This window comes from Leucopleurus acutus (assembly GCF_964270905.1).
Source record: "Leucopleurus acutus genome assembly, chromosome: 16".
NCBI lineage: Eukaryota > Metazoa > Chordata > Mammalia > Artiodactyla > Delphinidae > Leucopleurus > Leucopleurus acutus.
Genome location: NC_139158.1, coordinates 21,352,488 through 21,470,715, shown reverse-complemented (window position 1 = coordinate 21,470,715; position 118,228 = coordinate 21,352,488). Strand labels below are relative to the sequence as shown.

General features: G+C 43.5%; 2 protein-coding genes and 1 pseudogene across 4 annotated transcripts; 2 read left to right on the top strand and 1 right to left on the bottom strand.

The window, feature by feature from the left end:
• The first annotated feature begins 8,610 nt into the window (after positions 1–8,610).
• POLR3E (RNA polymerase III subunit E) lies at positions 8,611–40,548 on the top strand. 2 transcript variants are annotated; one of them, XM_082856405.1, is made up of 21 exons: positions 8,611–8,730; positions 16,083–16,156; positions 17,307–17,357; positions 20,577–20,654; positions 21,416–21,531; positions 21,967–22,049; positions 23,865–23,972; positions 24,331–24,380; positions 24,708–24,827; positions 26,126–26,211; positions 26,476–26,520; positions 26,614–26,705; positions 27,679–27,799; positions 30,350–30,431; positions 31,709–31,768; positions 31,861–32,018; positions 32,543–32,604; positions 33,190–33,713; positions 35,999–36,076; positions 38,706–38,831; positions 39,754–40,548. In XM_082856405.1, exons 2-21 carry the CDS (start codon positions 16,121–16,123, stop codon positions 39,808–39,810), a joined length of 2,133 nt encoding a protein of 710 aa, XP_082712531.1. In that variant the 5' UTR covers positions 8,611–8,730; positions 16,083–16,120; the 3' UTR covers positions 39,811–40,548. The 2 variants fall into 2 exon arrangements, with proteins under 2 accessions (XP_082712531.1, XP_082712532.1); XM_082856406.1 differs by lacking the exons at positions 8,611–8,730; positions 16,083–16,156; positions 17,307–17,357; positions 20,577–20,654 and having other exon boundaries at positions 21,428–21,531; positions 23,903–23,972.
• A 12,953-nt stretch (positions 40,549–53,501) lies between these two features.
• On the bottom strand, positions 53,502–77,576 carry CDR2 (cerebellar degeneration related protein 2). The gene is made up of 5 exons (XM_082856463.1): positions 77,278–77,576; positions 68,562–68,674; positions 56,080–56,228; positions 55,661–55,822; positions 53,502–54,530 (listed from the first exon to the last, which is right to left on the bottom strand). The coding sequence occupies exons 1-5, from the start codon at positions 77,354–77,356 to the stop codon at positions 53,678–53,680; spliced, it is 1,356 nt and encodes a 451-aa protein (XP_082712589.1). The 5' UTR covers positions 77,357–77,576; the 3' UTR covers positions 53,502–53,677.
• Positions 77,577–80,541: 2,965 nt separating this feature from the next.
• LOC309972882 (transmembrane protein 180-like) lies at positions 80,542–113,755 on the top strand (annotated as a pseudogene). Its single transcript has 7 exons — positions 80,542–80,567; positions 81,825–81,999; positions 82,979–83,733; positions 89,458–89,608; positions 91,790–91,873; positions 95,125–95,247; positions 113,623–113,755. The product of its transcript is annotated as a transmembrane protein 180-like (transcript).
• Positions 113,756–118,228: the final 4,473 nt, after the last annotated feature.

Here is a 118,228-nt window from a genome sequence, read left to right as displayed (position 1 = left end):
CTGGGCTTTCTATCCTGTTCTATTGATTTATATTTCTGTTTTTGTGCCAGTACCATACTGTCTTGATTACTGTAGCTTTGTAGTATAGTCTGAAGTCAGGGAGCCCGATTCATCCAACTCTATTTTTCTTTCTCAAGATTGCTTTGGCTATTCGGGGTCTTTTTGTGTTTCCATACAAATTGTAAAATTTTTTGTTCTAATTCTGTGAAAAATGCCATTGGTAATTTGATAGGGATTGCATTGAATCTGTAGATTGCTTTGGGTAGTATAGTCATTTTCACAATGTTGATTCTTCCAATCCAAGAACATGGTATATCTCTCCACCTGTTTGTATCGTCTTTAATTTCTTTCATCAGTGTCTTATAGTTTTCTGCATACAGGTCTTGCTAGAGTCTGTCATACAGAGTGAAGTAAGTCAGAAAGAGAAAACAAATACCGTATGCTAATGCACATATATGGAATCTAAAGAAAACGGTTCTGATGAACCTAGAGGCAGGACAAGAATAAAGACACAGACATAGAGAATGGACTTGAGGACATGAGGAGGGGGAAGGGTAAGCTGGGACAAAGTGAGAGAGTGGCATGGACATATATACACTATCAAATGTAAAATACGTAGCTAGTGGGAAGCAGCCACATAGTACAGGGAGATCAGCTCAGTGCTTTGTGACCACCTAGAGGGGTGGCTTAGGGAGGGTGAGAGGGAGACACAAGAGGGAGGGGATATGGGGATATATATATATATGTATAGCTGATTCACTTTGTTATACAGCAGAAACTAACACACCATTGTAAAGCAATTATAAAGATGTTTTTTTAAAAAAAAAAAATCACACAGCAAAGAGCTCTTGTAAATCGAATATACCCTTACAAAAATGAGTAACTTAATAGAAGGGTTGGAAAATGAAGTTGAGGAAATCTCCCAGGAAGTGGAACAAAAGAACAAAAAAGCTAAAGAATTGGAGAGGAAATTCTAGGAGCTAGAGGAGCACGCATTCTGGGCTGTACAACTGTTCCACGATGGAACCATTATAATTGTTACCATTTTTGCTTTGTGGAGAAATTAGCTAAGAACAGCCTAAGATTATGTATGTGTAGTTTTTAATGGTCTTTCCTTGGCTTTTTAAAATTTAGGACCAGAATTCTACGATCCTAGTTTCAAAGCCAAAATTTTCATATAGCCTTTTACTAGAAAGTAAGCGTGCATGTAGATATAGATAACATTTTTACTGAATTATATTTAGCATATAGATTAAAATGTAAAGAAGTGTAACTCAGTCCTACCAGTATGCAAATCATTTAGAAGTAAGCAAATGCTTTCATTGTAATACAATGAAGGTTCCAGAAAGGTTTGCTTTCTTTTCTCCTACCTTGACATACTTATCAGTATTTAAGATCACCAAAAGGAATTCATAAGTCTGGTTAGGACTGAGTTTGTTTTTTTTTCCTTTTATGAGCCGTTTGAGGTATCCATTTGTTTTTCTTCCTACATATATTTCTTTCTGACTTCATGAACAATTTTAGTTTTTCCAGTTATAAAGGAAATTAGTTCCAAAGAATTAGAGCTCTTAATACTAAGTAGTATCTATTGGAAAAAAATAAATGTAGTAGTCTTAATTAAAATAAAAGAAAAAAATGTTTTATAAGTCTAGGAGCCTAACTTAGAGTTAGAGAAAGTAGAGGGGAGAGAATCTTTTTTTTTTTTTTTTTTGCGCAGCATGCAGGGGTCTTAGTTCCCCTAGCAGGGATCAAACCCATGCCCCCTGCAATGGAAGTGCAGAGTCTTAACCACTGGACCGCCAGGGAAGTTCCCCAAGAGAGTCTTTAAAAAATGTTGAGAACATTTCTTGGGACTGAAAGATGTGTGTCTCCAGAACAATAGGGCCCATTAAGTATCTAGCACAATTGATAAAATTAGACCTATGCCAAGATTCATCTTCATGAAATTTCAGAACATTGAGGACAGGGAAAAGATCCCGGAAACTTTCAGAGGGAAAGAACAAGTTTCATACAAATAACTGAGAATCAGAATAATATCAGACAACAGTAACACTGGAAGTTGGAAGCTGATGGCTTCTGAATTCTGGGGAAAATACACTTTAACCTAGAATCATATGCCCAAACTATTAATGAAGCATAAGGGTGAAATAAAGACAATTTCAGACATGTAAATTCTCAAGAAAGTAACCTCTCAAATACTGTTCCTCCGGAAGCCACTGGAAGAGTTGCTCTATCAAAAGAAGGCCAGTGTTGGGGGAATAACAAGAAATGTGTGAGGTCCAGCATAAGAGTGAGGAAAAGTCAGTGCCCAGGTGAGGGTGAAGGGCCATCTCAACATGGTGGTCTTACCATAAACCTAGAGTCTAGGGCCCCTGTCAGGACGCTGTGGGAGACACGTCTTCAAAAAGTTGAAGCGATAGAACACCTCATGTGTCTGTGTGGCAAGGATGGACAGTTTGAAGTTGAATTAGGGATGAATTCATAGAAAGTAGGTACATGTTTTTAAAGGTAATTATTAAGTAAAGAATAAGGTAAAAATACTTTCCAGAAAAGGAAGAATAATCATAGTTGAGTACATAGCTAAGCTCAAACTTGTGAGTAGCATTTACTAATTATTGTTCAAATGAAATTACAAGACAACACTTTTAGGAGGGTTGAGGTGTTTGTGATGGCAGAGGTGGGATGATTAAGGTTAAATTCTTATCTTCCTTAGCAGGAAGTCAATAGGAAATGCCTAAAGTTGAAAGAGAGAGAGAGAGAGGGAGGGAGGGAAGGAGGGAGGAAACAAAAAAAGCAGCAATATGTTGTTTAGACATATGGAGAGAAACATAAGAAGGATCAGCTAAAAGTTGAAAGTGGTTGCCTGGAATGGAAGGAGTAGGCGTACTGTTTATTTTGATAACAAGCCTTGTAGAATTGATATACACATGAAGAACTTTGATAAAATTATCAAAGTAAGAATTTTATTTATTATTACTTTGTATACACGTTTATTTTTCAGCATTTAATTTTTCACTTGCATATGTCTTAGCTCCTCAGTGAGATGGTAAGCTCCATAACGAGAGGGCCATGTTTTATACTACTTTGAGTCTTACATAGAATCAAGCAAACTGTCTTTCCTTTAGTAGATTTGATGTTTCCTTCATTGCAGCTCATCCCGATGCGAATGGTGTCATGGTCCAATGTTCCGTGAAGGTTTTCACATCATCCGATCCTGCGATATTTTTGGAGTAACACAGCCTCCTGTTACATTTTATGTCTGTTCCTCTTCCTGCCAGGCTCTTAGAAAATTGGTACAATCTCTCAGTTATCTTGACCTCCATCTCATAAAGCCTGATTCCATAGGCTAGTGCCAGCATTCGCTAGGCTTTCAGTGATAGCCTGTGGTGGTTCTAGACGTCAACTTAGCTAAGCTGAACCTCATTTTCAAGAATTCCCTTGCCAGTATGTCCAGCTAGAGAAGAAACCGCAAGAGAAATTTGCAGGGGGCAAATTTGCAGGAGGCTCTGTTTCCTCTCTAGAGATTGATAGCTTGCAGAGCTCAAAGTAAGAATTTTAAATGTTTACTAAGCTAAAAATGCTAAATTAAATTTGCTAAGTTAAAAATTCATTATGGTGATTCATAGATTGAGCATCTACTACTACGCTTTGTTGAATCTAAGACACTACTGATGTTAAGATGCACCATTATTTTCTGTATTAATAAGAAAAAAACCACTGAAAATAAACTGTATGCCATTGATCATAAGATGCAGGTCAATTTTAGAGATATTAAAATGTGAAAAAAAATGTCTTAGAAATAATGATATAGGGCATGCCAGACATTGGGCTGGACGTACACAGTCACCTTCTAACCCTGCAACAAACCTCAGTATTATTGTGACCATTTTACAGATGAGAAAAATGAGGCTTAAAGGTATCCCATAGCGAAAGTATTTGATAAGAATGTTTTTATTCATCAAGAAGGAAAGGTGGAGGTTTGAAGCTCAAACACCATTATAGTTTCAACATAAATGATGCCAACTGTGGCTGCTGCTGCATTATTCCCATGATCCTCCAGCACAGGACACAGGAGTGTGTTTGAACAGCTGAAACTTAAAGGTATCGAAGGAAGGGTGACAGCAGAAGTGGAGCCTTCGGCTTAACTTGACTCAACACAGGAGATCTCACTCAGGTCTGTCCATTTCTGTGGATTTTAAGTGGTCAAGGTGTAAGATGACTGCATGTGGTCCACCAGGGAGAGTCCTAGTTCACTCCAGGGTCTCAGTTCTCCTTCTAATTAAGCATTTGTTCCTGACAGAAGTGGCCTGGTCACCTTGTTGAGGGGGTGTGCTCTGCAAAAGCAACTAAACTGTCTCCTCTGCAAAAACAAGGTTCCTTTTGGGGAGGCCTAGGTGATCAGGGGGTTTCCTTGGTTGCAGGTAACAGAAATTAACGCTAGCCAACATCAGCGAAGAAGCAATTTTTTTGAGAAGGAGGTAGTTTATATACTGGAAGGTAAAAGGGAAATAGGCCTCAGAAAGGGCGGTCCCAGGGCAAATGTGGGGATCTAGCAGAAGGTAAGAGTCTGGAAGTTTCCTTCCCAGCCCCACTAGTGAGCTAAAGACCCTTGTATCTGGTGTCCAGATTCAGATTTCCAGGATAAAGCCTCCGAATGGCCTAATTTGGATCTTGTGCCTGCCCACTCTGTACTTTGATTGACAGTTCCTTGAAGACCACAGCGGGGTTGTGGTGGGGTGGGGAGGGATAAACTGGGAGACTGGGATTGACACATACACACTACTATACATAAAATAGATAACTAATAAGAACGTACTGTATAGCACAGGGAACTCTACTCAATACTCTGTAATGACCTATATAGGAAAAGAACCTAAAAAAGAGTGGATATATGTATTTGTAACTGATTCACTTTGCTGTACAGCAGAAGCTAACACAACATTGACAACCAGCTATACTCCAATAAAAATTGAAAAAAAAAAAAAAAACGACAGGGAGGAGTGTTTCCTCAAAGGAAAATCAGCATTGGAACCAGAAAAGTGGGGGATGGATTCTGGGAAGACAAAAACAACAGATTCCCACTCAGAGAGTATTCCCTTTGGGGAGGAAGAGGAAAAGGGCCCTGAAGATTAGAGGCAAGTGTTAAGGAAAACTTTTCAAATGGTTTTTTTGCAAGCCTATGCCAAAATTTTATTATAGCCTTCCTGCCAGTGTAACTCCTCATGGAGGCTAGTTCACAGATCCACACTTGGTAGGGACATTTTTAAAAAATTACCTTTTATTACAGTATCACCTACATAGAGTAAACTGTACAATCTTAAGTGTAGAGCTTGCTGAATTTTAGAACATTTGCAGAAATCTAGAAAGCTCCCTCAGCCCCCCTCCCCACCCCCAACAAGGGTGACCATTCTTCTGACCTCTATTTTGGTAGAGACACTTTATAGGACGAGAGAATGATTAAATCATCATTGTTAGATGAGGGAGAGAGAGAGAGAGGGAGAGAGAGAGGGAGAGAGAGAGAGAGAGGGAACGTTCCATTAAAGTTCACTACTCTCTTGACTGACAAACAACAGTCAGCTGGTTGATGGGTAGAAAACAAGTTTCTCAGTATAAATCTTAATGCTAGTAAATTTCATAAGAAAAATCGTTAAGCATTTGATCAGGAATGTTAATTTCTTTCCAGAAGGAGATTCATGCAGTGCAGTTTGGTCTCAGACCGGGTTTGGGGTGATTTTCCTTTTGCAGGGGCAAGGGAGCGAAGATTGGAGGGGATCCAGGACAGAGCCCCCATGTCCATCCCCACTGCCCACAGCTGAGGGTTTATGATCTGGAGACAGACACCCTTCACCTGACAGCCTCTAAATTGAGGGTGGGTGACAGGGGCAGTGTTTGATCTGTGGTGCTTGTCCTTCCCCCCCTCCACCTCAAGGGACAGAGCAGACATGCCAAGGGACAGTCAGGGTTTCAGCCCTTCCCTCTCTCCTTTTACCTAAAGCTGCTGGGAACCAGTGAGTTCAGGAGTTCTGATGCAACATTCTGCTTCTCCTGCTTATTAGTTTCACATCTGATTTTCATAAGCCAGCTATGTAATGGGACTGCAGGTCTGCAAGAAATGCCCAAAAGGAGGCCCTGGGCTCTGTCTTCCAGGATCAGCCTGCATCCCTGTTAAGCATTCTGGTAGGGACAGACCTGAATTGCTGCAAATGTTCTGGCAGAAATACCTTTAGCTCTGTTTGAGCCCTTACCACGCAAGGATAGTTCATTTGTTACAGCTACCAGGTAACCCTATCTTTAGCAGAAAAGAGTAATTTATTACAATGATAAAGGGATGTCTCCAAGAATGTGAATTCCACTGGGCCCCGGGAAGAGTCTTGAGTTGGGAGCCACAAAACCATCAGAATTTCTCTATGACTTTCTGCTCTTCTTCTCATGTTATCATTATTTTTCTCTACTTCTCCAGTCCATCTCACAGAATATGGCCACCCCAAATCCCACGTTCTCCCTAGTTCCAGTCAGTCAATCTCAGAGACTAACTCCAACACTTAACACAGTGAAAATAACAAACCAGGAACTCACCATGTCTCAGTTCAGATTCTCAAAAGAGAATCTGATTGGTCCAACCTCTGTCCTATGTTTACTATAGAGCCCACTGGCCATGGTTTGGGGATGGTGGCTACCCAGAGGGTGGACCCACCCTCTGGGCTGGTCAGGCAATTCCTAGAATAGTGGGATTAGGCGGAGATTCCAGCAATTATTTTCCACCATGGGGATATTTCCTTTTGGAAAACCCGCCACATAACTCACAAACACAGTGCCTCTTGGTACTGAAACACCGTGAGTAGATCAGTGCTTCTATTGATCTCAAGAACTATAGATCCCCCAACAATGCCTGGCCTAGAGAGATGGCTGCTTCTGTATTTTTTAAAGATTTCTTTAAAAGTAACAAACTCTCCCAGTACAATGAAGTCTTTGCATATCAATACTTATTTTAAAGGTAGCTGGAGAAAAAAAATGGGTTAAGGAGGAACTGCAGAGGAGGAATATGGAATGCCCAAATATCAAGGTGTCTGCCAACTGGATATTAACCAGAAACTTGAATATAACAACTTAATATAAACAACTTAAATGTCCATATTCATAGTATGGAATAAATTAGATCTAAATGTGTCACAATAAATCAAAAACATAATGTTGGAGGAGAAAAGCAAGTTGCAGAATGATATTGGTACAACGTAGTAAGGTTTATGTAAATGAAAAGCAAAAAAAGAAGATCATACTATGTATTGTTCATGGGTGTATGCACACACACACACAAGGATAGATAGATAGATAGATATGAAAGTATAAGAATGAATTGGAAGGATACACATCAAATTCATAATAGTTATAGCCAAGGGAGATGTTTGGGAAGGGGTTATATTTTCAGTTGTAATAGTCTAGTTCTTTTTGTTTGTAATTGTCTAATATTTTTAATAGATTTTTAAAAGGACAACGTATTCACACTTTTAATAAAAAGCATATACATAGGAAAAGAATTGGAAGTGAAATGCCACCAATATTAGGTAGTGGGAATATGGATGATTATTTTTTTTCTTTGTACTTTTTCTGTATTTTTAAATATCTATATATCAACATGAATAGATATTTAAAAAACATAGTCGGGTGAAAAAACAGTTGCAGATAAATACTAACAGCATGATAATATTTATATTTATGTAAAAACCCATAACAATAAAAACAAAACATCTATTTTCTATGGATATATCTATTATGAATATATCCATATATATCCATATAAATTCACAGTAGAAGATCCAGAAGGATATACAGTATGCTAAGCTGTATAATGGTTACCTCTGCGGACTTACGATAGACGCCAAAGGTAAAAGAACATTTGTATTGTATCTGCAAAGTTTTCATATTTGCAACAATTCACATAGTATTTGTGTAACTAAAAATTAAAACACATAATTTTTTAGAGAAAACTGCCCCACTAGTTCCCGTGGTTTGGCTTCTGAAGCCCCTGGTGCGGGTTGCTGCTGAAATCCATCATTTCTCCCATGTGAGTTAACTTGACGTCTCCGAGTTAAACGTCCTACCCAGAATACAGATTCTTAAAGTGCTTTTCATTCTAAGACCTGTTCAGAAGTATGGGTCTGAATATTTGAGCAAATATTTTTCTTTTTAGTACCTGGCATGTTCTAAAATAGTTCTATAGGGATAAGGTAAAGCACATATGAAACAAACTCCCACAGAAATGAACTGCAATTGCATATAAATGTATTAAGTAGTTTCCTAGAAGAGCCTAGCCACAGCTGGGTAGCGTGGCCGAGCGGTCTAAGGCGCTGGATTAAGGCTCCAGTCTCTTCGGGGGCGTGGGTTCGAATCCCACCGCTGCCAAAGTGAGTTTTTTTTTGTTGCTGCTGCCTCCGTGTCTGGTTCTGTATTCATCTCTGTTCCGCGGCTGCAACGACGCCCCCTGCTGCCAGGCGCGGCTGGCTGCCCGCATGAATGGAGCGGCGGAGGGGGCGGGCCCGCGCGCGCCTGGGCGGGGCATTGTGGGTAAAAGGAAGCGCAAGGGCCCTCCCCGCTAGTTCCCCCCACGTGTCCGCCGAGTTTCTCCACCAGCAACATGGCCGCTGCCTGAGAGGAGAGCCGGGCCGCCGCCGCCTGTGTAGCCCGCGGGTACCTGGGCCGTTGCCGCCGCCCGCGCGCGGGCCCGTCGGAGAGGTGAGTGCCGATGTGGCAGCGCCCGCCCAGGCTGGAGCCGGGCCGCACTCTCGAGGTGGACCTGGGCGGGGCTGCCGCGTAGGCCCGGAGGCCCGCGCCACCCGGTGCCAAGGGGCCGGCGGCCTCCCGGGACTCGGGCGGGAAGGACGGGCAGCCTGGCCCAGTAGACCAGGGCTGGCCGCGGGCTCCGACCTCGCCTCGGCCCGGCAGTCGGTGAGGCCGCGGCCGAGGCTGCCGGCGGTGACTCAGGGTCCAGCCACCTTGCCCCGCCCGGCTCAGACGGGCCTCCTACGGGAGCACCTGTCCGAAGGCAGCCGATGTCCTGCCGGCGTGGCGGCTCGTGGCAGTGGCTGCTTGGTGGGCGTGAGAAGGGGGCCTGACCACCCGCGAGGGAGGCGAAACCCATTGGACAGTGTGGCTCGGGGCTGGCGGCCCGCCCTGATGGGCAGGGGAAGGGTGCCCGGGCCCCCTCCTCGCCCCAGATTAGCTTCCGTCCGGCTAGGCCCGGAATTCTTCATTCATTTATTCCGGCCACCATTCAGGGCTAACTGGGAGCCAGCTACGTGCGGCGGATAGGGCCCTGATCATTTGATCAGAGGAGGTGTCAGTAAGCACGTAAACCAGTAAATAAAAAAGGTCGTTCTGTTGTGTTACCTTTAGAATCGTTGGGCTTGGGGGCAGAAAGAGGAGATCTTAGCAGTCGCCACAGTTTCTTTATCTGTGAAGTGGGGATAATAGAATTACCTACCTCATAGGTTTGTGGTGAGGGCCCAATAGGGTAAGACGGGAGAAGCCCCAGGTTGCAGTTAGTTTCGTGGCTGTGTTTCCTGCCTTTTTATATTGGAAGAAAACATTGGGCCACGTAGTAACAAACCTTCCCATAGGTTATTTATACCACATTCCTCTGAGGTCGGTACTTTTGTTATCCCCATTTTAGGGATGAAAAGAGTGAGCAGTACTACTGCTCTGGGTGGACCACGGGTAGCAAACAGCAAACCTGGGATTTGAACTTGCACAGTTCCGCTCCATAGTCCAGGCTCTTACCCACTATACCATCCTGTCTCCTCTTAAAAAAAGCGTTCAGCATAGTCGTTAAGAATGAGAATAAGGCTCTTTGACATCAGCTAGACTCAGGTTTGTGTCCTAACTCCGCCATTCTCCAGCCCTGTGACCTTGGGTAGGTTACTTACTCTCTGAACTTTAGTTTCCTTCTTTCTTAATTGGGGATGGTACAGCCCTATAAGGGCTATTGAGCAGATTAAATGAGATTGAGTATTAAGTCCTTAGAGAAGGGAGGGTCCGACTCAGTTGAGTTCATTCTTCCTGCCCCTAGGCCATCTCTCCTTTAAACAGGGGTGGAAACTGGGGTGACCCAAAGAGGGAGATGCCTTGTGCGAGGGGCACACAGCCAATAAGAATCCAGACCTTGAGACTATTTGCCCCGGGGCCCTTTCCTCTTAATTCACATTGTATATTGTCCTCACCTTGTCTCCCTCCCTCCAGTAACTGGAGATTATTTGGAGTTGCCTCTGCTTTTCTGATTGGCGGACAGGTTAGATTGCTGGGTGCAGCACTGATGCACCCAGCTGTGGTTTTCAGGCACCTCGTCTGCTCTGGACCCTTCCTTAGATTCACCTGGTGTTCTTGCCCCCTTTCCGTTTGTTGAGCAGCCCCCTGGCAGGGGATGTTATCTGTGCTCAATGGCGTGGAGCCACTACCAGGGAGTACCCTTGTGGCCACAGGACACCCTGTTGAGGCCAAGGTGGTCACTGCTGCTGGGGAAGCTTGTCTTGTGGCCTGAGAGGATAGGCCACACCTCTATCCTCAAGTGTCCACAAGGCCCAAACCATGAGGCCACTCGTCTCTGGATGGGGCTGAGTTAGGCTCACTGGGTAAAAGGTATGTAACTGCCTGATTTCATGCACTCATTCACTCCATCATTCTTTGTACTATACTGAGTGTTTACTCCATGCCAGGCATTGTTCATTTTTTTAAAAAGATAATAATCCCCATATCAACTTGATGAAGTAAATATAATCATCTCCATTTTATGGTTGAAGCACTGAGAGGCTTTCATGGAGCTTACGTTCTAGTGCAGAAGACAGACACACATAAGCAAATAGACTAGGTAGTTCCAGATTGTGATAAGAACCATGAAGGAAATAAAATGGGGATGTGGTAGTGACTGGAAATGGGTGGGGGGCTCTTTAAGGTGGATAGTCCGGGAACCTGTCTGGTCCTGGAGGGGGTGGGGGTGGTGATACTAGTGCAAAGGAGCCAGCCTTGAAAAGACCTGGGGAAAATAGGTGGTGTGCAAAGCTCCTGAGACAGACTGGGGCTTAGCTTGTTGTAGGCCCAGCAAGATCGTATGGGGCCCTGGGGCCATGGAAAGGAATTTGGATTTTATTCTATGTGACAGTTGAAGGGTTTTGAGCAGGGGAATGATGTGATCTGTTTTTCCGCAAGGATAGCTCTGGGTGTTTCTGGGAGGATTGGAGGTAGGAAAGACTTGTTGAAGCAGTACTTTTCAAATTGCAGATCAAGATTTATTAGTGGGATGTGAAATCAGCTTAGGGGGTTTGTAACCAGTAATTTTTTTTTTTTTTTTTTTTTTGGCTGTGTTGGGTCTTCGTTTCTGTGCGAGGGCTTTCTCTAGTTGTGGCAAGCGGGGGCCACTCTTCATCGCGGTGCACGGGCCTCTCACTATCGTGGCCTCTCTTGTTGCGGAGCACAGGCTCCAGACGCGCAGGCTCAGTAGTTGTGGCTCACAGGGCCTAGTTGCTCCGTGGCATGTGGGATCTTCCCAGACCAGGGCTCGAACCCGTGTCCCCTGCATTGGCAGGCGGACTCTCAACCACTGCGCCACCAGGGAAACCCTGTAACCAGTATTTTTAATTTTAATGAGTGCGGATAAAAATCATCACTGCATCAGATATAGTAGGGACAATGAATGGTTATGTGAAACCTTGTTTTAGTGAGGTAATTGTATGTATATTCCGGGTCATTTATATGAAATGGATTTCTTACTGTGGGTCTTAGGCTGAAAAACTTGAAAGCCCCTGAGTTGGATGATGTTGCCTGGGAGGATGAAGGGAGGTGATAATCCCTGCATTAACCGAATCATATATTCTATCTGGAGGGAGGAGCACCATCCTTCCTGAGCTCCTCCTTGACTGGGGAGAGGCCAATAGAGAAAGAGCTGAGAAAGCCTGTCTTGGGATCCTCCCAGGCCGTACCCTTTTAGTACCTACGTCGGTTCCCTGGTTCACCCAGAAGTCCCCAATCTCTCAGTTGTCCACAGAGCCAGCTGGAGAGAAGGTAGGTACTTTGCATACGTTTATGATCCTTGGCAGGTGAGGTGGGGTCTCAGGCTCTCCCATGCATTGCCCTCTGTCCGGGCGGTAACAGGCATTTGGGGTTTATGACTTTCTTCTAGTCTTTTAATCCCGAACTGTTGAGGTAGCCTGCTTCCCTCTGCTGTCTTCCTCTGCTCAGAGTCCTATGGTAGCTCCCTATTAAATGGCATTCCTGTGGTTTACTTATTCAGACAACACGTACGTATTGAGTGCCTGCTGTGTGCTAGGCACTGGGGGCCAGCAAGGGACGAAATAGATGAAAATCTCTGCCTTCATGTAGTTTACCACTTATTGGCAGTGGGGGTGAGGATGGATAATAAATACAGAGCTATAAACTGTCACATGGTGATACATGCTATGGAGAAAACCAGAGCAGGGAAGGAGCTGGCGGGGCGGGGTGTTGTGATTTTGAATTGGGTGGACGGGGAAAGTCTTAGCTATGAGGTAGAATCTGAGCAAAAACCTGAAAGAGGTGAAGGAGGGAGCCATGAGGTTATGGGGGCTGGTAGAGCAGTTACAAAAGCCCAGAGGTGAGGGATGGGGGAGGGAAGGAGACCTGTGGGAGATGAGGTCTGAAAGGAAAAGGGTCAGGGAGGGAGTTGTTTAGGGCCTCACATGGGATGAAAAAGACTTTGGCTTTTATTTCTGAGTGAGATGGGAAGACTTTGAGGGCAGAGGAGTGATGTGATTGCCGGCTGTGGGGTGGGCTGTGGGGTGAGCAAAGACCGTAGGAGGCAAAGGTGGAAGCAGGGAGACCAGTTAGGAGGCTGCTGCTCTAAGGCGGGCAGGAGGTGGAGGTGGCAGTGGGGGTGGGCAGATTCCCGACATACTTAGAAGGCACAGCTGACAGGATTTGCTGGTGTGGGGCGAGAGGAAGAGAAGCACTGAGGATGATGCCATTGTTTTGGCCTGAGCATTCTCAGCGCCTGGAGTGTATATCTGGAATAAGCGAGATGACTCCGCTTGGTGGCCGGGGCAGGGGGCTTAGATGCCATTGAATCCCATGGTGAAAATATTTATGTTCTTTTAAGTATTAAACCATTCAAATGTTAGGTAGATAAGACAAGAATCGAGCTGGTCTTACCTAAAAGTAGAGGTCTGGGAACTGCTGAGATTGGAGGGTGCCCAGGTGCCTTTCTAACTGTGCCCATCCCCTCCCTTTGGGAATATGAAGGGTCATTCCAGCTGCATTACAGTCAGCCCTCCACATTCATGGATTCAGCTAACCTCAGAAACTAAATTTGCCCTGCGCCTGGCAACTATTTACATTGTATTAGGTATTATAATTAACCTAGAGATGATTTAAAATATACCATGTGCTCTAATATCATTCTTTTACAGGTAGCTGTCCAGTTTTCCCAGCACCACTTATTGAAGAGGCTGTCTTTTCTCCATTGTATGTTCTTTCCTCCTTTGTCATAAATTAGGTGACCATATGTGCGTGGGTTTATCTCTGGGCTTTCTGTCCTGTACCATTGATCTATATTTCTGTTTTTGTGCCAGTACCATACTGTCTTGATTACTGTAGCTTTGTAGTATAGTTTAAATTCTGGGAGCCTGATTCCTCCAGCTCTGTTTTTCTTTCTCAAGATTGCTTTGGCTATTCGGGGTCTTTTTGTGTTTCCATACAAATTGTAAAATTTTTTGTTCTAGTACTGTGAAAAATGCCATTGGTAATTTGATAGGGATTGCACTGAATCTGTAGATTGCTTTGGAATGGCCATCATCAAAAAATCTGCAAACAATAAATGCTGGAGAGGGTGTGGAGAAAAGGGAACCCTCTTGCACTGTTGGTGGGAATGTAAACTGATACAGCCACTGTGGAGAACAGTATGGAGGTTGGTTAAAAAACTAAAAATAGAACTACCATATGACCCAGCAATCCCACTACTGGGCATATACCCTGAGAAAACCATAACTCAAAGGACACATGTACCCCAATGTGCATTGCAGCACTATTTACAATAGTCAGGACGTGGAAACAATCTAAACGTCCAGCGACAGATGAATGGATACAGAAAATGTGGTACATATATACAATGGAATATTACTCAGCCATAAAAAGGAACGGAATTGGGTCATTTATAGAGATGTGGATGGACTTAGAGACTATCATACAGAGTGAAATAAGTCAGAAAGAGCAAAATAAATATTGTGTATTAATGCACATCTGTGGAATCTAGAAAAATGGTACAGATGAACTGGTTTGCAAGGCAGAAATAGACACAGATGTAGAGAACAAACATATGGACACCAAGGGGTAAGGGGGAGTGGGATGAATCGGGAGATTGGGACGCTATATGTATACGCTATATGTATATATATGCTAATATGTATAAAATAGATAACTAATGAGAACTTGCTGTATAGCACAGGGAACTCCACTGTACAGTAGAAACTAACACAACATTGTAAAACAACTATACCCCAATTAAAAAAAAAAAAAAAGGAACGAAATTGGGTCATTTGTAGAGACGTGGATGGACCTAGAGTCTGTCATACAGAGTGAAGTAAGCCAGAAAGAGAAAAACAAATATTGTATATTAACGCATATACGTGGAATCTAGAAAAATGGTACGGATGAACCTATTTGCAGAGCAGGAATAGAGACGTAGAGGTAGAGAACGGACGTGTGGACGTGTGGGGGGGAAGGGGAGGGTGGGACAAATTGGGAGACCAGGATTGACATATGTACACTACCATGCATAAAATAGATAACTAGCGGGAACATGCTATAAATAAAGCGCAAGAAGCTCAGCTCGGTGCTCTGTGATGACCGAGATGGGTGGGTTGTGGGGTGTGGGGTGGGAGGGAGGTCCAATGGAGAGGGGATATAGGTATACATATAGCTGATTCACCTCATTGTACAGCAGAAACGAACTCAACATTGTAAAGCAATTATACTCCAATAAAAAAAATTCTTTTATTGAAAAAAATAAAGTATACGATGTGCTTAGGTTATATGCAAATACTGTGCCATCTTATGTAAGGGACTTGAACATGCACAGATTTTGGTATCCTTGAGGGTCCTGGAACCAATCCCCCCTTACCCACTGATACTGAGGGACAGTGTACTCACCCTCCACCATGGCGACCTGCCGCCTTCCCTCCTTCAGGTACTTGAAGTGCTTCCTGTTGCCTGGAGTCCCTCTTCCCCTCTGCTATCCTGGCTTGTCCAAATCCTTCTGTCCTTCAAGGCCCAGCCCAAATGCCCCTTCCCCCAGCAGGAAGGCCCTTCCTTCCTCTGAACTCCCCTACCTGTAACTGCAACCTGAAGTTGGATGGCCTGGCATTGAGGTCCAGTGGGTCCCCTTGCTTCCTGTGTGGCTTTGGGTAAAACACATAAAAGCATCTCTGAGTTCCAGTCTCCTCGTTATAAAATGGGGACAATTAAGAGAAGAGTATGTATGTGAAGAGGGTCATTTTTAGACGTGCGCACACACACACAGAGAAAAACCACAGAAAGGAGGTCATCTCACTCGGGGTTGGGTTTAAAGTCAGCTTGAAAATCAAATATCAGAGATGGAGTCACCCTGGAATCCAAGTCCTGGGACTGTCTGCTCTTCCTGCTGTGCATCAGGCTCTCTAAAGATTCCCCATGGCCCCCGATTACTTCTCGAGTGTTTTCATCATTCATGGCTGTGGACCAGCCAGCCTCCATCCTCCTGCCTGGTGGTGAATTCTTTGTGAGTGGTCAGAAAACTCCTAAAACTGGTCATTTATTCCTTCCCATGGGTGTAGCTGACATGTGGTGACGTGGGTCCGCCTGTTTACACCCATTGCTTGGTGGTTTCTGCCTGCTTTTTTTTTGTTTTCTGGCCGATGGGGTGTATAATGGGCTGTCCATTTTTGACTCTACGATAGATGTAGAAATAAGATCAGTTTCTGTTTGCTTCAGGCTCCTCCCTCCCAGAGCAGGGCTGCTTGCAGAATGGGTACCTAGGTGTGTTGGTTGAATAACTGACTCACGGTCCAGGCCTCTTGCTCTCCTTGCAGATCGAGTCCAAGGACCGCGCGGCTGGCTCCCCCCTAGTATGGCCAATGAAGAGGATGACCCAGTCATACAAGAGGTAACTGCTGTTCCCCACCCTCTGCCGGGACGGGGTCCCTTCCATCCATCCTCAGGCCAGCCTGGGACCTGTTGGCATCCTCTCTTCCTCATACCTGCCTGGCCGACCCCTCACTTCTTTCAGGTGTCTGATCCAGCATCACCTTGTCAGAGACGATTCCCTGACCCTCCTGCCTCATGTGACGTTCTCCTGCACACCCTCCCTAGCCCCTTACCTTGGCCATACCTTGCGTTTGGCCACAACACCTCTCAGCCCCTACACATAAGTTTCCTTCCACTAAAGTGTAAGCCTCATGAGGGCAGGGATTTTGTCCTGTTCACCGCTGTGTCTGCAAAGCCAAGTCCAGTGCCTGGCAATTAATAGATACTCAGTGACTATTTGTTGAATGAATGAATGGGTTTGACAGCTCCCTCTTCTTCACGCTCTTATGCAGATTCGGTCATTCAGCAGTTGTTCACTGAATCCATGATATGCTGGGGGCTGTGACAGCAGGGAGCCAGGCAGTGTTCTGCCCTTGGGAAGCTTAGGATCTGTGAGGCGAGACTGACAAGGAAGGGGTCTCAAGATGCAGACGGTGGTTCCAGAGTCAGCCCAGACCAAGACATATCCTAGAGGCTCTGGGCCTTTGCACGTGCTGTTTCCGTCACGTATGCCTCCCCTGTGCCTGATGAGCCTCCATTCATCCTTAAGACCTGGAGGTGGGAGAGAACATGGTTCATAGGAAGAGCTAGGAAGCAGGAAGGTAAACTGCAAGGTGGGGCAGGGGCGGTGAGGGTTGAGAAGAAAGAGCCAGGTCACACCACCTGAAGACAGGCCAATCCAGGACAGGTGATGGAGGGCACAGGGAGGAAGTCCTCCCCTGCCCCATCCTCATCAGAAAAGCGTTTAATCGGGCCCTCTGGGATGCATCCTGATCTGGGCAGCCTTGGAATATGTTTTTATTGGGTTATGGTGGACCTGGGCAGGGGGCTCTGGACATATCCAGGTTGGAGATTTGGTTCCCTTTATTTTTAGCATCAGCTGAGCTATTTCGTCTTCCCCAAATGGCCTCAGAGCCATTATCCCTGAAATTTGAGGAGCATGCTTGTGCCCGGGGCAGGTTGGGAATTGGGTTCTGTCTCCTGGTTAAGTCTTCTTCCCTTGTTCCCAGATCGACGTGTACTTGGCCAAAAGTCTGGCAGAGAAGCTCTATCTGTTTCAGGTAATTATAGGACATAAAGGTAAAGGGGGAAAAAAAGCAAGTGTGGTGGGTGGTGGAGACACAGTAAGTGGTAGGCCAGGAACAATTTGAAACCTCCACGTTGCTTAGAATTCTTGGCAACAGAGGGTGTTTTGTAAGACAGTTTCTTTGCTTTTATGGGCAGGTCAATAGTAATCTCTCATTTTGAAGATGGGAAAACCAAGGCAGCCCTAAGAGGCAGAACAGTGTAGTGGATAAAGCTTGGGCCCTGGGGACAGTCTCCCGGCCTTGAGGCTTGGCTGTGAGTCCTTGGGCAAGTTCCTTTAAAAAAAAAAAAAATCTCTCTGTGCCTCAGTTTCTTTATTTGCAAAGTGGTGACAGTAATAATATCTGCCTGATAGGGTCCCCACGAGGATCAGGTGAGTCCATATTAAAGTGCTTAGAACACCACCTGCCTGGTGCAGGGTTAGCGCCAAGAATGATCACCACCGCTGGAACTGAGACTCGGGGAGCAGCTTTCTGGGGCAGCTCCCGCCAGCAGTGGTGCGCCTCTGTCTGCTAGCTGTGAGTCCCCCCAGTTGTTATTCCTGCCCCCTCCCCTCTTAGCTGGGCTGAGTTTAATCATAGTCACTCACAGGTGTTAACCCTAGGCTGTCTGCAGGCACCATTCAAAGCATTTTACATATGTTAATTCATCTCCTCCCACAACACCCCTGTGGTGGTTACTATTGTAATTTTATAACAGCTTTATTGAGATCTAATTCACACCCATGCAGCGTCCCTGTTTAAGTGTAAATGCAGTGGATTTTAGTCTGTCCACAGGGTTGTGCAGCCAGCGGCCCAGTCTATTTTAGGAAGTGTTTGCTGCTGCTCTGCCCTCGCTCCCTGCAGTCCTAGGCAACCGTTAACCTATTTTCTGTCCATGTATTTGCCTGTCTGGACATTTCATATAAATGGAGTCATGTAATATGTGGCCTTTTGTGTCTGGCTCTTTTGTTTAACGTGGTGTTTCCAAGGCTTTTCCATGTTATAGCATGTATCAGTACCTCATTTCTTTTTATGGATGAATATACTTCACTGTATGGACCTATATGCCACATTTTATTTCTCCATGCATCAGTTGATGGGTATTTGGGTTGTTGCCATGTTTTGGCTGTTATGCACAATGCTGCTATGAACATTCCTGTCCAGGTGTTTGTGTGGAGGGTTTTTCATTGCTCTTGAGTATATACCTGGGAGTGGAATTGCTGGGTCCTATAGAAACTATGTTTAATATTTTGAGGAAATGACAGACTGTTTTGAACCACTTTACATTCCTAGCAGTAAGGTTGTTAAGTATTTTTGTCCCCACGTTGCATATAAGAAAAAGAGGCCCAGGGAGGCTAGTAACTTGCACAAGGGGCCTGGAACAGGGTGGCAGCCACCTCCAAGCATGTGCTGGGAAGAGGCCCGGTGTTGGGCCCTTGGCATCTGCCTTTACAGGCCGTGGCACTGGGGGCTGTTGTCTGCACCTGCTTCCTTGGCTGACTGCAGAGGGATGGAACGGATAGTGGTGACAGTGGCCCACGTGTGTTCATAGTGTGCCAGGCCCAGTGCCGGGTGTCAGCTCCACCTGCCTCATTCCCTGCTGCGAATGGTCTGGGAGGCGAGGAGCTTGCCTGAGTACACAGGGAGCAAGTGGCAGAGTTAGGACCGTCTGATTCTAGAACTGGCACCCTTCCCCACCACGCTTCCCGGCCATCAGGAGATCACAGAGCTGCCTGGACCTTGGCAGACCAGGGGCCTCCCGGGCTGTCGTGGGCTAGCCTGTCCCAGCTCAGGGCTCAGCCCAGACCAGCTGTGCTCCAGGCCGTTCCTGGACCTAAGTTCCAAGTTCCTGCCCCAAGCTTCAGCCCAGGAAGCAGGGAGGAGTCATTGTATTGCTATTTAAGTGAGCTTTTAGGAAACAGCCATTTCCTTGGGCTAGAATGCAGCTGATCTCAAATGGCCTCCAAAGGAGGGTTACTTTATGCACTGCCACACCTCCACCAGGCTCATTCATAGCGATGGTCACGGCCTTTTGCAAGTGAGTCCAAACCATGACTCATCCATCCACCCAGTGGCATATGTAAAGCACGGGAGAAAGAAAGGAAGAGTGCGACTGTGGGGAAGGATGTCTCTACATCCTTCTTTGTTCAGAGAAAAGAAGCGATTTCAGAGCAGTATGCTCAGCTGTGACATAACTTCACACCTGATGACACTGGGGCCCAGAGAGAGCTCTCTGAGCAGGTCACTGGCAGACCAGCTCCCTTCTCTGTCATCAACTTTTTATTATGGAAAAGTCCACACATCAGCAAAAGGAGAGAGAATGGGATAGTGATTCCCATAGATCTGTCGGCTGAAAAAAAAAAAAGCACAAACTAACAGTTGAGAATTATGTTTTATTCGGCGGTCGTTCTGAGGACTTAAGTCCGGGAGATAGCCTCTCAGGTAGCTCTGAGGAGCTATTCTGAAGAGGTAAGAGAGGAGTCAGGACTTACAGGAGTTTTTGCAAAACAACAACAAAACCCCAGGGAGTCAGAACATCAGATTACTGTTTGTTAAAGAAAACCAGACTCTCCGAGTTAATGAATTTAGCACTTTTCTGTGTATGGGAAGTGGCGAGAGTCTGGGCTCATTGAAATCATTCCTTTGTTATGCACCTTAACTATCTAGGGCCAGTCTCCTGTTTTCTCCATCCTGAGTCCCCTTAGAGTGCACTGTAGGGGGAGTGGCTGCAAGGCAGAGGGTTTGAAGGCCACAACATCCTTTGTGGCAGGTGATATCCTTTGTCCACAGATCCATCGTCAGGCTTTAGCAGTGAGCAGTGTTCGCCAGTTTTGTTTTCCCTCTTTGCTTCCTGTGGTCTCATTTCCCTTGTCCTTCTCCACCTGGTTGGCCTGTAGACTAGCAGTTAGACTTCGGACCCTTCCTCTTGACTCCCGTGGCGGTGCGCTTGACTTCCTAGGGCCCATGGGGCTATGCATGCTGGGGCCTGTCTGATGCTTAGGCATGTCCCTTGGACATTTGAAAATTGCTCTTTGGAAGGAAACCAGGTGGAGCCAGTGAGAATGGGATGCAGGGACGCAGGCAGAGACCAGCGAGGGCCTCTGGTCTGGGGTGGGCGTGGAGGGTGGCTATTGATTCTTGGCCAGCGCCTCTGAAGCTCAGCTCTCACTGGGGCTGGGCAGGGTGGACTGACGGCTCCCTTCCCTTCCCCAGTACCCTGTGCGTCCAGTCTCGATGACCTATGATGACATTCCGCACCTCTCAGCCAGGATCAAGCCCAAGCAGCAGAAGGTGGGGCTACCCTCTTGGGTGGAGGTGGAAGGAGGGGAGGGGTGGTAGGGTGGGAGCTGAAAGAATCCAGGAGACAGGCCTTTTGGGGGTGGAAGCGCAGAGGAGTGATTGGAGAGTTAGGAAGAAAACCAGCAGCTTGCAGGGCCTTGAAAGCTGCAGGAGGAAAAACTTCCAGAAAGAAGGGGGGTGGGCAGCTCCAGAGAGGCCAGGGAGGAGTGAGGCTTGAGATGAGCTAGAACATGGGGCGGGTGGGCCCACGCTCACAGGACAGGGCAGGGCCAATGCGAAGAGGGCACAGTATGGGGAATCTAGTGCCTCTCAGGGCTAGGGCGACGGAACAGGAGACGTGCCTTTCCTCGGGCACCTGCAGCTCCAGGCCCTGTTGCCATGTAAAAAGCTGTACCAGTATTGCCAATTCTGCTGACTTTTCAAAAGACGTTGGAAATAAGGATAAAAGAGAAAAGCTCTTGATTTTTAAACGTTGGCACCTAATTTAGATTTGGGGGAGTGGAATTGTGGGTGCGGGCAAGCAAAACTACATGAACCCCCTCCCAAAGAAAGCACTCTGGCTCTTCTATTGGAATTTGGCTTTGTGGCTTTTGTGTGGACTGAAGCCTAGGGGCCCTCGGAGAGGGATGGTGTCAGTCCTGCTTCTGGGCAGGGACTGGGGTTAGGGAGATAGGCATGGTGGGTTTGAGGGGATCCCCTGAGGGCTGTGCCTTGGGGTCCTCATAGATGCTGGGGGTGTTTGGTGCCTCCAGGTGGAGCTTGAGATGGCCATCGACACGCTGAATCCCAACTATTGCCGCAGCAAAGGGGAGCAGATTGCGCTGAACGTGGACGGGGCCTGCGCTGACGAGACCAGCACGTACTCCTCGTGAGTTCCCCAAGGCCTCCGAGCTTCACGTTTTTCAAATACGAGCCTTCCAGAGCCCTCAGAGATACCTAGGCCTTGTGCTCTACAGCTAAGCTTCCCACCAGTGTCCCGTCTTTGCATGGCTGGGCCTGGCGCAGACTCGTCCCCGTGGGAAACGTCTTCCCTCCCGAGATGGCTCCTCTGACCAAGTTCTTCCTGGGCTGAGAGGCAAGCTGGCCCCTCGACGGGAGAGGGAGCTCCCACCCACTGCTTGTTTCTTGGGCTGCACATGAGGTTTCCTCATCCCCAGCTCCCCTCCTGCGGCACCTGTGGCCTCTCCTGTGGCCTTGGTCTCTGGCAGTTGGATTTTAGGTGTCTGGGGTGGAGGGGGCTCCGCCTACAGGCCCAGGCCTGGAGCTTCCTTCCCCTTGACGTCTGTCCTCCCTGTGCTTGTAGGAAGCTGATGGACAAGCAGACGTTCTGCTCTTCCCAGACCACCAGTAACACATCCCGTTATGCTGCCGCGCTCTACAGGCAAGGTACCCGCGCTGGACATCCCTGACTGCCATGGCTTGTGAGGGCTGAGTGAGTGGGAGGGAAGCAGAATGGGGACTGGGACAGGAAGAGGACACCCCGAATGCTAGATACCCACAGAGGCCAGACAGGTTGTAGAAATGACAGATTGTCAGGGGACTGGAATTCGGCACCTCAAGGGACTTTTAGCTTGACACTACCATGCCCGATGGGGTGGAGGTCAAAGGTCATTGTCCTCCTGGGACACAGACACACACAGCATAACCTTTTGGGTGGGGTAGAATTTTGTCTTAAATACGAGGTACTTAGGACCCAGTAATTCCATTCCTAGAAACCATCTACGCAAGAGAAATGAAAACACGTCTCCACACAAAAACTTGTATGTAGGTGTTCATAGCAGCATTATTCATGGTAGTGAAAAGTGGAAATGATCCAGATTCCATGAGCTGATGCACGGATAACAAAATATGGTATAGCCACACGTTAGAATATTATTTAGCCATGATAAGGAAAGAAGTACTGATGAGCACTCCAGCATGGGTGAGCCTTGAAAACATTAGGCTAAATGAAAGAAGCCAGGCGCAGAGGACCACGTGTTACATGATTCCATGCATATGAAATGTCCAGAATAGGCGAACCCGTAGAGGCAGAAAGTAGCTTATTGGTTTCAGAGGCTGGGAGGAGAGTAGATGGGGAGCGACTGCTGATGATGGGTACAGGGTTTCTTTCTGGGGTGATGAAAATGTTCTAAAGTTGATTGTGGTGCTGGTTTACTAGTTTGTGAATATGTTAAAATACATTGAATTGTATGCTTGAAATGGGTAAATTATATGGTATGTGAATTATATCTCAGTAAAGCAATTAAAAAGTACAAGGTTTCTATAAGTATTTAGAGTTTATAAAGCAATAAATGAAATTTGAGCACTTAGGAAATAAACTGTGATAGAATAAAAGTAATGTCAAATAACTATACTCTTCTATTTTGAACCCCAGTCTCAAGGATAGAGCTCTTTAAAGCCACATTCCTTGCAGCCAGGCCTAGTCACTTACTTACTTCTCGTCTCAAGCATTCTGCTCCCTCTGGAGTCCCAGAGAGCTTCCACAGAGCCTTAGTGTCTGTCTGATTTCTTTTCTTTCAAGGCTGCATTGGCTTGATTGAAATTGATTACCTTTGCACTGCCTCCCAGTGCACAGGTCTGATTCACAAGAGAAAGTCACGATCTTTGCCAGAGACGGCGTAGACACTCCTCCACCGGGCTCCGCCAGGCCTCCTCTCCAGCCCCGTTTGCACTAGCCAACTTCTTAACAGGACGGGTGGGATTTTGACAGGAAGAGGTGGGAGGATGAGGAGGAGAGATCTGGGCGTGTGTGGGGTTAGGGAGGCGCTGAGGGTGGTCTGGCAGAGGCCTGGCGGGGGAAGAGCAGGGCGTGTTTGGTGTGGATGAGTGGCCCGGCGTGGCTGGAACAAGCGAGTGTGGGAGGGCATTGGGGGCCGGGGTTGGGAGGCCCTTGAATGCTGGAGCAGGAGGCTTTGCAGGCAAGCCTTAAGGAAGTGACATTGGGTGGAAGAGTCTGCGTTCATGTCTTTATCTGGTTTGTGTACTTCCTGTGTCCGGCACAGCCAGATCGGGTTGGGAATGGCCATCGGCCTGGTGGTCCCAAGGCTCTAGGACTGGGGGCTAGAGCAGAGGTGGGAGGCGGTTTGGCAGTGAGCCGAGGCCTTTAGGGGAGTCTGGGGCCCTTGGTAGCTCCCTTGAGCCAAGCTGTGTGGGTCAGCCTCAGCTCCTAGAGTCAGGTCCAAGCCCTTCTTCCTCTGCCAGGTGAGCTCCACCTGACACCTTTACATGGCATCCTGCAGCTGCGGCCCAGCTTCTCCTACCTGGATAAGGCAGATGCCAAGCACCGTGAGAGGGAGGCAGCCAACGAGGGTGAGCTCTGGAGCCCCAGCCCTGCTGTCTGTCTGTCTGTCTGTCTGTATATGTTAGCAGGATAGGTTGGTCATGGCAAGAAGTATTAAAGGGATGGATTATAGGTTCCTTAGCAGCATCCCTGGCTGCTACCCACTGGATGCCAGGAGCACCCACCCCCACAATTGCGACAACCAAAAATGTCTCTGAATTTCCACATGACTCCTGGGGGGCAAAATTGCCCCTAATTGAAAACCACTGACTTAGGCAGCTACGTCGGTCCAGAAGGAGAATTCACAGGCTTCGCTGCTTGAGACCTGCCTGGTGGGTGGGGTGCAGAGCCTCCAACAGGCTGCAAGCAAGGCTTTTTCTTTTGCAGCGGGAGACTCTTCACAGGACGAGGCAGAAGAAGATGTGAAGCAGATCACGGTGAGCTCTGGCCCTGAGAGAGAGTGCAGCCTGGGAGGCAGCAGGGCCAGCTTTGTAGCTCAGCTTCCTGGAAGCAGCAAGGGGTGGGAGGGTCTGCAGAGAACATGGGCTCTGGGGTGAAACATACAGAAACAGAGTCCATGCCTTAGAGCCTCCTTGCTGGGCTACCTGGAGGGATAATCTACCCTCTGCCCAGCCTGAATTGGGTGGCAGTGGGAAATGCCCCAGATGTGAGGTTCTCTGGCCTCCTGGTGGGTGCTGGGGCAGCAGCCTGGGAACGCCCCAGGCCTGAGGTTGTGGACCCACCCCTCCCCGCCCCGCAACCAGGTGCGGTTCTCCCGGCCTGAGTCGGAGCAGGCCCGCCAGCGCCGCGTGCAGTCCTACGAGTTCCTGCAGAAGAAGCATGCTGAGGAGCCCTGGGTCCACCTGCACTACTATGGCCTGAGGGTGAGCTGGGGTCCCAGGGCGGTGCTGACACTGGCCAGGGTGGGGTCCTGGGAGAAAAGCCCCAGTGCCTGGGAAGTGTTACCTGGTGGCCTCATTGTCTCACATTTAACTTCTTTCAGATTCAGTCGTAGCCACTTGGTAGTGCCACAGGGAGAGAGGTTAAGCCCTGTGAGCAGTTTGTCCTCCCTTCCCACCTACTGTGTGCCCCAAGGGAGTGAGTCTGCCACGTCACTGGTGGGGGTTGTGGCCCCCCGGGCACTCCCTGAGTGTGAGCATCTTGCCGGGCTCAGTGAGGCTGTTTGGTTACGTACTTTTTTTTTTTTGTGGTACGCGGGCCTCTCACTGTTGTGGCCTCTCCCATTGCGGAGCACAGGCTCCGGACGCGCAGGCTCAGCGGCCATGGCTCACAGGTCCAGCCACTCCGCGGCATGTGGGATCTTCCCGGACCGGGGCACGAACCCGCGTCCCCTGCATCGGCAGGTGGACTCTCAACCACTGCGCCACCAGGGAAACCCTGGTTACGTACTTTTAAGTATCGTGGGCCCTGAATGAAGGCTAGACGCTTCATCGGCTGCTCTGTGGAGAATCAGCCATCTGTCCCATGGCTGAGTTCATTGTGCACCTGCCGAGGGTGATTTTTACTGTACTTAGAGCGCAGTCCTCGAAACTGTGTTGAGTAAGGGAAGCTCACAAAGACACCATAGACAAGGGCTCCCCAGCGTTTTTCTGGGGGAGGAGCAACCCCTGATTATTCTGAAACCTTCCTGAAAGAGATTTGTGTTGACAGAGCCTTACACTTTGGGTCAGTCAGACTTCCAGAAGCTCTGCTATTTCCTAGTGTGTAACCTTAGGCAAATTACTTAATCTCTCTGAGGCTCAGTTTCCTTATCTGTAAAATGGAAATAATAATAAGAGTACCTAATTTCATAGTTATTTTGGGGATGAGATGAGGTAGAGTATGTATACAGCCATTGGAACAGGGCCTGGCACATAGTAGATGCTCAGTGAATGTTAGTTGTTATTTTTATCATTGCTTTCACTGTTCCTGTATCAGACAGGGCACTGAGGCGCGGGTGCTGGGGCTGTATAGTCATAAAGGCAGGAGGGTAGTTGGTTGAGGCCACATCGCAGAGGCCTTGAGTGCCATGCTCAGGAGGTTGGATTGATCCTGTGGTTGGCCTCAGAACAGGACAGTGGGTGGCTGGAGCAGAAGGTGATGCAGGGGTGAGAACTGGATCACAGAGGGAGGCCTGGAATGTTGGCTGAGGTTCCTCTCACACCCTATTCCCCCCAAACAGGACAGCCGCTCTGAGCATGAGCGCCAGTACCTGCTGTGCCAGGGCTCCAGTGGGGTTGAGAACACAGAGCTTGTCAAGTCACCCAGGTGAGACTGGCCAGCCCAGGGCTGCTAAGGGCTACTGAGCCTGACACTGGTCCCAGGAGGATCCCTCTGTTGTGGGTCCTCCCTTGGGACTGTGGCCCCTTCTGTAACATGGGGGAGGGATGTGGAGTAGCCCATCATCCTCTGGAGAGGGCCAGGAAGGGGGTGTGGGAGTTTGCGGGGGGGCTTGGATACAGCCTGGTTGGGGTCTGGGTGGGCCAAGGACAGAGCCCTGGGAGCTGCTGACCCCGTTCTCTCCTGCCACAGTGAGTACCTCATGATGCTGATGCCTCCCAGCCAGGAGGAGGAGAAGTGAGTAGAGGGGCTGAACGCCTTCACCCCCCTTCCCCTTCCCACCCCCTAACGCGCCCCGGCCCCCTAACCCTTTGCATTTGTTTTCAACAGAGACAAACCCGTGGCCCCCAGCAATGTCCTGTCCATGGCTCAACTGCGCACCCTGCCCCTAGCTGATCAGATCAAGATCCTGATGAAGAATGGTGGGTGGGCAGCCCTTCCCTGCCTTCTGGGGGGCCCCAGCCCTGCCACCTCCTGGGGAAGTGGTTAGGAAAGACTTAAGGACCAAGGGGCGAGACCAGAGGCCCCACTACCCAGAGCCCGCCCAGCTTTACAGCTCTGACCTTGTCTGGAAGGTGCACTAGAGCTGGTGGCAGGCTACCTCAGATGGGCTGCGGGTCCCTGCCGCCTTTGCCACTCACCTGCTGTGTGAGCCTGGGCAGCCCACTGGCCTTCCTGAGCCTTAGATTGTTCATCTATAAAAAGGAACTAAGACAGCTCCTGGGGCTGAGGGGAGGCCTCAGAGGGGAGGCCTCCAAAGGGACTGTACAGAGCCTTGCATGTAAACGTGAGCTGCGTTCATTTTCACAACGAAGTGCGTTCACTTGCACTACTTTGTGGTGCCCTCGCCAGGCTCTGCACCGTGGGGATGCTGAAGGCCAGAACCTTTAGAGTGGACGTGAGCCTTGAACCTCAGAGCAGAGTCCCAGGCCCTGGGCTCTTCTGAGATGCCAGCACCAGGGGCTCCGGGGTCTGAGTGGAGAGGGGCGCTCCCGGGGGGAGCCAGGCCGCTGGCCTTGCTGCAGAAGACACGGGGCCTCCGCAGGCCCTGCCCCTTCTCACTTGGGCTAGGGGCTCGTGTGGGGGAGAGCAGAGCACGATGATGAAGTGCATGAACTTTGGACCCAGATGGCCTGGGTTCAAGTCCTGGCCGTGCCACTTACTAACCAAGTGATCATGGGTGAATTTTGAAACCTTCCTGGGCTGAGTCTTCCTCATGAGGCACGCCTCGGTCTTCCAGTGGGTGTTTCCTCCAGGGCTCAGTGAGAGGCGGGTGCCTGCGCAGAGTAAGCAGCCAGTGAATGCCAGCTGTTACTGTTAGCACTGTCATGCTGGGATTGTTATGTGAGCCCAGGCCCCTCTTGCCTTGTCTGATGTCTCCTGTGCCCTCCTCAGTGAAGGTCATGCCTTTTGCCAACTTGATGAGCCTCCTGGGCCCCTCCATTGACTCTGTGGCTGTTCTGCGTGGCATCCAGAAGGTGGCGATGTTAGTCCAAGGAAACTGGGTGGTGAAGAGGTAAGTTCATTTTAGTCCCTTAGTTGGGAGCGCTTAACCCATTTAAATTGAATGTTAAATACTGATGTTTTGGGTTTAAGTCTACCTTAGTGCTTTTTATTTGTCCAGCTTACATTGCATTTTATATTCATTTTTACTTTCTTTTCTTGTTATTCCGTTTCTCCCACTAACTTGGAAGTTATCCTTTCTTGACTTAGTGATTACCCTGCAGATTTCACAGTTTAATATTAGTTGCCGCTTTTTACCCTCATCCATGACGATTCAACGACCTTTAGAATATTTTATATTTATCTTCCTCTCAACTCATGTGTCATTGTATTTATATATTTTAATTCTGTTTTAAACCCCATAAGACATTATACTGTCCAGTCATTATTTTTGAGATCTACTGACATATTTGCCTTTTTATTTTGCTCATCATTCCTTTCTGCATCTCTGAGTTCCTAACTGTGATAATTTCCTTCTGCTAAAGTGAAGGTCTTCAGGTGATGAATTTCTTTGGTCTTTTTAATCTGGAAATGTCGATTTTACCTTTGTTCTTGAAGGATACTTTTGTTTGTTTTTAATTTTATTGAAGTATGGCTGATTTACAATATTGTGTTAAGGGTGTTTTTTACTGAGTATAGAATTCTAGGTTGATTATTTTCTTTCCACACACTGATGTAATTTCATTGCAGTTTGACTTCCATTGTTTTTGTTGTCTGTCTAATACATGTTCCTTCGTTTCCCTCTGGCTGCATTTAAGATTTTCTCTTGCTTTGGCTTCCCAGGGCTCATTAAGATGGGCCTAAGTGGGAATTTCTTTTTATGTATCCTGTTGGGGTTCATAGGTCCTGAATCTGTGGCTTGCTGTCCTTCAGTAGTTTCTCTCCTCCTGTGATTCCTCCTCTAGACCCTGCCTCCTCCCTAGACTGTCAGGGGTAGGGACTGTCTGTTTTGACTCTCCCTTTATCCCTGGTACTCAGTATAATGCCTGGCAAATGGTAGACCCTTGGTAAATACGGTGTGACTATGTTTTACGCACACTTGAATTATATTACTTCTAAATTGTATAATATAAAATGCTTGAATACTCACTTTTTAGAAAGTGTGATGTAAAGTGAACAATCTGTCAAAATATAAATTGTTCCAAATTTTTAAAAAAGTTATTCATTTCAAAAAGTCCATCATTTCACAGTTGGTTGGCCAGGTAAACTGCAAAGTCATGTCACTGCCACGTGGTGACAGCCTTTCCCTGGGAAACGATGCCCAACATGCCTTGTGGGTCCTTGCAGCTATTGTCTTATATGACACAAGTGTTTAAGTACGAGGACCTTCGTGATGGCACATCACTTGTTAAATGGGACACTTATGTGTATTTATGCTGCGGATGGATGAAATCCAGGAGGGCCCATCCCATTAGCCCCCTGAGGATGCTCGCCCAGAGGCACGGAGACTTGCCAAATGTCTGGCAGCCGGGCAGCCACAGAGCTGGGGTTTGAGCTCCCCCAGCACCGCGCATGCCCTGGTGCTGCTGCCGCATTCAGCTTGTGGTCTGCCTGTCCCTGTGACTTGAAGGTAGGCCCTCCTGGGCCCTGTGTGTTCTGCCACACCTGGGGGCAGTGGTCCTTCCATGCCCTGTCCCTCTGTGTTCCTGTGAGGAGCTGATACAGGATGCTCCCGTCTGTTGAGTAAATGTGTCTGGACGGCTTCTTCTGTGCCCTGCACTGTGCTCTCATTCAGTGCTGTCCCTGTCCTCAGGAAAGTGTGCCGGGGGGATGGGTGGGGCAGGCACCGTTACAGCCCAGTGCACGGACCACACTGTGTACTTAGTGGGTACCTCCTCTCCGTGTGGCAGAGGTGGGGCCAGGGCCCTGTCCTGTAGAGCTTTACAGGAAGGGTGGACACAGAGCTCAACCTTGAAGGAAAGTAGTAGTTGGCTGCCAGGTGGGATTGAGGAGGCGAGTGGGGCGGGGAGAGCAAAGGTGCCCCGGGCACGGATGGCCGGGGACGTGTGTGTTTTCCTGGGCGACGGGGTCTGCGTCTGGACTTGGGGTCAGGAGACGCCTTTAAGCCGTGGTGCCTGCTCGTTTGCCCTTGAAGGTCCCTGAGCCTTGAGTGCTGGTCCCATTCTCTCCAAAGGCTTCAGCCTCGCCCGTGCTTGGGGTCTGTCTGGATCCCAGTCCCTGACCCCGCCTGCCTCAGCTCACACTGCTCCCCCTCCCTTTCAACCAGTGGTAAGGCCTTGTGTGTTGCTTTACAGGTGGGACTTGCTGTCTGCCAGAGTCCTGGGCTCACCTTGTCTGTCTCTGAGCCCCTGGCCCCTCCAACTATGTCAGGGGCCTTGGGGCTGGGCCGGTGTGTGAGGGGGGCGTTGGGAAAGGGGTAGGAGGAAGAACTCTTGGAGCCAGGCTCCCTGGGAAAAGGGGAGGGTCTGAGGGGAGCGGTTGGGGCCCAGGCCGGCCCTCGCCCGTGTTGTAAAGAGGCCTGAGCTTCCACTCAGAGGCTGAGGGAGTGGGGGGCAGAGGGGCTGAGGACAGGGACTGACCTGCCACCCTGTCTCATTGGCAGTGACATCCTGTACCCCAAGGACTCTTCTAGCCCTCACAGCGGCGTGCCTGCTGAGGTGCTCTGCAGGGGCCGAGACTTTGTTGTAAGTGCCCAGGCTCTCTGGCCTTCCGGGTTGGGGCATTATGGGCGGAGGACTGGGGCAGCACAGAGTGTCCAGGCAGCGGGCAAAGGGCAGGTATGTGTGGCCAGGGTGGGGCTGGGGGGAGTGGAGGGCTCTGGACGCTGTGCCTTTCTTCTCCTTCCTCTCAGACCCTGGAGTCTTGAGCTTCATAAGAACCTTTGAGTTCCTAGCCCGGAGGTTGCACACTGGAGTCCCATAGGTAGATTCTGGCCAAGGAGCCGTTTGACCTGAGTGGTGTTTTTAAAATGTTGACTTAGTTGTCTGTTTTTACAAATCACAGTCATGATTCAAACTAGATTTCTGTCTTGTCATGAATAATTGGACAGTCTGGTACCACTGGACCCGCACCCCCAAACAGCACCCTCTTTGAGTGGGGCTCACGCTTCCCAGTTCACAACCGCTTTCCTCGTGCGTGTTTCCTGCACTGTTGCTGTGGGCTTTTTGCAGCTCCTGAGCTGGCTCATGCCTCCACCCCGTCACCCTATCTGCCCCCCAGCCCTTATCCAGAGCTTAAGTCCCAGCCAAGGCATCCCTCCCAAATGCCTGACCCCTGAGCTGCTGGGACCTGTGCTGCCTCCCTTGACCTTGGCAGTGTGCTTTGAGTTTGCTGCAGTCTGTCTCCTTGGAGCTGTCCGTGGTGACCTTGGAGAGCTCATGCGCAGACCTAATCACACCAGGCAGCCCTTAAGCTGTTTCAGAGAGCGCCTCCGTTTTTCCTTTTCCCAGCTGGGTGTCCCAGCTCCTGTGGGTACTTAGCGTCTAGATGCCTGTGTGGTTTATTTTCGTCTCTGGGGGTCAGGGTGCAGTGGCTTCGACTCCCAGGCTCGCCTTCCACACGTGTGCCACTCACCCTCAGCTGCCTGTCAGCCCTCCTCTGTTCGCGCAGACACTGTCACATCTGGGGGTCTGGGAGAGGGTCTGGTCAAATCTGAGTTGTTGTAGGTGACATACGGGCAAGGTATCCCCCATCCCAGGGAGCTTATGTGGTGTGGAGTGGGTCCAGCTGCCCTCCTGGAAGAGGTGGCCCAGGAGGTCCCTTGCAGAGGAGGAGAAGGAGGCTCAGAGTTGAAGTGACTGCCCTCAGCCAGGACCCAGGCCCAGTCTGCCTGACACCCAGGCCGGCTCAGAGCCGCCACTTTGTGCCCTCATCCCAGGCTCCCAGGACAAGAGCAGGGGTTTGGGGGACAGTCCTAGTAGGATCCCTGCCTCCTAGAAACAGGCTTCTGTTTCTCCCTTAGATGTGGAAGTTCACGCAGAGCCGGTGGGTGGTAAGGAAAGAGGTGGCAGCGGTGACTAAAGTAAGTGAAGTTCTTCTTGATCCGAGAGGCCCAGCCCCACTACTGGAGGAATGGGGGCTGGGCGTGCCTCACCTTTGCCCCCCTCTCCCCAGCTCTGCGCGGAAGACGTGAAGGACTTTCTAGAGCACATGGCCGTAGTGAGGATCAACAAGGGCTGGGAGTTCATCCTGCCGTATGACGGGGAGTTCATCAAGAAACATCCAGATGTGGTCCAACGGCAGCACATGCTGTGGACGGGCATCCAGGCCAAGTAAGAGCTTGCTGGGCGGGATGAGGGGGAGCCAGGCAGAGGAACAGCAGGTTGTCCCCAGCCACCTGCTTCCAGCGGGGAGCACAGCCTGGCTGCATCTGGGGCGGGAATGCAAATTTGGGGCTGTGTGCACCCCTCCCCCACTCAGGTGGACTTTGCTGCTCGATCCCAGAATCCCCCCAGCAGAGACCTGGCACAGACACGCCTGCTGATCCGAGCTGACTCGAACTGACCCTCGTCTGTTCTGAGGGGTTGGGAAGGAGGGGGAAGCACTCAGCAGCAGGAGCGGGGGCTTGTGTGGCCCCAGGCAGGCTGGCGGGAGAGCAGCTGGGGAAGGGAGGGCGGGCCAGTGCTCCCCGCCCCCGCTGTGGGGCTCCGAGCCGCGGGGAGAGACTGTGGAAGCTCCAGGCGTGCGGCGTCTTCAGGGATTAGGATGTCCAGGGCTTAAGGGGGTATTTCTGCTGGGAGGCAGGTGACGTGAGGGGACATGGTGTAAAGTTAAGAGGGTTCACTCTTCTTTTCAGATTAGAAAAAGTTTATAATCTTGTGAAGGAAACCATGCCAAAGAAGCCGGATGGACAATCAGGTGTGGAGGGGTGTCGGCTGGGTGGGCCCCTAACCCTGACACTGGCTCCAGAAGGGCTACTTTTCTGGAACTTGTCAGGGCTCAGCCTGTGGGGGGAAATGAGGGGGCGTGGCTCATTGTTGGCTGCCCTTCTGTGCCCTCTTCCCTCAGCTGGAGGCTTGTCCAGTGGCAGAGCCTTGGCCTCAGGGACTGAGGCTTCTGGGTTCCAGGGCTGTGTCTGGGTTCCAGGCCTCTGAGATTTCTCGCCCTCTTGGGTTGGCAGGGATGCTGGTGGCAGGGACTCAGCAGTAACCCACCCTGGCTTGAGTCTCTGCATGTGGGAATCTGCTTTTCCTGGTTCTGTTTCTTCCCTCATTGTTGGGGTAGCCACATTCCTTCTGGGTGAGGTGGGGGCGAAAGGCAAGCTGGGCCCCTGGCTTCTGTGCCAGCTGGCTTGCATTTTCCCTGTCCCCTTCCTCTGGTCAGCAGGGTGTCCCCATCAGGATGGAAGGGAACGTCTGTGGGGCAGAGGGACCGGGGCCCTTCATCTCAGGCCCTTCCCTGCACGGTCCCTACTGTCCTGAGCAGCCCTGTGTCTCTCCGCAGGGCCTGTCGGGCTGGTCTCTGGGGACCAGCGGGTCCAAGTCGCCAAAAGACAGGCCCAGCAGAACCACGCGCTGCTGGAGCGGGAGCTGCAGCGGAGGAAGGAGCAGCTGCGGGCGTCCTCGGTCCTGCCCGCTGTGCGGATCAAGGAGGAGCCCGTGAGTGAGGAGGGGGAGGAAGAGGAAGAGCGGGGGGCAGAGGATGAGCAGCCCATGGACACCTCGCCCGGCGGTGGCCTCCACAGCAGGCTGGCCAACGGGCTGCCTGCTGCGCGGGCGGCAGGCGGGGACAGCTTCAACGGGCACCCGCCCTCAGGCTCTGCCGGTACCCCCGTGGCCCGGGAACTGAGGGCCTTCGTGGAAGCCACCTTTCAGAGACAGTTTGTGCTCACGCTGAGCGAACTCAAGCGCCTCTTCAACCTGCACTTGGCCAGCCTGCCCCCCGGCCACATGCTCTTCAGCGGCATCTCGGACCGCATGCTGCAGGACACGGTGCTGGCCGCCGGCTGCAAGCAGATACTGGTGCCTGTAAGTAGCGCCTGCTGGATGGGCAGCACACGCCCCCTCGGAGGGCTCCTGGGTCGGCAGCATCTTTCCTGGCTGAAAGTGGCTGTGGAGAGAACCTGGTAGCAGAGTGGCCTGAGCCCTGCCGGCTTTGGGGAAACAGCTGTTTGTAGGGTGCACGGGGCAGGGGCACTCGGGAGACTGTTGGCCTCGGTGTGAATCTCGGCTCCCACGTGGTTGCCGGGTTTACCGCGGGCCGGTCAGCCTCTCGGCTCTGCACCCTCATCTCAAGTGGGTGAATGTTAGTTTTTGTGTCACGGGGCTTTGGTGAGGGCTGAGTGGGAGCCTGAGGCCGTCACCTGTTGGCTTGGCACACAGCAGGGTCTTCCTTGGTCACGCCGGCTCCCCGTCCCAGGGTCTAGCCCCCTCCTGTGCCGGCACCTCCCTCATTCCTGTCAGCTTTGCCGTTTTTCAAGATGATTTCACTTCTAGTATCATTTGATCTTCTTGCAACGGTAGATGAAGAAACCCAGGTTTCAAAGAAGTAGAATGAACTTGTTTAAAGGTCACATACCCAGGAAGTGATAGAGCTGGAAGTTGAACCTCTACAGTGACTCCAAGTCTTAAATCCTTTATGCTTCAGCTGAGATGAGCTGGCCCTCTCACCAGAGCCCCCAGCTATGCCTGGGCTCCTGCCGGTGGGCCTCCCTGCCCTGGAGGCTGGCTGACTAGCGTGGCTCTGTGGCCTTTCCATTAGCATTTCTGGTGCCAAGCCTGCAGGTGCAGGGGCGGGCCACCCCCCCTCCCCCCAGGCTTTTGGGCTTCTCATCCTGTCATTGGAAGGGGCCCTAGAGGGGTGGAAGTGCAAGAGCAGAGGGACCCTTGGAGACCATCTCCCTGCGCTGAGGGTGAAGCGTGCCAGGCTGTGGTCCCAGGGAGGCTGTGCTCGTCATTCTCTCTCCCAGGCTCTGTCCAGACCTGGCAGCACGTGGGGTGAGGTGGGGCTGTGTCTGCCTCTTAACAAGGGAGCGCTGACTTCTGCAGTCTAAGGTCAGAGGCACCTGCAGCCTTGGGTGATGTGAGGCAAAGGCCCATCCCTGTGTACGTGAGGAGCAGAAACTAGGACAAGAGGCCCTGGGTCCCAGGCTGGCTGGGGTGTCCCGGGGGATCTGGCCCTCGTGGCAAGGAGCCTCCTTGGTGAGCTCTCTACAGAAGGTACTGGGGTTTGGGGGCCCTGCCCTGTTCGGAGCCACCCTTGTCCACGTAGCAAACGGGTCCGGTTATCTGCAGACTCGCCTTTTGCTGACTGACTGAGCGAGGCAAGGGAGAGGCGCCTGCCTGATGTTAGCCAGGCCATCTTGTGCTGTTGGAGTGGATAGAGGGCGAGGGGCATGGAGTGGGCCACCCTCGGGACCCGTGATCCTGTATCACAGTCATGGCCAAGGTGGAATGTTCCTAGACCTGTCCAGCCTTGTTTTTCTTTATGTGAGGGAGCTGAGGCCCAGGGAGAGCAAGTACACTCGCAAAGACTTGAGTTTAACTCCTGGTTCTGCCACCTATTAGCTGTGTGACCACAGACATTGAGTGAACTCTCCGAACCGGGCTTTTCTCATGGAGAGTGGAGGCAGCAACACGTCGCTTCCTCTGTGGTAGCAAACGAGACTGTATATTTAGAGTCCCACCTGGGACTCTACATGGTAGGAACTGTTACTATTGCTTGTGTTGCGGTGCCACTCCACCAGGCGCCCCTTCCTCCGTCCCCCTTCTCCAGGAATCAGGAGCCCGGGCCACCCTTTCCTCGGCCCACCTTCGGACGCTGCTGAGCTGCGAGGCACGGGCCGCTTAGGGTCGGGCAGCCCCTCTAACCCGTACGAGCACGGCCCTTGTGGGAGGGATTGAAAGGAATCCCCAGGATATTCCTAAGGAGTTACAGGGGCGGGAGTGCTTCTCAGGACACGTCGGAGGGTTGATATTTAGGGTGGGAGGACACAGGATGTTAGAGCAGAGAGGAGAGCTAATGCCAGGCTGATAGGAAAACAGGAGCAGCCTCCTCCCCGCCTTACCGAGCACGGCCGCGGGCTGCGGGCCGGTGCATCTGGCTCCTCACAGGAGCCTCTCCGCGCGGGGACTGGCTGGCGAGGAGAAGGACGCAGAGGCAGGTGTGCCACGGCCCACGGCTGGTGGGAGGCAGGAGCTGGGACTGGAACTCTGTTCCCGGAAATGGGCCGGTGCAGACTGGGGGCCCCGGGGGAGGGAGGGTCCAGGTGGTGAACACGAGATCAGCCAGCTCACACCTGGGCCTTGGTCAGTTTCCCCCACAGACGGCTGCTTCCCCGGATGAGCAGAAGGTGTTCGCCCTCTGGGAGTCTGGAGACATGAGTGACCAGGTGAGGTGACCTTTGCTGCCGTCCTCCCAGGAGCAGGTCGGTGTTCTGCAGAGGGTTAGACCTTCGGGGAGACCCAAAGTGCGGTTGTGTCCACTTCAGATTTTCTAGCCGCTCCCAATTTTAAATATTCTGGCTCTGTGTCTCTGTGTACTTCAGACATGCTGGATGTGCTGGTAGTGTGGACCAAAACCAGTGGTTTCCAAATGCCAGTCTGAACCATCGGCATCAAAATCGCCTTTTAAAAAATACAGAGATTCCCAGGACTGACCTCAGAGATTCAGTTCAGTTCCATAGGAATGGGGTAGGGTCCTAGGTATTTAAGTTTCTGCAAAGCTTTCTAGATGATTCTGATGCCCCGGCAGACTTGTGAACCTGTGACAGACCACATTTTTCAGGTGGCTGATGGCGGTAGGAATTAAAAGGATTCCTTATCAGATCTCAGGTGCTGGATCAGATCTCAGGTTAGAGAAATTGGTCGTCTTGCCTCTAGTCACACCCAGACAGGAAGGGTCACGGGTGTCCAGTGAACAGAATATGAATGCAGCCAGCAGCACCTGAGGTCCAGAAGTTTTCCTTAAATCATGAGCTTGCCTGAATTTTAAAGATTAAGATTTAATTGCTAAACTCCAATTGATCTGTCCTTTTCCAGGTCCTGTCCCTCAGGGGTGGGGAGAAGGGGAGTGAGCAAAGGCCCCCACTGAGTTCTCTGTCCCCTTTTGCCTCTTGGAAGGGGACTGACAGGCAGGCTGAGAATACCAAAGGGGCAGGGCCTTCTGTGATGGTGCCGTAGATGGAGAGCAAACTGGAACAGTCTCTGTGTGCTTTTGGCCAGAATAGGTGGCATCTGGGTTTCCTACTCCTGAAGTACTCCAATAATTAAAAGGAAAACAGTATAAGCGCATGTTCTTAAAAATAAGTAAGACTGAAGCTATATGGGAAACCATCTCCTGCCCTGCCTGATCTGATTTCCACTCTTCAGAGGCAGTCACTTTTTAACTATGAGATACCACCAAAAGAGTTCCTCCATTATTAAAAATTATTATATATATGCAAAATGTGCTTATACTGCTCTCTGGTGTCTCAACTTGATGTTATCAATGGGCTTCCTGTTGTGGTGGATGAGGATTTAGTTCTCAGCTATGGGAGAACGTAGATAGGTGTGGGATGTGTTATGACAATTTTTTTGTTAAATCATATATCAATGCTTATAGCATCATGACTGGAAATTTGTTCATTGTAGAGCCAAATGCCCGTAGTATCTACGATTATATTCTCTTTTTTTTTTCACTTTTTTCCAGCTTTATTGAAATATAATTGACATCATTTCTTCTTTATACTACTTCCTATTCTCACTTACATGGTTTTCTGAACACATAGATACCAAGAGTAGTACCGTTCTTGAGTCTGATTCCCCGGATGCCTCTCCAGCAGAACCAGCTCCATGTCTCCTGCTGGCTGGCAATCTTTTGTCTTCCTTCTTGCTTAATTTTAGCTTCTAAGGGCACAGAGGAGTTGTCTGCATTCTTCCATGTCTTAAAATGGCTTTCTTTTGTCCTCCGGTTTTATTATTTGTCTGGGACTAGGATTTTGGAGGGCAAATCATTTTCCTCTGAATTTAAGATCATTTTCCACTGTATTCAAGCTTTCAGAGTTTTCGTGCACTGACACTCTGTTCCTTGGTCTTTTCAGTTTGATCCACACCCTTCCCTTAAACCAAACTACGGTTTTCCTCACTCCACATACAGCACATCAGTGCAACTCCAGAGGCACCCTGGTGTGGATTATTACTGTACTGGACAGTTGAGTCATTCTTACGAAGTTCTGTGATAGATTTGTAATTCCTGTACCTGTTTTTTTCTGTTCTTCCGGAATTCTTAGGTCATATGTTGGAACTAGAGGATCAAATCTTTTCTCTCTCATTTAACACCTTTTGTACTTTGCAGGGGGTGGGGATTTTGACTATCTTCTATCCTCCCTGTTTAGTTTTTCTTTGGGACGTAATGCTTTTCATGGCATCCTGTCTTGTTTGTGTGCCAGGACTTTAAGCCACTCACTCCTCATCCTGTTCTGTCTTCACGCAGTTTAGATGGTGGCTTCACCTGCCTACTGAATCAGTTACCACTCCTGTTTTTTGTTTTTTTTTTTCCCCCGGTACGCAGGCCTCTCACTGCTGTGGCCTCTCCCGTCGCGGAGCACAGGCTCTGGACGCGCAGGCTCAGTGGCCATGGCTCACGGGCCCAGCCGCTCTGCAGCATGTGGGATCTTCCCGGACCGGGGCACGAACCCATGTTCCCTGCATCGGCAGGCGGACTCTCAACCACTGCGCCACCAGGGAAGCCCACCACTCGTTTTTTAATCACGAAAAACTATGTCTGAATCACTCATCTTCTGCCGATGCTTCACTGGGTTTTTGTTCTTGTGGGCATATACCTTTATTTCTTCATCTTATTGGGGTCTTAAGAGGTGACAAATTGGCCAAACGTGTTTGTCTTTAACCAGAAGTCCTGAGCAAGGACGTTGATCAAAGACTGCAGCATGGAGTTAGGTCCAAAGCCTTTGGGTTTCTTGTTTGGGGATGTTTCTCTTTCAGGTGATTATTTCCCATAATAACATGTTTTTGCTACTAAAGCATCGACAGGTTTTGCTTGAAATTTTTTCCAAAAATTACCGGGTACGCCGGAACATGATCCAGTCTCGGCTGACTCAAGAGTGTGGAGAAGATCTGAGTAAACAGGAGGTGGATAAAGTGCTAAAGGTACGTCCATTTTGTGTATAATAATATCTGGAGGCTCCAGGCTCTTGCTGACTGTGAGCTTAAGACCAGGGCGCCCACAGCTGCCTCCTCCCTGTCTTAGATAGAGGCTGAAGGTGTGTGGAAAGGGACCTAGTCTCGTGCCTTTCCTACTGCTGTGTTTATAAATCAGCTTCCTCTGGACTCCTCCCCAGCCGGTCGGGTCTTCAGCAACAGATAATTGGCATCGGTGTGGTTGGTATATGCAAAAGGACTAAATTGAATAAGACGTAAGCTCCATCTTAAAAAAATCTAGTCATCCTTTCCAGTGCCAGGGCCTAGGTTAGAATCCTTACCCCGCTCGTTTGAATCGTGTACCACTTTCATGGTTTTTGCCATAGCCACATACTCACTCTTGTGCTACTTGCTTTTAGTAGAACAATTTTTAAATAAAATTTAGTTTAAAAAGGAATATATCATTTGTCTAGTATATGAAAATACTTAATTCCTGTTAAGCATTACCTATAATGCCTTTATGGATTGACTCTGTGGTACAAATATCATACTTGCAGAAGCATTGGAACACTGACAGCTGATGACAAATCCCCTATATTCTAGTATTCTTATATTCCAGGTCCATAGATGCTGATGCTATTTGTGAAGCACTTTTGTTCTGGTCAGGTTATTCAGTTCTTGTATTTTGTGTTTATAGAGCACATTCATTTATAGTCCCTCACTCTTAAGATAACCCCTGAGGAGAGGAGGGGCTTGAGGCCCACACGTGGAGGAGGCTGGGCGGTGACCACAGTGATGTGGTCAGGCAGATTTTGATCTCCCATTTGTGTTCTCTCCATTAATCATAAATCAAGTTTTGATATTCTGCACAGAATGTAAGTAGCTCCTTTTCCTGCTAAAGTCTGCCCTTGACATGTTTCTCTATTCATAGGACTGCTGTGTAAGCTATGGTGGCATGTGGTACCTTAAAGGGACAGTACAGTCTTGACAATAGTTGCAAACCACTAACCCAGTGAATTCAAGCCCAAGGAAGGACGGCAGAGCCAGCAGAGGTGGAAGTAGAGTCTCGACTGCTTCAGAAGACTTGGAGCAAGAGGAACTGACCAACTCGTGGCCTGTGGCATTGCACTGTCCAGAGGACAGAGGGGATCATACTCGGCCAGTGGCAGGGTCAGCTTAAGTTCGACCGCTCCCAGAAGAGAGCAGCTGGGACCTTCTCTGCAGTACAGTTTGAAATTCCTGATGTATTTTGTTTATTATTTGGTTTCATTCTCATAATAAAGAGAGTGTATACTGACATGGGCAGGATGATGAAAATCATGGTTTAATATTTTACTTTCAAACTTCATGCCAACAAGGTCTAGGTTATGTTTACAAGAAAACCTCAAGGTTTTTAATATTTTAAATGCCTAGAAGCCAATATTAAGTCTTCAATTATCTATCTGCTAAGACTTCTGCCAATTTCGTTAAACAATCCAAATTGAATTGTTTTACTGTTGGGTTCCTGTGGCCATTTTACCTTTTAAAACAACCTACTTTATGTAGCAGTCTCAACTGTTTACATGAACCATAGCAAAAAATCAGAATCAAATCCATTTATTCTTAATGTTTGCATAAGGATGCAAGCAAAACCAGGTAAGTATGGAACAATGTATAAGTGAGGTCATCACACTTTGATGTAAAGAATTTATATTTTGTGTATTTTTAAAATAAATGCTAACACTAACGTGGCATCATGGTGCTGTTGTCTTCAAATGGTTACAAGAAGGCAATGCTCTCTGTGGTTTCAAAGCCTTGTATGTACACCAGAGGGAAGAGAGCCAGCAGCACTGCGCGGTAGTGCTGTGCAGTCATGTATGTAATTGTAAAATTTTCTGGTAGACACATTAAGATAGTAAAAAGAAACTGGTTAAGTTTTAATATATTTGATTTAGCCTAATATAACTAAAACATCAACTTGTAATAAAAAATATTAATATTTTCTTGGTACAAAGTTTTCAAGATCTGGTATCTTATAACACGCACAATTGGACTAGCTACACTTTAAGTACTTGGCACATGTGGCTCATAGTGACTACTGGACAGTGCAGCCCTTAGAGGATTATGAAAAAATAAGAGTAAGCCGGATTGGGCTAGATGTGAAATTTTGCTACAGTTAAGACGTTTGCCCTGGTCTGTTTGGGCAATAGAGCCACTACTATCTGAAGGTTTAGATGATGGTCTATGTGTACGTACACCCACCCCACCACCATCACCAAAAAAAAAAAAAAAAAAAAAGGAACATCTATTATTTGGGAATGTAGTTTAGCAGGCTGATTGTATATTATGTTCTTGGTTCTAACTGTTAACATATATGAGTCTGAAAAGAGTAAAAAATCTTCCAAAATTTTTCTGGAGTGTGTCCAGCTATCATATAATACTTCCAAGGGGAGGCCCCTTGTGGTACAGCAGAGACTGAGCAGAGCAGAACTGGCAGGGGTTGGGGGAGTCAGGCTCAGTAGGGAGTCAAAGCCTTAAACACTAATAAAGAGAGATGCGTTAAACACTGAATTCAAATAGCTAGGAAAATGATAACATAGGAAATGCTGAAAAACAAAATGAGGTAAAAAATGAATGTAAAGTAAGATATCTCAATAGTTACCAGTGAAGGAAAATGGCACAAGCTTGTATAGATAGTGAGATGGGAAATGTTAGAGGAATTAGATGATTTATAAGGAAAATATAAATTACTAAAAGTGGTTGGAAAGAAATTGCAGTAGAGCAATTATTAGAGAAGAAAAGGGCCAGGGATTATCATAGTTGAATTATATCACATCTTTATGAGGTAACACAAGGGTTAAACTTCAGCATGTAATAGGCCCCCAAATTCTTATCAAAGGGTTAATTTAAAAACCTGACAAAGATAGCATGATATGAATAAAAATCCTAAGTAGTGGATGCCAATGGCATGTTAAAGAAGTAAGTCAGTCAACCATAAAACGTCTATACAAGGGTGATATCTGGGCATTTCCTCTAAGATCAGGCACGAGGCAAGGATGCCTACCATAACTACTTCTGTTTAACGTAGTGTTGGAAGTCCTAGCTAGACCAACTAGGCAAGAAGAAGAAAAAAATTGGAAATGAAGAAGTAAAATTATGTTTGCAGATGGTATGATCTTACACGTAGAAAACTAAAGGTTTCACAAAAAGTCTGTTCCGATGAGTTCAGCAAAGTAGCAGGAAACAAAGTCAACACAAAAATCAGTTGCATTTCGACACACTAACAAGGAACAATCTAGAAAGGAAATTACAAAAACAATTCCATCTACAACGGCATCAAAAAAATAAAATATTTAGTAATTGACCAAGGAGGTAGAAGATTTGTGTAATGAGAACTACAAAACATTGCTGGAAGAAATTAAGACAAACAGAAACACGTTCATGGATTGGAAGAGTCAATATTGTTAAAATGTCAACAGATTCAATGCAATCCCTATCAAAATCCCAATGATGTTTTTTGCAGGAATAGAAAAACCCATCCTAATAGTCATATGGAATCTCAAGGGACACCAGATAGTCAAAACAATCTTGAAAAAGAACAAAACTGGAGGACTCACACTTCTGATTTCAAAACTTACTGCAAAGCTACAGTGATCATAAAGGCAAATAGACCAATGGAATAGAGAGCCCTGAAATAAACCTTCATATATATTGTCAAATGGGAAAGGGCAGTCTTCAACAAATGGTGCTGGGAAAACTAGACGTCCACATGCTAAAGAGTAAGTTTGGACCCTGACCTAACATCATAGGAAAAGTTGACTCAAAATGGATCAAGGACCTTGATGGAAGATCTAAAACAAAACTTTTAGAAGAAAACAACTAAAGCGTTACTACACCGGATTTGGCAAGTTTCTTGCTATGACACCAAAGCCACAGGTAACAAAAAATAGACAAATTGGACTTGGTGAAAATTTAAAACTTTTATGCATCGTAAGCCTCAACAGAGTAAAAAGGCAACCCGCAGAATGGGAGGAAATACTTGCAAATCATATCATCTAATGAGATTAATATCCAGATTATATAGAGAACTAAAACTCAACAAGATAACCCAATTCAAAAATGGGTAAAGGACTGGAGCAGACATTTATTCAAAGCCTGGTACAAGCCGGGGGTGCCCTGAGGTGGTCCTGGCAGGCCAGCCAGAGCACTAGGTGGTCTTCAATCTAGCCTCCACGCTGGGACTGGGATCAAGAGCAGAATCCTGGTTACTTACAGCCGTCTGGTGAGACCCACCGGTTTTCAAGCCAGCTAATGGGGCTCATCTCAGTGTCCGACCCCAGGGCTGGGGTGCCTAATGTGTGGCTTGAGCACCTCGCTCCCCAGGGCGGATCCCTGAGCCTGCCCTGTGACGTCCCCTCTTCTGGGTCACCCGCTATGGGTGCAGGCCTGGACTACATCACTTCTCCCTATCAGACTCTGTGTGGTTCTTTTTTTACAGCCTTGGCTGTAGGAGAGCCACACTGCTAGTCTTCAGATGGCTCAACGAGAACTCTATGTGGTTGTAGTTTTGATGTGTTTGTGGGGGGAGGGGAGCCCAGGGTCCTACTCCACCATCTTGATCCCGCCTCCCAGAGTTACTGTTTAACGGGTATAGTTTCAGTTTTAAAGAGGAAGTGTTATGGGGATGGATGGTGGTGGTGATGGTTGCACAACGTGAATGTATTTAATACCTCTGAACTGTACACTTAAAAATGGTCCAGATGGTAATTGTGTATTTCTACCACAATAAAAACAAAAACAAAAAACTTGAAGTTCAGATGCCCCAAACAATCGTCAAGCACAAAAAGAAAAGTGTTTAAAGATTAATATAACTACATAAAAGTATTGCTTGGCAAAATGCCAGTAACAAGGTAAAAATTAAGATAAATAGAATATTTGTAATTTCTCATTGCAAAAGTGAATTTCCTAAATACTAGAGCTCTTAAATAAGAAAAGTAGGAGGCAAAGGACAATATGAAAATGGCTTTTAACAGATTAAAATCTATTCAACCTTATTAATAAAAAATACAAAATTAGAAGGAAACACCATTTTTTCTTCTATTAGTTTGACAAGGGTCATAAAGTTTATTGGCATGGCAACAGGCACATGAAAAGATGCTCAGCATTGGTAATTACTAGAGAAATGCACATCAAAACTACACTGAGGTACCACCTCACACCTGTCAGAACGGCCGTAATTAAAAAGCCTACAAATAAATGCTGGAGAGGGTGTGGAGAAAAGGGAACCCTCCTATACTCTTGGTGGGAAAGTAAAGTGGTGCAGTCACTATGGAGAACAGTATGGAGGTTCCTCAAAAAACTAAGAGTTGCCGTATGATCCAGCAGTCCCATTCCTGGGCATGTATCTGGAGCAAACTAATTCAAAAGGATACATGTACCCCTGTGTTCACAGCAGCACTATGTACGATAGCCAAGACGTGGAAACAACCTAAATGTCCATCAAGAAATGAATGGGTAAAGAAGGTGTGGTATATATATATATATAATAGAATACTACCCAGCCATAAAAAAGAATGAGATCGTACCATTTGCAGCAACATGGATGGACCCAGAGATTATCATACTAAATGAAGTTAAGTCACAAAAAGACAAATACCATTTGATATCACTTATATTGGAATTTAAAATATGACACAAATGAACTTATCTACGAAACAGATTCACAGACATAGAGAACAGACTTGTGGTTGCCAAAGAGGAAGGGGGTGGGGGAGAATGGATTGGGAGTTTGGGATTAGCAGATGCAAACTATTATATACAGAATGGATAAACAACAAAGTCCTATTGTATAGCACAGGGAACTATATTCAATATCCTGTGATAAACCATAATGGAAAAGAATATGAAAAATATAGGTACAACGGAATCACTTTGCTGTACACCAAAGCTAACACAACATTGTAAATCAACTATACTTTAATAAAATGTTTAAAAAAATACATGGTTCAAAAAAAAAGATACATGGTTCAGTAAAAATGGAAGATATAGTATACTCCTATTTTAAAATATGGGGTGGGACTTACCTGGTGGCACGGTGGTTAAGAATCCGCCTGACGATACATCTACACGTGGAACAACTCCTACGGAGCACCTACTGAACGCTGGCAGAAGACCTCAGACCTCCCAAAAGGCAAGGAACTCCCCACGTACCTGGTTAGGGCAAAAGAAAAAAATGAACAGAGACAAAAGGATAGGGACGGGTCCTGTACCAGCGGGAGAGAGCTGTGAAGGAGGAAAAGTGTCTACACACTAGGAAGCCCCTTCGCGGGCGGAGACTTCGGGTGGCGGAGTGGGGGAGCTTCGGAGGTGGAGACTGCGGGTGGCGGAGACTGCGGGTGGCGGAGACTGCGGGTGGCGGAGTGGGGGAGCTTGGGAGCCGCGGAGGAGAGCACAGCAACAGGGATGCAGAGGGCAAAGCGGAGAGATTCCAGCGCAGAGGATCGGGCCGACCTGTACTCACCAGCCGAGAGGCTTGTCTGCTCGCCCGCCAGGGCGGGCGGGGCTGGGAGCTAAGGCTCCGGCTCCTGTCAGCGCCGGGAGAGGGCTGAGGTTGGCTGCATGAATACGGCCTGCAGGGCGTTAGTGCACCACGGCTAGCCGGGAGGGAGTCCGGGGAAAAGTCTGGACCTGCCGAAGAGGCAAGATACTTTTTCTTCCCTCTTTGTTTCCTGGTGCACGAGGAGAGGGGATTAAGAACGCTGCTTTAGAGAGCTCCAGAGACGGCGAGCCGCGGCTAAAAGTGCGGAGCCCAGAGACAGACATGAGACGCTAAGGCCACTGCTGCCGCCACCAACAAGCCTGTGTGCGAACACAGGTCACTATCCACACCCCCTTCCGGGGAGCCTGTGCAGCCCGCCACTGCCAGGGTCCCGTGAGCCAGGGACAACTGCCCCAGGAGAACACACGGCGCGCCTCAGGCTAGCAACATCACGCCGGCCTCTGCCGCCGCAGGCCCGCCCCGCCCTCCGTGACCCTCCCTACCCCCCCCACCCCCGGCCTGAGTGAGCCAGAGCCTCCGAATCAGCGGCTCCTTTAACCCCGTCCTGTCTGAGCAAAGAACAGACGCCCTCCAGCGACCTACACGCACAGGCGGGGCCAAATCCAAAGATGAGCCCCTGGGAGCTGTGAGAACAAAGAAGAGAAAGGGAAATCCCTCCCAGCAGCCTCAGAAGCAGCGGATTAAAGCTCCACAATCAACTTGATGTACCCTGCATCTGTGGAATACATGAATAGACAACGAATCATCCCAAATTAAGGAGCCCTGTGGATGAAAGGCTCTTGGTGCTGCAGCCAGGAGTCAGCGCTGTGCCTCTGAGGTGAGAGAGCCAACTTCAGGACACTGGTCCACAAGAGGCCTCCCAGCTGCACATAATATCAAACGGCGAAAATCTCCCAGAGATCTCCATCTCAACACCAGCACCCAGCTTCACTCAACGACCAGCAAGCTACAGTGCTGGACATCCTATGCCAATCAACTAGCAAGACAGGAACACAACCCCACCCATTAGCAGAGAGGCTGCCCAAAATCATAATAAGTCTACAGACACCCCAAAACACACCACCAGACGTGGACCTGCCCACCAGAAAGAAAAGATCCTGCCTCATCCACCAGAACACAGGCACTAGTACCCTCCACCAGGAAGCCTACACAACCCACTGAACCAACCTTAGCCACTGGGGACAGACACAAAAAACAACAGGAACTACGAACCTTCAGCCTGCAAAAAGGAGACCCCAAACACAGTAAGATAAGCAAAATGAAAAGACAGAAAAACACACAGCAGATGAAGGAGCAAGATAAAAACCCACTAGACCTAACAAATGAAGAGGAAATAGGCAGTCTACCTGAAAAAGAATTCAGAGTAATGATAGTGAAGATGATCCAAAATCTTGGAAACAGAATGGACAAAATGCAAGAATCAGTTAACAAGGACCTAGAAGAACTAAAGATGAAACAAACAATGATGAACAACACAATAAATGAAATGAAAAATACTCTAGATGGGATCAATAGCAGAATAACTGAGGCAGAAGAATGGATAAGTGACCTGGAAGATAAAATAGTGGAAATAACTACTGCAGAGCAGAATAAAGAAAAAAGAATGAAAAGAACTGAGGACAGTCTCAGAGACCTCTGGGACAACATTAAACGCACCAACATTCGAATTATAGGGGTTCCAGAAGAAGAAGAGAAAAAGAAAGGGACTGAGAAAATATTTGAAGAGATTATAGTTGAAAACTTCCCTAATATGGGAAAGGAAATAGTTAATCAAGTCCAGAAAGCACAGAGAGTCCCATACAGGATAAATCCAAGGAGAAATACGCCAAGACACATATTAATCAAACTGTCAAAAATTAAATACAAAGAAAACATATTAAAAGCAGCAAGGGAAAAACAACAAATAACACACAAGGGAATCCCCATAAGGTTAACAGCTGATCTTTCAGCAGAAACTCTGCAAGCCAGAAGGGAGTGGCAGGACATATTGAAAGTGTTGAAGGAGAAAAACCTGCAACCAAGATTACTCTACCCAGCAAGGATCTCATTCAGATTTGACGGAGAAATTAAAACCTTTACAGACAAGCAAAAGCTGAGAGAGTTCAGCACCACCAAACCAGCTTTACAACAACTGCTAAAGGAACTTCTCTAGGCAAGAAACACAAAAGAAGGAAAAGACCTACAATAACGAACCCAAAACAATTAAGAAAATGGGAATGGGAACACACATATCGATAATTACCTTAAATGTAAATGGACTAAATGCTCCCACCAAAAGACACAGATTGGCTGAATGGATACAAAAACAAGACGCATATATTTGCTGTCTACAAGAGACCCACTTCAGACCTAGAGACACATACAGACTGAAAGTAAGGGGATGGAAAAAGGTATTTCATGCAAATGGAAACCAAAAGAAAGCTGGAGTAGCAATTCTCATATCAGACAAAATAGACTTTAAAACAAAGACTATTAGAAGAGACAAAGAAGGACACTACATAATGATCAAGGGATCAATCCAAGAAGAAGATATAACAATTGTAAATATTTATGCACCCAACATAGGAGCACCTCAATACATAAGGCAAATACTGACAGCCATAAAAGGGGAAATCGACAGTAACACATTCATAGTAGGGGACTTTAACACCCCACTTTCACCAATGGACAGATCATCCAAAATGAAAATAAATAAGGAAACACAAGCTTTAAATGATACATTAAACGAGATGGAGTTAATTGATATTTATAGGACATTCCATCCAAAAACAACAGAATACACATTTTTCTCAAGTGCTCATGGAACATTCTCCAGGATAGATCATATCTTGGGTCACAAATCAAGCCTTGGTAAATTTAAGAAAATTGAAATTGTATCAAGTATCTTTTCCAACCACAACGCTATGAGACTAGATATCAATTACATGAAAAGATCTGTAAAAAATACAAACACATGGAGGCTAAACAATACACTACTTAATAACGAAGTGATCACTGAAGAAATCAAAGAGGAAATCAAAAAATACCTAGAAAGAAATGACAATGGAGACATGACGACTCAAAATCTATGGGATGCAGCAAAAGCAGTTCTAAGAGGGAAGTTTATAGCAATACAATCCTACCTTAAGAAACAGGAAACATCTCGAATAAACAACCTAACCTTGCACCTAAAGCAATTAGAGAAAGAAGAACAAAAAAACCCCAAAGTTAGCAGAAGGAAAGAAATCATAAAAATCAGATCAGAAATAAATGAAAAAGAAATGAAGGAAACGATAGCAAAGATCAATAAAACTAAAAGCTGGTTCTTTGAAAGGATAAACAAAATTGATAAACCATTAGCCAGACTCATCAAAAAAAAAAAGCCAGACCCATCAAAAAAGGAGAAGTAACAACTGACACTGCAGAAATACAAAAGATCATGAGAGATTACTACAAGCAACTCTATGCCAATAAAATGGACAACCTGGAAGAAATGGACAAATTCTTAGAAAAGCACAACCTGCCAAGACTGAATCAGGAAGAAATAGAAAATATGAACAGACCAATCACAAGCACTGAAATTGAAACTGTGATTAAAAATCTTCCAACAAACAAAAGCCCAGGACCAGATGGCTTCACAGGCGAATTCTATCAAACATGTAGAGAAGAGCTAACACCAATGCTTCTCAAACTCTTCCAAAATATAGCAGAGGGAGGAACACTCCCAAATTCCTTCTCCGAGGCCACCATCACCCTGATACCAAAACCAGACAAGGATGTCACAAAGAAAGAAAACTACAGGCCAATATCACTGATGAACATAGATGCAAAAATCCTCAACAAAATACTAGCAAACAGAATCCAACAGCACATTAAACGGATCATACACCATGATCAAGTAGGGTTTATTCCAGGAATGCAAGGATTCTTCAATATACGCAAATCAATCAACGTGATACACCATATTAACAAATTGAAGGAGAAAAACCATATGATAATCTCAATAGATGCAGAGAAAGCTTTTGACAAAATTCAACACCCATTTATGATAAAAACCCTGCAGAAAGTAGGCATAGAGGGAACTTTCCTCAACATAATGAAGGCCATATATGACAAACCCACAGCCAACATCGTCCTCAATGGTGAAAAACTGAAAGCATTTCCACTAAGATCAGGAACAAGACAAGGTTGCCCACTCTCACCACTCTTATTCAACATAGTTTTGGAAGTTTTAGCAACAGCAATCAGAGAAGAAAAGGAAATAAAAGGAATCCAAATCGGAAAAGAAGAAGTAAAGCTGTCACTCTTTGCAGATGACATGATACTACACATAGAGAATCCTAAAGATGCTACCAGAAAACTACTAGAGCTAATCAATGAATTTGGTAAAGTAGCAGGATACAAAATTAATGCACAGAAATCTCTGGCATTCCTATACACTAAGGATGAAAAATCTGAAAGTGAAATCAAGAAAACACTCCCATTTACCATTGCAACAAAAAGAATAAAATATCTAGGAATAAACCTACCTAAGGAGACAAAAGACCTGTATGCAGAAAATTATAAGACACTGATGAAAGAAATTAAAGATGATACAAATAGATGGAGAGATATACCATGTTCTTGGATTGGCAGAATCAACATTGTGAAAATGACTCTACTATCCAAAGCAATCTACGGATTCAATGCAATCCCTATCAAACTACCACTGGCATTTTTCACAGAACTAGAACAAAAAATTTCATAATTTGTATGGAAACACAAAAGACCCCGAATAGCCAAAGCAATCTTGAGAACGAAAAACGGAGCTGGAGGAATCAGGCTTCCTGACTTCAGACTATACTACAAAGCTACAGTAATCAAGACAGTATGGTACTGGCACAAAAACAGAAATATAGATCAATGGAACAGGATAGAAAGCCCAGAGATAAACCCACACACATATCGTCACCTTATCTTTGACAAAGGAGGCAGGAATGTACGGTGGAGAAAGGACAGCCTATTCAATAAGTGGTGCTGGGAAAACTGGACAGCTACATGTAAAAGTATGAGATTAGATCACTCCCTAACACCATACACAAAAATAAGCTCAAAATGGATTAAAGACCTAAATGTAAGGCCAGAAACTATCAAACTCTTAGAGGAAAACATAGGCAGGACACTCTATGACATAAATCACAGCAAGGTCCTTTTTGACCCACCTCCTAGAGAAATGGAAATAAAAACAAAAGTAAACAAATGGGACCTAATGAAACTTAAAAGCTTTTGCGCAGCAAAGGAAACCATAAGGAAGACCAAAAGACAATATTTTATATGGGACAAAATATTTGCAAATGAAGCAACTGACAAAGGATTAATCTCCAAAATTTATAAGCAGCTCATGCAGCTTAATAACAAAAAAACAAACAACCCAATCCAAAAATGGGCAGAAGACCTAAATAGACATTTCTCCAAAGAAGATATACAGAGTGCCAACAAACACATGAAAGAATGCTCCACATCACTAATCATTAGAGAAATGCAAATCAAAACTACAATGAGATATCATCTCACACCAGTCAGAATGGCCATCATCAAAAAATCTACAAACAATAAATGCTGGAGAGGGTGTGGAGAAAAGGGAACCCTCTTACACTGTTGGTGGGAATGTAAATTGATACAGCCACTGTGGAGAACAGTATGGAGGTTCCTTAAAAAACTACAAATAGAACTACCATATGACCCAGCAATCCCACTACTGGGCGTATACCCTGAGAAAACCATAATTCAAAAAGAGTCATGTACCAAAATGTTCATTGCAGCTCTATTTACAATAGCCCAGAGATGGAAACAACCTAAGTGTCCATCATCGGATGAATGGATAAAGAAGATGTGGCACATATATACAATGGAATATTACTCAGCCATAAAAAGAAAGGAAATTGAGCTATTTGTAATGAGGTGGATAGACCTAGAGTCTGTCATACAGAGTGAAGTAAGTCAGAAAGAGAGAGACAAATACCGTATGCTAACACATATATATGGAATTTAAGGAAAAAAATGTCATGAAAAACCTAGGGGTGAAACAGGAATAAAGACACAGACTTACTAGAGAATGGACTTGAGGCTATGGGGAGGGGGAAGGGTAAACGGTGACAAAGCTAGAGAGAGGCATGGACATATATACACTACCAAACGTAAGGTAGATAGCTAGTGGGAAGCAGCCGCATAGCACAGGGAGATCAGCTCGGTGCTTTGTGACCGCCTGGAGGGGTGGGATAGGGAGGGTGGGAGGGAGGGAGACGCAGGCGGGAAGAAATATGGGAACATATGTATATATATTAAAAAAAAAAAAAAAAAGAAGCCGCCTGCCAATGCAGGGGAACGTGGGTTCCATCCCTGGTCCAGGAAAATCCCACATGCTGCGGAGCAACTAAGGCCATGCACCACGACTACTGAGCCCGAGCTCTAGAGCCCGAGCCACAACTACTGAGCCCGCGAGCCACAACTACTGAAGCCCGTGTGCCTAGAGCCCATGCTCCGCAACAAGAGAAGCTACCGCAACGAGAAGCCCGCGCACCGCAACGAATAGTAGCCCCCGCTCCTGCTTGCCACAACTAGAGAAAAGCCCACGCGCAGCAACTAAGACCCAACGCAGCCAGAAAAAAAGAAAAAAGCGATGATAATGAGCACACTTGTAAGGATATACCAACAAACTGGTAACCAGTTGATTCTGGGAAGAAAGGTTGGGAGGTCAGGGAAGATGAGACAACTTACTTTACAATCTCTTTGTACTGTTTGAAAAAATAATGTTTTACCCATTAATCCAGTTTTGCCATTGAGCAAAATTAGATTCAATGCTCATTTTAACATCTGAATACTGTAAAATGTCTTTCCTATGACTGAATGATCAAATGTTTTGAGAATTACCTAGTCAAATGCTATTAATTCAGAACCAAGCCTGACATTTCTAAAATAGTGAAAATTATATACAGCATATAAATTTGAAGATGTTTTAAAATCATATAGTAATTTTAATGAGCATTTATCAGTATGAACAGAATTTGTGCTATTACACAATTCCAAGGAATGGGAAAAAATGGAAATGGAAAAAAAAATCACTCAGTTCTTCCCAGAGAGATTTGTTGGAAGAAGAAAAGTTGGTAATAACAGCGAAAAGGCTTAAGCTTAAAATAACAAGCAATTGATCCATTTGTTCATTTTCATAGGTAGTTTTATTTGGTTTTTAGAAAAATATACACAATAAATGGGACCTCAGTTCTCTTAAATAGTTTTAAATTAAAAGTATGCAAGTGAGAGGATGAGTGTTATTTCCAGTCAGGACATCAACACTGTTTAATAAAGTGGCAGATAGGAATTTCTGCAGCAAGTCACAAACGTTTATGGGAATGGCAGGAAGTGAGGAGAGCAGCCTGAGGCTGGCAGGCCGGCCAGCTCAGACGGCACAGTGCGGGTACGGGTTCATCGTGCCCCTTCAGCCTGAATTTAAGAAAAGAATGATTTGCCTATCCTAACCACTACAGCTTTGAGTAAAGCATTTGAATGTGGGGAAGAGGCCCTCCAGGGCTCTAACAAGCTAACTGGGCCAATCAGAGCCTGCCCTTTTAGTTTGGTATTCAGTTAGACTAAAATGTTATTAGGGTTACCTGTCAGTCACAGTTCAACTGGTAGCCCATGTAACCAACTCAAAGGCTTGGAGTATTTGTTAATGCCACGTATTTTGGATTAGACCCCTGCTTTCTCCTGAACATTCTTAATGAGTTCACAGTATCCAACAGTGTTTGCGAAAGAGATTTGCCCTTGGCAGCCATCTGACTTCTACATAGTTTTGAGAAGTTAAGCAAGGAGGCAGTAGGAATTGCCTTAGCTTTGTTTCAGCTCTGCCCTTTCCCCTATATAATATACACTACATATATATATATGTATATATATACACACACACACACACACACACACACACACACACACACACACACACACACACACACACACACATACACATGCACACTATATACTACAGTTACTCCAGACCTACTTCTCCAGGAGCACATATTTTCCCTCCACTGGTCCCGGGGTTTTTCAAGGAATCGCAACCTAATTGTCACGCCAGCCAGAGGCCAGTTTGTCATGGGATTTACTGAGGAGCTTAAATGGAACTCGATTATACAACTGCCACCGGTAGCCACCTTCCTCCCTCGCTGTATGCATTTGCTAAGTAAGCAAAGCAATGAGGCAGACATCAGGAGCAGTATCAGGTTTGGGGTCTACACACACTTGTGTGAGTGGGAGAGAGAGGTGATAGGAAACAGGCCAATTAGTGGTGGAGCTGGCGGTTCACTTAGGAATGAGAAGAGAGAGATCGGTATTTTGTTCTCTGTTCGTCTATTTCCTGTTTGGTTTTCTTGATGCAACTAAAGATCTCCTTAAAAAGCACTTTGTATTCTGGTGGTGTCGAGGTGGTGGGGCAACTGATGGGCTCTGGGGTGACCGAGGCCGGTTCCCAGCCAAGGGTGCCAGGCTCGGGCTGGGCGTTCACTGCGACCGGGTCCTTGGCCCTGGAGGTCTGCACAGCCTTGTGGGCCAGGGAGTCCTCCTCCTGCTGGCACTTCCTCAGCAGCTCCTCGTACTTCACCTTGAGGGTGCTGTACTGCATGTCCACCTCGTGCAGGAGGGAGATGCCCCTCTGCTTCACGGCCTTGGCCCTCCGGATGCAGGTCTCCTCGTGGCCCTTCACAATGTCGCCACCCGCCAGGCTGCTCAGCACCGTCTCGCTGCTGCTGCGCTTGAGAGGCTTTCTGTGCGCTTCGGGCATGGTCAGGAGCAGCTCCTCCAGCAGGCTCTGGCTGGGCTCCTTGACAGGGACAAACAGAGAGTCTGGCACCAGCTTCTCAACCCCATTCACAAAAGGGCGCTCCGACTGCAACATCTGCCGCATCTCCGCCACGTCGGCCTGCAGCTCCAGCACACGGGTTCGGTAGGCCTCCGCGGCCCCCAGCTGCTGCTCCAGTTCGCTGTTCTCCTTCAGCACCAGCCCGTACTCCTCCTCCACGGTCGCCCGCTTCTGCCGCTCCAGGCTCAGCTGGGCCTGCAGCATTGTCACTGTTTTCTTCAAATGCTCGTTTTCTTCTTCATCAGGGCTCTGCTGTAAGGCAGTGATCTTCTCGGCAAACACATGATCGTACACGAAGTGCCTGGGGAAAATGTTGAAAGAATCTATTACACAGGTCAACTGAGAATGCAAAGAGGGAGACTGATGATTTTTTTCAACTCCCTGTTTTTGAGGAGCTGTGATGTGAATGATGTTTTGCCTATTCCACACTAGAGCAGTGGCTAAAATGAACACGTGAGAAAACACAAGTTCTGTGACTAATTTTTGTTTTAAACATTAAAAATACTACAGGGCAATTATACTCCAATAAAGATGTAAAAAAAAAAAAAAAAAAAAACACTACAGGGCTTCCCTGGTGGCGCAGTGGTTGAGAGTCCGCCTGCCAATGCAGGGGACACGGGTTCGTGCCCCGGTCCGGGAAGATCCCACATGCCGCAGAGTGGCTGGGCCCGTGGGCCATGGCCACGGCCACTGAGCCTGCGCGTCCGGAGCCTGTGCTCCGCAACGGGAGAGGCCACAACAGTGAGAGGCCCGCGTACCGCAAAAAAAAAAAAACAAAAAAAAACTACAGAACATCCATTCCCAAAGACCAGCTCTATGACTGATACTGTTCAAGGAAATCAGAACAGCCAGTGGTGCTCAGTGTTGGCTGCAGATTAGAATCACCTGGGCAGTCTTAAAAAATACTGAAGCCTGGGTCCACGAGGGCAGGAACTTTGTCTGTTTTGCTTACCACTCCTCACATCTGGCATTAGCACCTGCCTTACAACAGGTGCTCAAGAAATAGTTCCTAAATAAAGATTCAATCTTAGAACTCTATATTGTAAAGGCATTTCTGCAGGCAAAAAAACCTTGTTTGCCTGGATTTTTGTTTTACTGAATTTTCAATTTTTTTCTTCACTGGAATGTGAAATACAACCCCAAAATCTGTAGTATATCAGAAGTACTGCACCTTATTTTAAATTAAGATTTAACACATTAAAAGCACTAAAATACACGAGACTTTCAAAAATAAGTGTTCACCGAATTACTAATACTCAAGAACTCAATCATTTGTATGTTTAAATTAAGTGGTTTTGTTCAAACCACCGGTGGTCTAATAGCCAAGTGGCATTTCCTAAAAGGGTGCTTTTAATCTGCTGGAATCCGGAATGTGTCAGTGACACGAGATGCACTCCTGCTTGCAAATGCCATGGAAAGGCAGGCTCTTACTGGCGGAGGTCATACAGCTCTTTCAGAGACGAGAAGCTGGGTGCTGATTTCTCCCGGTCATGCTTCCCCCGGCTCCTCCCTTGGCCAGATGACTTCAACTCCTCCACTTGGCTCTGGAGGTGATCAATGTTGGCTTGTAGGCATTCAATTGTTTCAGTCAGACTGTGAGGAACAGACAGAAGCCAGTTGCTGCTTGTCATATTAAATTAAGGGCGTAAGCAGTGAGGAGAGATTAGCTGCCAGCCACTCAAACTGGGCTTGCATAATTGGAAAAGACTTCTATTTAATCTCTATTCTCCACAGAGAATTAAATTAAACCTTGCCCCATATTGACCCAAACCCACTACAGCCATGTTCTATTCTAGTTGATACTAAATGACTTCTCCTAGGGCTTCTTCAATGGATTCTAAAAACTTTACCTCAGAATCTTCTGCTGTGAGGCCCTGCTGTCAGCAACGAGCTTTTGATTTGTTTCTTCCAGTTCCCTTGCTGTGACATCTAATTGCTCATAAACCTTTGCGTGCTGTTCATTCATCTGCCGCAGGAGCTCCACCTGCTTGGTCAGATACTGGAAGAGATGATTGTGACCAGTTTACACGTTAAACAGATAAGATACCTGCAGCATTCCAGCACCAACTGCATCCCACAATTCAATTCAGTTCTGGCACTAACTCCTGGAGCTATAAGGGCTCAGCCCCCCAGAACCGCCCCCAATTCAGGCGCTGCTGTCAAGTCCCAGGGATCGCCCGTACATTCAAACAACCAGCTGTAAATCTGGGGGCTCCCGTGACCTCCCCTCAGGTTCAGTAATGCGCTAAAACGACTCACAGAACTCAGGAAAGGGATTTACTTACACTTACTGCTTTATTATAAAGAATACAACTAAGGAACAGCCAAAGGGAAGAGAGGCGTAGGGCAGGGATGGGGGTGGAGAGCAGTGCGGGGCTTTCTTGCCCTCTCCAGATGCACCACCCTCCCAGCACATCCACGTGCTCACCAACCCGGAAACCCAGCTTCACTGCACAGACATGATTCATTCAATCACTGGCCACTGGCGAATGAACTCAATCTCCAGTCCCTGACCCCTCTCCAGAGGCTGGGGATTGGGCTGAAAGTTCTAACCCTCTAATCATGTGGTTGGTCCCTCTGGCAATCAGGAAATCCCAAAGGACTTAGGAGCGTTGCACCAGGACATAGGGACAAAGGTCAAATATATGATTTTCATTATACCACAATACCACAGGTTTATTTTATGAAAAGAAGAAATTTAAATCTCAAACTACTTTCCTTAGTAAGAACTGAGTACAAGCCATCCTTTATACGCTTAGTTTCCCTAAAGCTCACCAACATCTCGTGTATCATAAGGCTCTTCTACTCTTACAAAGCACAAAACACACATAAAATTAATATTTGACAGGAAAATCTAAGTGAGACACGATAATCCCACAAGAGAAAAAGCATGGAATACATGATCAATGTTTAAACAAAAATATGTTTTATAGACATAAGAAAAGCCTAAAGAGGAGGATTTTAGATGATTTTTGCTTGAAAAAAATTTAATTTTTTTCCCTCTGGGTGAGACATTCTGGACAAAGAACAGGGAGAAAGTATTGATTTAACCAGAAAAAGATATTTTAACTTATTATTATTCAAAGATACTTTTAATTCTGTGAGAATGTTGTCACCATAATCCTCCCTATTTGTGAGAAACTCGCCAGATTATTTATTTTGGTACTGCTAAGACTGCTTTCTAAATGGCCAAGGATAAAGGGGAATAGTCACAACCTTAATGCCTCAATGTTACGTTTCCTTGTTTCCCCTCCGACTCAACTCCACCTGAAGAGGATGAAAGACAGTATATATTCCAAATGAAATAGTCACAATATTTCTCTGGGGCAAAACCAGAAAGAGGAAAAAGGTAGGTCTGAAGCATTACCAATGACCAAATGGTAATAGAGCAGACATGACTTTAAAAATACTTTTCTTGAGGCTTCTCTTACATACCTATACAAGTATTTACAAAGCTAACAGACTTCTTTCACAGACTTCTTTCAAAGAAAGGGCTATATGACTTTCAATGGGCTCTTTAAATGGCAGTGGTGTGGCAGAGTTGAAAAAAGTATACGAGGCCTTTTTTCAAACTAGTTACATAGCTCGGTAGCAATGTGTTGAGAAAACACTTAATTCTCATCTGAAACTCTTGGCCAAGAGTGTTTTGGAAAATTCTTTAAATTTTAGGAAGGCAACACACACTTTATAACATCCCAGCGAGGGTTGGGTAGCACTCTGTTATCAAGCATTGATATTCTCATCAAAAGTATGAATAAAGATTATAAACAGCCTCACATGAGTTCAGGTCAGGGTTTGCTGTCAAATGAACTTGTTGCCTACTTAAGAAAAACATCTTGTTTTTACAGAGCTTTTCGGGTTCAGAACTGAAAATAAATTGTGGATCCGTTAGTACCTACCTTGTAGGATTGAAAGTATTCAATGAGATGGAGTGAGCACGCAGCATAGCCCCTGTAAAAGCCTATGTTTATTCTTCACTCCCTCAATCCCCACCAGCTTCTCCTAGAAGTGTGCCTGTAATCCTGCCCTCTGGCTGGCAATATTCTGGTAGATTCCTGTCACTGGTAGGGAATGTTTTCAATCTCTTCGGAATACTGGAGTAGAAAAAGGTTTAGAACATAGGAGTGTATATAATAGCTGCAGAAATTCTGCAAGCTACTTTATGTCAAGTATAAGATCTCAAGTATTCTTTGGGACTGATTCACAACAACCTAAAAAAAGTCTAATGCACAGACCAGACACTAATTATTAAGTTACCACAGGAGCTGTCCCTGCCTAGTGATTGGAACAGTCACATCCTCCGTAGGACACATTTGCCCCACAGAGGGCAGGTGGGACGCCAAGTCTTGGTGGGCACAGGATCAGAGAAGAGAGATGGTCTGATGGGAGGCAGCAGCACAGAAGCTAAGAGCACAGGCTGTGGGGTTGGAATTTGGTTCGAAGTCCTACTTTGCCATTGCTAACTGGGTGACCTCCCGTAAGTAACTTAGTTTTTCTAAGGTGAGATTTCCTCATCACCTACCTCACAAGGTTGCTGTGAGGTTAATATGAGGGAAGGGTTCAGCATGGTATCTCGCAAATGGTAAAACTGCTCGATAAGAGTAGCTATTTCATCCTTATCTACAGTTATGCGTTTTCAAACTTTACATGTGCTAAAATTCAACTGGGGGATTTATTGAAGTATAGGAATCTGGGCCCCTTTCCCCTAAAATTCTGAGTCAATGAGACTGGGGTAGAGCCAGGATTCTGCATTTTTAGTAAAAACCCCAGGTGATGTTAGTGCAAGTGTCCATGGATCACACTTATTAGAGAAATGTTGATCTTGGACATAGAAAATGCTGGAAGCCTCCCCTCCCCCAACCCAATGTCTCTCTTTCTCTTGGGTCCAGGAGACATAAACATTCACTTGGATCGAAATGATTCTTAAGCTTAATGTATACCATTTCCCTTCTTAGGATTTAATTTAGTTGCAGTTATTCACAAAAATTAGGCTATATTTTAACTGTATCGCAACAGCATTCTTTATCATGTTGTATTTTGACATGTTCCTACAATCATAATTCCCTGAAATTATATACTACTTATATAATTGAGTACTCCTTCCTAAATTCTCAGTCCACCCAAATACTGATTCTCTACAGGTGGCTAATCTTATCTACTGCATTTTAAAAACTTGTTAAAAATGGGGCTTCCCTGGTGGCGTAGTGGTTGAGAGTCTGCCTGCCAATGCAGGGGACACAGGTTCGTGCCCCGGTCCGGGAAGATCCCACATGCCGCGGAGCAGCTGGGCCCGTGAGCCATGACCACTGAGCCTGCACGTCCGGAGCCTGTGCTCCGCAACGGGAGAGGCCACAACAGTGAGAGGCCCACGTACAGCAAAAAAAAAACTTGTTAAAATGGATAATTTCAAACATCTATAAATGCAGAAAAATGGTTTAATGAACCCTCATCTATCCATTATCCAGTTTCATAATTATCAATACACAATCTTGTTTCATCTCTACTTTTCCACTCCCCTCATTCCCCAATCAATTTAAAGCAAATCCAAGACATCTTAAGTATACATATTTATATATTTCTAAGCAATAAGACCTCATTTTAACCACAATTCCAATCACACTTTAAAAAACCCCAACAATTCCTTAATATGTTTCAGTGTTAACATTTTCCCATCTCTTAAATGGTTTTTCCAGCTTCATATGTAGTCCTTATTTCACCCTCAGGGGGCACCTTTATCTTGAAATTGTGGAGTTGCCTCCCTTTAAGGCAAGTTCCCCCTTCCTTTAGGGCCTTTATTACCCAATCTCCCCTCTCCCAGGGGCCTCGCCTTTCCTGGCTGGCTCCATCTAATCCAGCAGCCCTTGACCTGAGGTCCACGGGTTGAGAAAAGTTACACCTTCATTTTCACTAACTTCTAACTGAAATTTAGCACTTTCTTCAATTATGAATGGAGGCAACAAACCACCAGTAGTATGAGGAGTACTTAGGACTTCATCACTTACAGGAATCACAGATGTTTCCATAGCACATGAATAGTGGCTGCAGAAATCTTGACTTACCTCATTACTATTTGAAATGACAGTTTTTAGATTGCTATTAGATCTTGGTATTTAATGAATTAATAAACACATATTAATATATCACAAATTTATTTTTTCAATATTTTGATAGTCATTTCAATATAACCGATTCCCTCTGTAATTTTATGTATTTTATGTATTTTAAGAGGTTCATCTTAGAGTCACGAGATAGCCAAAGGGATCCACAGCACAAAGATGGCCAAAAAACTCAAGATTATCCTTTAGGCCTCCATGCAAACATAGAGGCTTCAGAAGCCTTTCTAGACCACCCCGTCTAAAGCAACACCACTCCCAAGGCACTCTATTAATTTCCCTCAAAACACTTCACACTTAATAATAAACAACCAAACTGCTTACTTGTTAATGTCATAGTCTTCCTAACCCTCCTTGAAGAAGGTAAGGCTCTTATACATCTAGTCCATTTAGCACAATTCTTGATACACAATAGGGACTGAAAAATACTGGCTAATGGCAATTTCTAGACCTCTCTTCACAACAGCTCATCATGCTTGGTACCACAACTCAGACTGCTGGAATGTCGAGAGCCTTCTTTCAAAGAGTTTGAGAATGGCTTTGGCTATAGCCCTTTTGGGAAAAGGCCCTAATAGATACTAATTCTTTCCCCTCTTGCTCCATTTATGGACAATTTCTCTGTGTTTATTCCCATGGCACAGGTATACCTCAGCAATCTGAAAGAGACATTTTTTACCAGTCTCTCTTACATGGGCCCCAAGATGTGTCCCTTTTTAAAGATATAATATTCAAATTAGAGTCGTGGCCGACATAAAGGAAATAAGTCAATGTGTAAATAAGTACAAAGAGGCTGTCTAGAAAACTGCAGTAGGTCCCCCTCATTTGATATATAAAAACCTGTAGGGGATAAAAACCACAATGAAACCATTTAGGAAGAACTTGTGATATTTTGGTCTTAGAGGACTTGGCTTTAAGGACAATCTAAAGAATGGCAGGAAGCTTGCTTTCACGTGGTAGGAGTTTAATCTTATTATGATTAAATCAAAACTAATCAGAAAAGCCCTTCACTTCTCCAAGAATCTGTGATAGGTTACCTAACAACGAAATCTGACTAAATTGGTCAGCAACTTAAAAGAAAAATTTTTAGCTCTCTCAGCAAGTATTGATGTGAGGCCAGAGAATCAGAATCCATGTAGTCAGACACTGTTTTAAGGCTTGGCCTCTAAAACTTCAAATTAGTATTTAATCAAATTTTTTCTGATTCTACAAGGAAATGGGTTAGCTTATTTTCTACCCTTCATTTAAAGGTATGGCTATGCTTCTCATGTTCTGGTTTTCTCAATTCAGAATCTTTGATCATAGCCTCAAATGAACCTGTCTGGACTGACAAGATCCTAAAATTCAAGTGCCAAAAAGAGATCGAGTACAAAAGTATCTGTCATATTAAACAGGGGTGGGTGATGAGGGGATATTTAAGCTAAACAGTGGAGGGAGGGGAACATGGGGGTAGCAAAAACACAGGCAAAAATGTCCACTTATAGGCAAGAGTGTCAAAGTTTAAGTTCCATGGGTTATCTCCCACTTGTCTTAGAATTTGTACAGAATGTCACCTCAACTAGGAGTAAAAGGTTCAGGTTATGTAAAAAAGCTATAAATAGGCCACCTTTACAACTGAGGCAAACTTTTGAAAAAGGCCAGCAGGATTCTATTAACACCTGTTTGCAACTGTAGAACCCTGACCTGGAATGCTGGAAAAGACAGACACAACCAAACTAAAAACTCATAAGGAATGGAATGGAAATTCAGCTTTTATGCAGTGTTGGGATTATTCTTATATTAAGGATTACAGCCCAAATCCTCTGAATTTAGTATCGAAATGACCTTCCACAATACTGAAGAAATATTTCCCATTACCTTTGAAAAACTTCTTTCCCCTGATTAAAATATTATATTTCCCCTGAAGGAAATTTAGGAAAAAAGTAAAAAGTATGAATATGAAAATAAAAACCACCTATAATCTCACTATTAAAAGCTTGGCTTGTTCTTAAGATCTATTTTCCAATAATTGAAAAGGATTTATTTTTTTCAGAATTAAGATTCTTTCATTACTAAAATTCTTAAAACACACGGATAAACTGTGCAACAGTTTATACTGTCCAAAATATGTACACACACATAATCTCATCACCTCAGAACAACTCTGTACCAATGTCATGCAAGCATTCTTATCACCATTACACAGCAGAGCAAACAGGATCTGAGAGGTAATTCACAGGCCTAAAGTCCAGCTATTTGCTATAGAATTAAGGGCTTAAGTCTGAACATCCTAACACTGAGGCCAGAGCTCCTTCCACATCCTTTCAAAATCTCCAGAGGTGGAAACCCACAGTTTAGGAAGTGCTTGGTAAACTGCTTACCTGTCTTCTGTTAAGATACTGATTTGAACAGGTATTCAGTGATTACCTACTATGTTCCAAAGACTATGAATAAACACAGCAACAGCCTTCAATGTTGCAACGGAAAATGGGGAGGTGGCGGGGGGAGAGAAACAGAATAAAACAAATCAAGAAATAAGTGTAATATATAATAGAATATCGATAAATGTCATAGGGGAAGCACAAAATGCTTGAAAATTTCCGAGGATGACATGAGCTTTTGAAAGAAGGGACACCTCTAAGGCCAGACTTCTTTGACTCCTGTGGGGATAATGCAGGTTTCCAAGCAGAGAAGCAACAGAAACACAAGGCTGTGGGCTGCTCACACAATTGTAGAAAACTTTACGAGAATCCGCTTGTGTCTGATGTGTCAGATCTCATTACTCTGCAAAGCTTCTCTCCACCCCCTCATTCAGGAGAGAAAAACTTGCTCTAGAATCTTGAAAAATTAGACGCTAAGTAAAAGCCACACAGGTTATAGGTATCTCTGAAGCCAATCATTACTTTCAACGTTTAATCTTTTTTTTACATTAAAAACAATGCCTAACAAAATACTAATTTTTATGAGGACTGTATGAAACCTGTTAACAGTCTTTGAAAGCATACTTGTAGTTCCACTGAGAAAATATCCTTTCACAGTTTCCTAGTTGTCTATTTCCATAATGAGTCACAGTTTGGGGGATTTTTTTTTAACATCTTTATTGGAATATAATTGCTTTACAGTGGTTAGCTTCTGCTGTATAACAAAGTGAATCAGCTATACATATATATATATCCCCATATCCCCTCCCTCCCACCCTCCCTATCGCACCCCTCTAGGTGGTCACAAGGCACCGAGCTGATCTCCCTGTGCTATGCGGCTGCTTCCCACCTGCTATCTATTTTACATTTGGTAGTGTATATACCACTCTCTCACTTCGTCCCAGCTTACCCTCCCCCCTCCCCGTGTCCTCAAGTCCATTCTCTACATCTACGCCTTTATTCCTGTTCTGCCCCTAGGTTCTTCAGAACCATCTTTTTTTTGTTTCCAAATATATTTGTTAGCATATGGTATTTGTTTTTCTCTTTCTGACTTACTTCACTCTGTGTGACCAACTCTAGATCCATCCACCTCACTACAAATAACTCAATTTCGTTTCTTTTTATGGCTGAGTAATATTCCATTGTATATATGTGCCACATTTTCTGTATCCATCCATCTGTTGATGGACACTGAGGTTGCTTCCATGTCCTGGCTATTGTAAATAGAGCTGCAATGAACATGGCGGTACATGACTCTTTTTGAATTATGGTTTTCTCAGGGTATGTGCCCAGTAGTGGCATTGCTGGGTCGTATGGTAGTTCTATTCTTAGTTTTTTAAGGAACCTCTATCCTGTTCGCCATATCAATTTACATTCTCACCAACAGTTCAAGAGGGTTTCCTTTTCTCCACACCCTCTCCAGCATTTATTGTTTGTAGAGTTTTTTGATGATGCCCGTTCTGAGCAGTGTGAGGTGATACCTCATTGTACTTTTGATTTGCATTTCTCTAATGATTAGTGATGCTGAGCATCCTTTCGTGTGTCTGTTGGAAATCTGTATATCTTCTTTGGAGAAATGTCTATTTAGGTCTTCTGCCCATTTTTGGGTTGGATTTTTTTCTTTTTGCGGTACGCAGGCCTCTCCCTGTTGTGTCTTCTCCCATTGCGGAGCACAGGCTCCGGACACGTAGGCTCAGCGGCCATGGCTCACGGGCCCAGCCGCTCCGCGGCATGTGGGATCTTCCCGGACCGGGGCACAAACCCGTGTCCCCTGCATCGGCAGGCAGACTCTCAACCACTGCGCCACCAGGGAAGCCCCTGGATTGTTTTTTTGATATTGAGCTGCATGAGCTGCTTGTATATTTTGGAGATTAATCCTTTATCAGTTGCTTCGTTGGCAAATATTTTCTCCCATTCTGAGGGTTGTCTTTTCCTCTTGTTTATGGTTTCCTTTGCTGTGCAAAAACTTTTAAGTTTCATTAGTTCCCATTTGTTTATTTTTATTTCCATTTCTCTAGGAGGTGGGTCAAAAAGGATCTTGCTGTGACTTGTCACAGAGTGTTCTGCCTATGTTTTCCTCTAAGAGTTTTATAATGTCTGGCCTTACATTTAGGTCTTTAATCCATTTTGAGTTTATTTTCGTGTATGGTGTTAGGGAGTGTTCTAATTTCATTCTTTTACATGTAGCTGTCCAGTTTTCCCAGCACCACTTATTGAAGAGGCTGTCTTTTCTCCATTGTATGTTCTTGCCTCCTTTATCAAAGATAAGGTGACCATATGTGCATGGGTTTATCTCTGGGCTTTCTATACTGTTCCATTGATCTATATTTCTGGTTTTATTCCAATACCATACTGCCTTGATTACTGCAGCTTTGTAGTATAGTCTGAAGTCAGGGAGCCTGCTTCCTCCAGCTCCATTTTTCTTCCTCAAGATTGCTTTGGCTATTCAGGGTCTTTTGTGTTTCCATACAAATTGTGAAATTTTTTGTTCTAGTTCTGTGAAAAATGCCATTGTTAATTTGATAGGGATCGCATTGAATCTGTAGATTGCTTTGGGTAGTAGAGTCATTTTCACAATGTTGATTCTTCCAATCCAAGGACATGGTATATCTCTCCATCTGTTTGTATCATCTTTAATTTCTTTCATCAGTTTCTTATAGTTTTCTGCATACAGGTCTTTTATCTCCTTAGGTAGGTTTATTCCTAGGTATTTTATTCTTCTTGTTGCAGTGGTAAATGAGAGTGTTTCCTTAATTTCTCTTTCAGATTTCTCATCATTAGTGTATAGGAACACAAGAGATTTCTGTGCATTAATTTTGTATAGTTTTGGGGATTTTATCCTAGCGTTTTCACCGGTTCTGCACATTCTTCATCTACTCAGAGTAGATTGTTCCAAGACCATTTTCTGGCTGATTTAAAATTTCTCTGGGTTGGTAGGATAAGAGCTTACTTTTTGGTTTTCAACTATATTTTGCTAAATTTAAAAAATGATCATGTATTACTTTTCGAATCAGGAAAACTCCCAATAAACATTCTAAGAAGTCAGTTTAAAACTTGTACAAGTGATTCCATTTGTGTAAAGTTCAAAGACAGGCTAAACTAATCTAGGGTGTTAGAGTGCTGTTTAGGGGGCGTGGTGACTGGAAGAGCTGATAATGTTCTCATTTCTTATCTGGGTATTGGCTGCATGGGTATGTTTATGAAAATTCTCTGAACTATATACTTAGCATTTGTGCCTTTTTCTGTATGTATATTTCAAAAAAAAAAGAGAAAAAAAAACATAAGGTTTGAGTTAAGGAAAGAGTCCTTATAAAGTTTAGGGGGCTCTGAAAGGATATAATGATAAGAGGCACTATACCTATTGCAAGGGTCATCTTTTAGTACAGAATTAGGTTCTTCAACTGCCTGGTTACTTTTACAAGAGCGTCAGGCTTTCCTTGTTGTAGACTACTGGAGGGAGACCTTGGAAGTCTGTTGTGATCTGCAAGTCTGCCTGGGCCCAGGTGTGAACCAAACAGGCAGTAAGGCTGGTCTGTGGGAGGCCTCTGGCTGATAAGCGGGCTTAGCCAGAACTGCCATTTCATCTCCCTGTTTCATCCCATTCCTATTGACTTTCAGGAAGTGATTTACAAAAAGAAAGAAAGAAGAAAGCCAGCCGTAATGGCAGAGAAGAAATCTAAGACAGTGTTGTTCTTAGTCAAAAAACAGCTTTGGATAAAGAGTGAAATGTTGAAGGCTACAATGCTTGGATCTATGAACCAGTGGACCACGTGCTCTGTTACAGAAACAAGAGATCCATGGAAATGTTTCTGGAAGTAATCCAGGCTAAATTTATTTAATTAGCTTTATACATACATTTAATTGTATATTTATTTAATCATTAAGGTCTGACCTGGATACTTCATTTTTATTATGCTTTTCAACATCTTATAAGAATTGGGGGTTGGGGAGAGGTGACTGCAGGGGCCAAGGGACCACATCCATGTAAAAGCTTGATTACAAACATTTTTTAAGGAAAAAAAAATCTTACAGAAGACTTTAGATAGTGGAGTATTATTTGTAGATTTGGAGACTCTTCAAAGATCTTTGGATTTTTTTCAGAATATCAATGATCTGTTTCAACTGTTTAATCATCTTCAATACCACAGAAAAGAAAATAAAGGTAGAAAGACAGGTAACTTAGATCATAAAGTAACTGTGTTTGTCATCTCCTATAGTAACAAATAGGCATCATTCTCTAATTATACAAATATTTGGACTTTTTTCATCTATATTTGGAAAAATGTGCTAAAATAAGCATTATAGTATTGAGTTATAGTGATTTATAGGTGCTTTCAAGGAAAACATCAATACAATGTATTAAGACTATGTTTCTACCCAAATACAAATAAATGTACCTCACGGTATGCGGTGATCTTCATGTATATGCCCTAGGACCACTCTATGAAATTTTCCAATGAGTTGAAAAACGACGTCTATGAAGCAAAACAGGAATGAGTTCCTTGATCATGTATGACATTTGGCTAGTTTAATAGTTTTAAAATGCCTGGTTTTCCTGCATTTTTAGGTTTCTGCCCAATTCTATTCCATTTTGGGTATGGCATGTTCTATGCTCTTCTGATATAGAATATACCAAAAATGATAGCTGGTGACTTCAATATCATTATAAGATACACCTTCCTAGAATTATAAAGGTATATTTCAGTCACATCACAAAGGTATATTTCAGTCAGATCATTTATCATTTAAATTCATAAATCCTGATGAAGGGGGGAGGGGAATCTACTGTATGCATCTTAATTATGGTTACTATGTAAAATTAAGGATACTGAAATAATAAATTTGTCTTAGTTTTGATGATAGGCTTATTTGTATTCAAAAACTGAAATCTGTGTAATTTTGATTGAAGTCAAGGACAATGTTATTCCATGTCTTTGCATTTCTAGCACCTGGTTCAATATATAATCAGAGCTCAGTAAGTTCAGATCATGATGAATGGCTTCTGTGTTCTAAGGTCTTTTATATTTTTCTGCACATAGACATAAGAGTCCTGGTTCTACTGCACCAATTTGAGGAGAAGGAGCTGTAATTTAAGTGCAATGCTTTTTGGGGGTGGGATGGTAGTTTGGGGCATGAAGTGTTCTAATAGGACAACTGTTTGGTTAATATCCATAACTAGCATCTTTACAGTCACCTGACCTACACATAACTGGGCTACTTTAATGGGACTATTTACAAGACGGCACCTCCATTTTAATCTGGTAATCTAGCATCTTTCATATTACGAAATGCGGTACTACAATTTTTAAATTTTTCATCAAATTTAGGATGGTGTTTGTTAGGGGGAGGGGATGCAGCCAAGGAGGGGTTATAGAGGGAGTCTCAACAATGTGGATGGTTTTCTTTCTTAATCTGCTTGGTGGGTACACGGGTGTTCATTTTATTATTCTCTTGTACCTCTTCGCATATCTCAAATATTGCATCATTCATTTTAAAAAGAAAAAAGTGAAAAACTAAGTATAATATTCACAGCTTTACTTTGCTTCACATACTTGTAAATACTGCACCATTTACTTCTAGTACACTTCACCAAGGGTGAAGAGAGAAATTTCTCTCATCACAGCAGACTTACATGTTGGGAAAGCTTAAAGAAAGTAAAAGTCAACCTCCACACACTTCTCAATGGTTCTTTATTCTAAAAAAAGTGTATATTAGAAATTAAACACTGCTTTTAATTCCAAGTGTTATTTCAGTAGAATACAATTGGCGCTAGAGCAGCGACAGGCCACACCTCAAAGGTAACTCTCCCGCTGAGTAAATTACCTCAATTTCCTGGAACTGCTCCTGATTGGTTGTGTACATCTGCTGAAGAGAATCCTCCAGCTCTGTGTTCCGATCCAGTAATGTCTTCCCAAGCTCAGCAGCAAGTTGGAGATCTAGCACAACAAGTAAATCTTAGAATAGTGCAAATGATCTCACCTTAACATTTTACATAACCCAGTCCTTTATTTTAAGAATGAAACAAGACCTAACCCCACATATAAAGTTTAAGTCAGATCCCAATGGAAGGTGGAATCGCACAGAAGGAAACCTGGATTCTACTTAAAATTCGGTTGTATTAGGGTCTTTTACTAGGTAATGTACTCTTGATGTACCCTTACTTGTAAGACGTGAAGAACAGTGATATTCATTTCTTTAGGAATGATCATTCAGGATTGTGACATCTGAGATCATAATTATTTGCTAATGGACTGGACTTAATCATATCCTGATTGTCTACTTTTCTGGATGGACTGTTAAGCCAAAGTACAGGCAAACCTTTCAATAGTCTCTAAAGTTCCCAGGAATCTGGCTGCTGTGAATGCAACTGTCAAAGCAAAGTGTGTTGTTACAGATCCTGGCCTCCTAAGTGGACTAAAAATTAAGTCACAAAAAGGAAAACTATTGATACATCAGTGATAAGAACATTGCCACAGGTCTCTCTCATTTTTATCTGTTTCTCTTCATGTCCTTCTCCAAGATGAGCAAACCAGATAAGCAAAGCAGCAGTACAGTTTGTGTGGTAACTCAGTCATGGCTCATACTTTCATTTACCAAAGAAGCATATTCCTTTTCTAAACCTTATTTTTCAAAGCTCTCTCTTCTTAGGCATATAGGCACGTAAGACAGGATTTGTTATAAATCCCAGAAATAAAAATTTAGTGATACAAAAAAAGGACAATAGTTCTAACATAGGTGACTGAAACACTTATCTGCATAGTAAATTTCTTTGAGAGGTCCTTTGATATAGTGGGAAATGCACTGAACTGAGTAGGAAGGTCTGGGGTCCAGTTCTGATTGCCATTTACCAGGTTAACTTTCAATATAGTTCCTACATTTAGTGTTTTGTGTAGAGAGATGACTGTCCTGTCAATATGATTCTGAAAATCAAATGAAATAATACATAAGTACTTTACAAACTAAGCTGCAATACACAGGCAAAGTTATTATTAGTATTCATTGATTCACAAATGAATGATTTTGTTGCTAGGCACCATGCTAAGATTTGGCTAGAATGGTGAATAAATGGATGAATTTCCTGCTTTCCTGACACTCCCAGATTAATGGGGAAAGGCAGACAGCAAGTAAGTAAATAAACTTGCAAACTGTGATAAACACTGTTCATCCATACATGTATGCATAATTCAATAATAGCAGACACTGTTCTGGGGATATAGGAATAAACTCAGCTAAAAAATTCCCTGCCTTCATGGAGCTTATACTCTATTGGGAGAAACAGCATGAAAAAAATATATACTCGATAGCAAAAAGTGCTAAAGAAAAAAAAAAAAAGAAGAAGAAAGGGGGCAGGAAGAGTATGGATGTGGGAGGTTGAAATTTAAGAACAGGTGACAAGGGCTTCCCTGGTGGCACAGTGGTTAAGAATCCGCCTGCCAATGCAGGGGACACGGGTTCGATCTCTGGTCTGGGAAGATCCCACATGCCACGGAGCAACTAAGCCCGTGTGCCACAACTACTGGGCCCGTGTGCCTAGAGCCCGTGCTCTACAACAAGAGAAGCCACTGCAATAAGAAGCCTGTGCACCGCAATTAAGAGTAGCGCCCGCTCACCGCAACTAGAGAAAGCCTGCGTGCAGCAGTGAAGACCCAACACAGCCAAAAATAAATTTTTATATATATATATAGAAAGAACAGGCGACAAGGGTGACATAAGACTCAAGATGTGAAGGAACTGAATACGTGACCCACGTAGATCTACTTAGGGGACCGGAATTCCAGGCAGAGGCAAACCTGGCAAGCATGACTGGGGCTAATAAGGAGGCCAATGAGGCCTGAGGGGTGTGTGTATGTGTGTGGGGGGTATGTGTGTGTGTGGTGTGTGGGGGGTGTGTGTGTGTGTGTGGTGTGTGTGTGTGTGTGTGTGTGTGTGTGTGTGTGTGGCAGTAGGAGACAAAGAGGGGCTCCATGGAACCCAGTGAAGGCTTTTCATACCATCACTCTCTCTTGCTGTTGTGTAAATAGATGGAAAGGGACGAAGGTGGAGGGAGTGTGACAGGGATATTGCAATCATCTGGGTGAGAGAAGGTGGTGGCTTAGACTATAGTGGCAGAGATGGAGATGAATAGAGGTGTAGGATTCTGGATATGTTTTGAATGTAGAGCTAAAATGATTTGTTAATCAACTGCATGTGGTATGCAAGAGAGAAAAAGGAAAAAACCTCTCTGGGTGTGGTGATAATGTACAAAGGATCTACTTCAGAAAGGGAGGTCACAAGGAAAGTCTTTCTTAGGAGATGTTTTAGCTAAAGTTTGAAGGAGGAGGATATCACCTTGTAAACGCCAGGCAGAGGCCCTAAGACGGGAAAGAACCTGGCCCACTGAACAGCCCAACATAAAGCCAGTGTGACGGAAGCACACTGCAGGAGAGTGGTATGCAAGCTGGAGGAGTAGGCAGGGATCAGATCACACAAAATTTTATTGGCCATGGGAAAGAAAGTTTATATTTTATTCTAAGTATGATGGAAAGTCATTTCACTTAGTGTCAAAAATATACTTATTATTACTCATTATGAAAACAGAGAACCTCGCCACATATGATTTTAAAACAATTTTTAGAGGGTGACAAATAAGGTTTAACATTATTCTTTACACCAATATTAAAACTTAACCTAGGGCTTCCCTAGTGGCACAGTGGTTGAGAGTCCGCCTGCCGATGCACGGGACACGGGTTCATGCCCCAGTCCGGGAAGATCCCACATGCCGCGGAGCAGCTGGGCCCGTGAGCCGTGGCCGCGAGCCTGCATGTCCGGAGCCCGTGCTCCACAACAGGAGAGACCACCAGTGAGAGGCCCGCGTACCGCAAAAAAAACAACAACAAAAAAACTTAACCTAGAATAAGTGGTAAAAGAAAAGCAACCACCTTTGTTACCTGGTACTGTCCATCTGAGTGCATAATTAGCATTGTGCTTGGTTAGTTTTCCCTCCTTAGGAAAAAACAAAGCCGCAAAACCCACCAAACACCACTATTTTAAAACATTTTACACCCATTTAAAATAAAACCTTATACTTTTGTTAGATAGGTGTTAAAATACATTCTCTTGTGATTTAAATATTAACAATGTCTACTAATGAACTTAAGGCTTCAGATATCAAGTCTATGAAATAACATCTTGTACTCACAAGACATAAAACCCTTTACAAACCATTCAAAGCATTTAAGAGACATTAATTTTTTACATCTTTTCAAGGTAGTTAGCCGATGCTAATCAACCTGACCAAATCCACATGGTGAGTCACAAGCAAAAGGTAAACCACTTTCAATTCTAACTTTCACCATCATCCCAATTCTCTATTATCCAAATCCACACAATTTTAAGTCTATTGACAGAGACGTCCATATACTTCTTTGTTTAAGGTAGGGAGTACAAATCTTCCTAGCTGAGGTACTTAATCTTTTCACTTGTTTTCCTGGATGGCAATGAGAAACTAGAGTTAAGCTCTTTGGCTTTTACTGCCTGCGCTGCCAGTGAAAGCATCTACAACCCCAGGCAAGTTAATACCTTGTTTTCATTAAGTGAAAAAGGAACTAAGTACAGCTGAGACGTTCCAAAAATAATTATTTTGTACTCAGAGGGTAGGCAATGTGTATACACAGCCCCACACAGGAACCACCACGATGAATTACTAAGGACAAAGCATATAAACATTACCTAGACATTACTTAAGTCTCTCCTGGCCTGCTGTAAAGCGGTGAGTAATTCCTCACTGGGAAGGACCCGAGACTCACCAAAGATATTCTTATCTAGCAATCAAAACCTGAGCCAAAACTGCTTCCAGAATAAAGACTAACTTGAGACCACTTCAGCTATTTTCCTCAGTTAGGAAACTACCTATGCTACTTAATACCAGCCAGGAACAGCTTTCCTTTTCCTGCTGCTGCAGAAAGAGATGCCAAGTATAGCACTCTTCTAGTAAACAGCAAACAGAAGAATTTGAGACTTGTCCTTATCGCAATCCTTATTTCTAGTTAAACAAAGCCCCAGCCTGGCTCAGTAACCTGAAGTCTCAGTCTCCTAAATATTTCATAGGATGTTTAGGACAGAATTCTGGCGAAACAAGTCTCAACTACAAGGAAGTGTCTGTGAAGCCACACCGTATAACAGGATATTACTTCATCTGTTAGTTTACAGACAAGAGTCTTTTTTGGTCTTAAGGAAAAAAAAAAGTTTATTTCCTGTTGTGTAGCATCTGGCTTCCATAACCAAAAGGAGCCAAAAGCTGGCAGTAAGCCCAAGAAGGTTTTCTAAAAAATTAGTGGGGGGAATGGGAGAATAAATGTCTTTTATTTTTAATTAACATATAAAAGAAAAGGAAACAAGATAGTTTTGAAGCCTTATGCACCTGTTCATCTCACCTTACAATAAGGATTTTCATTAAGAGGTTGCCTTTTCTAAATCCTACTGAACTGGCGTAGGCAGCCACTAAAAATACCACAGATTTACTGCAGGCTTGAGAACCGCAACTTTTCAATACCTTCATGTTCAATATTCTTCCACTAATCAGTCTTTGCAAGTGATAATAGTCTATTTTAACAGTGTAAACTGTTAGCTTTAAACAGATACTCTACTCAGCCCTATGCTCTAGGCAAAGTGATTTTTTAAAAAAGATCTTCCTTCCAGAATTCTGAAATCTTTAAATCCCACTGCTATTACATTTTTCTTATTTTACTTCAGTTTTTTAAAAAACACGAGGACATATTCCCATGTTAGCTGTAGTCTCTAGCAGTAATTCAATAACATTAAGGCTGAAAGCTTTTCCTATTACCAAAACAAATGCGTCATTTGGTGATGCTTCTGTGCAACCCCTGTTGCCAACGTTACTACAATTGGGAAAGCAAAAAACCTGAATATAAACATCAAGAAAAATGATGGTGTCAGTTTTAATGACCAGTGATTCAGCAAATTAGTTGCTCACATGGAAAATGTACTCCTCTTAAAAAGAAGTAGAGGGCTTCCCTGGTGGCGCAGTGGTTGAGAGTCCGCCTGCCGATGCAGGGGACACGGGTTTGTGCCCCGGTCCGGGAGGATCCCACATGCCGCGGAGCGGCTGGGCCCGTGAGCCATGGCCGCTGAGCCTGTGCGTCCGGAGCCTGTGCTCCACAACGGGAGAGGCCGCAGCAAGTGAGAGGCCCGCGTACCACAAAAAAAAAAAAAAAAAAAAACTGGTGAATTTCATAGTATGTAAATCATGTCTCAATCAGAGTGATTAAAAAAATAATAATAATTAGCAAAAAAAAAAAAAGAAGTAGAAATCTTAGGATTCCTTTAAACTAAGATTTCATTTGCTGAACCATATAGTAGAAACCCGAATCCTTATTCTAAGCTTGCACAGCTCACCAAATGACAATTAAAATAGCAGCTGGTCTAAAAGAAAACCCAGTCTCTTAAGTCTTTTCACCTTGTTCTCAGGGGCACATTTCAGAGGTAGCACCATCATTACCTGCACAGGAGGCTCCTGCTGTCCCAGAAAGGATCTCACCCTCAGAGACCACTGTCAGTGTCCTCACTGTGCCAACTCAGCTCTTTGACAAAAGACAGTCTCTTCATCAAAGTGTTTTATAAAAGCAAAGGGTTTTCTCCTTCTGCCTGCATACAGCTTTACGTGTTTCTAACAAGGTATGAATGGTAGGCCAGAGCCTTCCGAGGTTAGAAACTTTCAGCAATTTTCATTTTTAAAAAGAATGCCCCAAGCAAACTTTGGTATAGAGATTCAATCTACTTAAATAATGCTTCTGTTGCTAAAGGAAAAAAATCTGTAGTTCTATGACTTTGAGAACAGGATCTTAGTTGTTTTAGCAGCTCTCTACAAACAAGGCTCTCTCAGTAAAATTAATAGTGAGGATGTTAAAAAATGAACAGACATATGTCTGCACTTGATAAAAACCCACTAGATCTGCTTATCAATCTAAGAGGACAGACCTGCTCCCAAACTTTATTCAGCAGCAAAATTATCTAGTGAGGGCTCGCCCTGTGCCAGGCACTACATGTAGTAGGCACACACCAGGAGGTGGCGTCTCCTCCAGTCAACAGGTTCCTAGACTGTCAATGAGTAGGATCCTGCCTATCCTATCTTGTGGACAGGCACTGTGGCCCCAGTGCCTGGATGAACAGCTGGCACAGAATAAAGAAAATTTTTGAGAAATGAACAAATTAAAAAAAATCCTTTAGAAGTTTAGGAGTTCTTTAACATATAATTTAATGAAACTGGGACAAAGATACCCTTCTATTCACACTGTAGCCTTCTTTCTTTTACAGGCCATATTCACAGTTATGATTGTTGGAATTTCACATCTATTCCTACACTACACACTTAAACTAAGTTATGACACACAGGGTTATGTCAAAGTCCATCGCGATAACAGATGTAAAAGTCTTTTGAAAAGCACAGAACAAATTCCAAATGCAAATTGCCATTAAGGAGGTTTGGACCTGTGCTCTTTAAGGTTTCATTAAACTGGAACACCTGATGACTTCATTTCGATCAGAGGTTAAAGAGTTCCACATCTAACCCCAATATGTTGCATTTGCTCCTCAGCAGATTGAAATATTACAACCAGTTGTTCCTAACAACCTCCCGCAGGGGGAAAGTGCAGCGTGGACTAAGGCACCTGATGGAAGAGAGCCATGAAAACAATAATCCTGTGTGAGTGCCTCAGTTCAGCTCAACAAATGTTAAAATCGAGCTCCTATTATGTGCTAAGTATTGTGCTAGATTAAAGAAAAAAAAAAAAGAGCCCATACAGATCTACACTTTCTAAATACAGTAAAGAAAACTATTTAGCTTTGATTATAGGACAAACTGCTTAATTTATTATAGGGAAATGTTGCAAGTGCACAATGGCTGCCACATAAATCCTGCAGAAAGTTTCAAACTAGGCCATCAATCCTTAGAGGGAATTCTGAAAACAGGTTAAAATGTAAGACAAATTTGACTTGTGGACGCTGTGAACATGATGGCAGATACTGCACTGCAGCCACTGAATAGCTTAGACTATATAAAGCGTAATGGTAAACTACTTTGGTTTAAGCGACAGGCCACGACATATTGATTTAAGAAATCACCTTCCCCAAAAAGAATTCCTTATGTTTCTTTTCTAAGTATGAGTCATTCAAGCCTACATTCTTTCTTCCCCCCAAATTCAATGGTTAGCAGGAACAAACACCATGGCCATTTACTATTCAACTAAATGAGATGTTAATTTTTTGTGCAAGTTAGAGCTGAAAAAGTTGATTTACACAGAACAGCTGAAACAAGATGCCTGAATAAAATTCCTGAGGATTATTCAGGATTCAGTATAGTGGTTGAGAAAGTTTACTCTGGAGTTTGGAGTGGAATCCTAGCTCCCCCAATAACAGTATCTACTTCTACCTCTGAAACTTCGTTGGATTAAACGAGCACCTGTGTGAAGGGCGCATCAGTGTCTGGCACACAAACGCTGTTTCCCAACTGCAAGTTCCTGCTATTAATAGGCCAAAAGCTGGGTGGCACTGGCTCCAAACTGAGGGCCGCTCTAAGGTTTTCTCTGGAGACAAGAAATCCAAGACAGGCCAAGACAGGAATGCCTGTTTTTAACTAAAAAGTTAGGGTGCAAAATGAAGTAAGTGGCAGAGGTAGAAGTGCTCTCAAGTCATCTCACCTGGCATCCGGTAAACTACTCTGCAGTAGCAGTTTTTTTTCCGCCCCCAACAGTCGAACACCAACTAAAAAAGCTGTAAACCAGGTGGTGAAGAAGAGACAGGGTTTGGGCAGTGACTATGATGACTCCTCATTCTGAGTGGGTGGGTTCAAAAATACTTTGCTGTACAGCAGAAACTAACACAACATTGTAGATCAACTATACTCCAATAAAAATTAGTTAAAAAAAATACTTGCTCCCACACCTAACTTGAGGGAAGTCATTTGGTCGCTTTAACCTCCGCTTTCCCCATCTGAAAAATGGGGATAACGCGAATTACTCTCTCACGGAGTTATTGTGTCTATCAAATGTGTGCAAAGGGCTCGGCACGGTTCCTGCCACACAGCACTGCCAGCCGGGGACTTAACACCTGCAGCAGCTCACACTCGCTGGGAGCCCCGGCTGTGGTTCCCCCCAGAGGCGGAGAGGAAGCAGGGCACGAGCCCGGTAAGGGGCCACCCCTCTCTGCTCCGAGGAACGCCGTGGAGATTAAATCAATTAATCCGGAGAGAGTGCTTCAAACGGTGCCTGGCGCCCGGTTAGCACTGCACACGCAGTAGTGGTGGTGATGATACTGATGATGCTGATGCTAATTACCGCGCAGAAGCCTGGGCCCCGCAAAGCGGAGTCCTCCCGGGTGGGACGGGCAGGCGCGACAGTCCCAACGCCAGGTGAGCGCCAGACCCCGCCCCTGGCATCGGTGGGCCCCAAGCAAAAGCAACTTTTTAACAGTTTCGCGGCCGGGAGGAGTAGCCTCGAGCCGTCAGCCGCCCAGACCAGGCCCCGCCTGGCGATCGCGCCCTCACCTTGCTGGAGGTCCTGGTGGTCGTACCACGGCTCATCCTCTTTCATCTCAAACTCCTCCACCAGGTTTTCCGCCAGCATCTCGGCCGGCTCTTCCGGGGGCAGCGGCCCCCGCCGCCGGCGGCCCGCCTCAGCCGCTGCCCCGGGCTCTCCGCCGGCCCCTCCGCACTCAGCCAGAGCCGCCCTCTGGCGGGACCCGCCGCCGCCGCCCAAGTTCCGCAGCGCCGCCCGACCACAGCCACCCGCCGCCGCTGCCGCCGCGGGGCGGCCCGCAGCACACCCCGCGGACCAGCTTCCCGACTCGCCCCGCGCCGCCCAACGACACCAACGGCCAGCGCCCCGGCGCGACCGCCTCAGCCGGCGTTCCAAGCCGGTTCCTCACGCCGCAGCCGGGCCCAACGTGGCACTTCGGCAGAACCCTCCCAGACCGGGGCTGCGATTCAAACCCCCGGCGGCGCCTCGGCCAATCGTGAGCGGGCCGCCGGCCGAGCGGCGGCGACGTCGTCCAATCGCTTCTCACCACAGGCCCGCGGTTCACCCGGGCTCAAGGGCAAGCAGCCAATGGAGACTCCGAAGGAAACAAAGGAGGCGGGAAAAGGAGAAGGGGTGCGGCCGAAGGCCCCGCCCCTCCTCTGCTTTGAGTCACTTCTGGGCGTGCGTTCGGGTTGCTGGGGTGTAGAGGTGGCGGCCACCGCGGCCCCTTTGATGGATGTCCAGCCGATGGACGGGCTGCGTGGGTGTGAGGGGCAGGAGTCCGGCCTCCGAGCAGTGGGCGGTTGCGGACGGGAGGCGCGAGGAGTGCCGGGACACCGAGGTCCGCTGCCCTGCCGGCCCCTACTGGTCTTTTGACTCCCAGGTTTGCTCTGCTTAATGCGGGGAAATTGAGGGTCGGTCGGAAGTTTAGAGCAGTTAGCTGTTTTTTCCTTGATATCTGAGCCTCTAACCCACTGAGAATTTGTACTCACTCCCCCTGAAATGGTGGGCCTCAGACCTACCTGAGTATCTGGGGGCAGGAAGGGGTGCAGTTGAAGCTAACTGCACAATTAAGCATCTGAAGTCATGACGTTACACCTGGAAAGAAGAGAATGCAGCCCGAGCACTTGATGGCCAGCAGGGCAGTGAACGCTGTTCTCCACAGACAGTAACAAAATAAATACGGCTCATGGGTTGTGGCTTTTACCATCATCGTGCAGACAAAGCACAGAAATTCTAAAGTAGGGTGACAGACCAGAAGGTCAGTGTTCTCAGCCTTGATGTAATGGTAAAGGTACGGCTGACAGAAGACAGCTTAGAGTAGAATGCCAGCCAATAAACGTGGAAGAGGTAATAAAAGAGGAATGGTAAACTCACAAATCCTTTTCTTCTGAATCCAGGTATACTAAAAGGTAAAATGTAATTGATCTACTTTTTATTGCTAGGTTAAGAAAGAAGCTAGGTCCCCTGTGTAGCTTGTACTGCCCTGGTTGTCAATATTCTGGTAGAGATATTATTAGCCCAGAGCCAAAAGACAGTAACTAAAACCAACTATCTTAATTTACAAGTAAGTCACTACAGAGAAAGCTCTTTGGAAAGAGAGATGATTGGATTTAGGATTTGCTGATGGTGATTTGTGGAAGCTGAAGGGCTGGAATCATGCCTCTGACCTTCAAGAGACTCATCTTTCACAGCCACTAATCTGCAAGATTGAAAGTGCTTTTTCTCCATGGCAAAACTCCTTTTGACTCCGGGTCAAATGGGAAACTGTATTGAAATGCCCTTTAACATTTTTCAAAAAACAAACACAAAACAACAACGAAAAAGAACGGTCTGGAGAATTAAAGTTATTGATGATTTTAAATGGCAATCCGCCCCCCCCCCCAAAACCCCACATACCAGACTTTATGCCTTTTAGTATTAGTGTGTTCTTTTTAAGGACACTATTTGGGGAAACTTTTTTCCCCCTGCAAAAGCATGAACAAAAATTGCACTGAAAAAGACAAGTTAGCTTCCAGTGCTAAAAACCCTGCTTTGGAGGGGTTTCCATCATTCTTTTAGAGTCTATAGTCATAGCTGAGAAGCAATCATAAGCAGCCTCTTCAGCAACATTATTATTTGGTTTAGTAATAGGTTAGTGAATAACAACCCAAGCTGATTCTAAAAGGAGGGTTTTGGGTTTCATTTAATAATTCACCAGTATTTTGTGCACCTGCCCACCCTAATCATTACACCATTTTGCTACTTTTAAACTCTTCTGTATAAAACATTTTGTGTTACAGAAGAACCAGTTTCAGAAATCCTTTATTCCTGGTTGTAAAGATACACTATTCTTGTTCTTTGGTGTTTTGTTGCTATAGTAAAATCAGGTAAGGAGAGTTTTTAGATAGTAGTGTTGGCTTTAAAAAGATTCTTAAGTGGTGATTTTCAGTTTGATACCTACTGAAATAAGTGCTTATTACGATGAAAATAAAGCAAAATACTGATAGTTCCTTTTGCGGATAGAAATAAGGAAGATTTTTACTTCCTCCTCTCAATATATATAAACAGAAGTTTAGGCTATGGAGTTTTTTGTAATGTTATTAAAACCTTATATTCACCATATATATATATATATTTATATATATATATATATATCACATAAACCTTATGTTTCAGACAGGATGGGTGCTTAACTCAAAATCTTTAAAAAAAATTTGAACTCAACTAAGCAAGCTTATGATTCTTTGCAAAATTGTGAGTTTATAAATACCTGCCTTCTGACTTAATGATAGATCAGTTCAGAGGGTGTGGCATGCTTCTTGTTTTAGCATGCCTGAAATAAAACTAAGAAAGAGTGCCTAGATTTTGGTGGGCTAAATTTGTATCTTGGCTTTTGGTTCTACGGACTCCCTTGTTTTTGGCTCTCTTAGTAACCCTGTGGCCTCAGCTTCAATCTTCATTCTCACTTATGCCAAAAAGTAACTCCCTAGAGTGAGGTCTTCAACAGTACTTCCCAGCGTTTTCAAACCTGAGAATTACCTTTAAAGCCAGAAATGTTGGCTGACCTCCACATAATAGTACTTGTATTTTTCAAGAGTTTGAGAATGCATAATGATAACAGTTCAAGTATTTGTATTGTATCATTACAGCAGAATCTACAAACATTTTAAGAAAGCTAGTACACAAATGGGCAAAATATTCTTTATTCTGTTTACAGACAATGCTTGGTCTGCATATGGGTTTCATAACCCTTTTTGATAATTCTAGGGCTCTACTTGCCATAGAATTAAAATCATTCTTGTATCTACCCGATGCAAAATGAAACTCAGGCACTTAGGTAATTTGATCATTTGAGCCGGATACCCACTTCCCCCTTCTAACTTGCTCTCCCCTTCTCTAAGAAATTGGGTAATATAGACTGAGGTTCCTGCTTAATTCCCAAGAATTGTTTAAGCAGGTAACATCTCTCGAATTATCTGAATATTTTTGTTTTCTGCTTCAGTAAGATTTTGGAGACCTGCCCATTATAAAACAGGAAAATCATGGTGTTATCTTTTTTTTTAAATTTAATTTATTTATTTTTGGCTGCATTGGGTCTTCGTTGCTGCATGTGGGCTTTTTCTAGTTGTGGTGAGTGGGCGCTACTCTTCATTGTGGTGCACGGGCTGCTTATTGCGGTGGCTTCTCTTGTTGCGGAGCACGGGCTCTAGGTGCGCGGGCTCAGTAGTTGTGGCTCGTGGGCTCCAGAGCGCAGGTTCAGTAGTTTAGGCATACGGGCTTCGTTGCTCTGTGGCATGTGGGATCTTCCCAGACCAGGACTTGAACACGTGTCCCCTGCATTGGCAGGTGGATTCTTAACCACTGTGCCGCCAGGGAAGTCCCCATGGTGTTATCTTAAAACTATAGTCAAGATTAAAAAAGCAAGATGAGTCTATACCTACCTCTTGCTTGGTTAACCTTTTCCTGTTTTCCAGTCCCTGGAAAAATCAAGTCCCTGAAAGGGTAAGACAATTTGCCAGATTTAAGAGGAACATTTACATCAGAGCAAGGACCAAAATGTGTTCTTTCTATATCCATCTTAGCTTTGGGCCAAAGTTACATAGAATGTCAGGAGAAGATCAAAAATAAATCTCCCAGTACAAGTCTGTACTACTGAATGGACAACTTTATGCTAAGATGAAAGGCTTGCTGTTATTCCTTCTCTTTGACACTTGCTAAAGGATGTCACTTCATTGTTTTTTTTTCTGTTGTAACCTCCCAAGTAGGGAGGATAATACTGCCATAAACACATCTCCCTGACCACTAGTTAAACATGTCTAAACTCTTGAATATATTTCACTTTTATAAGTTAGAAGAGATACTAAAGATATATTCAAGTAAAGCCACACTCTATGCAAATTAGGGTTCCTGGCAACATCTCACAAATTGTTGAGTGAGTGGATAAGAAAGTAAAGTATTAAATCTCGTTGCGTATTCACAGCTAGTGGTTTTGAACTTTTATTTAAATTAACTAGTGTCCAGTGGAATTTTGCCACTCATCAGTTATTGTATGCAAGCAGTGAATTTTAACCATTTCTTTTTTTTCTTACTAAAGGAAGAAGAATTCCTCTGTGTGGAAAATGGCATTTTAAAATATCAAAACCATTGCTTGGGCATTTTCTAGGATAACATTAGGGGCTGAAATGCTAAATTCTATCTTCAATTTCTGCTATGTAAAGGCTTTTTTACACCTGTACAAGATTTCAGAAGTGGCCTTTTACCAAGTGCAGGTGAGATGGAGCCCTTGTTGTCCTTTCACCTTAGGACAGAGTTTCTCCTTCCTCATAGTTGTGCCTTGCTGTGATTTTGCAAGGAGCTGATTCCTCATGAGCTGAAAGAGTTATCAAGAGGAGGTTATCCATGTCCAAGATCCTCTGTTTAACGGCAAAGAGACTTTTGAAAGATTGTCAAAACACAACATCTTTAGAGTTTAAAGGGTAAGCTTTTGGTTCTCTGGAAAATTCCCTTATGTGGAAAAATTAGAATTATTAAGATATTCTATGTTTTGAAATGACCCATGGTATTCACAAATTTTATTGTAACTCATTACCAATTAGATGTTCAGGATGGATAGAGTTCATGGTCTTAAAAACCCGTATGGTTTATAATGTTACTTGTTTATTACCAACAACAACATCCTTGATCTAATAAGTGTTTTTGCCATTTTGAGATGGCAAACACTAATATTTTAACCTTTCCTAATGAAATTATGTAAAACTGTGCCATGGTCTGTAAACAGGCCATCACTCTTTGCAGAGGCATGGCTGTGTGCCTTGTGGGGAGACACTGTAGCGTAATGATTGAAAGCACAGACTCTGGGGTCATCTGCCTTGGCTCAAACCCTGGCTCTGTCATTTATTAGCCTGGCAAGTTGCTTAACATATCTGGCCCTCAGTTTCCTTGTAAAGCAGGGATAATAATAGTACCTGCTTCATAGGGTTGTTTTAAGGATTTAATGAAATAATTCATGTAAAAACTTGTTTGCCTAAACACAAAGTGAATGTACACTGTTTTTGAGAGGTAGTATTAGCTGTTATTATTAATATTTCAGTATGTACACCCCCTACAGATACTGGAAGCAATGAGCTTTTTTTTTTTTTTTCAACTGATCAACTTTGGTTACTTCACATTAATTAAAAATTCAGGGGTCATTTTCATCAGTATATACTAAAATAATCCTGTGGTGTTTTTTTTTTTTTTTTCTCCTAGATGATTTTAATGATTTGGAATGCTCTTAACAACCTGAGTGTATATTTTCACAACAACTGTTAGGCTGACTGCTGTTCCAATATCATAGTTCTGTTTTGTGTGGTGGCCCTTTATATGCAATAGCCTTCCTGCTTCCTTGGCTCCCTTGGAAGTACTATCATGAAGGTGACTGGGTTAGTGGGCTTCACGTGGTGGTATCATTACGTGCTTTTGATAGCACGCTTACCTTTGTTCAGCAAGCCCAGTGTGTACTGTTTGCAGAAATTTTCACTAGATATTTCACCAGTCGGCTAATTATTTAAATTATTTTCACTAATTTCACTAGTCGGCTTCAGCTTATTAAAATCAACCAAGTGGCATCACTGGTAGGATCTACCAGTATCCTTTTCTGTGGTCTCATCTCTGATAACATGGAAATTTTGCTCAGTTTTCAGGCCATCACTGTTGTCATGCTATTCTTGCTACTGCCAGCCTTTACACTGGCATGCGCCACGTGAGTCACTTAGAACCTAAAAGAAGCCCTGAGGAAAACCCTTTCTCAGAAACTGAATAGGATCTCCCCTGGACCTCCATCATCTCACTGATGAGACAAATCTTGATCCAGAAAAACTTTCGCCTTTTTCTGACTATGAATTTCTTCCAAGTCTGCCATTTAACCTTCTTCAGTAACTTCATGATGATCTCTGTTGATAATCTCATTCCTAAGGATGTTCTTCCTTCTTCCATAAGGGGCATCAGGCTTTATCTGCCCACAGGTATGTGATGATTCTTCATGTATCTTCCTACAGGGATTAAAGAGGTAACTCTTACCTGGCTGAGGAATTAAAAACCTGATTATATCAGTAGTTGGAAAAAATGATTCACATTTATTAAGAGACCCAAAGATTCAGAGTCCCAGAAATTATACAAGATTCTGTAGAAACATAATGGAAAGCAAGAGATGCAAGGAAAAAAGGAAGGAGCACCCAAGAAAGCTGAGCAATGTAATATTTTAAACATTTAGCTTTTCAATTTTGTTCTCCTGAGCTTCCTCATTTAAACCTCCACACAACTACGGAGGAGAATACATGGCTTCCTGTGAGCCTGTCATTTTGCTTTATCCTGACATTTAAGATTCCTGTGACTGTTACAAAGAAGAAGAGTTACTTGATCATGGATTCCTGAAGCCAGGTTTCAGAAACACTTGGCTAAAAGACTGGAGTCCTAGAATTCCAGAGCGTTAGTAAAATTCCATGGCCATGACCATTATTGTAGAGGGTGTATCCTCCAAAAAATATACCAGCCTGTTGTTTATTACACGATTTGGAGAGTTGATGAATAAAATTGCTTCCCTTAACCTAAATATATCCTCTAAAGATATGACTTAACCTAGCCTATGATATGGGTTTTTCCTGTTTTCACAATTAAAATCTGTTATCTATACTCTTCAGAGAATAAGTTATTCTAGATAGACAAGTTTTTACTGTTTACTAACTTTCCAAAAGATTTAAACCATGTGGGGTAGAAGTAGTTCTGAAATGTTCTAAATGTTGTCACACTTTCTTAAGCAAAGTATGAGGGATAGAATTTGCCTTTCTGCCATTAGCTCAAGGCCTTTATCATAGTTTGGTTACTGTATATACCATAATACTGGTAACTCACATTTTCTGAGTGCTTACCATGTGCGATGGACTATGCCAGGTACATTGTATACGTTATCTCGTGTAATCCTGACAACTACCTTTGAAAGACCCATCCTGCCAAATGAGAAAAGGGAGGCTCAGAGGCCTTTAGAGTCGTGCACTTTAAGATTCTCTCTCTAAAGTGTACTGTGTTTATGTGGTCTGTTTAGCAGAATTTACCACATAGAGTAGCATTTTTGGCTTATCAGTATAGTCTCAGGTACTATGTGTACACAGTAAAATGATGCTCCCGCTTCATGGCAGTTTGAGGTTTTTCAAGCTGTTTGCTGACCCAGAATGGGGAGCTGTTTGAGTTCTTGTTTCTACTTGCTATTGTCAGATTCTAGGCTATATATACATTCCCACTTTTAATCATGTACTTGCCTATAGTATCTCCTCCAGGTAAAAAAAAGTTTGTTAAACTCTTACATAAATTTAAAAAAAAAAAGTAGATAGATATTTTTATTTTTTTGGCCACACCCAGTGGCATATGGCATCTTAGTTCCCTGACCAGGGATCGAACACGTGCCCGCTGGAGTGGAAGCACAGAGTCCTAACCACTGGACCACCAGGGAATTCCCAATAGATAGATGTTTTTAAGCAGTTTAATTGAGATGTAATTCACATACCATACAATTAATTCACCCATTTAAAGTATACAATTCAGTGGTTTTTAGTATATTCGCAGACATGAGCAACCATCAGCATAGTCAATTTTATTTTTGTTTATTTTTAAATTTTTTGGCCGTGCCACATGGCTTGCAGAATCTCAGTTCCCCGAACAGGGATTGAATCTGGGCCAAAGCAGTGAAAGCCTGGAATCCTAACCACCAGGCCACAAGGGAACTCCCACCACAGTCAAGTTTAGAACATTTCATAATCTCAAAAAAACAAAAAAATGAGTTGAAATAAGGTAGTTTTTTGGTTACGGTTTTATTGAGGTATGATTGACTCTCAAGAAACTACATATATTTAAACTGTACGACTTGGTACATTTTGACCTATGTAGGTACCATGAAACCATCACCACAATCAAAATAGTAGACGTACTCATCGCTCTCCAAATTGTCCTTGTAATCCCTCCCTCTAATTCTTCCTTAGTTTGCATTTTCTAGATTTTTATATAAATGGAATAATACAATACGTACTATTTTTTGGTCTGGATTCTTCAGTCATGTTGCTGTGGTATCAGTATTTCATTCCTTTTTATTGCCAAATAATATTCCATTGTGTGGATATACCACAGTTTGTTTACCTATTCACTTTTTAATGGGCATTTGGTTGTTTCCAGTTTGGGGCTATTACAAATAAAGCTGCTGTGAAATTTTGTGTCTTTTTTTTTTTAGATAAATTTTAATTTAATTTTTATTTATTTTTTTATACAGCAGGTTCTTATTAGTCATCAGTTTTATACACATCAGTGTATACATGTCAATCTTTGTATGGACATATGCTTTCCTTTCTCTTGGGTAAACCCCTAGGAGTAGAATGGCTGAACTGCATGGTAGGTAAATGTTTAACTTTTAAAGACACTGACAAACTGTTTTCCAAAGTGGTTGTACCATTTTACATTCCTCCCAATCATGTATAAGTTTTCCAGTTCCTCCACATTCTCATCAATATTATATCAGGCTTTTTAGTTTTGGCTATACTAGTAGATGTGTAGCAGTATCTTATTGTAGTTTTGATTTGCATTTTCCTAATGACTGCTAATGATGTTGAGCATCTTTTTTTTTTTTTTTGGTGGTACGCAGGCCTGTCACTGTTGTGGCCTCTCCCGTTGCGGAGCACAGGCTCCGGACGCGCAGGCTCAGCGGCCATGGCTCACGGGCCCAGCCGCTCCGTGGCATGTGGGATCTTCCCAGACCAGGGCACAAACCCCTGTCCCCTGCATCAGCAGGCAGACTCTCAACCACTGTGCCACCAGGGAAGCCCTTGAGCATCTTCTAATGTGCTTACTTGCCACCCATATATCTTTTTGGTGAATTATTTGTTTAAATCTTTAATTATTTTGTAAGTGAATTGTATATTGTTGAATTGTAAGAGTACTTTATATATTCAATATATTATGTATTCTCAGTAAAGGTGCTTTGTTGGATATATGTTCAGCAATATTTTCTCCCAGTCTCTCTTGGCTATTAAATTTTAAGAGAAGTATAGCCAAAAGATTTCAACGATCATTTTTCTCAAGCCTTCACACTAACATAAGAATTTCTGTTGATCTCAATAAAAAAATCATTATAAAGTGGAAATCCTAAGTTGCCTTAAATTTTATTCTTAATTTCTAAAGAAGTGACACGTATAAATTATTGGGGTAAAAAAAATGACAGCTTGTTGGAATTTGTTGTTATTTATGTGGCTAAGTCACTTTAACACAATACCTGTTGGTTTTGGTAACGAAGGCTAAGCACTGTATTTTCATTTTCTCTGGCTCTCTTCCCAGTGGCTTTCTTTTTGAGGAATTGAATAAATGAAAGGAGAAAAGAATGAGCAAGTGCTTTTTCTCTCTAATAACTGTTTTAATCAGTCTGTGACTCTTCCACATCCCACTCCCCTCCAAGAGGCAGAATAGTAAATGGGTTAGGAGCATGGAGACTGCCAGGGAGAAGTCTGCCTCCCCACTTATTAGCTGTCTGACCCTGGGGAAGTTACTGAAGCTCTCTGTGTCTCAGTTTCCTTCTCTGTAAAATGAGAATAAAAATGGTACCTACGGATTGGAATTATTATGAGGATTAAATGAATTAAGACATACAAAGTACTTAAAATGGTTCCTGGCACAAAATAAACACTCTAGAAATGTTAGCTTTTATTAAATCTCAGTGCAGCAAATATTTATTAAACTTTCACTATAAGCACAGCATTGCCTTTATCTCTGTTTGGATTTAGGCTTCTTTGGCATTTGTTTGCCAACACTTGTTCTGGGACACATTATTCACAAGCTTCTACTCAATAAACACATGAATGGAGAGCCAAAACCCTCAGTTTGTAGAAGGCTTTACTTTAGCAAAAGAAAAAGTAGTCTCTTTTTTTGTCGTTATATTACTCATCATTGGCTCCTATCTTTTTTTTTAAGATAATGGTTTTTAATTTAATTTTACTTATTTATTTTTGGTTGCATTGGGTCTTTGTTGCTGCACGCGGGCTTTCGTTAGCTGCCTCGAGTTGGGGGCTACTCTTCGTTGCGGTGCACGGGCTTCTCAATGCAGTGGCTTCTCTTGTTGCGGAGCACCGGCTCTGGGCACGCGGGCTTCAGTAGTTGTGGTGCACGGGCTTAGCAGTTGTGGCTTGCGGGCTCTAGAGCGCAGGCTCAGCAGTTGTGGCGCACGGGCTTAGTTGCTCCGTGTCATGTGGGATCTTCTCAGACCAGGGAATCGAACCCATGTCCCCTGCATTGGCAGGCGGGTTCTTAACCACTGTGCCGCCAGGGAAGTCCCTGGCTCATATCTTTTTACATTGGACAGAAAAGTAATAAGGAACAATTATTAAGTACTTTATATGATGAGAGAGACAGAGACAGAGAAGGGGAGGGAGTGCTAGTGGGAGGAAATGCCTCTTAGGTAAAGTAACTTGTCTATGAATGAACAGCTGATAAAAGTGGCAAAGCTGGAATTCAAACCTAGGGACATCTGATTTCAAAATCTTTCTCTTTCCACTTTGCCACATATTTCTTACATTATTACTTTCTTATATTTTGTATAGTATTTATGTATTAGAGGTTGAAAACAAGAAGCTTCATTTCAATATGTGGAACTGTGTGAATTTACAATATTATTATTAAATATAGGAATATAAGGGGGCTTGCTGGGGTGTTTTACATACTTTACCTTATAGAACTCTAAGAAATGCCTTGGATCCCATCAATCACTGAGCCATTGTTTTAATATTAAAAAAAAAAGCGCTCTTGTTCCTTGAAAGTACAGAATTAAACCAAAAAAATCAGTCGGGGGAAAACCCCTTATTTTTGTTAAAGAATATTGGTATTACATCATTGAAAATTCTCCTCTAATTGTAATGTACGCACATTTGGTTAGTGAAAACAGTTCAGGGCTAAATGATATACTTCTTAAAACTGAAAACAAAGAGGATCTTTTAATCTTTGTTAATGTACATACATATATTTAGCACTAACTTTTTGGTCTAGAACAATGAACTTTTTCATTGGTAGCAAGAAATGCAGTAAAAAAATGTGATTGAGCTCTTAACATGAATCGAGTAGAATTATGCAAATATGTAAGATTAGGCAGGAAACACAACCAGAAGAAATGTAGATAGAATCATAAACTATTGTTTATCTCTGGTGCTTGATTTTAGGATTAAGAAAGTACATTTCAGACATATTACAGCAAGAAGAATAGTAAGATATTCATTTAACTATTTACTACTGTGTGCTAGGTGAATTCTGGGCTTTAATCCCAAATTTTAAAATCTGAATTTATTTTAGATTTGAGCTGGCCTTTTCACATTACAATAAAGCAATGCTTGTTGTTTCTAAGTGATGGTTCTTTCATAGTTGGTTTTAGTAAAACCTCATGTTAGTGTGAAAATAAAAATGTATGAAACTGTTTCTCACTTTGTTCATTTTATAGGAAATAATAGCTGTTTCCTTGTTATTTATAGAATATTGGTCAACTTTTATGGATATCAATGGATAATAACATTTCTAACCATGAGAGATAGTATTAGTTGTGTGTTTCAACTGATGTTATAATTCAGAAGCAAATTTATCTTTGGCTGAGAACGTGTATTTCGTTGTCAGGAAGAATAAGCATAATTCATGGGATTCCATCTTAACGCGACGCCGATCTGCTTCCATTTCAGGGCCTCGTACTTGTCAGCCAGTCCCGGCTGAGGAAGTTCGGTTACTATGTATCTTATTTGCGTTCTACCTAGAAGGAACAGGCTCCATTGTCATGTTACTTCTTGGACAGCAATACTATTATTTTTTGGCTCGTTATCTCACTTTTATCATGTAAGTAAATGCCGGTGCCAGTCCCAAAATTACAGTAGGTCTTGCCATTTCCTTTCAAGCAGTGAAACATCTTTGATCTGAAATGTGTTTAGTATTCATTTCTAGGCAGTCATTATACCTTTCTGTCAAATTGAATGTGAACTCCTTTTTTGCAGAGACTTCTAATGCTAAATTTTGTGGTAAAGTTAAGCACCTCTTTGTAACCTATTAAAGGGCATCATTTAGTAAACGCTGCTGCCAAATAATAATCTTGTCCCCAGAAGATGTTCTTTGCCTTTGCCATCTTGAGAAATGGCTCTACCATCTTTCTAGTTGCCCGCGTCAGAGATTGAGAAGTTGTCTTTGCCATCTCTTTCTTGTCTCCTACATCCAATAAGCTACCAATTATTAGTAGTTTTAGCTCCCTAATATGTCCTGAATCCATCCCTTCTCTGTTTCCACTGCCATTCCTTTAGCTCAGGTCCTCATCATCTCTTACCTGGATTTCCATATAGCCTCCCACATGGTCCCCTTGCCTCTAGTCCCCAGTCCCTCCAACCCCTTCTTCCATATTGCTTCTAGAGTAACGTGTCATTCCATTGCTTAACAATCTTAAGTGGCTTCTCATTACTTGCAGGATATAATGCAAATAATGACATATGAGGTCCTTTGTTATGCAGGCCCTGTTTACCCTTTATCCTCATTTCTTGTTACTCCTCCACTTAGAGTGAACTCCCTGCCATAGAGAAACATTTTGCAGTGCCTGATTCAACACCTCCATGTCTAACATGCAGCATTCTGTGCCTGGAGAGCTTTCACTGTTTCTTATATGGCTCTCTCCTAGTGTTTCTTTAGGCTGCAGCTCAGGGATGTGTTTTCTGGAAAGCCTTCCTCTATTTCCTCATCTGGATTGATTGTCCCTCCTACATGACCCCAATGCCCTGTGCTTATCTCTGCTGTAGCACTTATCCCCCTGTCTGTGATTGTCTGTGGCTCCCACTGGACTGAGCTTATTATGAATAAGGTCTAGTTTCTTATTACTGTGGCCCCATTATCTACTATAGTTCCTGCAAATAGTTGGTCCTTAGAAAATGTGTTTTGGGTGAATGAATTAATAAATCCGACTCCAGGTCCCTGCTGGAACAATTTGAGAAAATTTTCATGAAGACTTACTTGCATTTTGAATACATTGGTAACGGAGAGTATACTAATTAACCCAAAGGATTGAATCTCTGTGAAACTTCAAGATGTTAGAACCCCACATAGATAGCTATTCTATAAATCTACAATAGTGGCCTTGGCTATATCATATTTAAAAGGACATCTTGATAGAGATTTTTAGAATAAAAAATTTTGTTTGCTTTTTTTTTTACTTAAACCATCCCTCCATTTTTATTCTTCTATCATAATTAAAATGTTATATGTCCTTTCATATATTGGAATTTATGTTATTAAATACTTACTACTTATATATAATATTTTACTTAGCTCATTTTTTTTTGCATGGGATAAAGATTGTGCAAAAGAAATATAAGAAGATAATCTACCTTCCCTTAGCTTATGGTAAAGAATTAGCAAACATAAGTAGTAGATTATAAATTTAAACTGAAAAAAATTTAAAATATCTGCTATATTTGCCTTCTGTTATCAAAGATAATTTTAAAAGTTATATGTTTATGTGAAAGAGAGAGAATGGATTCTCATTTCTTCTGTTTTATTGTGCAGTTTACAAAATATTTATGGTGTTTAAAATATAAACCAGAAAAGCACCATGTCATTATTACCATGCTCATAAAGCTAGAAAGTTCATTTTAATTAAGGCAGATCAACTATAGGAAATAAAAGGGAAAAAAAGGAAAAATAAAGAGAAAAAATGTCTGATGAATTTCATGGCATGTTTTGTTCTTTAGAACCTATCCGTAATTTAAGCAGATTTAATGAGCAGTCATCTGGGAATGAGGAAAAAGCATAGTAAATTTTTCAAAATGTAGTTATTTTATTTTTAAATGAGAATTATATATTCATAGATATATTTTGGGAGGATAGAAGCGTGTGCCTAATATATGTTTACTTTTGTAGTATATTATTTCATTTTTCCTTTTTGCAAACCGAATGTCTACTTTTATTTGTTGTTTGGTTTTTAAACAAATCTGTGCCTCCTAGTTATAGAATTTTCATTTGTGTATTTAAAATTGTTTCTAGGGTGATTGTGCAAGCTTCTTTTTGCTCATTTAATCTGCCACTAGCTGACATGGTCAATGCAGATTTACTGAAGTTCAATTGGCAGTAAGTAATATTTTTTCAAATATTAGCTATAAAAATATCACATGGAGGCAGCACCTATCAGAGTCTCCATATCTCAGTTACATTGCCATTACAAACCACGTAACTGAAAGATGACCATAAGAGGCATCATTGGGAATCAGAGAGCAGAACATACAGGATATTCATAATTGTTCACCCTGGGCAAGTTTTCTCTGCTTTTGAAAGGACATCATAATTTTTTATCCATCAGCTTCACACAGCCAGTGCTACAACAAGGTTAAATCTCAGAAACCAAAGTGAAACCTCAGATAGCTTTATGTTATAATATTGCCATATGCATTATGACACTGGATGATCAGGCAAAATGACCTTCGCCCTGTGACATCACAAGAATTAAAATTGAAAATCAAAGTCCGTCTTATCCTCTTTTACTTGAAAAAGTGTAAGCTGATGATGAGAGACTTTGTTCCTTGGTATGGTTATTATAAATGCTTTAGATCAGCTATAAAATTCACTTGATGGGCAAATATTTTGTGATATGTGCCCTATTTTATGGATTAGAGAGGACTGTATTATTTGAAGACTGGCATAGTCTTTATTAGCTTTGTAGAAACTGCATGGCTTTTTTTTTTTAATACAACTTAAATTGAAGGAAGCTTTGCCAATCCAGCTTGGTGATTTCTTCCTTATATAATTTCTTTCCTGTTTCAGGGTTTGTTGCTAAGTCATATTTGGAGTGATGAGCAAGGTGGTGAGCTCCTTAAGGTTCAGGACTGTGTCCCTAAGTGCCTAGAAAAATGACCGGCTCAAATCACTTTTTAAAAAAATGAATAAGTTAACAAGAAGAAACATCAGTAAACATCTTATAACCCTCAAATTCTTTTTGAATGAGACTGGGTACAAATGAATAAAATGCCTCAAACAGATGGAAAGGGAAGGGCACTGACATTTATCAAATGCCAATGTGTGTAAGCACTGTATGGCTTTTGCTCATTCAAGTCACACACCAGCCATGCGTGGTAGAATTATTGACTCAACAAATATTTATTGATTGCCTCCTATATGTCAGGCACTGTGGTCAGTGCTGGGGATACAATACAGCAGGTCTTGTAACAGATCCTTTCTAAAACATACTCTCTCCTATGCACATGCTGTATGCTTCTGACTGAATGGCTACTCTTGAAGACACATGTGCTTTTCTGCTCCCATAAGTTATATCCTTACCAAGAGTCAGTACTTTTTGTTTCAAATTGGTTAATGTCAGATGCAATTGTTATTATAATTACAACACTTAATTACACTTATATTTTATAAACTTAGGAAATATAAGTATGAAATGAAAGTTATTTCTATGAAAACTAAGTTGAATGCTTTAGAAAGACTTGATAAAGATTAAGTGTAAAAAAATTACTATCAAATCTGATGTGATGAGAACTGTAAATGTTTTGGGGAAAAGTCATAAAAATCTAAAGGTATTCTGTTCTTAGATTGCCTTGTGAACAACTTTAGGTTCTCTCTATAACTGATAGTAGAAACCATAGATCATATCCTATGGATACTATACATGCCAGAAAGATGGCACAACCCTTTCATCAGTGGACTTGTACTTAAAGAAAAGGTTGGTGAATGAGTATAGTTAAGTTGAAATAGAATGGTCAATGTCTTATCTTCTGAAAATGATTTTTTGGCTTCAGTCAACTGTCATCCTGATCAGGTCAGATAAGAACTTAATGCAGGGAGCCAAAGCAGATGTAACCCTTGCCTTTATGGCACTGACGGTCTAGTGGAGGATACAGACAGCAGTTGTATTATTATATTATCATGAAATCATAATTATCGCCATTTTCAGGAAACTAAAACTCTTGAGGGGTTAACTTTCCCAAGGTAATGTAACCAGCAGATTGAAGAACTGGGAATGAATCTCAAGCTCTTACCATCAAAGCAATCTTCCAATTCTCTGGCCTCATCTTTTCCCTTCTTTCCTTTCCTTTTCTTTTTTTCTTCCCTTTCTTCACCTCCCCTTTTTCTTCTCTTCTTCTTTAGTTGCAAGGTTTCCATCATTAGTTGAAATACGACAAAATTTCAGATTACTCAGTCAATGCACTTGATTTATTTTATGTGACGTAACTAAATTATCAAAAAATGATATGGCAGGATTCTTACAGAGAACATGTTAAAGTAATCCTTTATAAAATTTGGGCAGAAAGACTTAAGTATGAATCCCAGTTCTACTAGTTGCTAGCTGTGTGACTATGGACAAGTTAGTCTGTCCTCCCATCCCGAAAATAGGAGTGATAATATCTTCCTCATGGGATTGTTGCGGAGCTTAAATGAAATAATACATATTGGTACTGGACATATTGTGTGTTCAGTTCCAGACCACTGCAATAAAGCAAATATTGCAATAAAGCAAGTCACATATTTCTTGGTTTTCCAGTGCATATAAAAGTTATGTTCATACAATAGTGTAGTATATTAAGTGTGTAATAGCATTATGTCTAAAAAATGTACATACATTAATTTAAAAATGCTTTATTGCTGAAAAATGAAATGTCCAAACAACTACAATAGTAACATCAAAGATCACAGATCACCATAACAAATATACAGTAAGTCCCCTACAAATGAACCTTCAAGTTGTGAACTTTCAAAGATGCGAACATGCATTCGCATGTCCAATCACATAAGTTAGTTCACATGTCTGGCATACGTTGTCATGTGCGTACATCCGCTACAAGTGGTTGTGCTTTTGTGTACTTTACTGTACAGTACTCTATAGAGTACAGTAGTACAGTATCTTTATTTCAAGCCCAGGATGTCCAGAAGCAAGTGTAAAGGCAGCAGTATATAGCCCATTGTGTTAGTTGGGTGCCTAGGCTAACTTTGTTTGACTTAAGAACAAATTAGACTTACGAACGCGCTCTTGGAACAGAAATCGTTTGTATGTAGGGGACTTACTGTAATAATAATGATAATGTTTGATATATTGCAAGAATTACCAAAATGTGACACAGAGACACAAAGTGAGCAAATTCCATTGGAAAAATGGCTCCAACAGACTTGCTCGATGCATGTTTGTGGCAACCCTGCATTATCAGATGATGGTTAGCATCTTTTAAACTATTTCTATTATTGTCTATTTAGGCTCAAGGAGGACTTAATAGCCAAAAGGTCCTTGATACTCGTATACATATATATGTATATACATGTACATATATACACACATGTGATTTGTGTGTGATGTAGGCACATGCTACTTTTTTCTGTTCCAGGTCACCCCTTTCCTCAATGGCCTTTGGCGTCAATGCTTTATTTACCAAACCTGCTCAGTCTTTAGCTCCCATGATGATACTCTCTAGGCTAAACCAGTATGGATATGGAAACCCAAACAAAAGGTAGAGAAAAAAATTGCTTTGAAGTAACGTAATAGAAATATAAAAGCGAACTCAGCCTTTTACATTGATTAGTAGGCAGTATCTTAGACTTTGGGCATTATTAGTCATTAATTTATAGATCTTGCGTAAACTACAATAAAAAGTATTCATGTCAAAGGAACTTCAATAGGAATATCTTTAAGGGTATTCTTTAAATTATGTATGCTACAAATGTCTATGTAATTCACACTAAGCTACATACTGATTGCTTTTCTAAGTCATTCACTCATTTATTATTTCATTCCACAAATGTTTCTGAGGGCCTGCTGTTATCTGCTAGGTTCAAAGGTTCTGGGCATACAAGATGAATAAGGAGACTCCAAAGCCCCACAGATTGTGAAGCACTGTGTAAGGCCCCACCAGCCTTTGGTGATAATGGGCACTGTGGTAATGCAGGGAAGAGGTTCCTGCCTCTGTCTGCCTAAAGTCAGGGAGCCCTTTGCAAAAGAAGGGTTTCTTGAGCTGAATTTTGGAGGCTGAGTGGGATTTTTCTCTTCTGAACACAGAGGAATGTCATTGCAGGCAGAGAATACAGCATGGCAGATATCCAGAAGCATGAGAGAACTCTCACTAAGGTATTCATTTACTCACTCAACAAACGTTGTTGAGAGCCTACCACATCCTAGGCTCAGTGATAAGGCAATGAACAACAGGGGAACAAAACCACAGAAGCCTCTGCCCTCACACAGCTTACATTCTAGTGGGAGGGAGGCAGGCAGACAAGAAATTAGCTAAGTAAAATACATAGTATGTTAGTTGGTGAGAAGTCCTCTGGAGAAAAATAAAACAAGAAGAAGAGGAAGGCTTGGGGAAAGCTGCATTTTTAAATAAGGTGATGGGAAGGCCTCACCGCCAAGGAGATGACATTTGAATAAAGACCTGAGGGAAGGTGGGAGGGAACCAGGGTGCTCTTTGGGAAGAGTGTTCCTGGCAGAAAGCACAATGAGTGCAGAAGCACTGAGTGCAACATGCCTGGCACTAGGTCTGCCGAGGAGGCTGCCAGCATGACTGGAGCAGAGTGAACAAATCCCATAGATCCTTGCAGCCCTCCTTTGTTACCTTGGCTTCACTATGAGGTAAATGGTGATGGTGAGGCAGTGGAGGATTTATTCATTTGTTTACTTGACATTATTTTTTAAAGCAGTCGTAGGGTCACAACAACACTGGGCAGAAAGTACACAGAGTTCCTGTAAATTCTCTGCCTTCCCACGAACTGCTTCCTCCACTCTCAGCATCCCGCACCAGAGTGGTACAAATGTTATAATCCATGAACCTACATCCTTATCACCCAAGTCCATGGTTTACACTAGGGTTCGTGCTTGGTGTTACACATTCTGTGGGTTTTGACAAATGTATAATGACGTGTGTCTTCGCTGCCCTAAAAATCCTCTGTGTTCTGCCTATCCATCCCTCCTTCCCACCAACCCTGACAACTACTGATTTTTTTTTTACCGTCTCCATAGTTTTGCCTTTTCCAGAATGTCATATAGTTGGAATCATACCTTTTCAGATTGGCTTCTTTCACTTAGTAATATGCATTTAAGATCCCTCCATTTCTTTTCATGGCTTGATAGCTCATTTCTTTTTAGCACTGAATAATATTCCATTGTCTGGATGTGCCACAGTTTGTTTATTCATTCACCTACTGAAGGACATCTTGGTTGCTTCCAAGTTTTGACAATTATGAATAAAGCTGCTATAAACATCATGTGCAGGTTTTTGTGTGAACATAAGTTTTCAACTCCTTTGGGTAAAGACCAAGGAACACAATTGCTGGATCATATTATAAAAGTATGTTTCCTTTCCTAAGAAACTTCCAACCTGTCTTCCAAAGTGACTATACCATTTTGAAATCTCACCGGAAAAGAAATGGGAGTTCTTGTTTCTCCACATCGTCATCAGCTTTTGGTGTTGTCATTGTTCTGGATTTTGGCCATTCCAATAGGTGTATAGTGGTATCTTGTTTTAATTTGGAAGTCCCTAATGGCATGTGATCTGGAACATCTTTTCATATGCTTATGTGCCATCTGTATGTCTTTGGTGAGGTGTCTCTTCAGGTCTTTTGCCCATATTTAAATCAGGTCCTTAGTTTTCTTATTCTTGAGTTGTAAGATTTCTTTGTGTATTTTGGATATCAGTCCTTTGTTAGATATACTTTTTGCAAATATTTTCTCCCAGTTGGTGATTTGTCATTCTCTTGACAGTGTCTTTGGCAGAGCAGAAGTTTTTAATTTTAATGTAGTCTAGCTTATCAATGATTTCTTTCATGTATTGTGCCTTTCATGTTATATCTAAAAAGTCAGTGACACCTAGATTTTCTCCTAGTGTATCTTCTAGGAATTTTATAGTTTTGCATTTTACATTTAGTTCTGTGACCCATTCTGAGTTAATTTTTGTAAAGGGTACAAGGTCTGTTTCTAGATTCATTTTTTGGCATGTAGATGTCTAGTTGTTCTAACATCGTTTGTTGAAAAGACATTTTATTGCCTTTGCTCCTTGGTCAAAGATCAGTTGACTGTATTTATGTGGGACTATTTCTGGCCTCTCCATTGTACTCCATTGATCTAATTGTCTATTCTTTTGCCAAAATCACAATGTATTTTTTCTCTTCCAGTTTTTTTTTAAAAATATTTATTTATTTATTTGGCTGCGCTGGGTCTTAGTTAAGCATGCAGGATCTTCGTTGCGGCACGTGGGATCTTTTAGTTGTGGCATGTGGGCTCTTAGTTGTGTCATACGAACTCTTAGTTGTGGTATGTGAGATCTAGTTCCCTGACCAGGGATCTAACCTGGGCCCCCTGCATTGGGAGCACAGAGTCTTAGCCACTGGACCACGAGGGAATTCCCTCTCTTCCAGTTTTATTGCGATATAATTGACATACAGCGCTGTATAAGTTTAAGGTGCAGAGCATAATGATTTGACTCACATACCACATGAAATGATTATCACAGTGAGTTTCATGAACATCCATCATCTCATATAGATACAACACAGTGTCTTATTACTGTAGCTTTATAGTAACTCTCGATGTCAGGTAATATCAGTGCATTGACTTTGGCTTTTTTCAGTGTTGTATTGGCTGTTTTTGATCTCTTTCCTTTCCATGTAAAATTTAGGATCAGTTTTTTGATAGCCACAAAATAGTCTTCTGGGATTTCGTTAGGGCTTGTGTTGAATCTATAGATCAAGTTAGGAAGAACTAAAATCTTGACAATATTGAGTCTTCCTATCCGTGAACTTGGAATCTCTCCATTTATTTAGTTCATCTTTGATTTCTTTCATATTTTGTTAGATTTATGCCTAACTATTTCATTTTGGTGGGTCCTAATGTAAATGGTATAATACTTTTAGTTTCAAGTTCCATTGCTGATATATAGGAAAGCAATTAATTTTTGTATATTAACCTTATATCCTATAACCTTGCTATAAATGCTTGTTAGTTCTAGGAATTGTTTTGTTGCTTTTCTGTTGTTGGTTCTTTTGGATTTTCTACATAAATAAGCATTTATTTTTTAAAGTTTTTCTCACAACTCCCTGCATATTTATATTATAAATATTTTCAAATATACAAAAAATTTGGATAATTTATACAGTGAAGACATATATTCACCACCTATATTCAACTATTTATATCTTACTATATTGGTTTTAACACATATTGATCAAGGTATCCATCCCTCTATCTATATATCAATCATTTTGTTTTTCCTCACAACTTCTTTTTATTATGAAAAATTTTAAACACAAAAGATATTGAAAGAAAAATACAGGGAAAATCCATGCACCCATTTCTTAGGTTTAACAGTTTTAACATTGTGCCATATTAGCTTTATCTGTATTTATGTGTATGTATGTATTTTGTCCTCTGAACCATTTTAAGGTTAAGTTGCAGATATAGTAGCATATCATACATCTTATAGCTTATGTACACCTTATAGTTTAGCTTACATCTCCTAGAAATAAAAGCATTCTGACTGAAGAGTTCTGAGCACAGTAATGACATGATTTGACTTATCTTTTTTTTTTTTAGAAGATATTGGGGGTAGGAGTTTATTAATTAATTTATTTTTTCTGTGTTGGATTTTCATTTCTGTGCAAGGGCTTTCTCTAGTTGTGGAAAGCAGGGGCCATTCTTCATCGCGGTGCACGGGCCTCTCACTATCGCGGCCTCTCTTGTTGCGGAGCACAGGCTCCAGATGCGCAGCTCAGTAGTTGTGGCTCACGGGCCTAGTTGCTCCGTGGCATGTGGGATACTCCCAGACCAGGGCTCGAACCCATGTCCCCTGCATTAGCAGGAAGATTCTCAACCACTGTGCCACCAGGGAAGCCCTGACTTATCTTTTAACAGCATCCCTCTGGCTGCTGTGAGAGAATAGATGAATGAGGGGAGTTAAGACATGGGAAACCTGTAGTTTAGTAACATATGGTATATTGTGCTTGATGGTAGCTGGAGGGAGGTGAAGCTGGAAAGGTCAGGGGGTGATGCTGCATTTAAATTTTCTTAATCCTATACATCAGGGTGTCCCAAATGTGATGACTTTTTAACTGTCGTTATATGAGTTCTCTCTGTACTATTATTTATTTAATATTTTTCTTTAAATTTATTTTAAATCACAAACTTAAAAAAATCTGGTCATAAGCAAAAGTATCCGTGATATATATGTATAACTGAATCACTTTGCTGTATACCTGAAACGAACACTACATTGTAAATCAACTATACTTTAATAAAAGTTAAATTGGGACTTCCCTGGTGGTCCAGTGGTAAGACTCCTTACTTCCACTGTAGAGGGCACGGGTTTGACCACTGGTCAGGGAACTAAGATCTCTGCATGTTGCCCAGCGCAGCCAAGAAAAGAAACAAAATTAAATTAAATTAAATTATTTAAAAAGTAGGGCTTCCCTGTTGGTGCAGTGGTTAAGCATCCGCCTGCCAATGCAGGGGACACGGGTTCGAGCCCTGGTCTGGGAAGCTCCCACATGCCGCGGAACGACTAAGCCCGTGCGCCACAACTACTGAGCCTGTGCTCTGGAGCCTGCAAGCCACAACTATTGAGCCCGCATGCCACAACTACTGAAGCCCGGCCAACAAGAGAAGCCATCGCAATGAGAAGCCCGTGCACCGCAATGAAGAATAGCCCCTGCTCACCGCAACTAGAGAAAGCCGGCGCACAGCAACGAAGACCCAATGCAGCCAAAAATAAATAAATTTTTAAAAAACTAAAAAATAATAAAAAGTATACATGAAAACATTCATTTGGTGGGTTTCACTTTTTCTAACACAATTAAAATAGTTAACCATTAAAATAACAAGAACTATTGTGTATCATTTGAAAATCATCACATGTACTACCAGGAGTACAGATGCTGTAATTTGGGTAAGACTACTGTAGGTAAAGGAAGTCATTGAAGATTTTTATTTTATTGGAGTATAATTGCTTTACAAGGTTGTGTTAGTTTCTGCTGTTCGATTAAGTGAATCAGCGATATGTATACCTATATCCCCTCCCTCTTGGACCTCCCTCCCACCCACCCCATCTCACCCATCTAGGTCATCACAGAGCACCGAGCTAAGCTTCCTGTGCTTTATAGCATGTTCCCACTAGCTATCTATTTTACACATGGTAGTGTATATATGGCAATCCTAATCTCCCAATTTGTCCCACCCTCCCCTTCCCCCCTCTTTGTCCAAATGTTCATTCTCTACATCTCTATTCCTGCCCTGCAAATAGGTACATCTGTACCATTTTTCTAGATTCCACATATATGCATTAATATACGATATATTTTTTTCTCTTTCTGGCTTACTTCACTCTGTATGACAGACTCTAGGTCCATCCACATCTCTACAAATGATCCAATGTTGTTCCTTTTTATGGCTGAGTAATATTCCATTATATATATGTACATGTACCACATCTTCTTTATCCATTCATCTGTCATTGAGGTTGTTTCCATGTCCTGGCTATTGTAAATAGTGCTGCGGTGAACATCGGGGTACATGTGTCCTTTTGAATTATGGTTTTCTCAGGGTATATGCCCAGTAGTGGGATTGCTGGGTCAGACAGTGGTTCTATTCTTAGTTTTTTGTTTTGTTTTGTTTTTGTTTTGTTTTACTATCATTACTCTGAATTTTTTAAAAAATTATTTATTTATTTTTGTTTATTTATTTATTTTTGGCTGTATTGGGTCTTCGTTGCTGTGCACGGGCTTTCTCTAGTTGCAGCCAGTGGGGGCTACTATTTCATTGCAGTGCGCAGGCTTCTCATTGCGGTGGCTTCTCTTGTCGCAGAGCATGGGCTCTAGGCACGCGGGCTTCAGTAGTTGTGGTACACGGGCTCAGTAGTTTTGGATCATGGGCTCTAGAGCACAGGCTTAGTAGTTGTGGTGCACGGGCTTAGTTGCTCTGCAGCATGTGGGATCTGCCCAGACCCAGGCTCAAACCCGTGTCCCCTGCATTGGCAGGTGGATTCTTAACCACTGCACCACCAGGGAAGCCCCACTCTGAATTCTTTTTCAAGTAGGTTGCCTATTTCCTCTTCATTTATTTGGTCTTGTAGGTTTTTACCTTGCTCCTTCGTCTGTAATATATTTTTTTTGTCATCTCTTTTCTTTTTTTTTTTTTTGATGCGTGGGACTGTGTTACTGTCTTAGTGGTTGTTTGGCCTGAGGCTTCCAGCACTGGAGTGTGTAGGCTGTTGGGTAGAGCTGGGTCCTGGTGCTGAGATGAGGATGTCCGGGAGACCTCACTCTGATTAATATTCCCTGGGGTCTGAGGTTCTCCGTTAGTCCAGTTGTTTGGACTTGGAGCTCCCACCACAGGAGCTCAGGCCTGACCCCCGGCCCATGAACCAAGATCTCGCAAGCCACGTGGGGTGGCCAAAAAGAAAGAAAAGAAAAGAAAAAAAAAGGAGCAGAGCAAGAACAAAAGGTAAAAAAATAAAATAAGATTAGAAAACGAACAGATATGTTAGAAAAAATAAAAATATAGATGAAACAACAACTGGAAGGTAAAACAGAACCAAAAAAGGAAAAAAAAAGGCTGGCAGAGGCCTTGGCTGTGGGGGGGCGGGGCTTAGGCAGGGGCGGGGTTTAGGGAGAGGTGGGGTCTAGGCTCAGCACGGCCGGAGGGGCCCTGGAGTGCCTCTGGCCTTGGAGTGTGGATGATCAGGCCCAGGACCTCGGCAGGCTCCCTGGGCCCAAGTGGGTGGGGGAAACGCTAGCCACGCTTCCCCTCCAATCCTCTGATCCCAGAGGGTCCCTCCCCGTTCGCCTCTACTCTTCTTGCCCCCCCGGCCCCACGCCCCTAGGACCCATGTGACTGGATGGGGCCTCTGAGGGCGCAAGACCAGGCCTGGGACCCCAGCAGGCTCACCAGACCCAAGTGGGCAGGGGAAACCCTAGGTGCATTCCCCATGATCCTCTGATCCTGGAGCGTCCCTCCCTGTCTGCCTCTCCTCTTCTTCCCCCTACCCCTACACCCCTAGGACCCATGTCGCCCGAGGGGACCCCAGAAGCTGGAGGACCTGGCCTGGGAGCCCAGCAGGCGTCCTGGGGCCTGTGTGCGCAGGGGAAATGCAAACTGCATTCCCTCCCCGGTCCCAAGGGCCCCTCCCACTTTGCCTCTCCTCTTCTTCCCTCCCCTCCCCTCCCCTTCCTCCCACCTCCCTCGCACACCCTCAGGATCCACGCGGCCAGAGGGAGCCCCGGAGGGCGGAGGACCCGGCCTGGTACCCCAGCAGGCTTCCCCGGGGCCTGACTGGGCAGGGGAAACCCTAGCCGCATTCCCCCGCTGATCCTCCAAACCCCCGAGGGTCCCTCCAGGCGTGGGAACCCCTCCCCTCCCCCAGCCACCCCTCAGGGGCGGCAGTGCCATCCGGCCTCCACTTCTCCACACCCTCTGTCCCCCGACGTCCTACCTGGTCACTCGGGGGTTCCTCCCATCCCCTTGGGTGTCGAGGTCCCCCACCAGCATCTGGTAGGCGCCCTAGTTGTGGGGAGACCCGAACTCCGTGTCCTCCCACTCTGCCATCTTGACTCCACCCCGCCACTGAAGATTTTTAAACTTGGGAAAGACATAACCTGAATTTTGTTTTAGAGCATTCTGGCAGTGGTATAAAACAAGGTTTGGGCCCGGGGGGCAGAATTAAAGCCTAGTTACTAGTCACCTACTGTAGAAAAAGCGCTCAGAATACAAAGATAGATAAAATAGTTTGCTGCCAGTAAGGAGCCTGCAGTCTAGTAAGGGTGGCAGACATTAGGACAGGTAATTGCAGCACAGAATGGTAGGTGCTATGACTAGAAGTATATGCACTATGTAACAGAGGCTGAAAGGTGGGCATGATAGACACTGCCTCAGAAACCAAGTGCAGGAAGGCTGTACACAGGAAAAGATGCTTTAGTCATTTCAGTGGAGGCATTAATACTATGAATGAAGATTGGAGGTACCTGGGGAAGAGGAACAGTATCGCAAAGCGTGGACATGTGAAATGATGGGGCATTCATTCAACAAATATTTACTGATATTTGTTATATATATACCAGCTCCTGTGCTGAGTCCAGAGAACAAAGAGACAAGAGATGCAGTCCCAACTCTGAATAAGCTCACAGTCAATTATAGTGAAAATCATAGTGCTATGTGTTAGGTGTTATTGATGTAAGTGTGGGATGCTATGGAAGTATATACTGTCTGAGCATATAATTCAAACCCGGTAGCAAAGAAATGATCTCTCAGATGAATTGTGAAAATGCAGTAGGAGTCTGTGCAAGTACAGAGAGGCATGAGATCATGTGACGTGCTTGGAGGAGCTGTGCATGGTTTAGCAGAGTTTGAGAAGTATGGATCTGATCCTGAAAGGAATGGAATATTATTGTTGTTAAACCAAGGGGTAATAATAATATCATACTCAACTTTGAATACATCACCCTGCAGTGTAGAGAATGGTTTGAAGGGAGCTTAGCCAACTCACAGAGAAAGAACAGTTTGAAGACCAGAGCTGGTTTTATATGAGAAACGCTGGTGGGGGCCTGAGCTAAAGCAATGTAACATGGAAGGTCAAGAGGAGATTGCCACAAGAGAGGTTAGAGCATTAGAATCATTAGAATTTAGTGATACTTGGATTTGGAGGCATGACTGACAATTGGGTAACTGTGTGTTGAAAAGTGAGTTGAATGTGTGAGAGAAGTGAATGTGGGCTGTTCTGGAACACATTTTTCTGTAGAACTTTAAGAAACTCTTTCTCAGTCTTAGCTTCTCCATCCACAAAGTGAACGTTTTCCACCTGCATTAGGGAAGTTGCTCGAAATCCAAGTAGCGTTAAATGCCTCAAGCAATGTTGTAGAAGAAAACCATGGTGACAGAAGGGGGAGAGGAAGAGACTCTGGAGTAGAACTGACTCGAAGTTCATTTGCTGGTAGATGTGGGAGCAATGGAGGAAGAAACGATGTGCTTAGCTTGTGCCCCTCCAAATTTTCTTTGAGAAACAGAAGCTCTAAAGTAATAGTTCTCAACCATGTTGCACATTGGAATCACTTGGAGCTTGAAAAAGTCCTGATATTCAGGCCACACCCTCAGCCAGTTAAATCAGAATCTCTCGGGTGAGATCCAGGCATCAGTATTTTTCAAAGTTCCCTAGCTTATTCTAGTGTGCAGCTGATGTGGAGAGCCTGGAGATTTACTTCCTTGGAAATAAATAAGAGGCTCTGGAGATGAATTCTTGTTGACTCAGGCATAGATATGTTGACAACCAGACACGTTGGCTGTGTCATCTCGTGCTGCTGTAAGCATTTTTAGAGTCATAAACTTATTCAGGGCACTCAAGTATCATTTATCTTTGATAATTTAACGTTTGGCATCTTGTGGCCTCACGTAGCTAATGCCAATCTGAAAGTGTCTGACTGAAGTCCAGAGGCTAACTGTATACTTAGCAGGATATGGTTTGATGATCAGAGAGTGCTTTGATAGTCAGCAGTATGACAAATTTAGCAAAAATGTCTATTTGAAATAAATTTCATACTTGCAAGTGAGTTTTCTAATATCAGATTAATATTTTACTATTACAATATACAGAACTGTGTGGTTCAGGAGTATTATTCTCCCCCCTGTGATTTTTGAAAGATGGTCTGTGGTTCCTTGATATAGTTAGAGAAATGTTCGTTCTGCAGGGTAGATTATTTTTCTAAGTTTAATAGATCTATTCGGCAGCCTGTAAATGTAATTGTTAAACTTACTGCTAATGGAGATTCATAACGGAGGTACTTGGGCAAGAAAACCAACGTGTAATCTCTTCTAATTATAGGGGATAAGGCGTTTCATGTTGTAGTATTAGAAATTGATTACCTAATTAGTTTATACATGTAGCTTCTATCAAAAAAATGCAACCAAGTCCATACTTTTCACACAAAACAAACAATGACGATGAAATTCTAGTATATTTTAGATAAAGGGCTACTCTGTCCATTTGGTCAATTAAGCATGCTTGCGTGCTTTTATCAGCAAACATTTGTTGAGTACCTACTGGGTGTGAGCACTGTGCTGGGAGCTGAGGTAAAACAGTCGTAAGACATGCTGCCTTTTTGCCTTTGGGAGCTCACGTGGCGCTAGTGGTTGAGGCAGACGGCAAAGTCCAGTGCAGTGAGCCAAGTCCAGGGTTGTGATGAGCACACAGTGCGGAAGGAGCACAGACTTGACCCTCGGTGGCTTGGCGCCGCCCTGACGTGGTAGTACTGTCTTTCAGCCCTGGCCAAATCCCTGCTGCTTGCACATTCTGCAACAGAAAGATAACATTTTCCCAATGGTCAAAGTCTGCCAATTTATTTGTTGAATTACAGTGTCATCTGTAAAGACTTTGCAGGAAACCTAAATAAAATCTATCACACATTCAAAATAGTCTTCTAGATCAATCTGCTATGTATATAAGTGTGTTGTTAAATACTGTATATGCAGCCTTCCTTTTTCTTGTCTTTTGTCTGGAAGCCTCACAATAGATACTTTGCAAATTATACTTGCAACGGAAGTTTAGGAGATGACTTTTCTCTTAATAACAGAGTAAACAATACTGTCTTTAACTCCAGTGAAGAAGCAGATCCAAAGTGAGTTGCTTCAGGGTGAATAATTGACAAAAAATAACCTCAGGCCTTTGTCTTTTAAATAATGAAAACAATCTTGGTATTTAACTACATGTAGTTAATCATTAAAATCAATCTTAAAACTGTGTTTTGAAAACAAGTAATTTCCATAGAGATTTACTATAACGACAGCCTGGAAATCCTTAGGCAAGCATCTCTCCTGCTTTTTTTAATGACTTCTGTTTCATATTAGGATGAAATCAGTGGTTTTATTCAGTGTTAAAAGATTAAGTTACCTAGACTAGAAACGAGCTAGTCTTATGTATTATACTTGGTGCTGGTGGATTTTGGTCTTTCAAAGTATCTATTCTATATCATACTGTTGATTCTGCTGTAGTTATGAAATGCTTATTGTGAATTTCTTTATTAATGTTTTACATATTCTTGCTTTATGAGGCGACTGATGAAGCATAGAGGCTTGAAAAGGAAAAAAAAAAAAGCCCCTCCTCTGAGCAGCTCATGTGTCCTAGTATAGGATCCCTAGGAGAGCTAGAGATAGTCAGCAGTTAGAGCACTCCACATATTCAGAGCCTCAAATTTTGTACTTTGGTGGGACATGACTTTCCCCTTCTCCATCGCTGCCTATTTGGGAACGAAGGATTAAAAACAAATAAAAAATCTTACAGCTGTGTATATGAACTGTGTACATATAAGCATATACATTCATTGGGGTTGCTAGAATGAATATCGGGATAATCAGTTAATCCCTGATTCAAGATTCTTATAATAAGTCCTTTTGCCAACTATGATGAACATGAGCACTTGTAGCATTCTAAATTATTAAGAATATTTGGCCCCAAATATTCTGCCTGAAGCTAAGTCAGTTTATTAATAGTGTCAGAAATGGAGCTGTGATGTGAAATTTGGTGTAGGAAATTCTATCTGGAATTTCATAGGACCACAATAATATAGACCCTATGTTTTGCCACAGAATTATCAATGCTGTGTTGATTTCTTCCCTATAGCTCACTTCTCTTCCTCTGTAAATAAGGGTCATAATGTTTCATTGCAAAGGGACCGCCTGAGGACAAGATTATGTCCAAAGAAAGAGATAATCAACATTAGGGATTTTTTTTTTTGGAGAAATATTATGATCTTACTTTTTTCCATTTAGTCTTTATAGTTGGTAACATTAACAGTAGCTCCCAGCCTCTGGCAAAGAAAAAACAGGTATATCAGGAGTTAAATCCTTACATTTTGTTTTTGTTTTTTTTTTGCGGTACGCGGGCCTCTCACTGTTGTGGCCTCTCCCGTTGTGGAGCACAGGCTCCGGACGCGCACGCTCTCAGGATGCGCAGGCTCTGGGCGCGCAGGCTCAGCGGCCATGGCTCACAGGCCCAGCCACTCCGCGGCATGTGGGATCTTCCCGGACCGGGGCACGAGCCCGTGTCCCCCGCATCAGCAGGCGGACTCTCAACCACTGTGCCACCAGGGAAGCCCAGTCCTTAGATTTTGACGCCAGCAATGTGATCTGTCAAGCTCTTCTTGTTCTTGATATTTGTTGTAGACAATTGCCTTTCCTTGAGAGTTTCTGAATTCATTTCTGCAGAGAGCATATGACTTCTCCTTTGAAAATGAGGGTTTTTTTTCCTTCTGATAAATTTATATTATAAATACCATTTTTTTCTTGCAGAGATTTTTAGTTTAGATCTAGGTTAAAATCTCAGCTCCATACTTACTAGCTGTGGAATGCTGGGTGATTTAATTAACCTGGCTAAGGCTTAGTGTCTTCTTCAGGGTTATTGTGAAAATCAGTAGCAATGACAGAAAAGTGTCAAACGGGGCAAGGCACATAGGAAGGCTGCCCTACGTGTTATGCCATCACTGTTCTTACAAGGGGCTCATCAGGCTGACCCTAGGAAGGAGAAATTTCTTCTTGAGGCGGCAGCAGCTTATGTGGACTCAGGCTTCCCAGACCCTAATTCAAAGGAGACTGTATGGCCACAGAAACCATATTTAGGTCTCTTTGGCCTTTTCCATCCTGGGTTCCTCTTTCTCTGCAGTTCTTACTGATTTACTGATACCGATTTTGGCAGCAACTTCTTTGACAGGACTTGTCTATTTTTGTACTAATGACTGTAAACATATTTCACCAATCCCATCAGGAAGCAACTTTATTAATTATATATATATATATATATATATATATATATATATTTTTTTTTTTTTTTTTTTTTTTTTTTTTGCGGTACAAGGGCCTCTCACTGTTGTGGCCTCTCCCGTTGCGGTGCACAGGCTCCGGACGCGCAGGATCAGCGGCCATGGCTCACGGGCCCAGCCGCTCCGCGGCATGTGGGATCTTCCCGGAGCGGGGCACGAACCCGTGTCCCCTGCATCGGCAGGCGGACTCTCAACCACTGCGCCACCAGGGAAGCCCTGAGCTTATTTTGATAGCAGAAAAGGAGAGTGGAAAGGAGGCAGACTTTGCTTTAGTGTTGAGATCTGGAAGAGCCCCAGCATGATAGGATTGGAGGTGAGAGGATAGTGATTTATATGGCCCCCTTTACCTCACAGAGCTGAATTTACAAATGGTTTAGCAAGGAAAGCTAAGTTAAGACAAGTAAGTAAGCTAAATTAAGAAAATGAGGGAAAAGATACCAGACAGTAATACTTTAGAACGTAATTACCTGCAGGTAGATATTTTTCTTTTAAAAGTAGAGCATGGGCTTCCCTGGTGGCACAGTGGTTGAGAGTCTGCCTGCTGTTGCAGGGGACACGGGTTCGTGCCTCGGTCCAGGAAGATCCCACATGCCGCTGAGCCTGCGAGTCCAGAGCCTGTGCTCCGCAACGGGAGAGGCCACAACAGTGAGAGGCCCGTGTACTGCAAAAAAAAAAAAAAATAATAATAATAAAACAAAAGTAGAGCATTGTGAGAGAAAATTGGGTGCAAATTTTTTCCATAAGCAGAGGTTCTTTACATTTATTTATTTATTTATTTATTTTTGGCTGTGTTCCGTCTTCATTGCCGCGCATGGACTTTCTCTAGTTGCGGCAAGCCAGGGGCTACTCTTTGTTGCGGTGCGTGGGCTTCTCATTGTCGTGGTTTCTCTTGTCGCAGAGCATGGGCTCTAGGAGCGCCGGCTTCAGTAGTTGTGGCACACGGGCTCCATTGTTGTGGCTCCTGGGCTCTAGAGCGCAGGCTCAGTAGTTGTGGCGCACGGGCTTAGTTGCTTTGCGGCATGTGGGATCTTCCTGGACCAGGGCTCGAACCTGTGTCCCCTGCATTGGCAGGCAGATTCTTAACCACTGCACCACCAGGGAAGCCCAGAGGTTCTTCTTATAAGATAAAATTAAATATATTTATTGTCTCTTTGCCTCCACTAGAATGTAAACTTTGTCGAGGGTAAGGATCATTGTTGAATTATTTACTCTGTACTGTAAGCATCTAAAACAGTAAGTGTGCAATAAATAATTGAGTGAACTAAATTATAAGCAGAGCTTAGGTATTATTTTTCTACCAGAGACTCATTTTAAAATGTTGTTAAGGGGCTTCCCTGGTGGCACAGTGGTTGAGAGTCCGCCTGCCGATGCAGGGGACGCAGGTTCGTGCCCCGGTCCAGGAAGATCCCACATGCCGCGGAGCGGCTGGGCCTGTGAGCCATGGCCGCTGAGCCTGCGCGTCCGGAGCCTGTGCACCGCAACGGGAGAGGCCACAACAGTGAGAGGCCCGCGTACCGCAAAATAAAAATAAAAATAAAAATGTTGTTAAGGATGAAATTGACATTCTGTAAGTATAAAAGGCCAACTGGTCACTAGGTTCATCCACATCCCAGTAGAGGGGATGTAATGTGAGAGAGGAAAAGAAATTCTCTAAATCATGTGCATATCTCTCAGATTAGAATAACATCTTAAAAGAAAGAGGAAATCTTAAGAAAGGAGCAGAAAGATCAAGGAAATTTTTGGAGAGCATCAAGTGATTCAGTGAAGTAGTAGGGTAATGAAAATTGTTGCAGCTTCGGTAATAACGGTGTCAGCCTGAAAGCATTGAGGGTTAGACCACAACATGATAGTTATCAAACTGCCTTAATCATTTAAACGTTCATTCCCCTGCCTTCCCTTGAACTTCCAGCCTAAGGCTTTCTCCCTGTAGTGTTGTCAGCACGCTCACATGAGGCTTTGCCTCTGCAGATAATCACAGGTGTTCCGCATGCCTCCTCTCACCATGAAAAAAAGAGAAAAAGACAATTGTGTCTTAGAGATAGAAAATCTCCCAGAGAGAACCCCTGGCAGCTGGAATCCAATTTCTTGTTGTTTCTGAAATTGGAATCCGCTATAACTAGAGTATGCCGAAGGATAATGGGCTCCTTGCTGTTAAACACTCAGATAAAAAGCACACAGGTGCCTAGCCAAGCAGAAACCAGTCTTTTCATAAAACACTGGGCTTTGAGCACATACTGTCCTAATTCCTTGACTAGCAGCTCATGGTCATGGCTCTATGGTTTTTTTCTCCTTTAAAGGTCTTCATTAGGCTGCTTCCTTTCTTTTATTGTGTTTAAGAAATGTGTGATTTAGGCTGCTGCAAAGTGGGATTTGGGTTTCCCTTACCTTGTTGGCATCTTGCACCCATTATTGGTCCAGTCCTTCCATCTGGTCTGTCTTGTGGTTCCAATCAGTGAACAGTCAAAGGTGGGGAGAGAAGCATCATGCTTCTGCACACCTACAACATCAAGTTCAAAAGTATAGTCATGACCTTGTCTTCTCATTCTTGAAATCTGTGCTCAGCTGTTTCAAACCTCCTGTGTCCTTGTTAGTTATGGCCAATTAGAAATCACTGAATCCTTTCCCTATAGTGGTCAGAGGCAGCCAGTTATGGTAATATGGACATGAGTGCCAATGGTAAAGTTACACCATTCAGGCCACTTCGGCTGCAAGTGACAGAAACCCAACACAGGCTAGCTCAAATCAAAAAGGAACTTACCACCTCATAAAACTGAAAAGTCAGGCAGAGCTGGATCTATGTAGCTAGTACTCAGAGGATGTCAGGAACCTGTTTATCTCTGACTTTACCCTCTGTGTTGAGTGTAAACTTTTACCACATGGCAGCAAGATAACTCCATGTTTACATGGGCCTAACAGCCTCAGATCTTAGAGGAAACATGTACATTTGTCCCAGTAGCACAGCAGAAGTTCACAGGTGGACCTTGAAAGGCTTTGCGTGCGTCACATGTCCATTCCTGAGGCAGTAGTTGTAGCCTGAGGCTGGAGTCCTCTGACCAGGTCTGGGGGTGTGCCTGCCCTTGGGGGTGGTAGTCAGCCTCCACTGCATCTTCAGAAGTCAGCCTCCACTGCATCTTCAGAAGTAAGACAGGGTTACTGTGGAAGAGGGCAGAGGATTTTTCTTTCTTTCTTTTTTTTTTTTTTTTTTTTTGCGGTACGCAGGCCTCTCACCGCTGCGACCAGGATTTTTCTTAAGGGAAGGAATGCTAGGAAGACAAAACACTATGTGCACCCAGAAATGAAGTTTTCCATAGATAGTTTGGGTGGAGCAGAAGTGTAACCAGATCCTGAAAGCATTCTTGCTCCTCTGTTACTTCTAGAGGCTACAGTCAGTATGTGTTGGGTAGTCCAATTGATGACCCAAGCCTTTGTGGTTGTCTCAGAGCATAGAAAGTAGCAACAAGGGAGCAAAGCCTGGGTTGGTCATAATCAGCAATTCTTGTATTGAGCAGGGCTCAAGGTGAAGGGTGCTTTTGTGGAGCAGTAGTTGGAAGGGGTGGTCATACCTAAGCAAATGCAATCCAGCCCAGAGCACCAAGGACTTTCCCACCTGTGGCCTTTAGAGGAGGAGGTAGTGATGGTTGGACGTTCTGCCCATGATTCTAGGCAGAGGCCTTCTAGTAAACATCTACTTATCCTTCAGGACTCAGCTCGTATCCCACTTCCCTGCAGGAGTCTTCTCCGGGCTCCACCTGCCAAGAGTAGACCAGACGCTCTGGTTATGCGCTCCTATCTAATGCTTTGTTTTTTCCACCTCAGCACTTTTTCTTCTTACGTAGTCATGTGTAAGTCGATCTGATTTATCTGATCTGATCTGATTACTTGATTAAGGTCTATCTCCAGCACTGGGAGGTGGCCTCCGTGAGAGTAGGAATTCTGTCAGTTTGGCCACCATTGGATAACCAGTCCTTAACCCAGTGCCTCGCGCGTTAATCATCACACAGTGCCTATTTTTTAGATGAGTGAATCACACATGGGTTCTGGTTATTGCAACTGGTTTTAGTATGAAAATGTAACAAACCGCCTCCTTTTCTTGTATCATATAGTTTGATCTTTCCACTTATCTCCTCAATTGGCTGAATTAACGAGGTGCTGTTTTAAATAGCCCAAGTAACCCAAAAGAAGCTGCAGACTAGATAACCAGCCCTCAGATGATTAGGAGGCCTCTTTTACTGTGTATGATTTAAATGAAAAAATATGATCTATCAAATATAATGGAGAACCATAGGCATCTTTGGGCTTAATTGAAGTTCTTGGCAGTAAATAAGGTTGTGTCATTTCTGAATATTATTATTAACTCTGGTTTCCTCTTGTAGCCTCAAATTTTGTAGAATGGAAGTAAGTTTAGTAATAAAAATGAATGCCCAGCTCCTGCCACTTTGTTTGAAACCCATTGGATGGTAATTTCAGGACTAAAATGTTATGAGTATATAGATGCATATGCCTATGCATTGCGCCCACCTCCACCTCTGTCCTCCTGTGCCCGGTGTGTGGTCCTTCGCTCTGGCCTCAGCATTTCTCCCCAGGCATTGTGATCAAGGGTTTACATGTCAGCTCCTCTGGTATAATCAACTGGAAGGTAGGGTTTACTGACTTATTCAGTTATTTGAAAGAATCAAAATTATTTGATAAAATTTCAGTTACCTTTTAAATGGGTTCAATATATACCAAAACTTTTCTGAAACTTTTTGTTGTATAGCTTTGAATTAATAAGAAAAGAAGCCACTGGAGAAACTAAATGTGTTTTTTTGTTTTTGTTTTTGTTTTGTGGTACGCGGGCCTCTCACTGTTGTGGCCTTTCCCGTTGCGGAGCACAGGCTCCGGACGTGCAGGCCCAGTGGCCATGGCTCACGGGCCCAGCCGCTCCGCGGCATGTGGGATCTTCCCGGACCAGGGCACGAACCCGTGTCCCCTGCATCGGCAGGCGAACTCTCAACCACTGCACCACCAGGAAAGCCCTAAACGTGCTTTAAATCTTTTTTTCCTCCCAGTACAATCTTAGATCTTCATGACGCCATTTTTAATTTGATTTGCCTGGTCCTACTGGGCATCGCAGGAATTCGGATTCTGGTTTGGAGTCCATTCTCCATCAGGAACAAGACAGACCACACAGGGGCTCTCTAAGGGCAACATCAGCCATCATGGGAGTCAAATGAAACTTCAGTTGTTTGTCCTTATAGCGTTTACATTATGCCAGAGGGTAAAACTGTTCTTTATAACCTCTAATTTGTTTAGAAAACAAACAAACAAAACTCCAGCACAACTTAGGGGTTTTTGACTCCATGATAAGGAAGTTAAATATGAGTTAAGTGGGCTGTTTCCAAGTGGCCTCATAGCCTGGACACAACCTGTCGCTCCTCACCCTTGAACTGCTATGTGAGCTGCTTTGTGTTGCCCAGAGCCCCCCTGACTGCGTGTGCCACTTTCTTTTATTTTTCTAAAACCTCATATTGCTTCTTTGACTGATTTTATTAGTGATACATCCTTTTTTTTACCCTTTTCATCAAGTAATACTTCATCATCATCATCTGTACATTGCCTGTGATTAACGGTTGTCAGACTTGGGAATTCAGGGACCTCGATAAGAGGACTCATATAGTCCAGGTTTCTGTGGTTCACTGTCCTGGTTGCAGAGCTTTTGGTTGTAAAGAAACAGGAATTCATCTTCAGCTCTCTTAAATAAAGAGAGGTTTCTTGTAAGGATGCAGTAGGCAAATTCATAGGCATCAGGGACAGGAAATAGGACTAGAGTGGGAGAGGCAGGGTGGCTGAGGCAGCTTTCTCTGTTTCTGTCACCTTCATTGTTTTCTCTCTCATTCTCTCTCTCTCTCTCTCTCTCTCTCTCTCTCTCTCTCACTCAACTGGCTAAGAACCGGACCTTTCAGCTCAGTCGCCCACCTTCATCTGACTCAGACTCTGTGTGCTTGTCCAGATTCTTTTACCCAGGAGTGATAAGTGGCCCAGCATGAGGCACTGGTACACACTGGTGTGATAGAAATGCTTAACGATTGGCTCTCTGAAAAAAAAAAGTATGCATATATACATGTGTAATTTTATTATAAATTTTACTGATAAGAAAGGTGTATAGCATATGACTTACAAATCATAATAAAATATACCTCCTTTTTTTTTTGAAATTCCGTTTACCTATAATTTCAGTGTGACTTGCTATTTCTTTTTCTTTTTTTTTTTTTGGCTGCATGGTGCGGCATGTGGGATCTCAGTTCCCCAACCAGGGACTGAACTCGCACCCCTGCAGTGGCAGCACTGAGTCTTAACCACTGCACCGCCAGGGAAGTCCCATGACTTGCTATTTCTTACAAATTCCATATTGCATTAGAAGTGTTTATAATTGGCAACAATAGCCATGAAATCAAGACTATGAATGAATGCTTGACTGCTATTCAGTTCCACAAAGAAGTCACTCATGTCATGACCAAGCAGTGTAGTTCCAACCTAAATATTGTTTTATATTTTCGTTTATATTTTTGTTTATATTTTCGAGTAAGACAAAACGGACACAATGAAGACACACTTCAGAACGGCACTCAGTCAGCCATGATGTGAGCAACCTCTTTGATTAATTGAATGATAGGTTTTGAATACTGGAAAGAATATGTTCTGAATTTCTTGTGTTTTTCACAGTGTAACAGCTATAGACATGAAAGTTTTGAGTTTAATCTGCATTATTAACATTTTATTACTTTCTTGAGTCTAGTCCATGGGTTAGCAAACTATCACTGCTGGGCTAAATCCAACCTGTGGCCTATTTTTGTACAGTATGAGATCTAACCATAATTTTTACATTTTTTAAAGGCTTATAACACAAACAAAACTATGCAACAAAAACTGCATGTGGTTTACAAAGCCTAAAATATTATATGGCTCTTTACTGAAAAAATTTGCTAACCCCTGGACTAGACAATCAACAAAACAAAGCAGCAATTTATACTGATTTCCATGGTGTAAATACATCCAACATGGCTAATTTCAAGCTACAAATGTGATATCAGGGAACACAGATTTGGGAAGAAGTGCTCAGTAGCATACCATTATAAAATTGGAAGATGACATAAATAATCATAACTCCATATACGCATGTCATATCACCATACAGGTAGAATAGACATTAATAACATTAAAGAATAAAAATAGTAAAATGTAGTAAAGTAGTTAGAAAGTAATGTCTTGAGTATTTATCACCTTTGTTCTTAATATAATTTATTTGATTATATATATATATAAATTTTATATATGGAATATAAAATTTTAAAATAATGGCCATGTTTAAAAACCAGTTTGAGAAGTTCCTGAAAAGTTAGCAATGGCTCTCACCAGCCAGCTTACCACTGGGTATACTTCACAAGCGTACTCTGTGTCTCTGCTACTTGGTTGGTGGGTAAGCATGTTCAATAAGAAGTGTAAGGAGTGTAGGTGGAGTAGACCTGATTCATATTCTGAGTTCTCTGATTCAAGCCAGGATATTGAAGTAAGAGAGTGCAAAATGGTATAGTTCCTGAATTTGTTTTCTTTTTGCTTTCCCTGAAATCAGCGAAGTTCTATCAGGTCCTGGAGATGGGGAAGGCCAGGGATGGAGATATTGACTGCATTATCTTCCAGTGAGGACTATTTATCATAAATTCACACTTAATCTTGAAAGGGAAGCTAAAGATTGTGAAGAAGTTTGGTTTTGTGCAAACTGTAATGTGCAGAGTGTCCCGTGAGGAGAGAATCAGTGAACTTGAAGATAGGTCAATAGAAATTACAGGCATACCTCATTCTACTGTGCTTCACTTTATTGCATTTCACAGATACTGCTGTTTTTACAAATTGAAGGTTTGTGACAACCCTCTGTCAAGCAAGTCTATTAGCATCATTTTCCCAACAGCATTTGCTCACTTCATATCTCTGTGTTATATTTTGGTAACTCCTGCAATACACCCATGATCAAGTAGGATTTATCCCAGAAATGCAATGATAGTTCAATATCTGCAAATCAATGTGATACACCACATTAACAAATTGAAGAATAAAAATCATATGATTACCTCAGTAGAAGCAGAGAATGCTTTTTGACAAAATTCAACATCCATTTATGATCAAAACTCTCAACAAAGCAGGTATAGAGGGAACATACCTCAACATAATAAAGGTCATAAATGAAAAGTCCAGAGCTAACATCATACTCAACAGTGAAAAGCTGAAATTATCTTCATTTCCTCTAATATTAGGAGCAAGACAAAGATGTCCACTCCCACCACTTTTATTCAACATAGTATTGGAAGTCCTGGCCACAGCAATCAGGTAAGAAAAAGAAATAAAAGGAATCCAAATTGTAAAGGAAGAAGTAAAACTGTCACTATAGATGACATGATACTATACATAGAAAATCCTAAAGACTCCACCAAAAAATTGCTAAAACTTATCAATGAATTTCGTAAAGTTGTAGGATACAAAATTAATATACAAAAATATGTTGAGTTTCTATATACTAACGATGAGCTATCAGAAAGAGAAATTGAGAAAACAATCCCATTTACCATTGCATCAAAAAGAATAAAACACCTGGGAATAAATCTAAGGAGTAAAACTATACTAGGAAAACTATAAAACACTGATGAAAGAAATTAAAGATGACACAAACAGATGGAAAGATATACCCTGCTCATAGATTAGAAGAATTAATATTGTTAAAGTGACCATACTACCCAAGGCAATTTACAGTTCAATGCAATCCCTATCAAAATACCAATGGTATTTTTCACAGAATTAGAACAAATAATTCTAAAATATTTATGGAAACACAAAAGACCCCAATAGTCAAAACAATCTTAAGAAAGAAGAACAAAATTGGAGGTATCATGCTCTCTGACTTCAGACTATACTACAAAGTTACAGTAATCAAACAGTATGGTACTGGCACAGAAGCAGACACATAGATCAATGGAATGGAATAGAGAGCCCAGAAATGAACCACACTTATATGGGCAATTAATCTTTGACAAAGGTGTAAAGAATATACAATGGGGGAAAAATGCCTCTTCAATAAATGGTGTTGGGAAAACCAGGCAGCTACATGCAAAAGACTCAAACTGGACTACTTTCTCACACCAGATGCAAATATAAACTCAAATTGGATTAAAGACTTAAATGTAAGACCTGAAACCATAAAAATTCCAGAAGAAAACATGGGCAGAAGGCTCTTTGACATCAGTCTTAGCAATATATATTTTTGGATATATATTGCTATAATATATATAGCAATATACATATAACTATTATATATTTATATATATAATATATATAACTATTATATTTATATATAATATATATATAATATATATATTTTGTTTTCTTTCCCTAGGCAAGGGAAACAAAAGCAAAAATAAGCAATTGGGACTACAACAAACTAAAAAGCTTTTGCACAGTGAAGGAAGCTATCAACAAATGAAAAGGCTACCTACTGAATGGGAGAAAATACTTGCAAATGATATATCCAATAAGGGGCTAATATCTAAAATCTACAAAGAACTCATACAACTCAACGTCAAAAAAACAAACAACCCAGTTAAAAAATAGGCAGAGGAACCGAATGGA

Excerpts from the sequence above, each read along its gene's own strand:
- POLR3E (XM_082856405.1), top strand. The coding sequence starts at position 16,121 with ATGGCCAATGAAGAGGATGACCCAGTCATACAAGAG. Across the intron at positions 26,521-26,613 it reads CCCAGCCAGGAGGAGGAGAA|AGACAAACCCGTGGCCCCCA; the intron begins GTGAGTAGAGGG and ends TGTTTTCAACAG. Across the intron at positions 27,800-30,349 it reads GGAAACTGGGTGGTGAAGAG|TGACATCCTGTACCCCAAGG; the intron begins GTAAGTTCATTT and ends TCTCATTGGCAG.
- CDR2 (XM_082856463.1), bottom strand. The coding sequence starts at position 77,356 with ATGCTGGCGGAAAACCTGGTGGAGGAGTTTGAGATGAAAGAGGATGAG. Across the intron at positions 56,229-68,561 it reads AGCAGTTCCAGGAAATTGAG|TATCTGACCAAGCAGGTGGA; the intron begins GTAATTTACTCA and ends CATCTCTTCCAG. Across the intron at positions 54,531-55,660 it reads GAGCTGTATGACCTCCGCCA|GCACTTCGTGTACGATCATG; the intron begins GTAAGAGCCTGC and ends CATTTTCCCCAG.